Source organism: Melanostigma gelatinosum, assembly GCF_949748355.1.
Source record: "Melanostigma gelatinosum genome assembly, chromosome: 9".
NCBI classification, from domain to species: Eukaryota; Metazoa; Chordata; class Actinopteri; order Perciformes; family Zoarcidae; genus Melanostigma; species Melanostigma gelatinosum.
The window spans coordinates 26,181,269-26,325,447 of NC_136642.1; the positions used below are offsets into that span (position 1 = coordinate 26,181,269).

Here is a 144,179-nt window from a genome sequence, read left to right on the forward strand (position 1 = left end):
TAGGAACAATGCTTTATAAATGATGAATTAAGTGTTTACTCATACTTCACTAATGAGACAGTGTGTAGTGTGTAGTTATTATAAAATGTTACCAGTATTTCTGCTCTATTATTAATATTAAACTTTATTGAGACAAAATCAATAGAGACCGAGGTCTCATTTTCAAAAGTGTTGGTCAAATAAAAACAAAGACAGCAAGAGTAGCGAGAACCATCGCCTGTACAAAGAAAGTGATTAGTTTTCATTGAACCCTGTTACTGTACGGCTTCATATTAACTTCTACTGTTACTGTATATTTGTTAGAATTGTGGCCTATCTTATATTTGCAATTAATATGCATTCAATCCAGTTCAATTATTTAAATTAACATGCTGAAATGAAGGTACAGGCACCTTAACCCTCTCTCATTACTTTAGGGTTCTTGGGAGCAACGTGGGACTGTTGGTCCACTGGCTGTGGTCATTACAGTGAACAGTGTGTACAGTGTGATGAGAGGGCATGTGAGCCCTTGTTGCTGTAGTTCATCTCCTTGGAGCAGAGGCTGCATTTAGCATACCCTGCCTTATCAATGTATTTAAAACACTGTGACAGCAGGAAGCTGTACTCACGTCTGTTTAGACCTCCACCTTTATCCAGGCCCAGCTCCACCTTTATCCAGGCCCAGCTCCTTCACAGCTCAGCCCTGCGTCAAGCTGCGCTACAGACAGCCTCCTCTCCCTGAAGCTCTTTGACCTCATCATCTCATCAGTATCTGGGCCTCATGTTTCGTGGTCATAAAAGTTATTCTGACCACGAAATCGGCTAATTCTACTTTGAGTTAAAACAACCTGCAACCAGCAAGTCTGAACTGTAACGGAACATAACGTAGCTTAAACTTTAACGGATGTACACATCTGAATGCTGATTGGCCAAGACTCGACACGTCAAAGATGTTCTGTTGCGAAGATCACGACATCACCTTTTCTCCTCATCTCACTCCGATCTGAGAAACGCTGGCTGGCCAGTTGACACATTGTAGCATCCTGGGCATCACTGGGAATCAAAACGCCGCGGCTTTGAGAGCACTTGTTTGCAATTGCGCATTAACGTGACTAACCAATGATTTAACTTGCTGCTAGCACCACTGATTCACCAAACCTGCTTGCTTGCAGTCTGTGTTCCACCACAGTCCCCGACGCTGCTCTCATGATTCATTTTGTTTCTGAAGATAGATTTGATTTTGTAGCGAGTAACGAAGGTTTCAGGGGAAATGTATCGGAGTAAAAGTATCAGTTTTCTTTGCAAAATGTAGTGAAGTAAAAGTAAAAGTCAACAGAAATATAAGTAGTATAGTAAAGTACAGATATCCAAAAAACGACTTAAGTACAGGAACAAAGTATTTCTACTTCGTTACCATACACCACTGTCACCAACTATGTTGCTGTGCACGCATTGCCATTTTTTTTCTTTTTCTTTTTCTTTTATTGCTCTTTGTGTAGACATGGCAGGTTTTTCCAGAAAGAGCTGCAAGGATCTTAGCAACAGCCTTTGCCTCGATACAATGATTGGTTGTTGGATTAATACTTATACAGATAAATCACTGTTGAATTCAGTCGCTGCTCGCCCTTCTTTCTACATGGTTTTCCTTTTACAATGGTCAGAATGTTTCATTTCATTTAATTATAAATGTAATCTATATTTATTTTAGACAGAAAAATGTTAAGAAGCGTGTGCTCATTTGTAATTAAATAATAACAATCCACAATTAAATTATGTCACTGCATTTTCCACAACACTGTCCTCATGCAAATTTTAAAAATGCAGGAATGCACTACTGTTTTTGTTTTGATATGTGTCATGTTTTTGTCAACAAATGAAGGGATTCTGTCAGGAAAGCTTCTTAAACCTGCATCCTCTCCAGTGTCCATCAGGCGCCCAATCCTACGGTTGTATAGAAGTCGATGAGAAAATGACTACTTCTCTCTTGATTTATTCCCTCAGTAAACATTGTAACATGAGTTTATGGTCTCAATCTCTATTTCAAGTATTCTTCAATACAGCATGATGTTGATGATCAGCATGATCAGGAGAGACAAGTCAGATAAAGAAAAGATAGTTGTTTATTGTGAACAAATGATACGTGATGATAAAGTCTTCAGAGTCTTTGGCGCTTGGACTCTCCAGGGAGATTTGTGATGGAGGGGTGTCTGCCCTGAGCAGCAGCAAGATAAATCCCCCCAGTGAGTGAGCATGTATGAGAAATGAACTACGGGCTTAGGCATGCAAGAGGCTAGTCTTCCTATCTGAACTTACGCCATAATTGTTGGAATGCTTAACAGCATTCCAACAATTCCAACTCCAACTATTTCTTCCGTCCCACCTCTTCTTCTCCTTCATTTTTTAAGCTACAGAAACCGTTCAACTATTAAAATGCTCAGCTCTTTCACCAGAGGTCTGCTATGACTTTTCATATTTCTAACCTTTAAACTTTTTGAATTATTAAGCTTTTTATTTTCAATAGGATCTCTATGGAGAATATTTTCAAATGGCTTCAGGCACACAGGTGTTTGCGATTGAGCCAATTAGTGATGTTTATAAACACACAGACTCACAGACAAACGCGCACATACACTCCTCTCCCTCTCTCTCTCTGTGTCTCTCATACAGTCATTCAGGTCTTAGGGATCTTTAGAGGTCGTTCCCCCCTCCTCCACCCCCCCCCCCCCCCACACACACACCCCATTTCAAAATAAAAGCCCCAAAGAGTGAATTCTAATTGAAATGCTTGTGATAAAGCCAGGCATTTATGTGTGTCAGACATTATGATTATGTCTCCTCTCCCCCTCTCCCCCCCACCCAGCACCACCCTTTCAAAATAAAATCCCCATGGATTAACTGTATTTAAACAATCTCAAAATTAGGCTTTTTTGTTAAAAAAATTAATGCTCTTACTAATACTGCGACAACTACTACTGCTGCTGCTAATATAGTATTACTACTACTACTAGAACTTTAGCTGTTGCTACTATTACTACTACTGCTACTGCTATTACTGCTACCATCAATATTATTTCTACCACTACTGCTATTACTACCACTACTACTATTACTGATACGACAACTGCTACTACTACTACTGCTATTCATGCTACTAAAAGTAGTAACACTACTACAGCTATTAGTATGACTGCTACTAGTACTACTACTACTGCTACATCTTCTGCCATTACTATTACTACTACTACTACTACTACTACTACTACTACTACTACTGTGATATTAAACGACCAATACTACAGCTATTACTATGACTACTGATACTACGTCTTCTACTACTTCTTCTAATTACTAATACTTCTACTGCTAACAATACTTCTACTACAACTACAACTTCTACTACTACTACAAATATCACTACTATTACTGCTAGTAGTTATTCTAATGCTACTAGTACTTCTACTAATAATACTTCTACGACAACTTATACTCCTACAAATATCACCACTGATGAATTTTTTTAAGCCACAGAAACTGTTCAAATATCAAAATGTTCAGCTCTTTCGAGAGAGGTGTGATATGACTTTTCATATTTGTAATCTTTAAACTTTTTGAATTATTAAGCTTTTTGCAATTTGTTTTTGAATTGGATATCTATTTTCAGCAATGTTTTTGCGATTAATTTCAGTTTTCAGCATTCCAACGCATTTTCAGCAGTCTTTGCCGCTACCAGAGCCGTATACAGCATCTCAACATCACGCCTCAGCAGTCCAAATATGGTAACTTCCGTTCACTGATTGCAAACAGGCAAGATGGCAACGACAAGGCTTAAAAACAGTGGTTACAGTCTATGGATTCTGTCCACGGAGAGCTGTTATTCTGAAACCGGTAGTGTTGAGTTAAAAATCAATACTTGCTTTCTTCATGTCTTTTTGTCTCTTCATTACATTATCTACAAATATAGACATGGAAACTGAGCAATGTTGTTTGTATGATGACAATAAAATGTGAAAGAATAATTTTCACTGTTTATTTTTGCTGTGAATCGCGTGGCACATGGAAAAAATAGGCAAGACCTCGAATCACTAGAAGAGAGGGAGCCTACATGAAGCTGAGCTTCACCTGAGCCACACTGCTCACATACACGATGTAGCTGCTCTAACCTGTTAACATGGCCGCCGAAATAAAAAGCATGATGTTTGGCGATGCACGCACACTGCGGCCCATGAGTTAGCCACAGCCTCTGGCCAGCAAAACTGGAAAAATGAACTGCGCCATGAGCTTGTATTTGCCTTTGCATTTGCTCCCCGTTTCATTAAATCAGAGGCGTAAGTCTGAATACCACTCAATGCTTTTTTTTCTCCAGTCTTTTGTTCCAGCTCTCTCTATCTAGGTCAGTTTGATGTTGCCTACGGATGAATGTGTGTAAATAGGAGCGGCTGTCTGTTTTGTTATTGACCTGCGGTCCTCTGGGAGCTTCTCTCTCTGTTCTCTACTGAGATCCCAGGTGACTCAATCATTTCTCTCCTCACTGGAGCTGCAGGGGCTCTTCTTGGTGTTCAAATGGCGATGGAGAAGATGCTGCACGTGACTCGGCCGAGAAGGGTTGATTCTCACTCATAGCCATTTGTTGAAACAGACCACCCTGGTGCTCCTGGTTCTTCCCATGTAGCCTCACCTCCACTCCTACAGTCAGATACATGTAAAGCCAGGTGCCAGGGAGATGGAGTGGAGCAGGGCTTTTATTCATGTAATTGGTGGACAGTGATGCCAATATATTGCCTTTGGCTCAGAAAACTTGAGTTACCCAGCATCTGTGCTGTTTTAGACAGATGTAGCACTGGGTAAGATGGAGTTTAAATAGAATTTCAGGATTTCACAGCAAAATAGCTTAATGATGGGAGGGAAGTCATCAACAGTAGACTCATCAAAGCTCTAAAGAGGCTGCAGGGTCATGTTTCATCCAAAGACTAGGGACACGCTGACCTTTTTCACAAATGTGCCAAGACAACAGAAAACATGACTGTGGGTGCTAATCAATATGTTAACTTATATTTCTTTGCCTCCTTTTTCCGCCCGTGACCTGGAAATAGTTACCCCTCCACCAACATGGAACTCTTTTTCGGCACCTGTGACATAAAAGATACACACAGCTGAAATAATCTCAACCCATGATGGGACGCATGGTTCCTTTTGTATTCATAAATTGTAGTTGTTTAAGATGATCAAACTCTCTGCTGCTCTACCGCTACACCGTATGTGTAGTGCCTCTTTAAGGCTCTTTTCTAACCTCATTCCTAACGACATTTACCTTGATATTACTTGTGTTTGAAAGTAAAACTTGTCCACGTAGCTTTTTCTTAAGCATGACGAAGACCATGAGATGCCTCTTAAATACCCAGAAAAAGCTAGCGGGTGGAACTAGAGTTGTGTTTTTTCTTTTTTTTGGTTCAAATTACTCTTTCCACAGTCAATATCACTCAGCTATACATGCATATGGTTAGTAGCTCAGCACCTGTATATCTGCAACACAGTGATCGCATCATATATATATATATATATATATATATATATATATATATATATATATATATATATATATATATATATATATTGTTACGTGAATATGGGGGGTGACCCCTCACGATTTTTAATTATTTTATTCGATAATAAAAAAAAATGTAAAGATTAATTAATTTATTTTTATTTTTATTTTTATTATTTCTATTTGAGTTATTAAAACTAGATTCCTTATGTAAATGTTTTCAATTTATCTGGAAATAATTAGTAATAAGCAAATAGGAGGCCTTTCGTGTGAAACGCACAAACGTTTGAGCAGATTTTGCTCCGTACCAACATTGATGCGCAGAAGGCAGGAGGGTCTGCCGGCGGTAGATCAACCCTTGCGATCCACCAGAGGGACCACGACTCCACGTGACTCGTGCCCGGCGGAGTCGGCCCCTCCCTGTGTGTACCCCTGGTGCCGTAAGATTTGGCTTGAAGGAGGGGACACGCTTCTTAATTCGTTCCCTATATGATTTTCACACCTGGCCCTGCGGGAGATATTCGGGAGGAAGGGTTCCCGAATTCTCAGTCCCTGTTTTTGCCTCGCGCACTGCTCTACTTTAAGAGTGACTTTTACCGGACTTTAAGTTTGCACTAAAATATTCTTCAATTGCCGACACAGACCAGGTCGATGGCTTGCTTGCTGTCCCGTCTGAATCGACCCACAGTAACTCACTTTGATAGTGTAATTCGGTCGCTCAGACTAGCAGTCGGTCTTATGAAAGTATTAACTTTTTCTTTTAATGTACATTGTTCCTTAACCCTTTCGAAATTGATAGGACCCTGCTTTAGAGCCCAAACCGTTATAAAGCTCTTTTAATACGCAAGCTGGCCTCTTCCGGGTGTCATTGCTTACACTAGAGCGAAACTAATTTGAATAAGTATCAGTGTGGTTTGTGCATGTCAAGAATGCAATCAGTAGTGTACCGAGCTGGATCAAACACAACTTACCTCAGGGGCTGAAGGGGATCTGCTGAGGCGTAACCCCTCTCTGGGCTGGCTTCTCAAGAAAATATGAAGAAAAGGATTTGGTCGAAGAAACCGATTCGTTATTTATTTATTTGCATTTAAATCAAAGTATAATCTCTTGGTCCAAAATACAGAGAAAAAATCGTTAACTGAAAAATATAAGAAAATATCACCAGAGTGTTTAAACCCCTTCAGAGCAGTTTACAGACAAATGATCTTTAAAAACTCTGACTCAGCCAGCAGACTGGCTGGCTGTGTAGTCTACGGAGGAAAAAGTTAATGATTCACCCAGCGCAGGAATAGACCGAGTGAGCTTTCTCTCCTGACTCAACTTCAAAAAATCTTCCAAGTATTCTTAAAAACTCTGACTCTCAAAGTCCGGAGGTCTGCAAGAAGTTTAAAGTTCTACCCCCGTGCAGACAGAAGCCTGCACGGGGTTCTTGTTCGAGACTCCTCACACGACCGCTCACACAACTCCGCACAACTCTTTTTTGGTTTAAAACTGTCACTATTTATACTCTTCTGGGGCTGGGGGCCCCTAGCACTTCACACATAACTTGATTGATGGCACATAAATTCCCCCTTTCTCCCACGTGACCTTAAACCCGGGTATGCTTTGATATAAGTACCCGCTTCTATATGATTAATGATCCTACATTCCTACGACTGCCGACTCGGTCTAGTGACTTTGTCTTTGAAGTCTCGACTACCCTAATGTCCCACACCTGTTCAAGGGCCTCTCTCATCTCCGGCCGACATGGTGGCGCCCCCTCTGCTTGAACTTCGGGCTTCCCCTTGCCCTCGGCATGAACCGAGAGGCGCGCATGGGTGTGTGTGTGTGTGTAGGTGAATGAGACCATCCTGACCTTGATCTGACCGGGTGGGTGGGTGGGTGTAATAGTGTGTATGTGTGTGTGTGTGACCACAGAAACATGTCTGTGTGACAGGTGCAATCTTATAAGAGCCTCAGAGTCATATGCCTGATTTAACCAAGGCTTTGCCGGTAGAGACAACACGATTTCGCAAAACCTCCACCGTGTTCAACAATATATATATATATATATATATATATATATATATATATCACAGCTGACCTGACAACAGTGGTTTCAGTCACCAGTGAATGGAGCTTAAATGCTAAAAGGTACACATTCATTCAGAGCCAATTACGATTCTGTACACACTTTATCTTGAGGACTCCATCAGATCTTCATTGTGAATCATTTTAGTCGTAAAACAGTTTACAACGATCCACAGGTCAGGTTAACAGAAGTCCGGCTTTTCACAATGACTTCATTCTTTTCTTAGATGCCTCCCTAGGACACCAACCAGGTCTTCATCCTGCCCCTTTCGTCAGAATATGAAAAGCTTATTTACATTCCTCATCCTGTGGGAAGAGCTGCAGAGGTGAGGCAGAGGATTCTAGCTGTTTCTGTCCCTGTCCTCATTAGTGCAGAGCTAGTCTGTTTCCCCTCTCTCTCTCTGTCACACACACACACACACACACACACACACACACACACACACACACACACACACACACACACACACACACACACAGAGCAATCTCCAGCTCTAAACAGGCTGACAGTTTGAAGATAGGCCCACTGTGCCGAGCGGAGCAGAGGGCTGCGAGATGAGAAAACCCCTGAGTAAAGGAGAATGCAGGCGAACACTTGTAATTGGGCCCTGAGTATCAGCTGCCAAATATCTCCTGTTAGTTCTCTGCACTTTTTTTTTTTTCTCCTGCTATTACTATGCTAATACTGTGCCATCTATGCATGCAAATGAGACAGGGTAAACTTGGCAGAGTTTCCTGCCCTCAGCTGGTCTCTGCCACAGGGAAAGCCGTGCTTGCTTTTCGCCCACTGATCCACGACACAAAAACACATATACACACTTTACCTCCAGCAGACGTTCCTACTGCATCCATGGTATGGTGCAGAGCTGTCAGGCAGCCTAAAAAACATAGTATTATACCATCTTTGTGACGTGCGTTGTGACATCCAGCCACTTATATATAGATCCATGAGGTGTTCAGATTGCTTCATGTGTGTTGAGACATGAAAAACGTATGTCTGTGTTTGGTTATTTCATTGTTGGAATATTGATGCAATAACACGTTTTAATGCAAGGAACTTTCTAGTTCTTTTTTTAACACATGCATGTTTTCCCTGGGTTTGATTACCAGCAGCCAACTGTCATATTGACGGAGTGAACCACAGAAAAATGTGTAAAATCTGCTGTGTGGTGGGATGCACTACCAACAGAGCAAAGAACCAGAACTGAGTTTTTACAAGCTGCCGAAGTAGAAAAAACTGAGGATACAGGCAATAAAACGTGAGGCATCAACAGGAAGAATGGTAAAACTGTGGATCGTGACAATCAGTATGTCCAACGATACGCTTGTAGAAAGCATTTTGTCTAAATGTCAGTTGTAGGTTAACTATAACTATATTTGTGTAAGTTAAGCTGATGCATTTTGACAGGATGACACTTTTTTAAGCGGAATGTGGATACATCAGGAAGCGTACCTTAGCTAATTACAGTAGCTAGCGAACACATCGCTAACAGCAGGACAGAGAACAGGGCCCCGTTCCACGTACATGGCTAACTGAGTTAGCCGGATACATTTCAGGATAAGATGACGTAGATCAGGCTTTTCGGTTCCACGAAGCAAGTTTAGCAAAATCACCATGGCAACACATCCATAAGCTTGAACCTGCTCCAGCGCAGGCAAAGTAAAGGTAGCTGGATAAGCTGCCACTCCCCCGGAAAAAATGGCAGCTCCTGTCATATACGGTAGTCTAATGTGCTTGCGCATATACTGGGGGTTATACGGGAGTTCCGGAAATGCATGTAAAGTGAGACACACGGTGATCCATTAAAACCAGCTGAGCAAACTAAGAAGCCTCTATTGCATTAATGTACAGCTCCCTTCCTCAGAGATCCCATTGATGAAGGAGGATATTAGTTGGATTAACGTTTTATAAGGAGAGAGTTCTTCCACATCGCCAAGATCCGTTATCACATCATGATGACGTCCTATACGAGCGCTATCGTTTCTGCAGACAAGGAATCATTTATTTACAGACCTTCTCGAGCCGTACATTGAACACCACACGCTGCACGCAGCTGAGCATCGACTGTCTCACAGACTGGATGCAGCCTTGCGCTTTTTTGCGAGTGGTACATTTTTGTACAGTGTCGGCGATGCGGATGCCATGCATGCCGTGCTGTTCGTAGAGTTTATTTGGCACTTAATAAACTTATGGATGTGTTCATTACATTACCATGGCACATATTGTATTGACTCACCATTCTGAATAATGTAATTGTGCTTTGCGTTTACTTTCTCCCATGTCCTCTTGATGGCTGGGTTGCATACATGGGGATTAAAGCACTCATAATGATATGACAGTGTTATAAGTACACCATAGCATAGAATAGAGAGAATCACACACTATTTATTTTCACTGCTTCAATTGATTGAATTTCTGATGATGAATAATACACACATACATTTTGTTAGTTTTCAGCTCGTTTTTTCCCCCCCCCCATCCAGGGGGCATGGGTTTCAGAGTATTCTCTTTGTCTCTTGCTCATATATTTTAGAGCTTTTACCAGCATGTAGAGCCATGAGTTTTAGAATGTGTACAAGATGGCTGTAGTAAAATTGCTTTTAGTTGATTTTTGTTCAGGTCTGTTCCCTGTTTACATTGATGGTTTATAATCAGACAGAGAGTAAATACAAAGTGAAACACAATGAGGCTTTTTTTTAACCAATATTAGTTTCAAATAAGGCACTGAAAGCTCAGGTGTATTCAGACAGCCAGGTTGCATGTAGAAATGTGATTCAGAGTCCTTGTTAAGCCCAGAGCTGTGTACTGTTGATATGGTCACCAGGGTGCTGTGACACAAAAGCTCTTTGTTGCTCTTCCTCATGTTTCAAAGAACAATAATTTCTCTATAAAAACAGGAGTGCAGTTTCCCACCCTGTCTCTGGTGTTACATTGTATCTGTATACATCCTGAAGATGAACCTGCAGACTTTCCCACCTCCTCTGTGTGTGCGTGTATATATATATATATATATATATATATATATATATATGTGTGTGTGTGTGTGTGTGTGTGTGTGAGAGAGAGTGCTGGGCCTACACCAGGGCCCCGTTCCTCGTACGTGGTTCAACTAAGTCGATCAAATGTCCTATTCGCCAGCCTAAATTAACCTGATGATCGATCAGGATCAGGATAATTGCGCGTGCCCGTCCTACTTCAAAAGGTTGAAGCGGAGGTTTTCTCTGAACTGGGGACATGATTAAGAGGGACGGCCGGGGGCATTCGTATTGTGCCGCTAGAGGTGAAATTCTTGGACCGGCGCAAGACTGACGAAAGCGAAAGCATTCATTAATCAATCACCGAAACCATGATTTTCTAACAGTACAATGGCAAATAAACTCAAAGAAAGAGCCTATTTTCACTCCGCTGACGGGCAGGAGATTTAATAAACTTTACGAACAGCAAGGCATGCAGCTTTCCCGATGTTCTCCACATCGCCGACACTGTACTAAAATGTACCACTCGCAAAAAAAGCGCAAGGCTGCATCCAGTCTGTGAGACAGTCAGTGCTCGGCTGCGGCGTGTGGTGTTCAATGTACGGCTCGAGAAGGTCTGTAAATAAATGAGTCCTTGTCAGCAGAATCGATAGCGCTCATATAGGACGTCATCATGATGTGATAACGGATCTTGGCAATGTGGAAGAACTCTCTCCCTATAAAACACTAATCTAACTAATATCCTCCTTCATCAATGGGATCTCTGAGGAAGGGAGCTGTACATTAATGATTCTTAGTTTGCTCAGCTGGTTTTAATGGATCACCGTGTGTCTCACTTTACATGCATTTCCGGAACTCCCGTATAACCCCCAGTATATGCGCAAGCACATTAGACTACCGTATATGACAGGAGCTGCCATTTTTTCCGGGGGAGTGGCAGCTTATCCAGCTACCTTTACTTAGCCTGCGCTGGGGCAGGTTCAAGCGTATGGATGTGTTGCCATGGTGATTTTGCCAAACTTGCTTCGTGGAACCGAAAAGCCTGATCTATGTAATCTTATCCTGAAAATTATCCGGCTAACTCAGTTAGCCATGTACGTGGAACGGGGCCCAGGAGAACTTCTCTGCAGAGGTTGGGCCAGCTGTTTGAAGCGCTCTTGTGTTAAGTAAATTATGACATGATGTGTTGACAGACCAAACAAAGGTAAAAAGATATTCCCATGGTGTAGGATGCCTGAACACACCACACACTGTGTTCCCATACAGACAAGTCGCAGCTAATTGCAAGTTAGCCGAGTTAGGATTACACAAATGAAAGTAAAGGCTGTTTACTTTGGCTCAGTGTTCAGTCTACCTGTAATTTGCACTGATAAATATATGTGGTATTGTAGGTTATTAAAATACTCATTGGAATAAACTTAATTGTTTTCTAGAGGCAACTATTTTGGTCTTACAGTTAAAGGCACATTTAGATACATTTTGTATTTTTAAAGATTCTTGATAAACAAGATTTGGCGCTCACATCTTTGTCTTAGGAAGTCTTTCCACAAAGCAAACGTAAAATACTTAACTTGCTTAACACAGCTCTTAAGTATCTCATGTTTATTGTAACCCAAACGATGACCTTTTCCTAAGCCGAACAAAGTACTTTTGTTTGAACTTGCAACTTTAACCACGTGTTGAAGTCTATCAGACTACACTGCATGTTGAAAAATAACACTAAAGGGGTAAGCAGTTGGTTTAAAAGTGATCCGGAGGGGTACTAACCAATAGTCCATATGTGATGAGTTAGTGAGAACGTTGCTGCTTTTTTCCAGTCTGAATGTTTTTTGTTTGTTTTTGGACAAAACAATTATTTGAAGACATGACCATGGGCTCTTAGAATTTTTTTATGAGCATTTCACTGTTTTCTGACATTTCATAGAACAAACATTTGATATGATGAACATGAATAAAAAATTATGAAAAGATTAATCTATAATGAAAATAATAATTACTGCAGCCCTACACTGAATATTTCTAATGTTCTGCTCTATGAGGCATTTATGTATTTCCAGACCTTTTTACCTTTTTTGTCATCCTTCTCAATAATATAAATACAATAACACTTAATTGAAAAACAAAACCTTTTTGTGTGATTTTTTTTTGCACAAAAACGGCTAATTAATTTTAAAATCCCTATTTTCCCACAGGACGCAGTAAAGTTCATCTTCTAGATGGAGATTTTGACATCTTATCACTAGAGAAACAGGTATCTGCTGTGATATAGACCAGAGGGCTCATTGACTTCAGATAGGTTGTGCTGCAACAGTGATCCAAGCTTTTTTGAAAGTGAAGAAGAAATATTTCTATGCTTCAGTTTGATATAACTGAAAAAACATGAATAAAGGGTGTGAATATAAGACAGTGGTTGTATTCCATTGAAACTAAGCGCTGATTTTAGCAGTGGAGAGGTTCAGAAGTCAGACTTGTCATCTAAATAAATAAAGTAGAAAGAAAAGTAACATGTAATTTCACCAACAAAATGAACAACTTCAATTGCATAGTGTTGTTCTATTGGGATGTGATAAACCAAACTACATATTCAATCAGTTCACCTTTTGATCAATTATCAATTCACAAATCATAAGGCGTTTTCCGACCAAACAGTTCTGAGGACTCTGACAGGAACTGCCCACTGTGGAGCTCCCTCGAGAACTACATGCTTTTAAGCCTTCTTTCTGTCTGCATTCCCACAGCCAATAGGAACGCTGAAGTGACATAAGCCGGAGCCGCTCACACACATTCCAGCAGGGACATCGGCGAGTGTGTAAATTGAACAAGCTCCCTTAGCTTTTTCAGTAACATAAGAAAAAAATCAGGAACATAAGAAAAACATAGATCTATAACTGAACTTCATAGGCGTAATAGGACCAGAAATAGGATACAACCCTTGCATTTGCGCCCATGTTTTTATCCCAGTCATACAAAGGATGTTTCCACAGACGAATAGGAGCAGAGAATGTGCCGGTCGGGGGCGGGGGGGCACTCATCTGGCTCATTTGAAGTGTTGATAGGCGAACAGCCATAAAAAGCCGAGTTAATAAGCAATTTAGAGCTTTAGACCCAATCCATGATGAAAGTTTAATGATAACGCAAATTTGCTGTCACATAATCTTCCCTTTTAATCATTTACCATTGTCAGCACAGGGCCAACAGAAAAACAAGTCTAATCCACCTGATTGACATCTCCTGCTAAATTCACTGGGGGAAGTACTGGAAAATGTCAGGCAATTAATTAAGTGTTTTTTTCTTCTTTTTAAGTTTTTGTGTGAAATGCAGAGTGGCGTACCCAGGACACACAGAGCCAGTGTTGGTGTATTACTGAGGTCAGTCACTGGTCACTTGTGTAATCGGCTTTAATATGCGCCTGCCACACATCAGAGTTCACATCATCCCTGTGAGATGTAAAACCACAGAGCTGCCAGACACACACACGGCAATGTAGGCTATGGTTTATGTTTTTGTATGAATCATCAAATTTGTATCTAGTTATTCAACATATTCAGTATCTCTGAGAAGATTGTGTCTATATGTGAGCCTGGGTAAAGTAAATTTATGTCGACCAAAACTATGAATGCGTTCTTTCTTGTTTTGACCCAAAAGGCATTGCATGCAAAGGTCACTTCTAATAACGATAACACACACCAACTTCTATGTCAGCACCCCGTTGTTTTTACCAAGTTATCCAGATTCAATTAAATTATGCCTAATGTTGACAATATGAGCTTGGATTGTTTTGGGGTCGTCAAAGTTAGATTAAAATTCATCCTTGAGCGCCAACCTGCAAAGGTGCAGTTTATTGACAGTCAGCTGGATCATGACAAAGATAGTTTGGGGTGAAACACAAACAAATAAAAGAAAATGAAAGTTGGTACACTAAGACAGAAGCACTCCAAATGTAGATTGAGATACTGTTCGCAAAAATAGATCAATCTCAATCGCCTCCAAAACACAACAGCAGGTTTAAGTCATAATCAAATGGATTTATTATCCATACAAACATAAAAACAGTTACAAACCAAATCACACTATTAATAACAAAATGTGTGTGTGTATGAGTATGTGTATGTGTATGTGTATGTGTATATATATATATATATATATATATATATATATATATATATATATATATATATATCATGAAAGTGAGGCCCCGTCCGCACCACACGACAGACTGTTGTACCGAGGAGGTCTGAATCTCTCCTGGATTCACATCTCCCTTTTCCACCCAAAGTCTCTGAAAAGTCTCACATCGATCAGCTCAATGTTTGACTGAAGTCCAACAAGTCCCTCCTGGGCGTTGATCCATTGTTATGATCTTCACACCTCACCAGCCACTTTCACACAACCCCCCCCCATTCCTCAAACCTGATCACACCGACACTCAAACACACTACTTGGTTCAAACTCCTACAAGTAAATACACTGTGTCACATAATATCCATAATTAGGAGCTTTAAAATTTAAATTCCTCACACGAGGTGGACCAGTACAGGTGAGGATCCCAAAAGAGGAGGCACCCCGATCACACGTGTACACAACACTCATACACACGTGAGGGTTCCTAACCAGGGGCACACCAAACCACACAGCACACGAAGGGAGACACCAACACCCGGAGGCACCAACCCCATCACCTTGGCTTGGCAGCTCCTACAGGGACAAGGAACACAATTACAAAAAGGCCCTGGTTCTCAGAAAGGAAAATCAAACAAAGGAAAAAATAAGAAAAGACAAAACAACTACAATAACTGGTTAACTGATCAGCCAGGGGATTGACCAGTAATCCAATTTATATAAACTAAAGGCCAGAGTGGGCCTTAACATCCCTGGTCAGAATACACGTTGGCTCAAGCTAAAATGAGGTTGTTCTCATTAAAACAAGGGTGCTGCTAACGGCAAACAGCACAGAACAGGGGCGCAGTGCTGATAATAGCAGCATCAGACCCAGTAGGCAACGCAGCGCAGGAGGGTAGATGAAACCCAATAGGTCAACACAGTTAGTTAGTACAGACCGTTAGTACAGGGCGTTAGTCCAACACAGCTGTAGGCAAAACACCGGTAATCACACGCCGGTAGGCAAAACAGCCATAGGCAAAGCCCTGGTAAGCAAAACAGCAGCGTCCTTAAAGGTGAGCCGGGTTAGCTGTAGCCGCCTTCTGGCGGTGTTCCACTCGAACCCAGCCAACAGTCTCCGATCAGGCAGTATTGGTCTGCTCCAGAAGGGGGGACGAGGGCATGTAGCGCTGCTACTGCGGCTATATAAGTAAGACGCGGTTACTAACATGACACCATAATACAATAAAATCAGGACCTAATTGAGACTCACCGACACAGATCCGCAGGTGAGTCACATGTGCAGGACGAGGGGAGCCCCGGAGATAGTCTACAAAATGACAGAAAGCCAATATAACACCAGAACGGCACGACTGACAGAAACAATGCGCAGTGTCTTGCATACCAGCAACAGTGGCGGAAGTCCGGGAGACCGGAAGCGGGACAAGCGTTTGACGTCAGGGAGGAGCTAAGGGAATCCCCGTCACATTTATATGATGGCCGCGCACTGTGATTGGCTAGTGTTGGCCTTGTAATTAAAGGTACACCGAGGTCCTGCATAAACTTCTCATATGCCCGTTAAGATGATTAGTTCTGTTAAATGTAATAGTTATTTGTTGTACTATTACATTAAAGCATCAGAAAAACATTCTTGAACGACATCATCTGGAAAATCAGCAACACATACACAACAGCAACCACTGTGATGGGCACAATCTGTTGTCAATTGTAATGGGCTCCCACACAGTAGATCTGCTCCATTTCAAGCAGGTGTGGTCATTTCTTGTCAAGTAATAAAGGCCCCTGTAGGACCTTGGTTAAACCTACAACAATGGACAAAGTAACGATTATCATGAGGGATGACGCCTGTCAAGTTAAAAATAAGCAGGGAAACTGCTGATCGACTGACAACTGGTGAGTAAAGTATGATACCTTAATAACATTATTTGTTTGTCAATTTAGATGGCCATCATTACCTTAGCTCTGTTTCCAGATCCCACGTTTGCCATGAAGACCCTGCTCTTCTTCATCAAGTTGGTCACCTGACTCCAAACAAATCTTGTGAAGAATGCAACATGCTGTGACAGTTGCACTGACATTTTCCACTTCTTTCATGTGCAGACATTTGATCCTCCTGAATTTGGATTTCAGGATGCCAAAAGCTCGATGGCCACACGAGCTGCAGTGAGCTTTTGGTTAAAGCGCCGCTGCCTGGCGGTTAGGTGCTATCCCGGTAGGGTTTCATCAGTTGTCTCAACAGAGGATAAGCTGAATCACCGATTATGTGCATTCCCTCTGGGACGAGGGCCTGAGGATCCTCTTCCAATAGACGTGCAACATCGGTGTTGCGAAATGCTCTGGCATCATGCCAGTGTGACCTATGTCAGAAGCTCCATTTACTGTTGGAGGATGGAATATAATTATTTCCTGTTATAATAGGCTATGGGATTGTTGCAATGTGGTTTAACAATGGGAATGTGACATCCAACGACCGCAGAGAAATTTGTATTTGGAAATCCAGCTGTTTCAAAGTGTAACTGGGACGTGTGAAGTGCTTCCCCTGTCGGCCACACAATGCGATGAGACAGATGTCTAGTGACCAGGGAACAGAAGTGATGGAGATGTGCTGAAAGTGTAGATTTTGAAATGTTGAATCTGTCGGCCACACCCCTATATGACTCCTGGTTAGACAGAGAACACTGTTACAGACAGGTAGTTTGGTTTGCTGTCTGTTCATGTAGTGTGGTCCCAGCGTGGTCATAAGGTCAGAGTTAGCAAAGAAGAGACTCTACTTTTGCATCTACTATGAACTTATCATAATTCTCTGAAAAGCAATATGACACTATGAAGGAGTTGTAACAGTGCGTTTATAAGTATCCTCAACTAGAGGATGTAGAGGGCAAATGCATAATATTGTGTTCAGCAAAACATATCCACTTGATGCATCAGGTCGGTGTTTTGAGAAAGGACACCTGCCTTGTAAACTCCTATGGGCCTGATTTGAACACAATAAAGGTTTTGCTCAAGCTGAATCTGCAATTGGGCGACTGCTACCATCATAACTCCATCTGATCATTCACAACATGACTCAAATATCAAAACATGATCAATACTAAAGCAGCACCGAAAGTAACAACCCAGTCATTACTTGAAACTGAAACATGTCCTGTTCATCTTCAAAAGAAGTTTGTTTTCAAAATTGCAAGAAGTCAGTCTTGCTCTTCTTGGGCTGAAGACTAGTCCTGCGATGCTAAATAGCCTTTCACAGGCCGCTGAGGCAGGTAGAGGTGTGTTCAGCTTCACAGACAGCTTGCGCACAGCTTGGAAGGATTTCCCTAACGCTAACCCTAATGCTGCGCTCTCGCGGCCCCTGTCAATCCTATGGTGTGGTGGCTAGCTAACGTTAAGTTAGCTAACGTTAGCCAACTAGTGCTGCACAACTGTCAACACTTTCTCAGCTCACTAACTTGCTAGCGATCCACGGGTGTTGGTCTTCGTCACCACCGTCGTTTGTTGCGGGAGTAGCAGGTGCTTCCATTTCTGCTTCCATCATGAAATCAGTCATCGTAGAGTGGAATTCTACTCATGTAGTCGCCCGCTAGCTATAGCATATAGCATCCTGGGCATCACTGGGAATCAAAACACCGCAGCTTTGAGAGCACTTGTTTGCAATTGCGCATTAACGTGATTAACCAATGATTTAACTTGCAAGCTAGTGAAAACACCTCTACACTGATGATAACTGTGTGTCTTTATTAGTTATTCAGTGTGGCTTTGTGGCACAAGGCAGTAAAACTGCTTGTGCCAAAGCACACTGTATATTATCCATCGGGCTTAATCATAATAATGATTCTCATTATTATTATCCAAAAGGTTTGGCGCGCTTCTCCTCACACAGCGTTGCCAACAGCGGCGTGAAAAATACCTTAAAACATGCGGCCCGATCGGGAATAGTGTGCTATCCATTTTTCTGAGAAATTTGCCCAGCGGTTTTCCCGAAAATCCCAAAAAACAGAGCAAAATCGCCCCATTGACTTGAATGGGGTTTCGGCGTGAAGAGAGCAAGAAAAACACAAAAGTTTGGACCCATATTGACTAGCCATACTTTAACGTAGAAACATGATTCAAAGTTTAAAACATAGACAAAATGCTGCACTTTATTGAGCCAAACGGACATTTTGATAGCTAGCACAGTTTTCATGGAGTCACAGATTAAGTTTCAGGAAAATGTTTGGTCAGTTTCTGATTTTATAATGGGTGTGCACGGCTCGTTAAGAGCTAGAGTGAGAGCATAACTGTCAGAGTGGAGCAGAGCAGGAACATCTTCTGTAATTTTTCCAAACAAATTGCTCCAGCTCCCACAATTTTTACTCTTTAAACACCATTTTTGGCCAAAAAGCTTGGAAATGTTGTGCTGTCGCACACAGATGTCTGTGGAATCCAACGGACTTACACGTTTGGCTCAAGGAGCCACAGAGCGACATGAACTCCAACCAACTGCTCCATTAGACTCCATGTTAAATCTGACCACTCATTTCTCAAAGAAAGCAAATGGTACAAGTTTTGCATATTGCACTGGAGCTCACATTTTTAAGACCACAAACATAAAAAACACATCTCCGCGTTTGCCAGAGTCTTATCTCTCTCACGGTATCCATATTTTATTGATTAATCTCATGGTTTTGGTATGAAGGGCATATGTTTGACAGGTAGTTTTGTTGAAAATTCAGTGTGGCTTTGTGGCACAAGGCAGTAAAACTGCCTGTGCCAAAGCACACTGTATATTATCCACCGGGCTTAATAATAATAATCAGCTTTATCCAAAAGTTTGGCGCGCTTCTCCTCACACAGCGTTGCCAACAGCGGCGTGAAAAATACATGAAAACTAAAACGTTTCTTAATCAGTCTCCCTCTAACACCACACTGTTAGCCCGAACTAGTTGACTTTACTCGAAAACCGCGTGGAAAACCGTTGCCTCAAACCATTTAAGTTTTTACAAATGGAGGAACTAAACAGATCTAGTTGTGTTAACATAGAACCTTGATGAATGCAGTAGACAAATTTAAGTCCACATTAGTAATCTTCACTAAAAATCATTCGTTCACTTGAATTATTTCTTTTCTTTAGTGTAAGTTTAATGAAATAACTATTTTAAGTTCAACATTCATAAGCATATATAAACAAATCACTAATAGAACATTATTTATTGCTACTTAAGACCATTCGTTTATTTAAGTAATGTCTTTACTTTTAATTAAATTAATTATTTACTAAAGGGGCGACCGTGGCGCACTGGGTAAAGAGTCCGTCCGGAAGGTCCACAGTTCGATCCCTGACTGGGACGTGTCACGTGTCGAAGTGTACCTGAGCAATACACTGAACCCCCGGCTCCCCGGGCGCCTGTCATTGGCAGCCCCTATATACAGGGATGGGTCAAATGCAGAGACAAATTTCCCCCTTAAAGGGATAAAGATAGTATACATTCTATTCTAGTCTATTCTAATTATACTATTTGATTTTGAGATTTAATGTATTGTTTCAAGAAAATTGTACAGAAGGAAAGAAATTAAACAATACATTTGAATGTTCCAATGTGTTTTATTTTTTCAAAACATTGCATTGTCACAAGAAATTCAAACTTGTCGAGAGAAGAAATGCAGCATTACACAGTAACTGTGCCATGTGAATGACTATTCACATGCAGACATTTCAACTTGACTGGATAAGGACAGAGGAACTGGGTTAAAGATATCCAAACAACTGAACACCAATATGCAGTCCTGAGCATACACTGTAAAACACAAGTGGTGGAACATTCCTACTCCTCATTCAACATAAACTTATAACATAATTCAAAATAAGTATCTCAGTAGTTAAATATTTCCTGAGAGTCTTTAGTGACAAAGGGGGATTCAAACCATGTGAGGCTTGGTTTGGAGGGGCTAGCAGACCCCACAGTTAAGGTGTCTCTGCATATAAGACCTAAACAGACCGCAAACTCTGCAATGAATAGTGTCAAAAACAGGATTTTAAAACATCGCATGTATCACATGTATAACACATACATGTTTAGGCTTGTTCAGTAGGGATGCTGACTGTGGCACGCCTGGAGCTTCCCCTGTCTGCTGCCAGGTTGAACCACCTCATTGCTGTTTCACACTCATCATCTGTGGCGGCACGTGAGACATGATTCTTTCGACGGCATCTGTAATCACAAGCAGATCATACTATATCCCATGAGCCCTCAGTGGAACATATAGCAGACATGCAGTCTAAAAGCTCGTGGCTGTCTGGCATGTAATGGTTTGCTGTGCTATATTCAGAGCTAATATATCATATAACTATTGTGTGAAGATATAGTCGAGTAATATCTACCTGAGCAGAGAATGAAGTTGAAGTTGCAAAGCAAATTTGTAAATTTGAACACGACCTAAGACCTCTGGGTGACTTCAAATTGTTTATTAAATATTAGTTACTTACGCAGGAGCAAAGTCTTCGACTCCATCTGGCTGAAGGACTTTTCCCCATGTATCCCTTTCCAGTTCATTCTATTCCCAACATCACCGTTGAACATGCGGGCAAGGATGTTCCATGTAACACGTTTTGTGTCATGTCCTCCGATGGTTGCCAGGGAGGAAATCTAAAATGGATCAAAAAAGTACTGTTAACACTTTACAGAATGTTTTTTCTACAATTTCACTCTTAAAATCATGCTTTTAAACATATTTAAAAAAGGAAAGAGAACTTACCAAACAAAGGCTGGCCTCGAGGTAGATCAGCTGCTCTCTCAGGTTTGTCTGAGTTCAGGAGGAAAGGTGAACCTCCCACCCCATTGTATGGTATGCCCCCTGTTGCCTGGGTCCTAATGGTAGGCTGCCTGTTACCTGCCTGCAGTATTTGAACTGATGACAGATTATCCTCTTGGGACCATTAATATCTGTTCATATGTTCATATGCCTTGTTGAGATATTTCAGTGTGGACCACACTGCTAGTGGCTAATATTGACTTTGTAATTTGTGTGTTTTAATAGTTTTATATTCATATCTAATGAGCGTTGTACAAGTACCAAATGATTGTTGATACTGTTGGTTATATTCATTCAATCAAAGATTACAGTTGTGGTTGTTGCAGAGACACCTGGTGGAGATCTGGACTCTGAGTACACCTTTCTAGTTACATATTATTGCTGGTTGAGTTAAAGGAGCACTGTATAGCATTTAGGGGGTTCTATTAGCAGAAATGGAATATAATATTAATCAGTATGTTTTATTAAGTGTATAAGAGAAATGTGTGGTATAAAAAAATGTATATTATCACTGAAAATAGGAATTGTGTTTTCCTTTAGCTTAGAATGAGCCCTTCATAGCTACATAGGGCAGGTCCTCTTCACGGAGTCTGCTATGTTGCACCTAAAGGCGACTAAACTAGTTCACATTCACATCTATTCAAACACCAATCAAATGTCAGAAACTTGGGGTTTAGTGCCCAAAGACACTTCGTCATGGATTGATTTGATGATGCCAAATCCTACACTGTGTTCCATGGTCTCAATGCTGTGTCAGAAGGTTGAGTACACACACCCCTGATACCCAGCACAGACCGAGTCCACAAGGATTCCTGCCAGTAACACCAGTAACACCTAAATGAAGCACCCACACTGACCTTTCATTCAAACAAACACCAGCCATTAAGGCTAATGTGATTGCGGTTTTGCTGTGGCCGCTGAGCCGCCCCATCCTCCCCTTCACCTTGCAGCTGAGGATGGATGCTGTAGCCATCAACAGACAAATAACCTGGGCTATTTCCAGACAGAGGAGATTAGAAGGATTAACGCAGTGGAGTGTGAGAAAAAACGACTTTCCTCACCGGCTCTGTGAACTCTGCTGTCCACATAATGTTCATGCTGTTGTTGACAGAAAGTCATTCTGCATTAGAAACCCCCGTGGGAGTCCTCACTGAAGTTTACACTTAGCATAGGCCTATTCATAACTGTAAAATCATAAATAATTGAAATGTGTTCAGTTGCTCCCGAGAAATATTTACAGCCGTCACCTCATTTGGAGAGACAGCGAGATCCTTCTTGTGGCACTGGCACCTCTGCGTCACTCAGCGTCAGTCTGTGTCACGCATCGTCAGTCTGTGTCACGCAGCGTCAGTCTGTGTCACGCAGCGTCACTCAGCGTCACTCTCTGTCAGTTCAGCGGAAAGATTCAGCTGTGGCACGCGAGCATAGTTCGGCAATTGTCAAGAAGCTGCGGAGCTGAGGGGGCGGAGCCACATTTCCTGAGACATTTCCTGAAAACACCCGTTGTTGTTACGACAGATCAGCTTCCATAAATCAGTTTTATGATTTTAGTTGAGTCACCGGAGCCCCCTGTTCTCTGTATGCATCCTTAGAGTAAGTACGTTGTACTTTGTTGTTTCTCATTCATTTTATTTCAGTATGATTTTGCTGCTTTTGCAACAAAATGGAACATAATACACTTTCCAAATTATTACTTTTATAGTCACTTACAACAATCGGCTAAAATAATGAAAATAAATCATCCGTTTTAGAATCATTTAAAAGTATATATTAAAATTAAGACATAAAATGTCCAATCCAAAAATACATGTTTGAAAATATCTTCACTCTTCCTCTGCTTATATGTATATGTATGTCAGTAGGACATATGTTAACTGTTAACAGTTTACAGTATACTTAAATAAATATAAATAAATACAAAACACACACACACTTTGTACACACTGCAGCAATTCTTTTGCAGAAATATGAGCATATTTTCCCCCTCTGGCAAAATACAACACATCTCATGCCTTATTTTATTTTACCAGTTGGTGGCGGTAATGCGCCAATTCGTTTGCCAACCGCCAGTACACCAAAAGGGAGGAGAAGAAGAAGCTTTCGCGTGCCTGTGTTGTTGTGCTCATGAGCGACAGCGCTACGTACCCCGTTGTAATAATACTATGAGTGAGGAGCGGAGGACCCAGTCCTGCTGCCAGGACGGAGTCATCAGAGTAGTGTAAAAAAAGTATTTCAATCGGCGCAGGGTGACAGAGGGTTACGCAGAGTGACAGAGCGTGAAGCAGGGTGACGGAGCGTGACGCAGGGTGACGCAGGGTGACGGAGCGTGACGCAGGGTGACGGAGCGTGACGCAGGGTGACGGAGCGTGACGCAGGGTGACGGAGCGTGACAGAGCGTGACGCAGGGTGACAGATATTTGATGTTGATGGTTAATTTGCAACCAAGTTGTATACATCATGTATTTACTTGTTATTTGTATGTAATAGAAAAGTGAGCATGTGTAGTTGATGAAGCAATAAATAATGACAATTGAAAAATATAGAGAGATGTTTGGTTCATTCTTTTCAAACACTAAGCCTAATTTACCTGAGTCATTGATTTAATTGTCACACTTAAATCCTGAATTGACTGGTGAAACAGAAGAAGTTAAAGGCCAAGATGAGAAGATATAATGTTGGTCAAATACTGTGGTCCAAATTCAATTTATTCAGTTTTATTGGCATTGAGATATAGAAAGTTTGACTCTAGAATATTCAAACAATTCCAAATCTCACAAGACAAGAGCAAAAACAAGATGAATGTGTTCTCCTTTCTTCGTTGCTGTCATGTTAACTGTCTTGTGACCCCTAAGATTGATCTCTGGAGCTGTAGGTGGATGCAGACTGTCAGAAGTGTTACTATTTTGAAAATGTATCACTGATTGTGTTACTATGGTAACTGAAGCAAGGTCCACTGGAGGCTGTTTAATAATAGAGTGCAGTGATGAGATTAACGTGTTATACATTCATAATATTAGCAATTTCCTGCCACGTTTTTAATATTTTGTGATCCTATATTGAACGTAATTTTCTTTTCTTTCTCGGAACTGAATCACGCTGCAAGCAATCGGTCCATTTTGTAGCCTCAGATGGCTTAATTGTTGCTGAAAGAGCACTCTTCTAACGTGCATTTATTAACATAGCTGTATAGTAGTAGTGTGATGGCAATAACATAACGAAAATAATGATGTGGCCTGCTGTACATGTGTTAAGTAGTAGCCTATGTAACATAGCCTATAAAACAATCAATACATATGGTAACATATACTAACAATGATAATAATATACTGTGTTGTCAAACTTGTTTCAACTTGTTTATCTGCTTTTTATATGCTGTGCTATATATTGTGATGACTTCCATAACAGGACAACTACGTTTATTTAACACAAGTAGGAAATGGCATTTAACACGCAAGCTATTTAAGTAGAACTTCCACCGTGCTACCGCAATACAGAGTGGACATGCACGGCCAACTGACGTTGTTAATACGGGACCCTAACCTCCATGGAAGGAAAATGAAAGACACGGTTTTTTTAACTGTTGGCTGTACATGACCAGTCCATACAGCGTATTGATCTTTTAACAATTTAGTCTAGCCTATTTCATACGAATGTCTTCCGTGTGGAAACAGCCCAATTTCCCTTAAAACAGTGCTCACATGTTTACACCAAAAATAATCATATAAATATATAATGCGGAAAACAAAAATAGGCAAAACTATTTTGCCGAAATGATAATGTCAATAATGACTGATTACTTCATTTAAAAAAAAGTTTAGAAAAAAAAAATCTCTCTGACAAAAAAATAGGTCTCATCGGATCTAGCCCACACCCCTTGCGTCGGTGGAATTTTAAAATCAGAGGTGAGATTAGGCTGTAAATGGGCCATTGGCTCCGTGTTAGGTCGAGAAGTAGAGGTGAAGTGTGTCCGAATAATTTCAAAACCTTTAAACTTAACACTACCTTTTTTTCGGATGTATAGATGTCAAAGACAATTTGAAATAGATTTTCTTTGTACTGGGCATCGACATTGAACATGGTCATAAGGACTAAACCATGGCAGGTAAGGATGAGTGCACTTTGAGACTATGCCTCCACGCTGCAGTACCTCGAATTATTCCTACTTCGAAAATGACTTCAAAAAATCGTAACTTCATTGGTAACTTCATTGGGGTTAGGTGATTTAAAGATTTAAAGTTGCCTGCAGCCTCGGTTAGGCTGGGCTTTTTATACAAAATAGCAGTGACGAGGTCGAGATCTACCAAATCCAGCCAACAAACGGAAAGACGCGACGGCTCAAGTGATTTCAACATGGCGACAGATGAAAGTCTGTTCTGAGTTTCGCGAGCCTGCTGTCTTGCGACGGACGGACCAAATTTGTATAAAGTTGAACGCGGGTCGTGTTTATGCAAATTAATGGTCAGTCTATCTTGCTCTCCAATAAAAAAATGAATGTCATCCATAAACTTCACATACGTCCACGGATTTGGTGTATCTTCACCTTTTAAAGATTTGACATCCACACCGGCATGTAGTGTAGTTGGCCACGTTCGTCACCCAGCCTCATTCAATTCAATATCTGTATGATATATTTACTGGTTCTAGTGGGTGTCAGAAATACAACAATAAAACAAAGGTATGTTACTTTTTTGAAAGACATCCAGCATTGATCACTGTCATGCAGTAGATGTATTTATTATAAGGTATTTAATAACCAATAGAAGTTGCTGCCACGGCCGTCGCCACTAGATGTCACTGTAGGCTACAGTGTGCGCAACATGTCAAGAAATAACGCAAATAAGAATAACGAGTTTTACTGGAACTAGGCTGGTAGTGCATCTATAGTGATGGCACACAGACATTATTTTTGGTAATAACCCCCCTTCCCCAGAAGTAGGCCTATACACAGATTTATAGGCCTACCAATAACTAGTAGGAGACAGAGTTGTATCTAAAAATGTTGTTAAAAGTTTACAACATTCATGTAAATAGACTATAGAGTATGATCTGTATTTGCTCTCTACTGCACACGTTGCAGTTTGTTTATTATTTTTGGTATAGAATGAAGCTGGGACCTTTCTTTCATATTACATATTTGTTGAAATTTATTTAAAAATAAATAAATACATATTCTCTTGCAGATTCACATCAGGTCTTCAATGATGCACAGTCTGTTCTTCAGTTTGTTGGTCCCAAGTGTATATTTTGCACTCTGCAAGTAGAGGCTTCTGCAGTGCATCTACATCAAAAACATCTAAGGGATGCTGTTTATTTTCGCGATGGAGATACAGGTACTTAAACATGATTGAAGAGAAAATACTGTATGCTCCTGTTTTTTTACAACAGTTTAAGCAAATCTTCATGTCACTAATATTCCTAATTTTATGCAATGTTCTTCGACAGAGAAACTTGTGTTGGCATGCTTTTGCCAGGACACAAATCAAAGCCATAGATGCCACAGTCATTGTCCGTTTTGCAGCTACAGAGTGTTTTCCCGAATTCCGAACTTCAGGAAACACCTTCAACAAGTTCATGGTAAGTATATGTCACACTCAAAGGTATTTACAAGGCCAACAACTAAGGGAAATACATGATGTTATTGATAGACAATTTATGTTTGGCCAGGTTTCACGCCACATGAACAATAGAACCCAGCAGAAATTCTTTCAGCCTCATGATGGCCGGCTCTGTGCACCATCACAGCCAAACATTGATGCAGCCAGGGAAAAGACACTTCAAGTGGACCTTGACTGGATTCAGAATCTCAGGTCGCCAGGGGCACCACTGCAACCTTGTCAAGGAACAGACCGGTTTACTGGATTACATTCCATCACAAAAACAAATGAGAGGTATGCACTCTATGACAGGTTCCATCAGAAAAACCAACGCAGACCAGAGGAAAAACTGAGGAGCTTGAATATCTGCCCCTCTTTACGCTCAGAGATCAATTCCTCAGTGGCAGAACAGTTCAACCGTGAGCTGGCAGCATTTCGATATTCTGTCTGCCAAATGAAGGAGGCACACTTCAAGCAAACAGTTAGAGTACTCATTGAACTGCACAATGAACTGTGTTTCTACGGCTAACTGTATGCCGATACTCAGTTTGCCATAAGAATCCAGCATTCTCTGTAAAGTGTGAACTTTTCATCTTCTAGAGAAAAGTAAATTCTGAAAGTAATGTCACAATTTATTCTCTTTCTGTTCATTTTAAGTAGTAACACAACCAGCACTGCAGCCCAAGACCCGACAGACCAACAGGTAATTATTGTGCAAGCCTGATATAGCATGTCTGAACATATCATTACACAATTAAACAAAGGGTTTAGCATTACGTCTCCCTCCTGCAATATAAGAACACAACAGCAACATTTGGATGGCGAATTCCAAATTGGGGTTCCACTACATTATTCACGCTCCAGTAAAATCCTGCTTATGATCCCCCACCATCATTAAAGAAAAGTTTGGTTATTGTCTCCTATAACAGCCACCCGATCCAACGTTTGTTTGGTTTGACACAACATACATGGTGCTCACGGATCTCCAGTCGGGTACACAAGCATTATGTGCACATCACTGTCAACGTTTGGAAAAAGTATTACTGTGCTGATGTAGCATTACAATGTATCACTTCTTTATTGTTGAAATTAAATGTGCTATTTAGTTATTGTTTCATATTTTACAGTCAAAGTGACTTAAAAATGAAATGTACTTAAAATGAATGGTGTTTTTTTATAATGCTCCTTTTCTTCAAATGCAGAATGATGGCAAATTCAGACGACTGGAACACACTTTGTTGGCAGCCAAGTGGTGCCAGACCAAGGTGTTCAAGGGAACAGTCACTTTGCCAGAAGTGACAAATATGGACAAAGACAACCAGCTGAAAGCGCTAGACGACCTTCAAAATATGAACATGGATGAAGAAGAAGACGAAGACTCACCACGAAGTGTCTTTGTGTTTGCATTCAAATATGAGAGTGATTACGACATGTTTTGTGAGGAGTTTTTAGATAAGGGCTACAAGGTGGATGGTTCATTTCAGGACAGTGATTAGTTTCCATGAGCAAAGAAGGGACAAATGTTTGGGTCCCCTATAGTATGACAGGCTTGGCACAGGGGAGGAGTTTCAGCTTGTGTGTTAAATGCCATTTCCTACTTGTATTAAATAAATGTAGTTGTCCTGTTATGGAAGTCATCACAATATATAGCACAACATATAAAAAGCAGATAAACAAGTTGAATACAAGTTTGACAACACAGTATATTATTATCATTGTTAGTATATGTTACCATATGTATTGATTGTTTTATAGGCTACGTTACATAGGCTACTACTTAACACATGTACAGCAGGCCACATCATTATTTTCGTTATGTTATTGCCATCACACTACTACTATACAGCTATGTTAATAAATGCACGTTAGAAGAGTGCTCTTTCAGCAACAATTAAGCCATCTGAGGCTACAAAATGGACCGATTGCTTGCAGCGTGATTCAGTTCCGAGAAAGAAAAGAAAATTACGTTCAATATAGGATCACAAAATATTAAAAACGTGGCAGGAAATTGCTAATATTATGAATGTATAACACGTTAATCTCATCACTGCACTCTATTATTAAACAGCCTCCAGTGGACCTTGCTTCAGTTACCATAGTAACACAATCAGTGATACATTTTCAAAATAGTAACACTTCTGTCTGCATCCACCTACAGCTCCAGAGATCAATCTTAGGGGTCACAAGACAGTTAACATGACAGCAACGAAGAAAGGAGAACACATTCATCTTGTTTTTGCTCTTGTCTTGTGAGATTCGGAATTGTTTGAATATTCGAGAGTCAAACTTTCTATATCTCAATGCCAATAAAACTGAATAAATTGAATTTGGACCACAGTATTTGACCAACATTATATCTTCTCATCTTGGCCTTTAACTTCTTCTGTTTCACCAGTCAATTCAGGATTTAAGTGTGACAATTAAATCAATGACTCAGGTAAATTAGGCTTAGTGTTTGAAAAGAATGAACCAAACATCTCTCTATATTTTTCAATTGTCATTATTTATTGCTTCATGAACTACACATGCTCACTTTTCTATTACATACAAATAACAAGTAAATACATGATGTATACAACTTGGTTGCAAATTAACCATCAACATCAAATATCTGTCACCCTGCGTCACGCTCTGTCACCCTGCGTCACGCTCTGTCACTCTGCGTCACGCTCTGTCACCCTGCGTCACGCTCCGTCACCCTGCGTCACGCTCCGTCACCCTGCGTCACGCTCCGTCACCCTCCGTCACCCTGCGTCACGCTCCGTCACCCTGCTTCACGCTCTGTCACTCTGCGTAACCCTCTGTCACCCTGCGCCGATTGAAATACTTTTTTTACACTACTCTGATGACTCCGTCCTGGCAGCAGGACTGGGTCCTCCGCTCCTCACTCATAGTATTATTACAACGGGGTACGTAGCGCTGTCGCTCATGAGCACAACAACACAGGCACGCGAAAGCTTCTTCTTCTCCTCCCTTTTGGTGTACTGGCGGTTGGCAAACGAATTAGCGCATTACCGCCACCAACTGGTAAAATAAAATAAGGCATGAGACGTGTTGTATTTTGCCAGAGGGGGAAAATATGCTCATATTTCTGCAAAAGAATTGCTGCAGTGTGTACAAAGTGTGTGTGTGTTTTGTATTTATTTATATTTATTTAAGTATACTGTAAACTGTTAACATATGTCCTACTGACATACATATACATATAAGCAGAGGAAGAGTGAAGATATTTTCAAACATGTATTTTTGGATTGGACATTTTATGTCTTAATTTTAATATATACTTTTAAATGATTCTAAAACGGATGATTTATTTTCATTATTTTAGCCGATTGTTGTAAGTGACTATAAAAGTAATAATTTAGAAAGTGTATTATGTTCCATTTTGTTGCAAAAGCAGCAAAATCATACTGAAATAAAATGAATGAGAAACAACAAAGTACAACGTACTTACTCTAAGGATGCATACAGAGAACAGGGGGCTCCGGTGACTCAACTAAAATCATAAAACTGATTTATGGAAGCTGATCTGTCGTAACAACAACGGGTGTTCTCAGGAAATGTCTCAGGAAATGTGGCTCCGCCCCCTCAGCTCCGCAGCTTCTTGACAATTGCCGAACTATGCTCGCGTGCCACAGCTGAATCTTTCCGCTGAACTGACAGAGAGTGACGCTGAGTGACAGAGAGTGACGCTGAGTGACGCTGCGTGACACAGACTGACGCGTGCCACAAGAAGGATCTCGGCCCTGCTGCTCATTTGAGGTCTTTGTGTACCATACTATCTGCAGCCACTTTCTTCAGTTTTATATAGGAATCATATCAATTTGTTTGTGATTTAAAAACACTGCACCAGATTCCAACTACAGGAAGCAAAATGAAAAGGACTGACTTGAAGGCAGTAATTGCACAAACAAGACGGTAGCAAAACAAAAACATGTAAACAGAACACCACCTGAGTGGAGCGCGTGTTGTTCATCACTTAGAAACATCAGGATGAGGAGTTCAGGAGGAAGACCATGAAAGTAGCGCGAGGCTCTCTGCTGTTATTGACGTTGCTGCGCTGCTGATGTCAGCCGACGCTGAACGTCCAAACCTATCCATTTTCCATATACCATCAGACCAAAAAAAGTCCCTTTTGATTTAACAATAAGAGCATGATTTCCGTTCTGGAGAATGATTTTCGAGATCAGGTTTCCCAGAATATACAATATTTAAAGTGAACAATGCAGTGAAATTGTTACATAAAATAGTAAATTTCTGATGCAAATTGCAAAAGATCTTAACAAGTTGTACAAGATGGAAGATTCCTATAGTTAGAAATTTGACAAGAACGCTTAAACTGAAATATAATTATAATAATATAAATGAGTATACCGTCTGGAGCAAAGTGTGTCATTAAGTTGTTATGCAATGAAAGTTGCAGTTTAAATGAACTTTGTATCATGTAACGTTGCAAACACACTGTATATTCTAATGTCCAGTGTTTGGACAAAGCAGCAGATTGAGCTCGAGCCGGCTTGACTTAACCTTGATTTACCAGCCATCATCATCTATCTGTTTTCTAGAGGTTTTTTTAGCCATGAAGTGTTTTGAAGTTCCTTCAGTCAGCTGCAAGACACTAGACAGGTTCAAATGGTGTGAAATATTATTCATTGCTTTGTATGTATATGTCTTTTTGATATGATGATATGGCTGCATTGTTCATTACAGGGTTAATTAACTTTAGTTGCCATGCATACAAGATGTCATACAGTACAGATGGACATGTGGCATCTTGAAGGGGTACTTGTAGGGGTACCTACAACAAGATAACCCAGAAACATCATATTCACTTAGAATTAAATTTTCTCTCTGAAGGATCATTCAAGTACCTTTACAGCCAGTTTACATGTGATGTATACATCTATATTTTACATAACTGCTCACAATTTTGCAAACATATCAGTGTTTATTATGCTAACCTACTTGGGATTATGCTTATTCATCTCAATAAACAGGACTGCACGAAAGGTTGTTACGTTATTGTTGTGTGGTGCAGTTGACCATGCCAACGAAAGGCTGCAGTGCATTAGTACTATGGAAGAATAAGTACTGTCATCAATAAAAGCATCATGATAATGTTGGGAACGTAGAGGGGCGTGTTTGGGTTATCAGCATTTAAGAAACTGAATTCTTGACATCAATAGAATTATGAATGTAAGTAACAATGATTAATGATTATTAATAACAACGGGGCACCACCCTGCAAACAGGGACCAATAACCAAACGATAAAACTAAGTCTCATAATTAGTGGTCACTCATAATGTCAATAGTCTGAGTATGACTATACATTCAGTGACAGTGACGGTTTAAGTTCGAGCACAGGCTACTACATACAGGTTTATCAAATACATATGCACAAGTAATCACAGACGACTGCTCCTTAAAGTATAACAGAGTTTATGAAATCAAAATAATAAATGATCAGATCAAGTAATATTGCAACCAACAAACACCATCATACAATTATATGTCTACTACCTAAAGTCAAATGAATAAAATGGGGGAGGGTGTGTGTGTCTGTGTGTGCGTGTGTGTGTGTGTGTGTGTGTGTGTGTGTGTGTGTGTGTGTGTGTGTGTGTGTGTGAGAGAATCTATGTGGGTGAAACGAGGGGTGTAACCTATTCAATCAGTGATGAAAAGGGAGGGGCCTTAAGAACTACAGCTAAGAACTACAAACCAAGATGGCAGACGCGGGTGACCTAGAGAAAATGGCGGAGAGATAGTTGGGTGTAATCACGTGTGGCGGCGCAGCACGTGTGTTGGGACAATAGCGGGCGGGAGGTTCACCCAAAAACAGTAACTCTATGTGCGTGTAGGTTACGGGAGAGGGAGAAAGAGAAAAGAGAGAGAAAGAGACATGAATCAACTCTGCTGCGATGTCGGAAGGAGGATGAGCACAGCTGGTCTTATCCTGCACAAGTCTGCCGTTTGTCGTTCTGAACTGACGACAGCTTATGCAGTGATAGCCACGACTCTCACCTCACTCACAGAGTCGATTTAATGAAGAGCCAAACGAAATAAAATAAATCCCCAAACAAAACAGACCTTTATCACTGCGGTGAGATGAGCGTAGTGTTTTCTTATCACGCGAGACGAGGGTCCGGCCACCGGAGTTTCAGTCTTTAAAGCGATAATACACAAACTCTACATTCACCAGCAGTTACATCAGGAAGTACACAATACAGCGGAGCTCCGTGGTCCGTGATGATTGCGCAATACCTCAATATAACGTGACAGTGACTTAACACAACAAGACACGGGAATGACAACACATCAGCGAAAAGGCTATATTACGCTAATGCTAAGCTATGCTAAGCTATGCCCAGATACCATGAACCTTACTTGTAGAAGCTTCGTTCGGCGGGGCCCGTTTTCCGTGATGGGAAACGATCAGTCCTCGAGTGTTGACTCGGCAGCGCGGCTCTCGTAGCTGGCGCAGACTGGGGGATAACTCGGCCCTCAGGAGCGCGATCGCTCCCGGTGGCGTGGCTCTCTCTGGAGCAGACGCAGACCCGATCTGTCCTCGCTGCAGAGAGGACGATTTAACTTCGGCTGAGGCGACGTGGTCGGCGCGTCCCTCCCGGGAATCATCGGTGAGGGAAAGAGAGGATTAGTCTCCTTCCTGCCGGCTGTGTACACAAAAAGGGTGGGGATACGGGATAGAAGCTATCCGTCCTCGTACTCGGATCCAGAACTCAAAATAAAACAGTCTGTTTTCGACCAGCGAATGTAACATGTGACCTGACAGGATTTGATGAGGCCGCGGTTTCCTCGTGGCCTTCTGTTGCCAGCGTGATGCTGGAGGAAGAGGCTGATGGGTCTTCTTGTGGCCTGGACGAGTCCGGCGCGAAGAGGCAGAATCTCACCGTGTTAGCGCTTATAAACCAGGTCTCACAAACAGCGGGGGGCATTTTCTTGGCCAATGGAGGGCCAGCATCCGGTTTTGGCCGGAGCTGGGGGTGTGGTTTCCTAGGTGGAGTTTCTGGCAGATCTCACGTCAGGCTTAAATGAGGAAGGACACATGTGAGGGGCTCAGCCAGCCAGGAGGTGTCGCCAGACCCCAACAATAATAATTGTGATACATAATTCATGTAGGTTTTAAGCCTATAGGGTCATACTAGAACGTATTAGAGCCTGACTGAGGTGTCAGCCGATTTGATCTTATCAGATAAATATATATATATATATATATATGTTTTATAAGTCTGAGCCAGTAAATAACCAGAAAGCAAAAGATATGTCATTGAGAAATAATAATAATAATAATGCATTTTATTTGTAACGCACTTTTCATTCAGAGAATCTCACAGTGCTACAGAGCCAGTACATTGTTAAAACGTTAAAACAAACGATAATAAAAAAGCTAGTAAACATAAGCATAATAAAAAACAGTGAATGAACAGAAACACAAAAGAAATAACTGACGTGATTTAGCATAAGGTCAGAAACGCCTTCCTGAATAAAAAGGTTTTTAGGCCCATACTTCCAGACTCTCATCAGGATCCTAACAGCGCTGTTTTGGGTGTATTGCAGCTTCTGGATGTACTTGCCAGTGATCCCAGTGAAGAGTGAGTTACAGTAGTCCAGTCTTGAGGAGATAAAGGCGTGGACGAGCTGATGGGGGTGCTGTCTCATAGTTTGTCCACCAGAGAGCACTGACAGGTTTTCTTTCAGCCACATTCACATTCCAGATTCTGGCTCATTGACATAACCTCTTTAAAATCACAATGTTGACATTTTCCATTATGAGTATGACAAAAGAGTTGCATACTCTGGCTCCATGCATTTCTCATTTTATAACAAGTAACAAGAGCCACTGTGTCTCCTGTCATATAGAGATTTACATTTTGCATCTAACTTTTTGATTATGAACAATTAAATGTGTAAAAATACACACAAATACTGAATATATTTTAATAGATGATAGCAAAAGTTGAGCCTGCTTCATGGATTCAATTTAGATTATGACTGGAAGTGTTTTGTTCATGATGTTGATCTAGAACCGATCTTTAACTTTTGCTATATATATTTATATATATACACACACATATACACATAATTGGTGAAGTGAAATGAGTCAAAGGAAACTTGATTCAAAAAATTTGAAATGACAAAAAATAGTGAAAAGTGGGGCATGCACATAGACTGGGCGTGCGTAGATATTCCTCCTCTATGTGTATGACAATGACCTCTGTGTGAGACAGACTATTTCCATTGAATGACAGACCACTGTGGGTGAAACCCTTTGGTTGAGTTGCCGGGTTGAGTTGCTGTGAGGGGAATCAGCGTACCTTAGCGTACATCGAAAAAAACAATTTGTTCCACAGTTTAAATTACCTGGGGGAGTTTTACTGATTACCTTCAAAGGTCATATCATGAAGTAAAGTTCACCTGTGTGTAATCTAAGTATCACATAATCTGTCACATGATCTAATAGGGCACCATTAAATCCATTATTACAACCTGGAAAAAATATGGCACGATAACAAACCTGCTGACAGAGGACCAATGGTCACGGAGCAGGTGAAGAGGACATTAATCAGAGAGGCAACAGAGAGACCAAACATAACCCTGCTGGGGCTGGAAATCTCCACAGTATCTGTCCATATTACACTCCACAGGGACAGAAAAAAAGATACAAAACATGTTTGGAGTTCACTAATAGGCATGTGGGACACTCTAAATGTGTTTTCTTGTGACAGATCATGTGACACTTACTGCGCACAGGTAGACGTTATTTAACTGATGATGTGACTTCTAATTAGGTAATTGGTACCACCAGATCTTATTTAGGGGCTTCATAACAAAAGGGATGAATATTGTATAATATATATATATATACCAATCCTTTCATTGGACTTCACCAATTTATACTATTTTGTGCAGGTCCATAACATAACATACATAAAACATAAAAAGGTTGTCATGCAACAGCATAGGAAAACCACCAAAGGGGGGCACTAAAAGTACATTGGCTCTTGTCATTTAGTTCATCAAATATGATGTAATCACCATCAGATGTGTGATTAGGGTGTGGACCACATAACGTGTCTTACTATTGTTGATGTTGAAGAAGGCCCGAGGGCCGAAACGTCATCTGAATACCTTTCTAGTATTAAAATATTTTCATTGTGAACATATTAGCATGCTGACAATATCTTGAAGCAGGGCTTTGCAGCCTCACAGAGTCGGTCAAGTGTGGATGTAGACTCTTGGTTTGTTCTGTGACGTGAACTGTTCTACTCACTATATCAGATATTGCTCAGCAGTACCACGAAGTACACACTTCAAAATAGGGATAATAAGTAACAACAATTCCAAATTCTAACAAAACTAAAACTTAAAATTCGAACTTCTTTAGTTGTATTTACCTTCTTCAGCTTGGTGGGCATTGGGAACTGTGAACGCTGCCCATATGAAACACTGCAACGGCTTTATTTTGAAACTTCTCAACGGAAATGCTTGTGATCTCAGCTAGCTAGCTTGACATCTAGCCTGCACCGAGTCTCCCTCCTGCCGCTGATAAAACGGTTTTGTGCGGGGCTTTCTCCTCCATCACTTCCTTCCTTTGCGCAATGCGTTGTGAGGAGCCCGTTTCTTTACTCTGTCATGCTGCTCAGGAGCCATGGCGGAGCGGACACTGAGGAGGAACCAGCGGTCGGAGCTCAGCGGGTCCACAGCGGCGGCTCAACCGAGGACGGATCAACGTTACCTGCGGCACAGCCACAACTACCGCTGACGGAATACAATGGTGACGGCTTCTAAAGTTTTACGCACGTCGCTAGCTTTTGTCACAGCTGGCCGGTTTAACTTTTCACCCACTGGCGTGTCCTAAATGTCGACGGGATCATAGCGACTGAGAGTTAGTTATGCTTTTCTTTACCTCCAGTAACGTTGTGCCCTGTAAAGCCATCTGCCTCAGGCGTAAATCTGGCGCACTGTCCCGCAGTGGCTCATAGAGAGCCTCTTTAATATTTGAAAGCCGAGTCACTGGAGGTTACCATGGGGGCAAAGCAGAGCAGCCCGGCCGCTAATCCAGCTGCGAACGGACGGACCAGAGCATACTCCGGCTCGGACCTGCCCTCTAGCTCGTCCAGCAACGGCAGTAATGTCAGCAGGACCACCGCCGGGGGTGTGAGGTACCATGAGTACAGTGCGTCCGGAGCCTCGTCCAGCACAAGTCAGCACCACGGAGCCAGGGCCAGGTCTATGGGGGGTTCCGGGACCAGACCCCAGTCCGGTATTAACATTCCGAACAGCAGCGGAGCCTACAGCTCCCAGGAGTCCGGCGGCAGCAGCCCGGAGGAGGCGGACAGGCTACACGAAAGTCCCCGACTGTTGATCGGATCACTACCAGCTCACCTCTCGCCTCATCTGTTCGGAGGTAAGAGGGACACAGCTCAGCACTGAATTGGATCCACACTGACACATGGCTGGATGGAGCCAATGTTACCAATATGTGGTTTAGATATTTCATGTAGTTCAAATGTGATAAATGTATGATTTCAAACCAGCAGAGTGAGTACCAAGTCAACAAACAAAATTTGTTCTCACAGCTGAATGAAATGTTGCTCAAATTAATGACTATTGAAATGATCAGAAGATCGATTAGTCATGTGACAGCGAAGAGAACAACACCTCAAAGGGCCACATCATGAGCATCTGTGGGCACTAAATGTAAAGGTGACGGAGCAGCTAGGTGCTGAGCTCATGTCACCAGCTCACCTTAGAGAGATTTCAACAGACACCAAAACTTAGACACTTATTTGTGTGTTTGTACATTTTCTGTCTATTTTATTTCCCAAAATAATATTCTGGCCGGGGAAAACTGAAGACTTTCATTTATAGGCCTAACAATTAGTCAATTCATATCCACTGTTAGTTAGCTGTATGAAATGGTAAAATTCCCCCAGGTTACTGAAACTGTGGAACAAATTGATTTCCAATGTACATTAAAGTGTGACTCCCCTCACGAGCATCACTAGACCGAGTACGTTCCCATTGGGGCACAGGAGTAGGGTTGGGTATCGTTTGGGTTTTTTCCGATACCGGTGCTAAAATGATACTTTTAAAACGATACCGGTGCCTAAACAGTGCCTGAACCGATACTTTTTTCTTCAAATTGAACAACAGATTAACTGTTAAAGTATACTATAAATATAAATAAATACAAAACACTTGGCTTCAAACTACAGCTTCAAACTTTTTAACTATGAACAATATGTTAACTGTTAACAGTTTACAGTGTACTTAAATAAATACAAATGAATACAAAACACACACACACACACACTCTATATATATATATATATATATATATATATATATATATATATATATATATATATATAATGAGAGAGAGAGAAGACTGGTGAGTTGTGGTCACATCAGGTCTACACTTCAGTTTCAGAACAGGCTATTTGAAATCCATCAGTGCAGCTGAGCCAAAGGTAAACCATAGTTTCTGTATTTGAAGAATCATTGACATTCCTCTTTCATCAGCTGCATCATTTCAATCAGCAGCCATTGGAAGCAGCAGCGATGATTTAGGTGTCGTTCGAAAAACCAAACACAAATGCACTGCCGTCCGTCCCGTTTATTTCTATGACGGTCTTCAGCGTTGTGATTGTGAGTGCTCTAATGCCTCGGTGTCAGCCTGGTCTATACTCAAAGTACTGAGGTAGGAAGCAACACTGTGCTCATAACTACTCCACAGATTGATGGAGACGCTGGTTTAATGGCATTCATGTGTGAGGACGATGAGTCACACATTGTGAAGATAAACAGCGTGAGGCTTCTTGTGAACTTCTTCTTGTTGAGTTCATTGATCATCACTCACTACCGTTCGTTCCACTGTGTATGGAAGCCTCAAGACATGCTGCCTGTCTCTTGTTGAGCTCAAGTGGAAAAGCAAAAACTCCAAACAAGAGTGTTTGAGATGCATTTAGCATTGCCTGGAAAGTGGATGAGAGCCGGTGGTTACAGCCGGGCTACTTTGCAGTTTCCAGCAGAATAAAGAATGTAATGAAAGTCATGTTGAACATTTGTCAGATCCTTAGTAAATCAAATGGTGTTCATGACACAAATCTATCCAGCTTTTACTGAGTCATCAATAATTGCTGCTTAAATGATGTTCTGTCTAATATGGGAATAAAATGCCTGATATCTGAGATATTTCTGATGGCATTTATTGGTCAGCTTTCATATTTATTCAAACAGTTTTACATTCAAATTTCATCTAAAATCAAAGTCTGACTTGTCTAACCCTGAGATAGGGAACTTTGAGTTGTCTGTTCCAGAACAGCTGATCAGAGTTTGTTCACTCTGAGTCAAGCCATCATCAATGAAGCTCTGATACCACGATTCACCATGGCAACAGGTAAATAACAGGCAGAGCCTCCATTGTAGTCTAGTGTACGTAGAGATATTAATGCATGTAAATATGGACTGTGCACATTTATCTTTAAACAAGAGCCGTAGGGGAAAAGTGTCAATGGGTGAAAACAAAAGTTTCATTCAGTATTTCAATTTATAATATATTTGTTCAGCTTTTATCTGACGGGAACAAAACACAAGAGTCAGATAACGAACAAATATCATGAAAGATTAAAGCATATATAGATTGAGAGACATGGTCCAGTGATATGTTTGATGATTTAAAGGTTCAAATCCGGTGCATTTTAAATGTTAGACATCATTTTTGGGTCTTGACTCCACAGCCTTCAGCGACTTTATTTCATCAACAAATGAAGTTCAACACTGTCACTGAAATGCTGTCAAAACAAGACCTTTTTAGAAAACTACATTCTACAGCTGCTCACTCACTATTCTAACGATTTTGTTCCATCAGTGACGGCAGACATCAGCTGTGTGCACAGAGTCACGATGGGTTACCATGGTAACAGATCTAGAGATTAAGTTACTTCTCCTTCTGGGCCTAAAAACCCAGAGTGTCCCTCATCGCAGGGAGAGTATCTCTAAACCCACTTTCTGAAACAGGGCCCTGTTTGTGGTGCCAGCCGCCAGCTCAGCCATCCTCATGTTGAGAGCCGTGTGGAGGCAATCCCTGAATCCAGGGATCGGCAACCTGCGGATTCCGCATGCGGCTCTTCAGCCCCTCTGTTGCGGCTCCCTGAGTCTACATCCAGACTAATACGTTTTCGTTTTAAACGATCTCCGTCCACACGGCGTTTCAGCATCGTTTTCTAAATGATCTCCGTCCAGACTTAAACGCTTGAAATCGAATATCACGTGACTATTCACGTACACTGGACATGCGGGTGTGTGCCGGTGTAAACGAGAAGTAGATTAGTTGCTCAAAGGTGCTAACGTAACTTCAGACGGCCGCTCCGTAGGGCTGATAACGCCGCTGGACACGCTGCTCGCTAATCGCTTCAATAACAGCTGCTTCCTCCGCAGAAATGCAGACTTTAACTGAACAACAGCTGCTAGTAAAGACAACAAGGTCAGTAATACCTGACCTTAAATAAAAATGTTTTAATATTTTGTCAACTAAAATGTGCGTCACATCTTATTACACCTGTCAAGACCTTTCCCTGCAGGTGGCTGATCATGATTGTCTGACCCCCGCCCTCGGTAAACTATCAATGGATAAATCCAAAAAAAGAAAAGTCACGGAGGAAAATAGTTTAATTCTGCGTGGACGTATTCATTTGCTTTCACTGCCAACGATGCTGGCTTACCTGTATGCTTGATATTTGCAAAGAATGTGATGTTGAAAGACACTTCCAGAACAAACACACAGCATTTGCTGAAAAGTGTCATGCTGGAGATGATTTCTCAGCTGCTGCAGCAAATTCTCCTCTTCATAAGAGTTTGATATTGTTATAACAGGTAAAATTGCAATAAAATGTCAAGAATTGTTTTAATTCTTGTTCTATATTTTCATAAATACAACAAACTATAGTTTTTGTATATATAATCTAACTATATATAAAATTTTATAAGCTGTGATATCAAATAGCTTTTGCGGCTCCAGACACATTTTATTTGGTGGAAAATAGAGCAAAATGGCTCTTTGGATAGTAAAGGTTGCCGACCCCTGACTTAATCAGAGATGTGTTCTGAATTGACCCTTGAACCTGTGATGGAAGGGGATGCTGGAAAGAAATGCAGCCGCGAAGAGTGAAACCGACTATTTTTGGAGAAATGCAACCCAACATCACGCTCCGGTGGCCAATCATGTAAGCGGTGAGCCAGAGCTGTGCAACCCAGCCATGAGACAACAATAGAGATTCATCACCGTGCAGTAGTTTGGTGTTAACAAGTTCCACTCTCATACCGCTGCACAACCTTGTGCTAATCAACACCTGATGTGCTGTGAATGCAGCTTAAGATGGGCGTGTGGTTAACATTCTTTTGAAAATGCTAGGACAAGTCCCACACACACATTTAGCTCCTAACAGTATTCTCTGTGCGTGTGCGCGTGTGTGTCCTGGGGTGTCTAGATATCAACTCCCATGTGATATGTAATATGTTCATCATCCCACTGTCTCACTTAGTCAAAGCTTTTCTTTATTAAAGTTCAAAATGAAATAGTACACTAGCACTACCATATTTATTTTTTCATCACAGGCTAGCGATATATTAAATTCATTATCTGGTTATTTATTCACATTACAGCTGATAGAACCATAGACTGGTTTGTTCACATGATGTAACTCAATGCTTGCTGTTAGCACACGGTGTCTCTCTCTGGTGTTGACTTATTCCTCATTCAGCTTCACCTAACGACTCATTTCATTTTCAATTCGTCAAAGTAACGTCAGTGCAGACGAGGCAGTAATCCAAGTTGCCAAATGAACTAATGAATACAAGTTGTACACTTTAAAGTAGAAAGCATTTATCTGGTGCACTTGTAGCTCTTGTAAACTGTGGTGGAACGCAACTAAGTACATTTAGTACTTGTACGTTACTTGAGTATTTTATATGGTATTAGAATATAAAGTAGTTCAAATTTGCTTCACCTTCAACATTAAACACATTAATACATCTGTAATTATCAACAATATAGCCTATATTATGGAATGGGCCATTTTGCATTCTAGTTTTTCTTTTGATACTTGTATATTTTGAAGTTAATACTTTTGTAGTTTTAGTTAAGAGTATTTGTACACTGGCTACTTCTTCCTCCACCGCTGGGCTCTAGTAAACGATCTAATCACAAACACAATAGTTTAAATATGAGAGGTGATGACACGGCAAAAAAGTCTCACCTACAAAGCCGGCTCAAAGAGACTGGGTCTGTGTTTCAGGACGGGTCTGTGTTTCAGAACGGGTCTGGCATGGGATGCTGATGTTGCTCCAGACCCCACAGGGGTCTGCCACCATCTCGCTAATACATTATATAAAACTCAGTGTTCATTTAAAAATACTCAGAAAATATTGCCCAAGTTGATAATGTTGCACAGAAAGATGGTAGCATTTGCAGAGAACATTGAAAGATTGAAACGTTCCATCTGCCCACAGACCCACGTCTTTTGTGTCATACACCCCATCCTCCATACTAGCTACCTCACACTGAAAATGATCCTATAAATGCATCAGTCTGTTGTTTGGGTCTGAACATGTTTGCACTACAGTTCAGTCAGGAAATGGCAGGGATACAAGTGAAAAGACAGACACTGCTAGCCCTATAGCAAAGCTTTACCTTCCAGATAACAGCAGCAACCTTTTACATGCACAAAAGACATATCCCTGGGAATAAACACAATGCCCTCAGGCTGCCACAAAAGGGTCTGGATTAAACTCTGGATCTCTTCAAATCCTTGACTCCAATCTAGTCCTAGAATTGAAGAACCCTGGGAAGCTTCTAACATCTCTGGAGCAGTCTGTGTTCTTGTTGTTAAAACGGAACACATGGAGATGATGTCATAGTCCAAAGTCCGTAACCATTATGTGTGGGTTGATTGTAGAATATCCATCCCAGTTACACTGTAAGCTGTTGTCAGCAACTTGTATGGCTGTAGCTTCCTATCATAGTTTAAGAACAGATCAGCAGTCTGGTTTTAGCAAATGGATACAGATCTAAATGTGACAAACTTTTGATGTCATGGATGTGCTCACAGTGGGCTGCGCTCTGACTGAGAAACGGGAAGATAAGAACTTTTGAGGGACTTTTTACGAATGCAATTAAAGATTTTCCATCTGCAGTTCATCTATTCACTTCCTGTGTCCTCTTCCTTCAAAAAGTAATTACAGCTGGGTCAAAGGTTTGATACAGAGCTATAGATTCTCTGAAACGTATTCTGTACATGTCTCTGTATAACAAAAGCAACACCAGCTGTAATATTCCATTTGCAACAAACTGTTATCTATCTCCACAGTACCTCCTGTACATTAGTATGACTGCCAAGAGCCCAATGTGACAGTCACACCTCTGCAGTGTTGCTATCCTGCTCTGATCATTCCATTTTTCCGAAAGTGTAGCGGCACATTTGTCCACTTTCCGATCATAACACGCCATCATCTCTGTTTTTTTACTGAGCATATTCATTAGGGTTGCACAATTATGGCAAAAATCATAATCGCGATTATTTTGATCAATATTGCGATCACGATTATTGATCACGATTATTCATTCATTTTAGGGACAACATATATTTATTGCACTTTCACGTTTAAATGAACAAGAACACTGCTTCCACTTCCATTGTTGTGCTACATTCTGGCTAATGTACAAATCTTTGCATCAGACTGGTCCTGATCACAGTGCATCTCGTAGAAGGAAAATATAAATAAAATAGTATAAACACTTTTTACCCAAAATGAAATCAACAGAGCACTGCTTTCTATGGAAGCCCGTTTCTGCCACTGTGAGGAAAAAATAAAGGTCCTGTTATCTCGAAATTTCGACTTACTATCTCGAAATTTCGACTTACTAAGTCGAAATTTCGACGTTCGATGAAGTTACGGTGCTTTTATTCTGAAATTGTATTTGATGTTGCGAACTGTTTCCGCTTCCGGTTGCGGTCGGAACTGTAACTCTGAACCTATGTGGCGTAACTGTTCCGTTTGTAGTTGTAGTTAATGTTCTTAAGTGCATTTACTGTCAGTAAGTGTTTGTCATGTAATTAGCAAGTGAATGAGACGAAGCTTGGCAGATCAAAATGGACACCATAATTGAAGACTACTTTCGACGTGGATTCACAAATCGTGAAATTTTAGTAGTTTTGGAGGAATCGCATTACATCAAACTAAGCCTCCGGACCCTAGAGAGAAAGCTACGAAAGAACCAACTTTGGCGGAGAAGAAATAAAACAGATGAAGCTGAGGTAGCATCCTTCATTCACCAACAGCTACAGACGTCTGGCAAACTGCACGGCTACAGATGGATGCACCAGAAATGTTGGATGGCCGGGATAATTACGGACAGAGAAACTGCGTCAATTGATGCGACTGATGGCCGGGAATAGGGTTGATCTGCGGGCCCGCTACCGTTTAAGACGGCGTATGTATGTCAGCCGTGGGCCAAACTATGTATGGCATATAGATGGATACGACAAATTAAAGTCTTATGGAATATGCATCAGTGGTTGCATAGATGGCTTCTCGAGAAATGATATGGCTAGAGGCATACAAAACCAACAATGACCCTCGTATTATCGCAGGTTACTTCATAGATGCTGTGACAGAAAACAATGGATGTCCGCAAAAAATCCGGCTAGATCACGGTACAGAGAATACCCACCTTGCAGCAATGCAAACGTTTTTGCACACCAGTGAGGATGAGAATGGTCCTGAGTGTGTCACTTTAGGTCCAAGTACTGGAAATCAAAGGATTGAACGTTGGTGGTGCACCTTGAGAAGTGAATGCGCCCAGTTTTGGATGGACTATTTCGACCAGCTGAAAGCAGATGGCTATTTCGTTGACAGCTTCATTGACAAATCACTGATCCAGTTTTGCTTCCAAAATACCATACAGGTACAGTATCCTAAAAACCTATTTATACAGTATCAACATAGATGTAGGGGAGACCGGGGACGATTGTAACACTTAGAGCTCACATTTGACACAACGTACCCTTATTTGTCTACTACAAATAGCAATATTTCAGCTATGTAGTGAGTGTGATGTTTACAGTAGAACCACGCCACCTTGTGGGTGGAACAAGATATACACAGTCAGTCAGCAAGACCGCATGAACAGCGTGTATATGAAGCTCGGAATAAAAGCCTGTTGCAGTGCATCAAGTCGTTGTTCGTCTGGGTCATAATTACAATACAGAAACATTACAGTGAGCAAAAAATATGTGTGTGTGTAGTTGTTAATTAGATTAAAATAATGTTACATCCATCCCCACCCCTGTCAGCCATGTATAGCTGGCTGTAGCAGCATGGTGGTTTGAAATAAGCATAGATGAAAAGTGTCACATCTTACCTGTGACTAAGTGACTACTCTCTAATCTTAAACAATTCTGACTTAAACAGTATCAGTACGAATCAAAATATAGACTTCAAGTCACGTCCACCAAATCTCTGTCTTACCTGAAAATCAGTGTTGTTGCTGTAAAATCTGCATACTTCTAGATATGACATTTCATATGCAAAGTCAGGAAAGAAGAAGTCATACATTAGATTGATCACATGACTCTTAGGTCATCCCTTCTTGGTGAAAGTGGTGCTGTTAAAACCATCCCTTTGATACAACCATCCCTGGTCTTCCCTAACTATGAGATAATACGCATAAAACGCAAATTATTTTCGAACAAACATTTTCACTCTTTTTCTGTCCATTATAAAGGAGGAGCTTGATGAAGTTGTAACTGCGTGGAATGACCATCGCATGAGAATAACAAACAATCCTCGGGCTCCTAATGGTCGTCCCTCCATAATGTATGCAGTTCCCAACCTTTATGGGGCTCAGAATTGCTTGCAGCCAGCTGAGGAAAGGAAAATAGAAATATGCCGAGAGGATTGTTGTTTCAAGGACTGTCCTTGTGATGAGGACGTGTTTCACCTGTGTGTGGAACTTATGGCAGAACACAACCTGGCAATGTCTGATGATGTGTATGAAATTACAGACCTTTATCTAAGACTTCGTCAAATGATTACTGATGGGCTGGGGGAATGAAGCTTGTGCTATGAAAAACAGTAGTGTCAGCTAGGTATACCATTGTATATATCTATGTCCTGAATTGTTCATTGTAAATGCCATCTGAAATACAGGCCTATGGAAATGAGATTTAAGTTATGGGCAGATGTTTTTGTTGCCCCATGTCTATATAGCCTTATAGCTGCTTCTTACAAGAAAGTGACACTGAAAGCCGCTTTCAGCGGTCACAAGCTGTTGTGCTAATGTATGTTGTTTTACATTTTTTTCAAGCATCTCATCTCTCTGTACTAGTGCAAATACATAACACAACTTGCACCTTGGAAAATATTGAATTGTTTTTTTTTCAAATAGGATTAAGCAGGGAAATTGGAGCTACAGATCTCTTTTTTGTAACTGTGCAGCTTGATCATCAGCACACAATTTCACAAGCTTAACTATACCCAAAGAGTTACAACTGTAACACACAAAAACACACCAGAAGTTGATGATTTTGTTACTTTTGATATATTTAACCAGATCAAAAGTGAAGACCTGAGAACCAGTGCTGCCTCCTGCTTCTTAATTGAAAATGCCAAGACCACAAAATGAACATCATAGGCAGCTACATGTAGAAGCATCTGTAACAGTATGCCCCATATGGTTACATTTTTCAAAAGTTTGACAGTAAAAGAACAAGACTCTTAACAGTAACAGCCAAAGATATTTTTGTAAATAAAAGAACATGACTACACAGTACTGGCTACATAAATATGCATCTGTAAAAGTTGGCACCATATACACTGTAACAGTACAGTAACACATTTTTCAAAAGTTTGACAATCAAAGAACAAGACTTAACAGTAACAGCCAAAGATATTTTTGTAAAGATCCATATTTCTAGCTTCCCTTTATGCCTTTATGTGTCAACAAAACATATTATTCAACTGTGTAATGTAGTGTATATTCGAATGAGAAATTGTGAGGATGCTGCTGTAAGTGTGTAACTGGATATTTGTGACGATTTAGCCAATAGATTCCGAGACAAAATTGTTGTTTTGAGAGTGACCAATCCTGAGAGTTGAACAGATAAGTGATTTTTGCCATAGTGCTCTTTTCATCACACATTACTTACATTCTCCCAGAGCAAGAGAACACTAAGCAATGTAGAATTGCTAATTATTTTACTTTTGAGATTAGATGTTTACACCACTTACTTTAGGCATGTATTAAGTGACATTAACTAATGCCAGCCGAAATGTTACTTTTGTAGTATTAACTTTACATACCAATTGCTTAGCTCAAAAGAAAAGAAAGCTAAAAGCATAGTTTCCATAGACCTTGATACCTAAAACAACAAAAGTTACTTAAACATACATATTTGCCCTCCTTGAGCTCCACTAGCGTGATGCTATTATGTCCTGTGGTGTTATACTTAACACACACATACTCCCTGGACTAGATTAGATTATGTCCATTACCCACACATTTGACTCCAACACCTTGTTCATCTCAGAGCTGAAGTCAGGTGAGCTGTCATAATGGACTGACAGCTCCAGCACACCGCCACAAGTATGGGCCACAGGTCTTCTCTGAAAACCTTGAATCTGAGTAAAGCCAATAATAATTTCTTTCCCCAGGAATAGATCTGACCCTGTACAGAACCTGAGGAACAAACACAGATGCTGCTTATCAGCATTCCTCAAATATGTGGTTAGGTACTTCTGAATGTCCTTCTGCTGGACAGTCATTGTCTCTGGGAAGGTGAGAGACTTCACAACCTTTCTTACAGTTGGTTGCAGGTTTTCGTATACAGTTGTGAGGTCCTGAAGGCTGTGCCCGGCGGTGCTGAGTATTTTTGCCCATTGTTCAATGACGTAGGCAGGCTCTTGAACAAGCCTTTTGTGGGCAAGCTCCTGGAGGATGTCATTGACATTGCTGGCTGTTGGTATCCTTCTGCAGCTGTGGTTATCTAGGATCTCGATTAATTCTTCCTGGTCAATGCTGTTAAAATCTGATCTCCATGATTCAAACACTGTACACTCAGACTCAGGCATGTATTTGAGGAAATTCTCCACTACATCGCTCTTCGCATATCCAAAGGCAGCTTGCTCTAATATGACAGGCGCGATCTTCACTGGAAGGTATTTCTCCCTCGCCCATCCAAAAGCAATTATTCGACATACACTATCCCACTGCTGCTGCCCAAAATCATGCCTTAGAAAAGGCACTTTAAGAGCATTTCCCGTTGTGCATCGGTCATAGAATTCACTCCAGAATTCTGAAAGACAATCTCTCACAACTCCTCCATCATCATATCCCATCTCAGGTGTTTCATCTGGCAGTACAAGCTGGATTTTGATGTCATCATCTTGAAGTCCATCATCAGAGAAATGTTCCATGAGCTCTGGGAGTACCTGCCCTCTGTGAACAACCAATATTCTCTTCAGTCTCTCACTGGATGGCATGGTTTGTGGTGAAACAGGCAGTGTATCATCCAGATTATGTTGCTCATTTTCAGTAAAGTCTCCTACAAAAACAACGTTGCTACTCTCAAAAACATCTTCACTCCCACCCTGTGTGGAATATAGTGCAAAGTCAAAATTGTCATTGCTTGTAGTACTGCCAAGAAATATCAAATCAGGGTTGACTGTTTCAAATGTAACAGATGGTGGGGCTGTAGCAACACTGAGAGAAGAATTGGAGGTCTCATTCTGAGAGCTTTCTTGTCTCTCCAAAGATGGAGCCAAACCCACGCTGTGACTGTGTGGACTGTCCATTGCTTTTTTCTGTGTGGTCAAATAAAATCGAAGAAGATTGAGCTTTGTGTCAGTGTACAATTGTCCAACTGTAACTATATTGTCAACTGTCACCTCTTGATAATCTAAGACACTTAGATCATCCATTCTGTGGGCATGCATTACAAGGAAGGTTATTGGAGGATATCACCATACATACATCCTATATAAAACACATACATTCACAGGAATAGAGGCTCGCTAGCCAGGTTAGCCACTTAGCTCAACTTTTGGCTATTATTTCAACGGCTAATTACATGACAAACACTTACTGACAGTAAATACACTTAAGAACATTAACTACAACTACAAACTGAACAGTTACGCCACATAGGTTCAGAGTTACAGTTCTATGACTTACATCGTCAATGACTCGTCTGATTCGACCGCAACCGGAAGCGGAAACAGTTCGCAACATCAAATACAATTTCAGAATAAAAGCACCGTAACTTCATCGAAAGTCGAAATTTCGACTTACTATCTCGAAATTTCGACTTACTATCTCGAAATTACGAGATAACAGGACCTTTTTATTTTTTCCTCACAGTGGTGGAAACGGGCTTCCATAGCTTTCACTTCCATGTTATGCTACATTCCAGCTAATGTACACTTCTTTTCATCAAAATAAAACGTATACGGTTCTTATTCACCTGAAGCAAAATATAAATAAAATGTTTACCCAAAATAAAGGGCAAACTAAAAATAAATATGTCTGTTGCTCACAGTATTTTTTGGACACACGTCTTTGGCCAAATGAAATGCGATTGCATCCGTTATTTCAGCGTGTCTTTGGGAGGTGGATGGATACGCTGTCGCGCTATGCAGGGTCGCTGTTATGGTTTTCTGGGTTGACGTTGGACATGGACAGAGATTCAGTGAGGTAACGTTAGCTTTGGCCTTAATGCATTCATCGTACTGTGGTTTGTGGTGATTTTTCAGGTGGCTGAACAAGTTGGTTGTATTGCTATGCAGCGCAGACACAACTCTAACGCACTCTGTGCATATGATTTGTTCTTGGTTAACATCACTTTCCCTAAATCCAAAAAACTTCCAGACAACGGACGATGATCCTTTTCGAGGGACTAGCTCCTCGCCTTCTGCTCCTGACATTAGATTTACCTTTCACACGACACCCGTGACCGTCTGCTCTGTTGTCTGTCTCTCTACTCGACTGCAGACAGAACTTTCTTTGATACTGCCGCTGCAGGGTGCGCGCATGACACCTCCCAACTCGTTCGCCCCCTGGTGGTTGGCTGACTGTTAGTTGAGGAAGAGCTTGATTTGATATGTAACAGAGCACGTATTTTAAACGTCAATATCGCAGACGATCATGCTCATTTAGTCGTGGCAGCCAAAATCGTGATCGCGATTGAAATTCGATTAATTGTGCAGCCCTAATATGCATGGTCCCATGGGGATATACACCCTTTTGAATTTTGAGACCGAATGCTTTTATTTTATAACCATCCTTAAAGAAATAGAACAAACACAGTCAGTATTATGTAATAATCACAACGTTACTGAGACCTTCATAAAATTCCACAGTAGGTATCGTCTGGTAACTGAAGGCATACCGTTTTACTGGAATGTCATGACTCCTCACTCATGAACACTAGCCAGCGGTGGGCCGTCAGGGCCAGCTAAGCCTTCTCTGCTGGCCTAAACCTAATCACAAAGTTATAGCTATTTTATAAATTAATAATTTTTCACAAATACACTCCATGTATTCAAATTTTTTTCCCCATTAGCTTATTTTCTCATTGCACAGCTCCTGTCTTCCTCTGTTGCTCTGCTTCCAGCACAGCTTGTTTTAAGGAGAGCTCTTATCCAATCAGATTCAGCCCCTATGTCTCCATGTAAGGAGAGAGGCCTGATGCCCGCTAGAGAGCCTTTGCAGTAAATGGGGACGATATTGTAGACTAGATTGTCATAGTCTTCAACCAATTAGATCTTTAGTTTGACATGCTGGGCGCATTCTTGAACGTGCCAGTAGCACCCAGGTAGCCTGCTAAGTACGTCTGCATTAACATGCGCCGTTATTGGTCAGTGGGCCAGCGTGACTTTTGTCAAACAGAAAGCTAGCTAGCAGGTGTTAGTATTTAGTTCAGAGTTCAGGTTGAAACATAAGAGAAGTTACGTCATTTTTAGCGTTTTGCATTTGTAGCGTTTTGCTGGAGGAGGAGCAATGGATTTGACAGTTACTGACTTTGTTAACAAAGAAAGGAGGATGGACTTTGTCTATAAGTGAAGGCAGCTTTGGTAAGTGGACTGCTTTTGTTTTTGTACATCTGCAGTAGCGCTACTACTGTGTTCATTTGTCTATCGTGTCGTTTTTATAAATACTATGAACGGCTCATGCTCTAGCGCTGCAGCGTTTCTTGATTAATTTGTTGCTTTGTTGTCATGTAAATATATGTGACTGGTTCTTGTGAGTTTGTTCTTTTCATTGTGGTACATTGATTTGTACTATATGCATTGTCCGTTAATTACGAAGCATCCCGTCATGCGCGGGGTTATTATCCGGACAATAGAATCCGTTCAGGCTGTTGTTTTTCTTTTTACAAATCAAGCATGATGGTCTGGAAAGATGGGGATTGTGTGGCGATTGCTTTAGCCCTGTCTGAATCAGTAGGGAATAGTTTAATGCTGTGGGGAGAGTTCGTAGATTGTGTGCCGCAGTTGTTTCCCCGCTAAAATTGTTTTGCTTAGGGTGCTTCTCAAGTCTCTTAATTGTCATTTCCTCGCTCCTCGATCCTCGCTTGAACCGGAAGTTGTTTCTGCGCCACCATATTGACGGCCGTCCCAAAGCTCTAACGTAGCTCGGAGGAGTGAGGATGGAGGATGGAGGAGGGACCTCGGAGGAGCCATGACCAAGGACCCACGAGAACAGACTTCCAGGAAGTCTTTTAACGGCCGACACGCCCCCTCATTGTTCATCAGTTATGTGATTGGACGCTGCAGCCGATCGGACTGACTGACTGGAGTTTAACACCAGAGTGAAGACAGATCACAGAATAAACTCAAGCTTTATATTTGATTAGGTTTCTGATTCACCATCTGGTTTAAATAAATGTTCATTGTAGTCTGAACAACAAAACGACCACAAACAACTTTCTTCATTTATTAGAAAGATTTGTGTTTTCATGATCTGATGTTTCCCTCAATGACTTTATTATGAATACAATTAAAGTCAGAGAGAGCTGAGAGATTAAACACGTTTTACATCATTCCTGAGTTTTTGATGACTTTTATCATTTAAGCGAAACAATAATCATATTATGGGTTATTTAATAATGATGCCAGTCACAATTTCAAAACGTACAGACGCAAATAATTCATGAATAAGACGATCGCATTCCGCCGGTAGAAATGGATCCTGAGCTTATAAACAGAACACAGGACACAGTTTGTTAACAGACTACAGAGAGAAACACTCTACAGTGATGATTACTGTGTCTTTATTAGTTATTAGTATTGTTAGTTACTGTTATAAAGTACAGTGATCATGTGAACAGATATAAACTCATCAAAAGTCTCTCCAGCTGTTAAAGCCGACTGACAGCTGATCCAGCTGTGATCAGCTGATCCGCCGTCATCAGAAACGGACGTCGCTTCACTGACGCTTCAGAGGAAAGGACGTCTCATGTGTCTTAAAACATATTTCCTCGTTCCTCTCTCCTTGCATGGTTTCCTCCATGCATCCCTGGTGGGAGGGACTAAGACGCAAGGAAAGGACCCAAGTGAGGGAAACGGGGATGCAATTAAGAGACTTGGGATGTACCCATTGCCTCCCTAAAGTGTGGGGACTCAGCTGTTTTTTGTTATTGTTAACAGACCGTTGTCTGTTACGTGAGCGCAGTCCACCGAAAACATTATATTTCCCACAATTTAAGCTTCTGCATTTTCCAAATGCACTAGTATTATTCAAACGTATTGTTCGGTTCGTAAGCCTCGTACAGAACTGTTTAATACGTGTATTGTTACACCCCTAGAAACAAATAATAAGCGTAGCGTCAAAATGAGCGTATTAGGAGCTGGCTCAAGTGTAGTAGGACAGCACAGAAGGCCCAGGCATAAAATGCACGGCCCGCCACTGACACTAGCTGGTGATTGGCAGGGGCTTGCTGTAGTGACCTATTAACCTGTACCAGCTAGCATAGCAGACATAGCCTTGAGTGAAAACATTATATAATTATTGTGATTATTTTTTTTACAAAACTGAGCATAATTTAGTACCTAGTTGCATAATGTGCAAAAAACATGACCAGACAAAACAACAAGAGAATAATGATCTAATAGTTCCACCAGCTGTAAACACGAGCTGTCTCACCACTATGTCTCATATCTTACGTTTTGGAGTGACATGCCTTTTACAAGTTAGAGCAGCAGCAGTGTACCAACAGACAGCAGTGACAACCGTCCACTCAAACATGAGACTTTTTGATCTCAGTGCTGCTGATGCAATGAATATTACAGTATCTAAAGGGGAGCTGGTAGGGCTTTAATCTTTATAATGTAATTCAATATTAATCATGATAATGAAAATAATAATAATGTTAACAACAACTGTAGTGGCAATCTTCCCTCCGTCCGATAGTCCACATTACCACTACTGTTACAGTCTGGGTTTGGCAATAAGCTTTACGTATGATGAATCTTCGTAGGCAGTAGCTTAATTTAAAAAGGTTGACTTAACAAAATAAAGTTACAAGATACATTCTTTGCTCAACTTGTCACAGCGTTAGCACAACGGTCAAAAAACTATGTTGCTCCGCAGACTGAATAACCTCAACTGAGGGCTGTTGGCTGTGACGTAGTCAATAATGCACGTACTGCATGTCCACATGTTTGTTACACAAATCACTTAAGACATCTTATCAAGTCTCATATGGCTCTTACACCAGCCCCTAATTGCTTATGCTGGCTGCAAAACAATTACCAAATATTAATTACAAAAGGAGCCATAAACATTCAACATGCATCCATAGTCATGTTCACATCATATGCAAAAGGTAAATAAACTGTATCCAGAGTCTTTCATCCACTTTTTGGAGTCTTCTTGTTTACACTGCTTGCTTCAGCAGGCTTCAGCAGGCAGCGTTTGTTTACAGGTCTGTCCAGTGTGTTGGTTTTCACACGAACTCGCCTGACTGTTCCACTGGAGTCTGGTAATGTCTTTACTGCACGACCAATGATCCAGTCGTTGCCAGAAGCAGTTTCATCCATTATCAAAATGATATATTCTTGCACACAGTTCCTCTGTAATGTCTGCCACCTCTGTCTGTCCATTTTCTATCTCTTCATCCCAGGCATGCTTCTTTTTACACAGGTCTCACAAGATGATCTTCACTGGCAACATGAGTGGCGGCCAAAACCCAAGAGGGTCTTAAATAGAACTAACAGTGGACAGGATCCCACGTCTAGTAACAGGCTTGTCTTGCACATTGATCTAGAACCTGAAGTTGTCGGTCTCTGTGCACCACTGAACCTCCAGTGCACGTTCCAGGGGAAGTGTGTTGTGACCTAAGTCCAGGTCTTTCACTCCAGGAACTCTTTCTTTGTCAAGGATAGACAACAAAACTGTCTTGCTGTTGCTCACCCACTTGGTCAGATGGAAACCTCCTCTTGAACACAAGTCTTGGAGGTCTTGTACTAGGCTGACTGCCAGATCCTGTGTTGCCGCTGGATGCTCTCTGAATCTTAACAGGACACCAATTAGTGTGTTGGTGAGGTCGGATCCTTGGAGTAACTGCTCATTCAGTGACATTCCCTGATATGTAGCAGTGCAGTCAAAGACTACTCTCCTCTTCTTTTTCTTAGGGTGGTACACTCCGCCGTCACTGCGACTGAGCTGCTCAGTGGGTATTTTCTTGGCGTAGCCTTTTTCAATTATGTTTTTCATGAAGGTCTTATAATCTTCATGGAAGTCTGGGTTTCTTTTGAATCTTCTCTTGAGTATCAACCCGCTGCTGAGCAATGCAACGATTATTTGGCACTCTGATGTTTTCACTTCTCAATGGCAAACTCATGCAGTACTGTCCATCAACCACCTTTGCTGACCTTGTAACTAGGTGCATGAATTGACGATCCTCTTGAGACATTTCTTCCTTGTCTTCACAGCTTTTTTCTGGGAAGTCTGTATTGTACTGCTTCACTAGCAATTCTTCTATTTCCACCACTGAGATGCGATTAGCGGTGTAGTTCTGCAGTTTACCGCTGGCTGTCTTAAGGTCTTCTCCCTTTCTGAGAGGTCCATTGATCAACCATCCCAGAGCAGTTTTGACAGCATATGGCCCATCACCGTCACTATTTATGACCCGCCATGGTTCCATAGCTTTTGGGATGTTGGCACCTATGAGCTGCTTCAATGTGCGGGAGACGCACGTCTTTCAGGTAAGGCCATTGCATAATATCTTCCTGTTGTGGGATGTTTTATTTCTTTACTGGGATGTGGCTGTGTGTAAACACCTTTGGCAGTTCAATGTATGTGTTTTCTTCAATTCCACAAACTTCTAGGTCTGAAAGAACACAACTCCTCATCAATTTGTGACTATTAGAATTGTCTAGATCCATTGTGTCGAGAAGAAACTGGGTACGCTTTCCTTTAAGGTTTAGTGTTTTCTGTAGCTCTTCAGTACAAAAGGTTGCAGTGCTCCCAGGATCTATGAAGGCATATGTTTCTACATGCCTTTCACTCTTTCTGGATTTCAGCTTTACTGGTACCACAGCTAGGTAGGCACAGATAGGCACTTGAGATAGCGTTGCTTGCAGTATTGCTCTCTTCAACTCTTTCTGGTGCCGCATTGTTATCTTTAATGACATGGAGTATGTCTGGGTGCCACTGAGAACAGGTCTGACACTTCATTCTCTTTTTGCAATATTTATTAATTTACCCAGTGTAAGGCATCCAAAGCAAAGACATTTAGACTTCAGGAAGTCTCTCTGTTCGTCAGTTCTTTAATCTTATCGCAGACAGACAGAGTATGACTCTTCTGACAGAATAAACATGGCTCGTGGAAAGCTGTAACAACATCCTTTACTGGGCTGCTTTTATTTGCTGTTGTATCCTGTACACCTGTAGCAAAGGTGCTTTCACTTTGACCAGTTTTCCTGATTGTTCTCTCTTTTGTAGTTTTATCCTTTTCTTTTGTGGCTTGGTAACTATCCACAACATCTCCGAAAAGAGGATCCAGAGCTACCTTTGCCTGCCAGTCGATAAAGTCAACTAGGTTAGAAAACCTTGGTCGTCCTCTTCCTCTCTCATGGATCTCAAATGCGATTGTTCTCTACCTCTCTCTCTCATTTTGTAAGGAAGCTTTGAAATGACAACTCTCATGTTAGTAGGATTATCCATTTCTTCCATGAATTCTATATCTTCTATAGTGTTCCTACAGCCAATCAGGAACAGAGCGTAAGCGCTTAATACTTTACCATCCTCTGGTTTGATCTGTGGCCATTTCAATGCCTTATCCATGTATGTGTTGGCTATCTTCAGCTCATCTCCATAATGCTTTTGGAGTAACTTTCTGGCCTCTGAGTAGCCGCTATCTGATAACATATGCTCACAACTGCGAACAAGTCCTTGTGGTTCCCCACTGGTATACTGCTCCAAGTAGTAAAGCTTGTCCTGATAACTGTCAGTTTTGCTATCCACAGCATGTTCAAAGGCCCTAATGAAAGATTTGTAAGTGAGGGGGTCACCTTTAAACCCTGGAATGTCTCTGCAAGGGAGGTAAGACATAGTCTGCTGCTTCACAAGCATTTCAGTGATCACATTTTGTCTCTGCATGACTTGATACAGCCTGTTTTCGTTGTTTCCAAACTGACAGTGACTGTTATCATGAGATTGGACGCGTTGCGTGTCTTGTGCAGTCTGCACCGCTATGCTTGGATCATGTGCTGCTTGTCTTCCTACAGCAGTATTTAAAGTTGGCTTAGCCTCATCTCTCTCTTCCCTTTTCTTACTTTGAGAACAATTCTTTGATCCATAACTGCTGACGTTGTCTTTAGCATTGTCATATTCTTCAAACACCTTGAGCTTTGCACTGGATTCCGCAATTGCAGTATCAATTTCTCGTTGTTCCATTTGAGCTTTTAGCTGCACTGTTTCCATTTCAAGCGCTTGCTTCCTTTTTAATGCAGCTGAACGTGCAATCAGTGCTGCATGCTCTGCTTCTTCCTTAATGCGCACTGAGAAGCCTGTGGTTGCAGATGAAGCTACTGAGCTACAGCTAGCAGATGAGCCAGATTTATTCTTACTCCGATGCCGTCTTGTTACAACTTGAGATATGCTGTCTTCTGCATTAACATCACCGTGTTCAGGTTTGCTTGCTTGAGATTCACATGTGAGATGAATTCTACTGGCATCTCTTTGATCTGTTACCTTCTTCCACATTGCAGAACACCAGTTTTCAGTATTTTCCACAAAGTCTCTTATGGGTGGTGATCTTGGTTCAAACCAATTATGCTGATCTGCTTGTCCTTCGTCTTCATCTAGTAAAGCTATAACTTCAGCATTGACATCCTCAAACTCTTTGAACACTTTGCTAAATTTCTGATGAAGCATATCTTCTACTTCATTCACATTTGTGCCATCAATTTTAAGGTTTTCAATTGTTTTCATCATGACTGAAAGTTGAGATAATTTACCTCTTCTGGTTCCAATAAGCCGACTGATTCTGTCTTCCGTGGCTCTTTCAGTGGGCTTTGGCGCCCTCTTTTGGTCAGAATAGTCCATAGCAACACACCGTTCTGCTGTCTCAGTCAGTGCACAAAACCGTCTGCATTTGCTTGAAAACAGTCCATTTTCAAATGAGAAGCTAATGTCCAACAATTTCTTTCAGTGTGCTCCGATTGTCCACGGATAGCTGTCATCCAACTTCCACTAATATTCACCGCCTCCACTGGATACAAGCCACGGTAGTTCCAACGGCCATTCCAAAGCTAGCAGCGATCTCGTTAAGCTAGGTACTAGCCAGCTAGCTAGCTCCAAGTGCTAATGTACGTAAGCTTTCTATCTATTGATTTAGTGGCGATGGCTTCCTAAGAATCATCCACAGTAACTTACGTTATCCATTATGAAGACTTTGACTTGGTCCTCATCCGTGTAAAAAGGTTTTTGATAATCCTTTCTTCTTTCCATCGTGAGCGAAGTTTTTTGACTCAAATGTAGCGGCAATCTTCCCTCCGTCCGATAGTCCACATTACCACGACTGTTACAGTCTGGGTTTGGCAATAAGCTTGATGCATAATGAATCTTCGTAGGCAGTAGCTTTATTTAAAAAGGTTTACTTAACAAAATACAGTTACAAGATACATTCTTTGCTCAACTTGTCACAGCGTTAGCACAATGGTCAAAAAACTATGTTGCTCCGCAGACTGAATAACCTCAACTGAGGGCTGTTGGCTGTGACGTAGTCTGTAATGCAACTAAAGGAGCATGTCCAAATGTTTGTTACACAAATCACTTAAGACATCTTATCAAGTCTCATATGGCTCTTACAACAACAATGTTATTTACAAAGCACCTTTCAAAACTACTGTTACCAAGAACTTCTTAAATAAATACAGGAAAGCAGGAACAATCAAATACAACATCCCATTCAACAAATATAAATAGCAGAAGCAGTAAAAACAATGGATAATACTACAGAAAATAGGTGGCAGAAAGAATAATTATAGAAAAGTCAACAGTAAAAGTGAGTCTTGAAGTAAAAGTGAGTCTTGAGAGATGATTAAACTGAGCGAACCAGAGAGTTTTCTAGTCAAAGCTATTCCAAAGGGTTGAGTCGTGTTGCGTATCACATTCTTGTGTGTAAAGAGGAAATCTTTTTGTCCAGAATTTTAAAGTAATCAGAAGCTTCCCAATCCAAACATTTTGTGTAGTGGTATCTTTAGTTGTCATAATGCAAAGAAGGTTGAGAATTACATATTGCAAACCACATAAATGGGATCTATAGTATCTTTCTAAGTGAATCCTTAAAGGGAAACCTTGCCAGATTGTTTTGTGTCTGATTTCTGATGGTAAATGTAGTCCTCTGAAGAAATCGATTCTGTAGTGCATGCTGTATTGAATGAGAAAGCGGATCTCTCCTGCTGTGCCTACATGTACCAGGATGCATTGCGCGTGAGCGGCGACGTTACACACTCTTAGCTTTTTCTGATGAATAAACAAAATTATCGATACAAAATGACTATTTGAACGAATATGACCAACATTCGTACACCAAAGCAGCAAATACAATGTACTCCTTCTGAATTAAAGTTTCACTCTTACAGAAACAGGACAAAAACTAAATATCAAAAACAAACTAAGCAAAAAACAGTAGCTGCATTTCCTGCAGGGTGTGTGAGATTGTTAAAACAATAATAAAAAGCTGGTTGATGTAGAACATCAGCTTCTAAGCTAATTTTAACATTACCGCCAATGGGGAAATGCTAACGGCGATTAGCATTAGCGAATATACCGTAATATATCTTCATCCATTTTTTCATGCTTCATACAGACATACCGGTACTTACAGACTAAGGTCTCTCAAGGCTACCAAACGGAAGAAGTAAAACGAAGCAGCATGTATAGAATCTAACAGCAACGAGGCAATACCGGTACCGGTAACTGTTGTTGCTCATAGCATTAGCATTTACGGCTCATAGCATTAGCATTTACGGCTACCGTAACTGGCTTGGCCGCTTACCGTAATAGGGCTGATGACGCTCCAATAACAGCTGATTCCTCCGCAGACTTTTACAGTACAGTAAAAGTCTGCATTTCTGTGGAGGAATCAGCTGTTATTGGAGTGCTAGCGCCGTGACCAGGTCTGTCAAGGCTACATGATGTGGTGTGTTCAAGGACCCAAATGCAGACTCAGGACAGCAGAGTTATATTGACTCGCAGTGTGTTGACTCGCTAGCTTCTAAGCTAATTTTAACATTACCGCCAATGGGGAAATGCTAACCGCAATTAGCATTAGCAATCTTTTCATGCTTCATACAGACATACAGTATGACATACAGACATACTGCATGACATACAGACATTCTTACATTACAGACTAATGCTGCATTCACACCGGTCGCGTTGATTTTTTGACGTGCGTCGAGATTACATACAAAGTCTATGCACAGACGCGATGAGACTGGCGCGCCGCGATTTTGCGATGGACGCCGCAAAAATCGCCAACGCGCGAGTTGAAATATTTCAACTTCTGCGACATAATCGCGTGACCCTGTGGCGCGATAGCCTATCAGCGTTGAGTTGCTCCCCCTGTCATCACTGGCTTCCTGCCGTTGTTGAATCAGGAAATAAATCCTGTAGCCGTCTGTGTTCACCCAGAGCTCTACGATACCTCATATCAATAGAGACTGGACCAAACTATGTGTATACATGCGTGTGTGTGTGTGTGTAAACCATACGGTACAAACAATGAATAGACGCTGCCGTATTTACGTCTACATGACGTTATTGAGTGCTGGTGGAGCTGCTACGATGTTAGCATAGCCTAGCACCGATCCATCAGAGCTCCATTGAGAAGACAAGTAGCCTACAAATCGGTATCATTACGTAGTTATTTCGGAGTCCCTTTTTGTCGGAGAAGACAAGTACAAATCGGCATCATTATGTTGTTATTTCGGAGTCCCTTTTTGTCGGTTTATTTTCCGTTAAATCACAGCCAAATCAGTTTATGTTGTGTTCCTACAGCTGTAGTAAACAGCGACCGGTGGCTTGCTACACAGTGAATACAGCTCGATGAAATCTCCTCTGAACAATATTGTGAACCAGATATGACGGCGTTTGGCATTCCGACGTTTGAGGGACTTCCACAACACGTACAAAGCAGCAATTGTCCTTATTCCTTTCATGGTTGAAAGCAGAAAGAAATGACGGCCAGGTGAACGGCTTCCAGTCGATAAACCACGCCCCCTCTCCGGCGCTACGCGATTTTGCGGCGTTTGGTGTGAACACGACCGGTGGCGCGTTGGACGCGATTTTGCAGTGCGTCAAAAAAATCAACTCGACCGGTGTGAACGCAGCATAAGGTCTGTCAAGGCTACCAAACGGAAGAAGTAAAACGAAGCAGTTGCTGGCCAGTTGCTGCTAGCACAACAGCTAGCAGCTGTTGGCCAAGCCAGTTCGAAGCATGTTAAAATGTTAAAAGCATCTTGCCGTTCAACCTTTTTTGTTAACAGTCCTAGTGAGAGGTAGGTCAAACGTCAAAGGTACTTCATCCATATTTATGTTAAATGTGTTGGCGGCGCAAAGCTACGGAAAAATATGCACATAAGCCGCACCGGCGTATAAGCCGCAGTCTCAAAGCGTGGGGGAAAAGTAGCGGCTTATATTCCGAAAAGTACAGTGTTCATTCACAAGGACGCAGGGATCAGAAGCCTGCAAACTCTCATACTGAAAGCATCTCACTGGAGACAGGTCCACAGGTCAGAGGGAGGTTTTCAGGAGACTATGGACTACGGAGCTGAGCCTCGGTGGTGTTCGTGGCTGAGTCGGTCCAGGTTAGCTAAAGTCTATCTTGACGAGATAAGCCGGTGGCGACCTAACCCGCTCTCCTAATCTCTGTCTGAATACATCAGCAGGTGTGTGCTGGTGTCTCACTGCACGGCCTCACCTGAAGACAGGTTTTGAAACCTCCTTTGTTAGTCGGAGCATACATCCCATCTGGCCAGTCGCTCACTAAAGTGGGCTGGATTGTCTGATGCAGCCACGGCTGGTTTGTACGATGTGTTGTCTAAGCATCCCGGAAATAGAATTTTTTTTTAGCTTTTTCTGCTTGGTAACACTTAAAGGTGCGGTGAGAAGCCCACCCTCATATAAGGTTTCCAAAACTGTTGGACCAGCTTCCTCGATTTTGGACTCTCGCTCTCCTTGCCAGTGCTGTTCAGGCTGTTTGAAATTGCTCAGCGTCACACAATGTTGAACTCAACATGAAAGAGTACTTTATCTCTGAAAAACAAAAAAAACATCCACTGATGCTAGTGTGACCGAGTTGTTATTGATGGATGTTAGCAGCCGCTAACGTCTTAGTGTTCAAGTCTTCATTATTAGTATTATATTACAGTGATTTTATTTGATGGAAATAAAACATGTTTTTAAAGTCATTTTTACAACTGTGATGGTTTTATTACAGTTTTTCTCAATTGCTAAGACACATTTCTTGAAACGGTCACCCATTCTCTCAAAACTGTAAACACAAAACCTCATCTTCAAGCACTATTTACAAAACCTCTGAATCCTCTTGCAAAATGAAACTTTCGCCTCAAAACAGTTTTACCTGTGCTCAAAATCAAACACTGCTCTCAAATCATAAACAAAGTGATCAAAATAACATACACCATCAAGCAGTCAGTAAACATGATGCTAGTGTGACCGAGTTGTTATTGATTGATGTTAGCAGCTGCTAACGTCTTAGTGTTCAAAGAAATAGGACTGAGTGGATCCGGTTTAAATCCTGCAGGTGTACCAAGAAGGAGCATGTGCTTGCAGTTTGCATGCACAAACTTCTAACATTTAGCGACCACGTTCACTACTAGTGTTTTGATAGCGTAGCTATTTTCAGTATAATGTCAAGTTTACGGTAGCAAGGTATTTTTTAACCTAAAGGATTCAGGTGCAGATTCTGCACCTCCTTGTCATGCGAGTCAATTGTCGGTCCCGGACTCTCTGCCCCTTAGAGAGCTGCAGGATTGAGTCCTAAAACCCTGACATGAGTCAGCATCTTTGAATTTCTGGTTCACTCGTCTTGAAGTTGATGTGTCTTTTGAATGTGTTTTTGGTCAGATGTCTGAAATAAGGTGTGTGGTTAAAAGAAGCTGAAGAGATTTTTTTACGTTGTGTTCTACAACAAAAAATACGTCAGTAACTACATACCTTGTGTAGTTTGAAGCTTTTATGTGTCGGTTCTAACAAACGTCTTCACTAGAGCACTAGTTCTCTTTTATCTTAGTGGTGACGTGAAGTCATGTGACCGTGGTGGAGTTCCTTTATAGACTAATGCAGCGGTTCCCAAACTTTTTAGGCCACGCACCCCCTTCTATATCCTGACCCCCCCCCCCCCCTTAATGAAAAAAAAAAGCAACGGAGCATAAAAATCGGACCAATGAGAGAACAGTTTGCTCGCACGTGGTGTTTGTTTACAAGATTTAGTCCGCTGTTAAATGTTGCAGTGTGAACACAAACCGAACAAAGGAGCAACTGCAACAAAGCAAACGAACTGAAGGTGTGAAAACGCCCTGAAACACTGCAACAAAGTTTCAATAACTTTCAGTGACACAAGGCGTCACTTTTAAAGAGCAATACGGATGGCGAGGGCACAGGCTCAGAGGCAGATTATCACATTTAATTTACAATTAATGACCGACTAATGTAGCCAGGATGTCTTCGGACAAAGCATCGATGCGAAGCATCAACACAGTGTTGTTGGACACCGGGATCATGTCCAACTTTTTTGCTTCTTTCTCCCCAATCATACATTCCACCATCTCTCTGGCAGCTGGCAAGCACACGTCTTCGGCGATTGTGTGCGGTAGCCCCTTTCTCGCTATTCTGTAACCAGATATGAAGCCCGTAGTGCGTCATTTATAGACCAACACATGAATGAGACTCCTCCAATTTCGATTTGAAATATCTAAGGGGCTTTTGACTTGCACTGGCATGCTTGGTGTTCAGGTGGCGACGTAAATAAGAGCTTCAGACTGTCAGCCAGAACCTCACTGCACACCACGCACTGTGGCTTTGGGGAATCTGCGTTGCCAATCCAAGTGAAGCCCAGACACAGATACTTTTCATCATATTTCCTCTTTTTTTTCCCAGTCTGATGCTCACTCTCGTTTCCTATTTTTTCACCTTGACTCCGCGATGGGCCGATGTGCTCCCGATTTGTCTGTGCTATCCCTTCCTCCTTTTCGGTCTCCTCCATCTCATCTTCCTCTGACTCTGGCTCGATTTCTTCTCCCGGTCTCTCCCCAACGCACCTCTCCGTTCCCCTCGCCTCCGATTCCTCTCTCTCTCTCTCTCTCTCGCTCTCTCGCTCTCTCTCTCCCTCCCTCTCCTCTTTTACGACTGACAACTTCAGATGGCCTCCGATTCCTCTCTCTCTCTCTGTCCCTCTCCTCTTTTACGACTGATAGCTTCAGATGTCCCACTTGACAGTTTCCCCGATTTCAGCCAGTTTAGCATATTTAAATTAATGTTGCTGAATGCATGAAGTTCGCTGTTAGCTGACGTTAGCTGCACAAGCTAGGCTGGCTAGTGTGTACGACTGGCGGCAGGCGCAAGACTGCCGGAAGGAGCTCAAGTGCATTTATTAAATTGTACGTTTTTAATTTAAAATCTTACAAAGGGGATTTTTATAATTCATGTTTTTATTTTGTGAAAAATCCCACTTTTTAAATTAAAATTATTATTATTATTATAAGGGGTGCGCGAGCTTCCTCTAGGGGGTGCGCGAGAGGAAAAGTGTAATGGCGGTCTGATTGTGTAATATTAAATATTAAAAATATAATAATAATTTTAATTTAAAAAGTGGGATTTTTCACAAAATAAAAACATGAATTATAAAAATTCGTACACTTTTCCTCTCGCGCACCCCCTAGAGGCAGCTCGCGCACCCCCAGGGGTGCGCTCACCACACTTTGGAAATCCCTGGACTAATGTGAAGTCATGTGACCGTGGTGAGTTCCTTTATAGACTAACGCAGTGGTGGCTTGTGGAACATGTTCTAGGTGGGGCCATCCTATCAATTTCAGCAAACATCCCAGTATGATTTAATGCAAAAAAATTAAAGTATCAAACACGCATTATTACTTTGCAGTTAAATATTTAACATTTATTCCAACATGAAAAAAAGCAGTAAATAACACTTATATAATATAATATAACATGTTTATTTATTGAGATGCCCCTATGGACCTTGTTATAGGAGGTAAAGATCAGGAGAAGTAAACATGAAGTGTAATTATGAATACTGATGTTAAATTAAGCTATGATGAGTTTTCACTCTTAATTTAACATCTCTATTACATGTTGATGCCTCCATGACCAAGTTAAGCAGATGAGACAGGACAACTATGTAGAAGAAAAGATGTTCACTTTGCCTAATATGTAGCTTGACAGAGTTCTCCATGTGTGTCTTGGTGTTCTCATGTTTCCTTACCTCCTCATCCCTCACTACTGTAACTGTCGGTGCTGGATTTGTCCCCGTTGTTTTAAAAAGCAAACTAAGTTATTAGCATGACGTCATCTTGCTAGCCAAACCTGTCTGGTGTACAGTAATAATAATAATAATAATAACTTTAATTTATATAGCGCCTTTCAGGGAACCCAAGGCCGCTTTACAAGAGTAACAGTTAGAAAAAAAAACAGTTTAGACAAACAGTCAGAAAAACAGAACAAGTAAACTAGGGGCCGAAAGCCTTGGCAAACAGATGGGACTTGAGGGCCCTTTTGAAGGCGTCCAGAGTGGAGATGTTGCGGATCGCCGCAGGGAGAGAGTTCCAGAGGGTGGGGGCTGCCACACTGAAAGCTCTGTCCCCGAAGGTTCGCAGTTTGGTGCGGGTGGTGGCAAGCAGGCCAGAGTCTGAAGACCGCAGGTTCCGGGGAGGGGCATGTGGGCGGAGGAGGTCCGATAGGTACTGGGGGGCATGGGCATGGAGGGACTTGTAGGTGAGGAGGAGGATCTTGTATGAGATGCGGGACAGTAGAGAAGCTTCGCATGTACTGCTTCCCTTTCCCGCTAGTCTGTTGTCTGATTGTGAGGTCAGACTGATCTGGGATCAGCTCTTTGGCTGCAGAATCTCCGCCAAAGTTCTCCTCTCAAACGAGACTTGGAGGAGTAGTGCTCGCGCTGCCGCTCGCGCTCACCTGTAGAGACTTCTCCTGACGAGAACGCGCAGCGAGGGGGGCAAAATCTTTTTGGCCCCACACTGAATCAATTTGAGGGCGCTGATTGGCTAAATTGTATCTCACTCATTTATATCTTTAATCAGCAATTGGTTAAACTGCTTCATAGACCCGCCTCTTTTGGGCAAAAACGATTTTGCCCCCCTAGCTGCACGTTCTGAGACGTGTCGTGCACACAGGCGGAGAGGACGAGCAGGAAAAGTATATATTTTGCGCAGATATCATATTTTACACATATTACTGGGTACATTCCATAGTTCAAAAACAAATATTGACAATTTGTGTAATTTATGATTCTTATAATTTTTTTTTGTTTGTGTGGCTCAAGGTGGGGCCATGCCCCATTGCCCTCTATTGGTCAGCCGCCACTGGACTAACGTGAAGTCATGTGACCGTGGTGGAGTTCCCTTATAGACTAACGTGAAGTCATGTGACCGTGGTGGAGTTCCTTTATAGACTAACGTGAAGTCATGTGACCGTGGTGGAGTTCCCTTATAGACTAACATGAAGTCATGTGACCGTGATGACCAGTGTGATGCTATTTTCCTGTTGGCCTACAAAAACATGTCTTCTCTACAGCTCTCTATTCTGACTACCTTATCCTACTGCAGACACGAAGGAGACAGATGTACTGCTTTGAGCCACGTCATGCACATTCATTTATATAGATGGCCAAAGGTTTAAGTCTGAACTGACTGAGAGAGAGAGAAAGAGCATGACAGAGAAAAAGTGAAACTGAAAGTCAACCGTATTTGGTTGTGTAATGTAATTTCAAGTCTTCATTATTAGTATTATATTACAGTGAATATAAGCTAGTTTTAGAGTGTTCAAATGGTGGGGTTAGATCATGATAAAATAATCTGCTTTGAACTCTTTCATTGTTTTCCTCAACAAACGCTGTCAGCACAGCCCTCCTGCTGATGAGACCTAAACACACACACACACACACACACACACACACACTAGGGCTGGGCGGTATACCGGTTCAACTGGTATACCGGTTTTAATTTCCCGTATGATATGAATTTTTCATATACAGTCATACCGGCAGAGCCGAAACAACTTCTGCCGCACTTCAACAGGCAGCAAAATATATTGTTCGCCGCTTGGAACGCTACGGTCGGAGCTAGTTGTCTTAGCTGTATTGAGAGGGAACCCTAGTCATGGTCATAACTTTATAACAACAATTAACAACCCACAACTAACGCTCTTTAATAGGGCAAAACACCACGACACAGTTTGTGACAGATAAACAATTTGTAGCACTAATAATTGTACATTTATAAAATTTCTCCGCCGAACTGCATGTTGGGTAAAGCTCGCTAACAACAGTCTGCTAACAGCTGGGACTCCAGTAACGTTACATTAAAGAACAGAAAATAGTGATGCAGGATGAACAAAGACTGAACAACAAAAGGTATTTAGGTCAGACACATATGCAATGCTGATTACCGTAATATGTGTGGTATTTGTTAGGGCTGGGCGGTATGACCAAAAATGCATATCACGGTATTTTGTAAGACTTTTTTTCCGCGTGAAAGCATTAATTAATTAACGCCGAAAAGAAACGGCCGGCCAGCGAGCGGTGAACAGCTGTTTGTGTGGCGTGTCTTCCGTTCTGTCACTTCCTGTTTCCATAAGCCCCTCCATGGAAAGAAATGGGATTAGACCGTAGGATTTAGTTGTTAGTAGGTGTTGTTTAGGTTTATATATATATATATATATATATTATTTTATTTTATTTTATTATCAGAACAGTGAAGAAAAGATTACCCTGAAAATGCACCCTCTGGTACAGTAGGTGGCGGTATGCACCTATGCAAGTTGGTTGCGATCACCAATGTGATAAGAAGCTGTTATGTGTGATAACAAATACCACACATATTACGGTAATTAGCGTTGCATATGTGTCTGACCTAAATACCTTTTGTTGTTCAGTCTTTGTTCATCCTGCATCGCTCTTTTCTGTTCTTTAATGTAACGTTACTGCCGCGACAGAGCCTCTGCCAGCTGTTAGCAGACTGTTAGCGAGCTTTACCCAGCATGCAGTTCGGCGGAGACATTTTATAAATGTACAATTATTAGTGCTACAAATTGTTTATCTGTTACAAACTGTTGTGTCGGGGTGTTTTGCCAGTATGACAGTATGTGAAAAATTCATATCGTACGGGAAATTAAAACCGGTATACCGCCCAGCCCTAGTATTTGTTATAAATGTACGTGATAAGAAGCTGTACATGGAGGGGCTTCTTCTTCCATTTGCGGATCGCAACCAACTTGCATGGGTGCATACCGCCACCTACTGTACCGGAGTGTGCATTTTCAGGATAACATTTTCAACTAAATCCTACGGTCTAATCCCGTTTCTTTCCATGGAGGGGCTTAGGACCCAGGGGAATGTAGGTGAAGTGGAACAGGAAGTGATGGAACGGAAGACACGCCACACAAACAGCTGTTCACTGCTCGCTGGCCGGCCGTTTCTTTGCGGCGTTAATTAATTCATGCTTTAACGCGGAAAAAAATACCGTGAAACCGCCAGAATCTTACAAAATACCGTGATATGCATTTTTGGTCATACCGCCCAGCCCTAACACACACACAGACAGTGTAGTCTGGTACACTCACACAGCCATGTCCCGGCCACATGTACAGCATAAAGAGCCAGTCAGCAGCCACTTAAAGCCTTTGCTTTGTTTGCCAGCCATCTGTGTTTTTTTTTTTAACCCTCCTTTGCTCTTTTTCTTAAGTGTTGTCCATCTGCTGAGTGTGAGATGGCAGATGATTAACGGCACACACCACCTGGTGGAACCGTCACTGTCACTTTTACCCACCACGATGGTGGACGTGGACATGCTGCCAACATCCATAGATGTTTTTAGGTGACTGTAGACCATTTCACAGTTGTAAACGTAACTATCCCAAATGTGTCCCACTTTATTTTCCTGTTGCTGTGGATACTTACATACTGTTCATATGAAGTACAGTTATTTTACTGTAATCAAATAGACATGCGTAACCAATAGTTATTTTACTGTAATCATATAGATATGCTTAACCAATAGTGATTTTACTGTTAAAACATGATGAAATGGTAATCATGTTTACTGATCATTATATTGCTATAATTTATGCATTCATTTTATCATTAATGATGTCATGAAATTATGTTTGTACATTTAATTTTTACACTCATGACATTTTATATACGATATAAAGTATATGTTAATGATTTTTTAATTATTTGTAAACCATCTATAAATCTTATATTGATACCAGAAACCATTATTGTTAACCATTGACAAAGTCTTAACTCTCTGAATAATGTTCCTTTACAAACCAGTTATTAACCATTAACACAGTATATCTTGTCCATCTATATATATGGAATGTGTATAGATGTCTAAAAGGTTGCAAATAATCTGGAAAACTTATTATTTATAAAATGTAACATAATATAACAAACAACATAAATTATAACATTACTACTAATTAATTAATAATGATTAGTTCTCATTTCATTGTTTATAGTAAAATAACTATTAACTTGAATTAACTATCAATATTATATGGTGGTTATAAAGAGCCCCGCTGGTCTTTAAGGTGGACCAGCTGATGTTTTTTAACATTTTTGATATTTCCTTTAACTGTAGCATCAATCGGTCAAAATACGTATTGTTAGTTGTTAACATCCCAACTGTCATTAGGAAAACACAATGGCAAAATGTCAGCAACAGCATCACGTTGTATATTTCGTTTGTTACAGTCAGCGAGGAACATTTGATGGAAATAAAACGTGTTTTTAAAGTCATTTTTACAACTGTGATGGTTTTATTCAGTACTCAGTAGAGAGCAGAACTGCAGAAAGAGAAAGTGACTCTCAAAGACTCCCCGACAACCATCCCATGCAATTCTCAACTTAACAATTTACCTGCCTTTGTAAAAAGCCGTGGGCTGCAGCCAGGCTTGTGAACTGATAGATAAAATGACGATTCATAAATCCTATTTAATAGCATGGAGTCCAAGATGTGCTGATTCAGGCTGCGTTGAGCTGAGTTAAGGGCAGCAGATAATGAATAGGCCACTCTGAAGCTCTCCAAACAGCAGATAGTCAGTAATGTGAAGAATGCTGGTTAACGGTGTGGTAAGATCTGAAGCTGCGGCTGTTGGAGGAGAAACTTCAACTTTGTGGGTCACATTGGTCTTTGTCTGCACACAGAATACGATGCAGGAGAACAGCCTTGATCTCAGGACCACTGCAGTCACTGTGAGTTTTCTTCAGTAAAAATAATTCTTTGTGCAGATAAATTAGCTTTGACTTGTTCTTGGCTTTCATTACATCCAGATTGATGATGCAGCCACGGCTGGTTTGTACGATGTGTTGTCTAAGCATCCCGGAAATAGAAAAGTTTTTTTAGCTTTTTCTGCTTGGTAACACTTAAAGGTGCGGTGAGAAGCCCACCCTCATATAAGGTTTCCAAAACTGTTGGACCAGCTTCCTCGATTTTGGACTCTCGCTCTCCTTGCCAGTGCTGTTCAGGCTGTTTGAAATTGCTCAGCGTCACACAATGTTGAACTCAACATGAAAGAGTACTTTATCTCTGAAAAACAAAAAAAACATCCACTGATGCTAGTGTGACCGAGTTGTTATTGATGGATGTTAGCAGCTGCTAACGTCTTAGTGTTCAAGTCTTCATTATTAGTATTATATTACAGTGATTTTATTTGATGGAAATAAAACGTGTTTTTAAAGTCATTTTTACAACTGTGATGGTTTTATTACAGTTTTTCTCGATTGCTAAGACACATTTCTTGAAACGGTCACCCATTCTCTCAAAACTGTAAACACAAAACCTCATCTTCAAGCACTATTTACAAAACCTCTGAATCCTCTTGCAAAATGAAACTTTCGCCTCAAAACAGTTTTACCTGTGCTCAAAATCAAACACTGCTCTCAAATCATAAACAAAGTGATCAAAATAACATACACCATCAAGCAGTCAGTAAACAACACACCAATGAATAGAAAACACATTGTTCAAAACATATAGTTCTCAGGGAGAAGTCGATTTTTAATCTCAAAACAAATTTCATATGAACGAAAACATGTTCTATTACAGTAACTCAAAATTGATCAGAAATGACTACTGTGCTTTGCTCTTTGCAATTTCTTTTGTTCTTCCTCCTCCTTGTACCCCTATTTGTACAGTACTGTACCCTGCATCTCACAAACGTGTCCTTTGTCTCTGTGATACTGTAATTCTTGTTCTTTGTTGATATGAACCTGCAACCAGTCAAAATCTATTGAGCAGTCAGTACTGTTACTGTAACAAATAGAAAGCACCATGTTCAAGGCCATACAATGTGTTTATTTTACACTGTCGATTCCCTGGAAGTGTGTGTTGTCTTGTATCACTCGTTCCTGGATTTCTCTGAGTCGTATTAAATGATCTTGAAGGAGCATGCCCACTCTAACGGTCTCTTGCTCCTGAGTGAATATAGCTCTCCTTCCACCTGCATGTGGCAGCCTTGCAGTTCTACAAAAAGTAGATGTGCAGTTACAAAAAATATTCATGCAGTACAATACATACAGTGATGAACTTTACAAATGTCTATTGAAACAGCTGCATATAGTGGAGTACAGTCAATTTGCAATTACAAAAATACAGTAGCATACTGTACCTGTTCTCTTCTCTGAATGTCCTTACTGTGGTGGACACAGAAAATCGGCTCAAATTGGGGTGCAGTCTAAGTCCTGCTTCCCTCATTGTCAGTCCGTGGACTATAACATGGTCTATGACTGTTGCTCGAATTTCATCAGATATTTCCACTCTTTGTCTTCCTCTTCGTCCTCCTCTTCCTCTTTCTTGCCCTCCTCCTCTTCCTCCTCGTCGCCCACCTCGCATACGCACTTGTCCTCGTCCTCTCACATTGTTTCTTCTATCCATTCTCAGACTTCCCACCTTCAACCACCTGTTTGCTCTCTGAACTGGCTTATATTGGTTGTGTCACATCATTTGATACAAGTGAAATCCATTTTGAGTGATTGTGTTTAATCAATGACATGTGTTCTCTATTTGTATTTGATTGTTGCCACTTGTGTTTACCAGTATGGATGACATGTGCATTAGAGTGCAGAATGTGTTTTGAGACTGAGAATGTGTTTAGAGTTTTGCTGAAAAGTCGAAGTGAGATCTGCAAATTGTGTTTTACCATGTGACACAGTTTAAGGTATTGACAACAGACTACACAATTAGCTAAATGAATTCAGGCAACTGAGAACTTTGTTCAGCCAATGGGTTTTAGTGTTTTAGCAATTGAGAAAAACTGTAAGTACTCATATCAGTACTCTGTTTAAGCAAGTACCCACATATGAGTATTTGTACTTCTACACATGTAGTAGAGAGCAGAACTGCAGAAAGAGAAAGTGACTCTCAAAGACTCCCCGACAACCATCCCATGCAATTCTCAACTTAACAATTTACCTGCCTTTGAAGTTGTTCTTGGCTTTCATTACATCTTGGCTCCTCGGCCTCTTTCTGGACGTTCTGCATTTCCGGTTCCTGCTGGAGGCTCGGCCATTCACTGCGTTTGTGGATCACAAGCCACTGACGTTTGCCATGAGTAAGAGCACCGAACGCCAGCAGCGGCAGCTCTCCTTCATATCAGAGTTTACCACGGATATGCAGCATGTAGCGGGCAAGGAAAACCTGGTCGCAGACTGTCTCTCCAGGGCTGTCACCGGGGCTGTCCAGTTAGGCTTGGACTATAACAAGATAGCAATTGTAAGAAATTTGAGCGTAGAACTGTGTGTTTAGAAGTTATAATAAAAGTGTTGAATGATTCATAATTAAGAATTCATATTTAGTCATAATCATAAGTGTTTTGGAAATGCACAATTAAGATAAGCATAAAGTGTTTTAGGATTAGTAGCTAGAAGTAGAATTTGAGACATGTAGCTCTTGCCAAAAGTTGCAAAGTCTTATATATTATATGGAATGTTTGTCATAGAAGGGATTAAGCAATAACTGACAGTCATTGAATGTGTTAAAGAACTCAGGGACAGACAGACAGGAGAATACACTCCTGGAAGTTAGCCAATAGGAATTGGATAGACTGAAGGGGAGGAGTTTCGGACGGATATGAGGGCGGGAATAGGAAGTGTTTTTCTCTCTCTCTCTTGGCGTGTGGTTCCCAGGGACGGCTGTGTCTCATGGGACCAGAGGAGAGTTTTTTCCAAAGTGGGTTAATATTGTAATATTTCATAGAAGTAGTGTACTTCACTGTAATCGTACTTGCATCAGTGGGATTAAATTCCTTTTAATTGTAAACCGGTTTTGGTAGAGTTATTATCGCAGCGTGTCCACTGTAGACAGCAGCGGGACTTGTGCTCTGGCCTCCTCGCTGTGGAGCAGACACAAGCTTCCACACAGAGGATCAAGTTACAGACCCGGGCGTCCAGGAGTTGAGGATGGCAGTTACGGGACTGCGGTTGGAGGAGGTCTCGTTTGGTGAAACTGGCATTACGCTCTCGTGTGACGTCTCCACAGGCCAGCCGCGGCCGGTTGTTCCCGACGAATGGAGACAGCATGTTTTTGATGCTATTCATGGCCTGTCACACCCTGGCAAGAGGGCGTCGCAGAAGTTGGTCTCAGCAAAGTTTGTCTGGCATGGGCTGAAGAAGGATATACGGAAGTGGGCCGGAACTTGTGTGGTGTGCCAGTGCTCCAAGGTGCGGCGTCACATAAAGACCCCTTTAGCACAGTTTTCGGTTCCAGAAAGGAGGTTCGATCACGTAAATGTGGACCTGGTAGGACCTTTGCCCCCATCCCGTGGTTTCACACATCTCCTCACGATGGTAGACCGAACCACTCGTTGGCCAGAAGCTATCCCGTTGTCATCAACAACGGCGGATGAGGTAGCTCGGGCGTTTATTCAGGCTTGGGTCGCCAGGTTCGGAGCCCCAGCTGACGTTTCCTCGGACCGAGGCCCACAGTTTACATCAGAGCTGTGGAATGCAGTGGCAGAAAGCCTAGGGGTGAAGCTCCATTGCACTACCGCCTACCACCCGCAGGCTAATGGATTATGCGAGCGGTTCCACCCGTCGATGAAAGCTGCTCTCCGTGCCAGCCTCAAAGACAGCAGTTGGGTGGACAGGCTTCCGTGGGTCATGTTGGGGCTTAGGACAGCCCCCTAAGACGATCTGCAAGCTTCATCGGCTGAGCTGGTTTATGGACAGCCACTGCGGGTCCCGTGGGAGTTTATCCCCAAAGTCACAGACCCTTGGTCTGCAACCCGGCAGCGGGAAACGCTCCTGGAAAAACCAGTTCAAACCAGTGCCCAGGTCGCAGCACGGCCTTCCACAGTCATACGTCCCGTCCAGTCTCAGGTCAGCGGAGTATGTGTTCGTTCGCCAGGGTGGCCACCGTGGACCCTTTCAACCCCCCTACGTCGGGCCATTTCGGGTGCTGGAGACCGGAGACAAAACCTGCAAGGTCGACATGGGCGGCAAGCTGGAATACGTGTCGGTTGACCGCCTTAAACCAGCACATCTGGACCTGGACCAACCGGTACGGTTGGCTGAACCCCCACGGCGGGGGCGACCTCGGGGCCTACCACCTCAGCACGACAAGACCCGGAGGGGGCCTTCAACGGTGGTCCTGCCTCCGGCCCCAGAGACACGGAGTCTGGCTGATTGGTTGATCCGGGCCCCGAGACATTAATGGTTAGGACTAATCTCGGGAGTTAGTGAATTCTGGGGGGGCGCATGTAGGGAACGACCAAATTCACGGGGCCCCTTTAAGGAAAGGGGCGTAACCATGGTGACAGGGGGGGTTAAAGGGTGGCAGGAAGTGAATGTGTGTATGTTTTTTATGGATGGAAATAAACGGCCATGGTACAGGTGCAGCCAAAGGGAATACTCTCCTCCTTGTTTGTTTCCACGCACCTACACGTTGGTACATAGAGGGTGATAAGAAGCTGTACTTGGAGGAGCTTATGACCCAGAGGAATGTAGGTGAAGGAAACAGGAAGTGACGGAACGGAAGACACGCCACACAAACAGCTGTTCACCGCTGGCCGGCCGGTTCTTTTCAGCGTTAATTAATTAATGCTTTAATGCGAGAAAAAAAATACCGTGATATACCGTGAAACCGCCAGAATCTTACAAAATACAGTGATATGCATTTTTGGTCATACCGCCCAGCAATACCTCTCACAATGACTTGTGGAGTCATGCAGAGCTGGAATTCATCCTTCGTCTCTCTTTCAGATAAATACACCTAGACGACACACTCCTAACTGTCAGCAGATGGCGGGCAGATCATGAGCGACGGTGTCCTGTGTGTGAATGTTGTGATTCACTTAAATAGGTCAGACGAGCGGTGGATCGCCTGCTTCTGGCCGCACTAATCTATTCATCCCATTAGTGTCACAGCGTGTGGATAGACTGTAGGAAGCTCCACATCGTGTATACGTACAGCACACAGCAGTAGGGTTGGGTACCGAAAACCGGTGCCGGTATGGTACCGGTTCCTATACGACCGGTATCTACCGGACCGAAATACAACGCAGATTTCGTCGTATTTTGCCAGAGAAGGAAAATATGCTCATATTTCTGCAAAATAATTGCTGAAGTTTGAAGCTGCAGTGCGTGTACAGAGTGTGTGTGTGTTTTGTATTAATTTGTATTTATTTAAGTATACTGTAAACTGTTAACAGTTAATATATTGTTCATAGTTAAAAAGTTTGAAGCTGTAGTTTGAAGCCAAGTGTTTTGTATTTATTTATATTTATCGTATACTTTAACAGTTAATATATTGTTCAATTTGAAGAAAAAAGTATAGGTTCAGGCACCGTTTAGGCACCGGTATCGTTTTAAAAGTATCGTTTTAGCACCGGTATCGGAAAAAACCCAAACGATACCCAACCCTACACAGCAGTCACCTGTCACTGATATGTGGCGGTCTGCACAGCTGTATGCTGGTGGATGAAGGTGGCATTTGACAAAGGGCACACTGATGTCAGTGGAAACTGCGTGTTTGCAGTTGTGTGTGTGAGACTATGACAACATGATTTTGATGGAAATTGAAAAAAAAATATTTTCAACAAGCGCTGTAACTGGAAACATTTAGGGAGGATAATGTTTGGATCGTCTGTTAAGTTATCAGTGACCTTTTATAGAAATACATCTACTTCTCACTGATTGGTGCTTAGCTGTGCTGCTGCTATTCCTGTTCATGCTCTCTGGTAATACATATGAAGCACATCTTTAATGTGTGTAACAGCCCCCGGGGTGGTCAGGGGTGTTACTGGACAATATGCAATACTTATAAAGACACGGAGACTTAAAGACGTGGCAATCAAATACTTTACTGGGGTATTGGTAACGACACAGCAGCCACACAGCCAATACAAGTCCGTTAAGCAAGAGAAGGGTCTAGGTGCAGTTCCGGGGTCTGATACACAAGGTGCAATTCTCGTACGGTCCAGGGATTGGGCAGGGGCGTCGTTCTCCTCCAAGCAGGGGTCAGTAGCCGGGGGCAATCCAGTTGGGGTCGTCTTCCGTTCCAGGGTCGTTTGCTAAGTAGTCTCACAATATCTCACCGTCTTGAATGGTTTCACCTAAGTTACTCTTCCAACTTCACATCTTCCTTCTCCTTTTATATCCGCCCATGAAGCTCCACTGGCCGGCTCTCTCAGGTGTGCCTTGTTGCGCTGATTGCCTGCTGGCACTAAGGGAGCGTGTGCAAAGTGCAATCCCTTTCTCTCTGGTAGTCTGTAGTATCTTCCTGCCATCACTACTCCCTGGGCTCGCCCACCCCGGCTGCCACACACCCCCCCCCTTAAATCTGACCTGGGGGGAGGACTGCTCCAGGAACACCAGGCGTCCCTGCGGGACAAGGCATCGGCGTTTCCGTGAGCGGCACCGGATCTGTGGACGACAGAGAAGGCATAGGGCTGCAGAGACAGAAACCAGCGGGTGACCCGGGCGTTATTTTCTTTATTTCTCGACATCCATACCAATGGGGCATGGTCGGTGACCAGAGTGAACTTTCGTCCCAATAAGTAATATTTGAGCTCGCCCAGGGCCCACTTGATGGCTAGGCATTCTTTTTCCACTGTGGAATAGTTCTGTTCCCTGGGCAAGAGTTTTCTGCTGATGTATGTTATCGGGTGTTCCTCACCATTTTGTACTTGGGCCAGGACGGCGCCTACCCCGGTCTCTGATGCGTCGGTCTGGACCACCAACGGTTTCTCAAAGTCCGGGGTCACCAACACTGGTTCTGAACACAGCACCCTCTTGAGGTTCTCGAAGGCCTCCTCTGTCTCTGCTGTCCACTGGATCCGCTCTGGCAGCCGGTTTCCTGTTAGGTCCGTCAGGGGAGCTGCAAGGGAGGAAAAGTGGGGGACAAATCGCCTGTAATAGCTCGCCAGTCCAATAAATGCCCTTACTTGTTTCTTGGTGAGGGGGCGGGGCCATTCCCGGATCGCCTCGACCTTCCCTACCTGGGGCTTGACGCAACCTCGCCCAATGGTGTACCCCAGGTAATCCGCATCTCGGAGGCCGAGGCGACACTTTTTGGGGTTAGCTGTTAGCCCCGCTCCCCTCAGGGCTCGGAGCACGGCGTCGACCCGACGCAGGTGGGTCCCCCACTCCTCCCCATGTACGACGATGTCGTCTAGGTACGCCGCGGCATACTCTCGGTGGGGCCGAAGGACTTGGTCCATCAGCCTCTGGTAGGTAGGTGGGGCCCCGTGTAGACCGAAGGGGAGCCGTTTGTACTGGTACAGCCCCTCGGGGGTGGCGAAGGCTGTCTTCTCTCTGGCCTCGGGGGCCAAGGCCACTTGCCAGTAGCCCTTCGTGAGGTCCAGGGTGGTAATGAATCTGGCACTCCCTACCCGTTCGATCATCTCGTCCACTCGTGGCATCGGGTAGGCGTCGAATTTGGAGATCTGGTTGAGCTGGCGGAAGTCATTGCAGAACCTGACTGAGCCGTCAGGTTTGGGGACGAGGACGATGGGGCTACACCAATCGCTTCTGGAGGGCTCGATTATGTCCGCCTGCAACATTTTGCGTACCTCTGTCTCAATGGCGGTCCTCCTGGCTTCTGGCACCCGATACGGCCTGAGACGTACCTTCTTCCCAGGTTCGGTATGTATGTGATGGTGGATGAGGTCGGTGTACCCCGGCTCTGGAGAGAAGACGTCCCGGAATCGGTCCACTAGCTCGCGGAGGTCTTGCTTTTGGCTGGGGGTCAGCTGCTCTCCCATGGGGACCTCTACTGCCTCCGTCTTTCCTGTGGTGGGAGGGGAAGAGAGAGAGAGGGAAAATAGGGCCTCACGGGCCACCCATTTTTTTAGCAGGTTAATGTGATACACCTTTGTTGGATGTCGTCGCCCTGGTTGTCTTACCCTGTAGTTCACTTCTCCTATTTTTTCCATTATTTCATAGGGTCCATTCCACCGAGCCAGGAATTTGCACTCAGATGTGGGGACTAATACCAGGACTCGGTCCCCCGGGCTAAATTCTCTGGGCTGGGTTCCCCTATTGTAGACCCGGGCTTGGGCAGTCTGGGCCTCGGCCATGTGTTCTCGAACCATCGGCCAAATTGTTGCCATTCTCTCTCTTACCTCTTCCACGTGTTCCACCAGCGTACGGTGGGGTGATGGCTGGTGTTCCCAGGCCTCTTTGGCCAGGTCGAGGAGTCCCCGGGGCCGTCTTCCGTACAACAGCTCGAAGGGGGAAAATCCCGTGGAGGCCTGGGGAACCTCACGAATGGAGAACATGAGGAAAGGGAGCAGCTGATCCCAATTACGTCCGTCTGCCTCCATGGCTTTCCGGAGCATCCGTTTCAGGGTCTGATTAAACCTCTCTACTAGGCCGTCTGTCTGCGGGTGGTATACCGACGTTCTTAACTGGTTTACCTTCATTAGCCCGCACAGGTCCCTCATGATTCTTGACATGAAGGGGGTCCCCTGATCAGTCAAGATCTCGTCCGGGATGCCTACACGAGAAAATAACATCATTAATTCCCTGGCAATACCTTTGGTGGCCATGGTCCGAAGGGGAATGGCCTCTGGGTAGCGAGTGGCGTAATCCAGCACCACCAAGATGTACTGGAATCCCTTACTGGACCTTGGGAGGGGTCCCACCAAATCCATCGCAATCCTACTGAAGGGAATTGAAATAATGGGTAAGGGGATCAGCGGATTGCGATGGTGCGGCTGGGGGGCGACCCGCTGGCAGTCAGGACAGCTCCGGCAGTAGTCCTCCACCGTTTTTTTCACCCCGGGCCAGTAAAACCGGGCCTTGATTCTTTCCAGGGTTTTCTCCACCCCCAGGTGGGCCCCCAACAGGTGGGTGTGGGCCATCTGGAGCACCACCGACACAAAAGGGCGGGGCACCAATAACAACTCAAGGGGTGCCCCGTCCTTCATTACCACTTGATACAACAAATTAGCTTTAATGGCAAAGTGAGGGTAAATTATTTGTCTTACCCCATCCATGGGTTTGCCGTCCACCACGGACACCTGTCGCAGGGCATTTTGGAGGTTGGCGTCCTCCAGCTGGGCGGTCCCGAAGCGTCCCGCTAGAGGGGCAGGCAGGGGTTGGTCCTCGGGGTTTAGTGGGAACAAATCAGCCCAGGCGTCCTCACTGGCCTGGCTTGGATCCCTTTCTTCGGGGGCTGGAAGAGGGTCCTCCTCCCTGGCTGGACGAATGGCGGCTTCCGCGGCCCGGACGGCGGCGCTGGCGGCGCCTTCTGAGAGGGGGGACGTGGAGCTCAGGGGGTCGGCCCCCTGAAACCCACACAACTTTCCTGGCGTGCGGTGTGGTTTTCGTGGTGGGGCTTTCTTCCCGTTGGCCCGGCCTCTCCATAGCCCCGGGAAGACAGTGGAGTCCCTTCCGATCAGGAGGTCCACCGGTAGGTCGGGTACCACCCCTGCCGGTCCGGTGCTCTTCCCCTGGGTGGTGTGAAGCTCTAGGATCGCGGTGGGGTAGTCTCTGGTCTCCCCGTGAATACAGGTGACTGATACTGTACTTTTCAGGTAGGGTAGCTCGACGAAGTCGGGGCGGACGAGGGTGACGGCGCTGCCGGAGTCGACCAGGGCGGCCGCGTCATGCCCGTTCGCTCGTACTGGGGTGAGTGGGGCCGAATCGCCCTGTTGGGCCCAACAGGTGGTCAGTAGTCCACAGGGGTGACTAGTCTCGCTAGCTGTGGGCATGGGGGCGTCCCCCCGCTGTGGGCAGTTCCAGGCAATATGTCCCATCTCACCACAGTCATAACACCTGCGGGTGTCGGGGGTTAACAGGGATCTGCGCTGGGGGGTTTCCACGGGAGGGGTCCTCATGGCCGGCTCTCGTGGGGAATCTCCATGTTTCAACAGTCGGGGCCGGGTGGATATTTCCATCTTGGGCGGTCTTCCCCCACGCACCAGAGCCTGCGCCGCTTGCCAGCCCTCCATTACCTCAGTCAGTTCCTCGAGACTGCGGGGATTTTTTTGTCCTGCCAATTTTTTTGCTTCAAACGGTAATGACCTCAGTAACTTATCCATGATTACCCGATCAAGGGGGGAAAATGAGAGGGGCTCCGACATCAGCCAGGCGGTAGTGATCCGCGTGATATCATACAGTTGCGCTCTTGGAGAGAGGGTGGCATCATAATTCCACTCATGAAATCGCTGCGCTTTTGTCAGAAGAGTCACCCCGCTACGCTGAAGCACTTCCTCCTTCAGTGCTGCGTAGGTGACGGGTGAAATATTGGCTAGGTCTTGGTAAGCCCGTTGCGCGGTGCCCGTCAAAAAAGGAGCGATCAAGTCTGCCCACATTCTCCACCACTGTAACAGCCCCCGGGGTGGTCAGGGGTGTTACTGGACAATATGCAATACTTATAAAGACACGGAGACTTAAAGACGTGGCAATCAAATACTTTACTGGGGTATTGGTAACGACACAGCAGCCACACAGCCAATACAAGTCCGTTAAGCAAGAGAAGGGTCTAGGTGCAGTTCCGGGGTCTGATACACAAGGTGCAATTCTCGTACGGTCCAGGGATTGGGCAGGGGCGTCGTTCTCCTCCAAGCAGGGGTCAGTAGCCGGGGGCAATCCAGTTGGGGTCGTCTTCCGTTCCAGGGTCGTTTGCTAAGTAGTCTCACAATATCTCACCGTCTTGAATGGTTTCACCTAAGTTACTCTTCCAACTTCACATCTTCCTTCTCCTTTTATATCCGCCCATGAAGCTCCACTGGCCGGCTCTCTCAGGTGTGCCTTGTTGCGCTGATTGCCTGCTGGCACTAAGGGAGCGTGTGCAAAGTGCAATCCCTTTCTCTCTGGTAGTCTGTAGTATCTTCCTGCCATCACTACTCCCTGGGCTCGCCCACCCCGGCTGCCACATGTGAAATAAAAAGGGGCATCTGGCTGTTCGGTGCTTTTTACAAATATAGGTCAACAAATCAAAGGGATTGCCAACCTGGTGAAAGCTGTTACTAAATTGGAATCCTTAAAGCGCCACTGTGATATTTTTACTTTAACAGTGGATCAAATTGTTAATGTAGCAGCAAAACTCCCTCTCATCAGCCTTGTTTCAGCAGCAGTCAGCCTCTGTACTCATGTCTGTCAGCCTTGATGCAAAGTTGCCTACTGACCAAATGGTAGTAGTCAAAAACTGTTCAGAGGGCACTGCAAACTGCAATACAAGGGCAAGCATTGCTTTGTATTGTGTTTTAAAATGTGTTTTAAAGAATAGGCAGATCTCTGCATTACACCAATGTAATATGGGACCGGCTGACAGATGAGTTGACACTATTTGAATACTGTGTGGCAACTCTGAAGACATTCATGGGTAGTATATAAATGTAGTGTAGAAAAGCATAAGGACTATAACATAGCCATGATAATCAGGCTAGTTTTCCTGTTATGTTTAATAGTGACCCCTTACTATAACATTAGCTGCTGGTAGCAGTTGTGTCTGGGAGGGCAAGGCTTTCCTGGGTTATCCACAGATAGTGATGTGTTGTGTTTCCCATTTGTTTGCAATAAATACATGTACATAATAAGTAAATACAACTGGGCAGTTTGCATCAATAGCTTCTGAGGCTAGATATAACTGGACAAACTGACAAGTGGTCAGTGAAAAAGCAGTCCTAAAACACCAGGATACATGGTGCTGCAGAGAAAAGCAGACCACCTGAGAACTTAATGATTAAGACGATTCCCTCAGCGTATCATTCTTCTGACATTGTGTGTGTGTGTGGGTGTGCTTCCTTTCTTTCTTCCAGGCTTCAAGTGCCCTGTGTGTTCCAAGTTTGTATCCTCGGATGAGATGGATCTTCACCTGGTCTTGTGTTTAACCAAACCCAGAGTAACGTATAATGGTAGGACTCACTAATATAATATACATAAGTTACGAAAGACAAACTGTGTAGCTGCAGAACAATCAGTGAGAAAATAGAACTACCGGTATTATGATTTTTTTTTTTTGAAACTAGGTTTGATCTAAGATAATATAAGATAATAGAAACAAGAAATAACATTTATTTTTACAATTGGCTCTTGAAATGATGAAGGACCTTGCAAATGGCAAGGTAGTACAACATGGAAACCACACTTTAGTGTTTTATTTTTACCTCTGTACTTAAAGTTATTTTCTTTCTTTTTTACTGAATGAACAAAGACTTCGAAGAAGAAATATACAGTATGTTAAATAAACTAACTTCAATATAAGATAATATATGATAAATAAAAAGTAATAGAAATATAAGAAAATATCACAAAAAGAATAAATGCAGGATGTGTAATTATGACACCTTCGTCCTTCCAACAGGCTTATAATTATCCTAGTATAGATGATCATCAGTGTTCAAAAAACGTCCTCATGAAATATGCAACCACAGTTTACAGAGGCGTATGTAACGTGATACTCTGTTTGCGGTCTACTTCCCTGTGAAATCTTGGGTAATCTTTCTGAAACTTTTTTGTATTATTACTAGTGCTGGGCAACGATTAAAATATTTAATCGCATGGATTTTTTTGTGATTTAATCGCATTGTTGTGGCAAAGTTCAATTATGAATTCAAAAGTAGTGTATTGCGCACTTTTATTTTAAAAGTACTGCTATATGAACAAAAGTGCAATAACATTTGGTTCACGAGATGCAGGCAGCATGTTTTCTACTTAATGTGAATGTAATTCATACTTCTGAAAACCGGATGTTCGTCTGAAGAAACCGGATGTTGTCTCACATTCATCTTTCCGCTAACTTTCAAAGTCCTTCGCTCACTACCGATCTGTGCCGTTTAAATGCGTTTACCGTGAATTTCAGCATATAGGTGCACTAACATGTAAGTGTCTGCTGAGTTGACCACGGAGATCTGAGTGTCTGCTGACTTTACCGCAGCGATGTCCAGTAGTACATTTTTTGTACATTTGACAAAATGTATGCATTATGACTAGGGGTGGGGGAAAAAATCGATACAGCATAGTATCGCGATATTTTGCGTGGCGATATTATATCAATACATGGACGCCAAGTATTGATTTTTTATTTTATAAACTAAAAAAAAAAAAATCTTTTTAGAAAAATCAAATCAATTGCTTTTTCAGTCCACTAGATGGTGCTGAGTTGTTTTCTGCTGAGGTCAGAAAAGGTCCTGGGTCAGCGTGATTGGTAGGAAGTTGATCAAAACAAAGAGACATCTGACCTCACAACGGGGTTAAATCTGCCAACAGTAGCCGGCTCATGGGGAGAGTGCAGCGCATACCTGTCTCTCTGCCCTCGACGTCCACGCATCACAAGTTATGCTGAGTTATATAACTCTGATATCCTACTTATATCAGTTATAGTTCATATACTGAGTCCACAGGTTTGACAGTTAGGTTGGACTATGTAGTAATACAAACTGTTCAGTTTGTCAGGTTCATGCAACATTTATGACATTGTTGGTCAGTCTGTCTGCTTGACGATCATATTCTGCTGCAATAAAAATGATTGAAGTGAGATGAACAGACTGAAAACTTTATCTTATTAGATAAAACATGTTGACACAGTTTTCCTTTGGGGACATCATTTGAATTTGAAAAAAGTAATAAATCGCAATATATGTTATCACAATACTCAGAATATCGTGAAAGTATCGCGATAATATCGGAGTATCGCGATAATATCGTATCGCGAGATCTCTGGCGATTCCCACCCCTAATTATGACCCAGTGCTTTGTGCACCCATAAACCCATAGTTGATTGATGATTCGACATAGTTATGTCCAAAAACCAGCAAAATGAATGACATTTTCAGCTGTAGTTAATGTTTAGCACTAATTAGCAAATGTTAGCGTGCTAACACGATAAACTAAGATGTGCAAGCATTTAGCTAAGTACTGTGTCACAGAGCCATGGCTGCTAGTCTCACATCGGCAGACCTTTCTCCACATCACCGTGTCAGTGCTGAAGAAAGGTCCGACTCCACACGTTATCCTTCTGCAATAGGGAAGAAAAGAAAACGAGCTTGTTTGTATTTATTTATACCAATCACAATCATAGGGTGGCACTAAGCCCAGGATGCAGCAATGGTGCCCTTACCATATGGATGGTGGAAGGTGAGGGCAATCCGCTTGAGACACACGGCAACTTATACCCACGGTCTACATCCCTCTGCATGGCTGTAAAGTCCTAGCCTTGTTTAAATATTTTTTGTGTCCAACATGTCTTTTGAAGAGGGACCAATAGTGTGCACATCCTGACAAAAATACTCTGACAAAAGACACAAACGTAACTGTTGAGCACAAAGGAGGTCTGCACACTGTTAAGAAATATGGTTTATTTCTCATAAAGATTCCACAATCCCGGACTTGGCCATTGTTCATGAAGCAATAGTGTGAACTAAAAGTGTGCAGACCTCTTTTGTGCCCTCCAGCGTGTCTCTTGATGTACTATATATACATGTGTCCTGATGAGACTGAGTCCTTCAAACTGTCTTTAAATAGGGGGCATGTGGTGTAAAGATGAGGGTCAACAAACAACACAGTCCATGTGAACTTGTTGAGCGGTGTGGATGTGCGTGTGTCCCCACATCATGGTCACTTAGCCCAGTGATCACAGCTGCTCCGTGGTGTTTGTGGCCATTCTAATAAGATAATCACCCGCTCAGGCCTTCCTGCTGACTGCCTGCACACACGCACATGCACACATTGGCTCACATGACCCTGAAGGACTGTAATCAGCATGTTCATGTTCCTCTCAGTTGTTTGCTTTTAGGCATGCAAAGACTGCCCTCCACTATAACACACACACACACTCTTCAGCTTGTGCAATACATCAACAGTCTAGTCTTTTTTTGCATGCTATTGAGTGATGTTTTTTCTTGTCTAATTTGACATGTTTTTTACGTCAAGTATCACAAGTACATTGTGAAAAGACAGAACAGATTATTTTTGCCACCAAAGACCTCTTACAATCTGTCACTGACATCATTTGTTAATGATTGACACAGCCAATCAGAATGCTACTGCCGGAAACCTGCACAGCAGAAACAGCAAAGATCCAGGTGAAACTTCCCCACACCTCAGTCAATAGGACTTGTGGTTTGGCCTTGTAGTGCTCTTTATTTACACCTAAATATATCCAGCACTGGTTCATGACCCAGACACACACAAACAGCAGCTGTCACATGGACACAACATCACAGCCCCCTGTATGCATGTTTCCAGAGAGCCGCATTCTGCAGCATGACATTTTTCACGACCCTGTTTCAGATTTACAACCTGCTGTGGAACAGACTGATGACACTGCCAGAGCCCAGTTGTTCATTCTAGTAAACACCATAGACAGGAAACTACAGCTCAGCGATCAGCCCGCTGCAGTAAAAGCTCTTTGCTGATCCCCTGCTGGGGTCATTACTAGGGTTGGGTATCGTTTGGGTTTTTTCCGATACCGGTGCCTAAACGGTGCCTGAACCGATACTTTTTTCTTCAAATTGAACAATATATTAACTGTTAAAGTATACTATAAATATAAATAAATTAGTGCTGGGCAACGATTAAAATATTTAATCGCGATTAATCGCATGGATTTTTTTGGCAATTTTTTTGGCATTGTTATGGCAAAGTTCAATAATGAATTCAAAAGGAGTGTATTGCGCAGTTTTATTTTAAACGTACTGCTATATGACCAAAAGGGCAATAACATTTGGTTCACGAGATGCAGGTAGCATGTTTCATACTTAATGTGAATATAATTCATACTTTGTTGGCATCTTATTCTGAAAACCGGATTGTTCGTCTGAAGAAACCGGATGTTGTCTCAGGTTAATGTTTCCACTAACTTTCACAGTCCTTCGCTCGCTCCCGATCGGTGCCGTTTAAATGCGTTTACCGTGAATTTCAGCATATAGGTGCACTAACATGTAAGTGTCTGCTGAGTTGACCACGGAGATCTGAGTGTCTGCTGACTTTACCGCAGCGATGTCCAGTAGTCTCCAGGGAGAGCAGCGGAAGTCGCCTTTTCTCTACGGCAACCCTGAAGGGACATCACATCTCCAATACAAAACGATAAACATGAATGAATGAATTTTATTGATATAGCGCTTTTCACAGACAGTAGTATCACAAAGGGCTTAACAGAGCAGACATTTAAAAGCATAAAAAACACAATGTGACCCTAGGGTCAATAAATTATCTACACAGAGAAAATTTAAAAATAAAATAAAAATGGAAAACATATTTTAAGAGCAGGTCTAGGACATGGGTTTACTTTTACACAAACGCCAGCCTAAACAGGTGGGTTTTGAGCTGGATTTTAAAGGTATCCACAGTATCTGCGAGGCGCAGAGTTGCAGGCAGAGCATTCCAGAGCCTCGGGGCCACTGCCTCAAAGGCTCGGTCACCACGGGTCTTAAATCGTGTGCGTGGGACTGACAGAAGACCTAGAGCATTTGACCTGAGAGTGCGGGCGGGTGAATAGGGGCGAAGTAGATCAGCTACATAAGTCGGAGCCTGACCGTGAAGTGCTCTGTAAGTGATGGTGAGAATTTTAAAGTGTATCCGAGATGCTACAGGAAGCCAGTGGAGAGATCGGAGTACGGGGGTGATGTGAGACCGTCGATTTGTCCTGGTGAGTAATCTGGCGGCAGCATTTTGGATGACCTGCAGACGGTTAAGAGCAGATACACTGAGTGATGTGAAAAGTGAGTTGCAGTAGTCAATGCGTGAAGAGATAAATGTGTGTATGATCATCTCTAATTCAGGTGTTGATACTACAGATCTCAGTTTACTGATATTTCTTAGATGGAAGAAACATGACCTGGACAGCTGCTTAACATCAGGGTCAAACGACATGGATCGATCAAAGAAAATCCCAAGATTGCGCAGGTTGCAATGGGCAGCAGAGGAGAGTGGACTAATAATCTGCCTGATCATGGGGACAAACTCCTCTGGAGCAATAACTAGGACCTCCGTCTTAGAGTCGTTGAGTTGCAAGCAGTTTTCTGCATGAAACATGAGTCTGACGATAGGATGTTTGCTGGCTTTTATCTCACTGTTCTTGTCATCCTCTTGTTGTTATGTATATGTATTGTCTCTTGTCTTTCAATAAAAAAAAAAAATAAATTATAATAAATTTAAAAAATGCGTTAACGCGCGATAAAATAATTATCGGCGTTAATTAATGAATGCGTTAATGCGAAATGAACGCGTTAACTTGCCCAGCACTAAAATAAATACAAAACACTTGGCTTCAAACTACAGCTTCAAACTTTTTAACTTCAAACTATGAACAATATATTAACTGTTAACAGTTTACAGTATACTTAAATTAAAATAAATACAAAACACACACACACTCTGTACACACACTACAGCTTCAAACTTCAGCAATTATTTTGCAGAAATATGAGCATATTTGCCTTCTCTTGCAAAATAAGACCTCTCCTGACTTCTTTTACTTTATTGAACCAGTTGGTGGCGCTAATGCGCCAATTCGTCATTTGCCAACCGCCACTACACCTCAAAGAAGAAGAAAGTTTTGCGTGTCTGTGTTGTTGTGCTTATGAGCGGCAGCGCTAAGTACCCGGATGTCGTTGGAGGAAGTCAGTAGTCTGCCAGCCTTATGACAGATCTCGTTCTCGTTTTTTGTTTTTTTCAATAAATCATGGCCGAAGCTTCGTCAGAATGATGGAGGGGTTTGTTTCTAAGCGCCCACGGCTCGTCCGGTTGTAATAATATTATGAGTGAGGAGCGGAGGACCGATGCTATTGTTAGCATCGGCCCTAGGACGAGCTAACCTAGGACGGAGTCATCAGAGTGTAAAAAAAAGTATTTCAATCGTCTCAGGCACTGAAAGGAAGCACCTAAATCTGCATTGCATTTCGGTCCGGTAGATACCGGACGTATAGGAACCGGTACCATACCAGCACCGGTTTTCGGTACCCAACCCTGGTCATTACAGAGGTCAAAGAGATATTTTAAACTGTTGTCTGTAGTCTAGCTATTGATCAGGGTTGCCAAATTTTTTTTTTTAAATATATCTTCCAGCTGAATACAGAGACAATATTTAATGGTCCATGAAACTAGAAGGTTTGGCATCTTAGATGGGCAGAATGAGTAGGATTTTCAGAATAAACAATTTGTAGACTCATACAAAAATAATACTTCTCAATCATCACATCTGACAGAAGTTTGTGGTGGTGTCTGGATCTGCAGAGACCCTGCCCTCTGACTCTGACCTATCTTCTGATTTTGCAATGTGTGGGACATTTCTTTGCATCAATGAAGTACAAAGCGACCAGCTGTCAGATCGTAAGCATGCGTCCAAGAGGAAGCTACGAAAATGGCGGACAAAATAGAATGCTAAAATAGTTTGGGGAAACGCCAAGTGGACAAAGCTTGTTCCAAAACGAGAGTGAAGACACTCAGCGTATGGCTACAAAGAAGCCCACATTAATGTCATATTTGGAGCATAGAACCACCTAAACCTCTGTGACTACCAGAAGTTGGTTGCACAATCAGTGTCAATGTGAATAGAAATACGTGAGATACAGATGATATATTGAATTGCTTTGAGAGTGAGATGGAAGGATTAACAGTCAGTCAGGAAGCAATTAGCCTAGCTTAGCATAAAGACTGAAACAGATGGCATAACCTAAAAACACAGTCTTTATGCTCAGCTAACTCCTGGGCATCAAACACATATTTAAAGATGATGCCCCATTCATTCCAGTGAAAGTTGCTCACTGGTCACACAGGCTGAACAGGTTGATCACATGTGCGTCACAGCCTCTCTCTGGCCAAGCCAGCTGACCTCCTGCTGACTCACTGCACGCATGAACGACATAAACAATATTATTGACATGAAAAAATAACATACTCTAGAGTTAAATTTGATTGGGCTCAGCCAGCTGTTCCTTTTGCAATAATTGTAAATTAGAAAAAGTAATTTTGTGCTGGTCTTACTGCATGTGAACCCACAGACAAGCGTCCTATCTCACCGTATCCTCCAGTGTGTGTGTAGCTACTGTGACGGCCCGGCCTCTAACAGCAGTCGTGGCTGATTACCTGATGCAGAGCACCAGGGCCCCGTTCCTCGCACGTGGTTCAACCAAGTCGATCAAATGTCCTATTAGCCAGCCTAAATTAACCTGATGATTGATGTCAGGCTATCTCGGTTTCTCAAAGGCTGATCCGCGCTCAAACACTCTCGTTAATTCGAACCAGACTATCAGGATCAGGATAATTGCGTGTGCCCGTCCTACTTCAAAAGGGGGAAGCGTCGATCACCGAAACCATGATTTTCTAACAGTACAATGGCAAATAAACTCAAAGAAAGAGCCTCATTTTACTCCGCTGACGAGCAGGAGATGATCATGAACGCATATGAGGAATTCAAGACCATAATCACGGCAAAGTCTAACACCGCTGCGAGGGCTAGACAAGAAGCATGGCAAAATATCGCAGACAAGTTAAATGCGTAAGTGTTGGGGAAATGTATAGGCTCATTTTAAGTGCCTCATCACCCCAATCAATCAGATTATATGTCTTTAAATGTGCCTGCTGTAGGGCTGCACGATTATGGCCAAAATCATAATCGCGATTATTTTGATCAATATTGCGATCACGATTATTTCACGATTATGCATTCATTTTAGGGGCGGCGTCTTTTTGTTGCACTTTCACATTTGGATGGGCAGGAGCACTGCTTCCACTTCCATTGTTGTGCTGCATTCGGGCTAGTGTGCGGCTCTTTGCATCGGACTGGTCCTGATCACGGTGCATCTCGTGGAGGGAAAATATAGATACGATTTTACTTTATTAAGCGCCAAATAAACTTTACGAACAGCACGGCATGCAGCTTTCCCGATGTTCTCCGCATCGCCGACACTGTACTAAAATGTACCACTCGCAAAACGGCGCAAGGCTGCATCCAGTCTGTGAGACAGTCAATGCTCGGCTGCGGCGTGTGGTGTTCGCAATGTATGTGTTTTGTATTTACGAGGCGGACGCACATGTAACGTTGTTTACTTTATTCGGCCATGGATAGCTCTTATCTCAGTACTCCGCATGCGCGCTACAGTTACTATGAAAGGACAGTGTTCACTGAGGTCCAAAAGCATTTGTACTCATTTCAACCATGTAACGTAATGTGATCAATACACCACATTATTCCCCCTTTTAACTGAGAACAACAACAAGCATTCTTAACTGAATAACAGTTTCCTGATACTTTTAACAACAACATATGGCCTAAGTTAAACACAATATTTTACATCATCCGACATTCCCTTATGTATGAGGTATGTGTTTTTAGGTTGTCTGTCTGAGTATAAGCTCAAGGATACAGTCCGCTGTAGGGGTATACAGTCTTATGGCATATATCGCTTTGGCGGTTTAGTCAATCGGTTTGAGTGCCTCAGAGCCACTGGTTCGGGCTCCAGAAGCTCGGGTGTCTGCATGTTAGCGTCGACAACTTCCTGAGAACTGCTGCAGTCTTCACCATCACCCAGTTCAGCCTGTGATTCAGTGACATCAATATCAGGTTGAGCAATGGCTCGAGCTCGCAGCTGGTCTCCATGACGTCTGTGTACTCTGGGTGACTTCAAATTGTTTTCATTAAATATTACAGTTACTTACGCAGGAGCAAAGTCTTCGACTCAATCTGGCTGAAGGACTTTTTCCCATTTATCCATTTCCAGTGTATTCTCTTCCCAACATCATCGTTGAACATAATAAGCAGCTGAGCTGATTAAAAAAATAAATGAGTGACTTACAATTTAGCCAATCAGCGCCCTAAAAAGACTTCCGGGAGGGCCATTATCATCTGGCCCACGGCTGCGAGTGCCTGTGTCTCTCGCCAGGGCTCGTGTCTAGTTCTCATCTCGCGTGTTCTCGTGTTCAGACAGCAGACTCGCGGGAAAGGGAAGCAGTACATGCGAAGCTTCTGTACTAGCTGTACACCAGACAGGTTTGGCTAGCTGGATGACGCCATGCTAATAATTTATTTAGCTTTTTTAAACAACGGGGACAGATCCAGCATGGACAGTTAGGGAGTGAGGGATGAGGAGGTAAGGAAACATGAGAACACCAGGACACACATGAGAACTCTGTCAAGCTACATATTAGGCAAAGTGAACATCTTTTATTCTACATAGCTGTCCTCAGTCTCATCTGCTTAACTTGGTCATGGAGGCATCAACATGTAATAGAGATGTTAAATTAACAGTGAAAACTCATCATAGCTTAATTTAAAATCAGTATTCATAATTACATTATTATTATTATTACAGTATTCATGTTTACTTCTCCTGATCTTTACCTCCCATAGGGGCATCTCAATAAATGAACATGTTATATTATATTATATTATATGTGTATAAGTGTTATTTACTGTGTTTTTTCTTGTTGGAATAAATGTTAAATATTTAACTGCAAAGTAGTAATGCGTGTTTGATACTTTCATTTTTTTGCATTAAATCATACTGGGATGTTTGCTGAAATTGATAGGATGGCCCTACCTAGAACATGTTCCACCAGCCGCCACTGGTAGGCTGCCTGTTACCTGCCTGCAGTATTTGAATGGGGGGGAAAAGGCGCGTTCGATGTGCGGATACGCCCGGTGGCCGCAGCGAGTCCGCTGTTTGACGGTGCGCAATCCGGGGGCGACCTGAGGGCGGATCCGCCCGGAGTCGACTTATGAACTCACAATATACACAAGAACCTGTGAAAACAAGAAGAAAACTATTAGCTCAACTTTCAGCTCAACAACCCAGTTCCAGTAACATTAACTCCACTGCAAAACGTTACCCAGCCTCTGCTAATAACCAACTAATGACCTCTTGCCTTGAGAAGCTAGCAAAGTTACTGCTATAAATGCAATAAATAACTCCTGTGCAACCTAACCAAACACCATTTTTAAAAGCTAACGTAACGTTATCGTCAGCTAGCTTAAAACACAGCACATGCTAAAGTGCTAACACTCAGCTAGCGTTAACGTTTAGCTTACTAGAAATAAATGCTCCCAGAATGATATCTAACATTACAGTCAATATGGTGAGAGTACACACTCACCATTCCACTTGGTGTAAAGTTGTTTCCGAGATCCCGCAGCTCCGTCAAAACCAGGTTACATTTCACGGTCGGACGCAGGAGGAGCGGACTCCTTTGGACTAGTCACTGCACTGCACACGGCACTAATGCTTTATCGAGTGAAATTCAAACGGCCCCTCCCCCCCGCCCTTACAGAAACGTAACCTCTGCTAAACATGATCATTGCACTCAATATTTCAGCTGATTAGTGCAAACAATTAAATAGATTTAGTAACGACACAGTTGTTTAGTTTTACAAAACATGAAAGTATAAGTAATGACTACTCAAAAGTTGAATTTGAAATAAATTTGGGTTTACAGTGCATGTACGAGGAACGGGGCCCTGGTCCTGGAGCATAAAAGCCCTGCTCCAGTGTTGCTCTGCCCTGGTCTTTCTCCGGCGTACGTGGAGTGATCTCTGCCAGTGGCTGCCCGTTATATTTTGGTTTTGGTCTTTGGTTTCGCTGACAACACCCCACACTTCATCTCACACGCATCCACGTTCACATTACTGATGTTACTGACTGACACACTTCACAAAGGTAATTACTTCTTTATTTAGTTAAAATAAATACTTTACTTTATCACCATCCCTTGTGTCTCGTCCATATTTGTCATGGCCTAGGAGCTGGGTTATGACACTAGTGAGAACAATAATGGCCAGCAACGAAAGAGAACAGTAATAAGAAAGCGAGTATCTGCAGCATACATCAGTATTCTCAATCTGTCTATCTGACTGTATGAGTGAATGAATGAACCGGCACAGGTCATTAAAGATGTTTCCCCCTCAGCCGAGCTGAGCTGTGCTGCAGCCCATAATAACTAGCTTTCTGGGCCTATGTGGGTTAATCCACTGTTACATAAGGACAGTTCTAATGACTGTGTGTTTTGCTGCAGGTGACGGGTTTAATGGTGCATACTCTGACTTTCACTTTAGACCCGGACCAATGCTATGCATAGCAGGAAAAGATGAGAACTGCTGAGGGTTAACACACACACACACAGAAGGGATACAGAGGTTTAGTTTTCCAGGTGGCCATTCAGCCCAGATTGAGTGCAGTAACACAGACAGGAAAATATTTCAAAGTGAGCCAACACATCAATGCTGCCTTCAGGGATATTTTGGTAATAACAGAATTACAACTTGGGTATGCATGAAAGATATGAAGGTAGTAGTGGAGACACTTACAACAGTACACCTGCATTCTTATGTATACTGTGTGTAGTATTACTAAGGAAGTACTATAAGTCGTTGTGACATTCAACACAAGCATGTTACTTTAAAACTACATCTTAGTATTATTATTGTTATTGTGTTTTTTTGTATAATTATATATAGTTTATACTATATCATAGTAATCTTTTTATTTGTATTATATAGTCACAGTACTGTAGTATTACTGTATAATGTGTCTATAATTAACGTATCCTCATATGACTGAATGATATCTTGTGAAAAGTTCTTATTTTTCGTACACTTTCCTACAAATGGCCAGCAACACGAGCATCAGTGCGCCTGTGGAAGCCGCTGCAGGGTTTGAGCAACTAAACTTGGGTAGGTTTAGGAGAAGATGGTGGTTTGGGTTACAATCCGTACTGAAGTGGTGTTGCTGAAGTATGGAAGTTGACTTTTGGTTTCACTTGGGACATGACCAGTCTCCCTGGTGAAAGTCCACTCGCCTCTCTGTGGGGATTTTCTCTTTGTAATACATCACCTGACTCTTCATAGTTATAGTTAGAACAGCCTGGTATGCTGCACATAGATTATTCATAACACTATAAAGTTATGCATGTGTATATATATACTTTTTGTATATGCAATACAAACTTATCTTATTCTATACATATATATATTATCTATACGTATATTGTAACTATTATACACATCATGGCTGGTTGCAGAGGTGGAATTCTGGGTTGATTTTGCACCTATGAGTGTCAACAACAGATTGGCATGAATATTGCTGTGTATATTCATCGTCACCAGAGGAACACATGAGCTTCCTCTAACACCGACCACAGGTGAACTTTGCACACAAGATATCGTAATCTAGTGGGAGGGTTGCAATGAATTCCTGCGTACAATAAACTGTTTTCATTTGAATTACCGTCTACAGGAAAATATAATATTTTAAAGGTTCCATATACGGGATTCAGAGCATTAATATAGCAGCAAACAACTATTTTCTTTCCTTTTTTGTGGTTTATATATAATATATATATTATATATATATTTATATATAATACTTTTTTTTTCTTCACATAAATCAATTCAAAGTAAAAAGCACAAAGATCCCTAAAATGTTGGTTAAGAAATAAAACATGGTGATAAAAACTTTACTAGTCTCGTACAAAAATAACTTTCCTTACAATAACAGTAATAATAATTCAGTAGAACAGTGCCTGTTAAACGGTATACCTCTCCAGAAAAATTGAATAACCAGAAGCACAAAAAAAACTTAAGGTAAACGAAGACAAATGTTCACATGTTTATGTGTATTTTATTGAATAAGGGATGATGCTCATTAATTATCATAATATGCCAGATTTAGCTGTGCAGGCAAATTTTCATCTGCCGTCCTGGCTGGTTGATGGTTTTACAACTTAAACATACAGAAACATGTATCATATATATCATGCTTTGCTGCAGTTTCTTTGTGTGTAACCTACTTTCATATTACAGAGGACGTCCTGACCAAGGATGCAGGAGAATGTGCAATATGCCTGGAGGAGCTGGTGCAGGGAGACACCATCGCCCGCCTGCCCTGCCTCTGTATCTACCATAAAGGGTAAGAAGGTTTCTTTCTCTTGCTTTACTTTTTCTCTCCAACGCAGCTCACTACCAAAACATTGTCAGGGAACGATGAAGGAAAAACACTTGATTTGGTGATCTGGTGACATCTAGTGGTGAAGGGTGGTCACCACTAGATGTCACCAGATCCAACATGTTGGAGTTTTTATGAGAACTACTGTACAATTATCTGTCCTTGTGTTTCACTCTTCTTCCTTACTTAGCTGCATTGATGAGTGGTTTGAAGTGAACAGATCGTGTCCAGAGCATCCATCAGATTAAAGCTGATTTGCACTGGTAAAGTATCCCCAACAACCCATTGTTTTTGTCCTGATTTAACCTGTTTTTAATATTCTCTCTTGGTTGTTTGGTGCCAGGTATTCCACAATGTGAGGGATCTACAAAAGAGAGTGTGGATCCAGGGAGACTGCTGGACACTGTGATCTGTTTAACCCCCCACCCCCACCTATGATGTAGTGCTACTGTGTGCCAAATCTCATTTAAGCAATCTTCAGGGATACAGATGTTTGTGTTTATGTTTAAGTTGCACATCTATGCTCAGTCTCCTTCTGGACGAATTGGTCTCCACCTCACGTCCTCTCTGGCCCTGACACTCAGAGCTACACAGGACATCACGGCAGGCGGGGCTCCTCCTCCTGAGCGGCCAGTGGACAGCAGGTGTCAGCTGATTGTACCTCCGGACGCTGGAGGCGGTGGACAAGGTCCTGGAAGTCGGGGGCTGTCGCTCCCTTCTTCCTTCAGCGTCAGGGTTTACCAGTGCCTTGTTGTTCGGATACCCAGCCTCAGCGAGGCAGGACAGAGGAGGACCGGCCTGTCAGCAGAGAGGGCTGGACGGACTCGCAGGAGCGTCTCGCCACAACTGCTAGTCCAGCAGGAACGAGCCAGAGACGGGAGAGCAGCTCGGACATTTTCAGAACCGAAGCTGCTGCTGAAAAAATGGTGCCAATCAACTGTGAATATTGTCAAACACACACACACTTTATCATCAGTGCTTTTTTAATCACACACCATGGAGTAGAGTCTTCAGGTACCAAAACCTGACCCCAATCCTGGAAAGGACCCCTGACTTACTGACCTGAGCCAAAACTAGAGTCCTGCTGCCAACATGACAAACACATTTTAGCTCAGAAACATTATCTTGTGTGAACTAGACCCTTCTCATGTCATAACATGATATGTTTCTTGTTAATGACATATAGGAATGTGAGGAAGATTCTGGTTATACTACGTATCATGTTACGAGGACAAACTGTTCTTGTTTTAAAGAGATTTGTTGATTTTGTGTTGTAACAATACGATTTTTGATAAAACAAGATGTTGTTATGACATGAAAAGTTTGTTCTTAAAACAATGTGTAGTGACTAACATGAAAAATATCATTTTATAACATGAATAGGATCTCATAAGAAACATTTTAACATCAACGAGAAAGTGCCATTTTTTATTTTTACTTTTTATTTTGTCCAATTTGCTATGTTGGTTTTTTGCTTCCATGGAAATATGAGATTCTCTTTTTTTTCATGAAGTCTGTGATGTAGTCTATAATGTAGGCTGTGTATTAATTATAACATTTGGTCATACCTCCGTTGATACAAATATGATGAAACTCAGAGGAAAAAAATGTGTTCTGAAGTTCACATTTATCATATCTATCATATCAGTGTCTGATCTAGAGTTACAATAAACCAAACACTGTTATAGAAGTCGAACACAGAGAAAATGGAGTTAAAATAGATGAATAAAACACAAGATATACTTCTTTTTTTCTTTTTTTAAATTTAAATAATAAATTGAAACCTAAAGATAGTTTATGGAGTATCTGATCCTATTTTAAATCCCAATTTTTCCATTTGTTTTTTCAGTTGTATTAGTGTTTCCCTCTGGAGTGTTTTTGTCCCCGTCTAGTTTCTCTCGTGCACGTGCATGAGGTCACACGGACAAGGGTGACGCCATACACAGTGCTGTCAATGGGTACTTCTCAAGTTTCTTAATTGTCGTTTCCTTGCTCCTCGCATGGTTTCCTCCATGCATCCCTGGAAGGACTAAGACACAAGGAAAGGACCCAAGTGGGGGATGCAATTACAGTATTTCTCAATTGCTAAAACACTAAAACCCATTGGCTGAACAAAGTTCTCAGTTGCCTGAACTCATTTAGCTAATTGTGCAGTCTGTTGTCAATACCTTAAACTGTGTCACATGGTAAAACACAATTTGCAGATCTCACTTCGACTTTTCAGCAAAACTCTAAACACATTCTCAGTCTCAAAACACATTCTGCACTGTAATGCACATGTCATCCATACTGGTAAACACAAGTGGCAACAATCAAATACAAATAGAGAACACATGTCATTGATTAAACACAATCACTCAAAATGGATTTCACTTGTATCAAATGATGTGACACAACCAATATAAGCCAGTTCAGAGAGCAAACAGGTGGTTGAAGGTGGGAAGTCTGAGAATGGATAGAAGAAACAATGTGAGAGGACAAGGACAAGTGCGTATGCGAGGTGGGCGAGGAAGAGGAGGAGGGCAAGAAAGAGGAAGAGGAGGACGAATAGGAAGAGGAAGACAAAGAGTGGAAATATCTGATGAAATTCGAGCAACAGTCATAGACCATGTTATAGTCCACGGACTGACAATGAGGGAAGCAGGACTTAGACTGCACCCCAATTTGAGCCGATTTTCTGTGTCCACCACAGTAAGGACATTCAGAGAAGAGAACAGGTACAGTATGCTACTGTATTTTTGTAATTGCAAATTGACTGTACTCCACTATATGCAGCTGTTTCAATAGACATTTGTAAAGTTCATCACTGTATGTATTGTACTGCATGAATATTTTTTGTAACTGCACATCTACTTTTTGTAGAACTGCAAGGCTGCCACATGCAGGTGGAAGGAGAGCTATATTCACTCAGGAGCAAGAGACCGTTAGAGTGGGCATGCTCCTTCAAGATCATTTAATACGACTCAGAGAAATCCAGGAACGAGTGATACAAGACAACACACACTTCCAGGGAATCGACAGTGTAAAATAAACACATTGTATGGCCTTGAACATGGTGCTTTCTATTTGTTACAGTAACAGTACTGACTGCTCAATAGATTTTGACTGGTTGCAGGTTCATATCAACAAAGAACAAGAATTACAGTATCACAGAGACAAAGGACACGTTTGTGAGATGCAGGGTACAGTACTGTACAAATAGGGGTACAAGGAGGAGGAAGAACAAAAGAAATTGCAAAGAGCAAAGCACAGTAGTCATTTCTGATCAATTTTGAGCGACTGTAATAGAACATGTTTTCGTTCATATGAAATTTTGTTTTGAGATTAAAAATCGACTTCTCCCTGAGAACTATATGTTTTGAACAATGTGTTTTCTATTTATTGGTGTATTGTTTACTGACTGCTTGATGGTGTATGTTATTTTGATCACTTTGTTTATGATTTGAGAGCAGTGTTTGATTTTGAGCACAGGTAAAACTGTTTTGAGGCGAAAGTTTCATTTTGCAAGAGGATTCAGAGGTTTTGTAAATAGTGCTTGAAGATGAGGTTTTGTGTTTACAGTTTTGAGAGAATGGGTGACCGTTTCAAGAAATGTGTCTTAGCAATCGAGAAAAACTGTAAGAGACTTGAGAAGTACCCAATGATGTCACTATTCTACAGGTGGCAGTAATGTGCCGAGAAATGCTGCAATGCACCAGCAGAGGCAGTACACGTGAATGGTTTCATCAAAGGAGAATATTGTCCTTACATCTGTTCAAGCTCAAACACAACTTTGGTGAATGTCAACATAACTTTAATTTGTATGCTACAAAACCCAACAGGGCACCTTTTAGTGTCATCCCACGTTTCCTTGTAATCTGCTCTGCGTCTTCTATTTCTATGATGGTGTTTGATGAGTTCTAACTTTGCATATGTGACACTGCTTGCTTTGGTCTGTGACAGTCACTGAGCCTGCATACTGAGGAGCACATCAGCTGAAATGTTTGTGATTGTTAAATGTCTGCATCTAATTAATACGGATAAAGCAAATGTGAACTTCAAACACTCTTTTTGACGTGTTATTGACAGATGACAGTAGAGAGCGCAGTGACTTGGGTGAGCACATTCATAGCAACATTCAAATGTTGGTCCCCAAGTGACCTTTTGTTTCACTAAAACTCTGTTGAGAACAGGATGTGGTTGAGGTCAAGCCAGCTGGTGATAGGTTGACTGAACTACAGCAGACGGGTGGAACCGTGGCAGCGTCCTGCATTCATACAGACACAGCACCAAGTAGAGTGGTCCAGGATCTGAGGGGCACTGGAATGACTGACCTGACACTGATCCAGTCTGTTGGTTGGGGTTTCATGGGTTTAGGATTGCATCAGGACCTCCACCACGGAGGAGCTGTAGAGGCAGCACACTTTGGGAATCCCTGCTGTAGAGCATACAGACTTTGATCCAGTGCAAACATGTCAAAGTTGATCTCACTGACGAGCTCATCATCCACCAGAGAATATGAACTCCTCAGTGAAATCACTTGAGTGTGGGTTCCAAAGCTCAGTTTCCTCCTCTTCTTTCCATTACACAGAGCCCAGTGCTCGACCCGACACCATGAACACTCTTTTATCTTTTGTACTGGAAAAGCAAATGAGCTGCTTTTAGAAGCAATCTGTGTAGACATGGTGAATGTTTCATTGAGAGGGTCCGGTTTGGAATTGCCTAAATAGCACGAAAAGCATTTATGTTTTCTACGAGACAAGTTTTAATTTCTTCACACACTCTCAACACAAGGTACACGTGTGATAGCAAGTTCTATAACATTACTGTCAAAAAACAAAAGGTAAGGAGAGAACACTATTTAGCTCACACTGACTAAATGGATCACCAGAATGTTTTTTTCTTGCCTCTCAGGGCATCCATACACAAAATATACTAAAGTAAAAAGTAAATCTTGAGAAACTTCATGGAATTGAAATACTAAATTACTGGCGTATTGCTTTTTAGGCACCCCCATTATTTATATGATAATACTTACTAATACTGTTTGATTTCATGTTGTGTCATTCTCTGGTTATGAAGCCATGAGGGATCAGTTTGTGGGTCACTGGAGGAAGAACTGAGTGAGCTTTGGGATCCTCACTCATCATGTTGTGTTTGTAAAGCTGACAGTCTTGTAACTCGCTGTCCCTCCGCTCAGAGGGACACACAGTCATGGAGTTGTCCTCTGCAGTGTGTGGATGAGGGAATGTTCTTCTGTTTGTAGCAATATTCTGAACATTTGGCTCATACTCAACCTTTGTCTCTTTAATCTGACTTCTGCAATCAATCATCGATCATTTACATGACTGATTAATCAAAGGTTTGACAATGACTAGTGACGTCTTTCTCTGTTCTTCATTTATTGTTTGTGAACCTACTCTCTCGCAAAGCTCAAAACCAGAGAAGTACTTCTCAAACTGGTGATGTCATCAAGCTGCTCCGCAACAAATTTGTGTTTTCTTTCCTAGTATATTCCATCCTAGTGAAATGTCCCCATATACTCAAAACATATCTGTGGGTGCTCTGTGTCATCTAGAACATCTTTCCTAATTCATTATCTATGGAGCACTACCACACTATACTTGATGACATCACACATTTGAGTTTTGGGATTTGGGAAAGAGATGTTCATGTATGTAATATTTGTGGACTGCCATAGACCATCGGGATAACATGGATGGATTTTGAAAATGGGCATTTCCCTTTAAAGGAAACCATAACCAGGGGGTGGAGTGTCAGAGAAGCTCACATTTGGTGCTATAAGAACACAGGACATTAAAATTCCTCGTCCACTTACTCGCTGTCCAAAGCTTTCAGCCATGGCCTCAACAATGGACAACTGATGGACAACTCAACAATCTCCATGACGAACTGTTGCCTGCATCTGAAGGGGATACCACCATATCAGCAGAGCAATAACATAATGCACAGCAGACTATAGAGCAGATTACATTTTTTTGTTAAAATATTGTGCTTTATTGTGAGCTATTCAAGTTTTTGGGTTTATAAGTTAATTTAAAATGAATAAATGTTTTATTGATATGAACCGGTGCCACATGCACATTAAAGGAGGTTTCACAAGTGAGGACAGAAGAGTAAACTGACTAAAATGACTGCACGTGTGCTGACTAAGCAATAATAACATTAAATGGGAGAAGTTAATCGACAGGAGAATGAATATTTATAGAGAATAGAGAATGCCTTACTGTATCCTTTTATAGTTTTATATTTTGAATTGTCATCAGCCGCCTGAATTTTGTTTTCTCCTGTAAAAGATAAAGACATTTACACCTTAAATTGGTGCATACCAATGTACCTTACCTTAATCTGTTCAAGCCATAGTACACAGTACTGTGTCAAAAAACACATATACCACTCATTCGTTATATTTCATCCGTTCAGGTGCATAACCATCCAGTAGGATTAACTAGCACAGCAACACTGAAATGATCCCTCACCGCCATGCCATCAGCAGTGACAACTGATCCTCCCTAACCCTCTATGGCACGACTTTATTTTGGGGGGTAAAAAATATTTCACCCCATTTTTGGGGAGCTTGGGAGTCCCTAATAATATATCAATCATAAAATGTGTGAACATGATCAGGCAGTCAGGCTCATTTGAGACACAATTAGGAGGTCAGGGGTCAGTCAGCAGAGTAACGTGTGTGTGTGTGTGTGTGTGCTGTTGCTCGCACACATTCACCAATGTACGAATTAACGTAAATTAAGAAAAAAAAAGGCCTAACGCTAAAAACTAATATTTAGGTAATAAATCAAAAAAACAGAAAAGGGAACAAGACAAGGGGCCTTTCTCAATACCAAGTACGGACTTGTGTACTTTGGAGTCTGTTCTTAAGAGCATAAAAGGCTGGAAATGTACCTTGAACCATAAAGGTGTGTAAGCATCAGATTCTAATGAAAACATCATGAAACAGTGGAATTAACAGCCCTGAGCCATTTCTTTGAAGAACATCTTTGAAAATATGTTTACTTTCACAAAATCCACTTTTGGCCTCTTCCCAGGCTGAAACGTCTTTTAAGAGCATAAAAGGCTGAGCATGTACCTTAAACCAGTACATATGTGTAACATCAGGATCGAATGACAACATCATGAAACTGTGAAATCTACTGTCCTGAGCCACTTTTTTGAAGAAAATCGTTGAAAATATGCTTACTTTCACAAAATCCACTTTTGGCCTCTTCCCAGGCTGAAACGTCTTTTAAGAGCATAAAAGGGTGGGAATGTACCTTAAACCAGTAAAGGTGTGTAAGCTATTATGTTGAGTATGTTAAGAAGCAGGGTTGGATGTTGAGCTGGGTGAGTGCATACTTCAGTCGAGAGACTGTCCACTCTGAAATGCGGGATGTACGGGGCCATCGGAGCGTTGGCGTGGGGGAGAAGGGTCGCTGTGGTTTTGGCCGTTGCTCGAGTGGCTGGATCTCGAGGGGGTGGAAGAGTGGCGTTGTGGAGGGACGATATCCCTCGGGGATCTCCTTCTGGGGTTGTTGGAAGGCAAAGGGCCGACAACTTCGGAATTGTCCGAGGATAGAGTTAGCTGTGACTAAAAGTGAAACTGGTGGGGGGGAATAAGTCAGAGAATGCTGGAAGTGTCTGCTGGCAGAGCTGTGGAAATGAGGTGTGTTTAAGATGGGATGGTAACGCTAGTGGGGGTAGGGGTGGAGGAAGGGGGGTGGCATAGGCAGGAAGATACAACTGTTGCATTCCTGACAAGAAAACCAAAGGGAGCAGCTCGGGTAGCCGGTAGAGGTGGGAGGAGTGAGCCGAAGTTGGCCGGGATGGGTCGAACATGGAAGGTAGAAGTAACAGAACATGAAAGGATGCCAGGATGGGGGGGGTGGATGTGCCTGGGTTAATCGTGAAGTTAGGGGGAAAAAACATAGCGAGGAGATGTCTCTGTCCATCTTTCAGTTTTAGCAATGAAAACGTTGGCCTCATGTGCTTTAGGTTCAAACCAACAAAGCTGGTCGTTCATAAATTCCTCCTCAGTAAGGAACTGTTTCAGAGCATAGTTTTTCTCTTCAAAGTCTCTGAGTAACCCTTCATAGTCAACTCTTAGTTTTCGTTTTATAGTGCTAACATCAGGATCCTCCTCCCGTCGTCGTTCTAGTCCCCTGATTTTGCTCGTTAGCTGAGCTAGCTTACTCCGTCTTTGCTGTAATAGCTTATACCTTGTTTCATCGACAGCCTTCTCTGTCATTTTCACTTGCCTTTTCCCAATGACAAACTCTTCTTCTTCCATGATAGCGTTTCAATCAGGTTCCTTTTGCTTCACAGTAATACTGTTAATTAGTGGTGTCACGGATCGATCCGTGATCCGTTCGGATCAGCCCTCACGGTTCGGATCACTTGTGAACCGCGGATCAATCGAGTATTTTTTTCCTTTTTTTTTTTTACAGTGTAATCATCATAGTGTGTAATAAAGTTCTACTGCTGCTGTTCCTTTTCAAGTAACAAGTCCCTGAATATCAATGCAGAGCGTCAGTGAACAGATATAAAGCAGTAGTGTGTTCACGTGAACGGAGCAGCTTAGAAGCATTTCAGAAGCCGCGGCGTCATTTAAGTCGCAAGTTTGGGAACATTTTGTCTTCCCTGTAACGTATAATGACGGATGAGGGTGGTGGACAAAGCGTTACGGTATGTAGGCGTTATTTAAAGAGAGACACACGACAACGGCAAAACATCGGCATGTCCACACATATGAAGAGACACCATCCCGTCTGTCAGCGACGGGGACACTCCGGTGTAGAAAACAAAGGATTTCTAAATCTGGTTAAAATGCTTGAGCCACGCTACAAAATCCACTCACGCACCCACTTCAGTGTGAAGCTGTTCCAGACCTCTATGAGAAGGAAAAGACTGTAGAGACTGCTTTCACCACGGCGGAGTGATTCTTAGTCCGGTGCTGCAGACACGCCCCCTCTGTGAGAGTCACACAGACACACACACCTGGGGCAGGTGCTGTAGACACGCCCCCTCTGTGAGAGTCACACACACACACACCTGGTTCAGGTGCTGTAGACACGCCCCCTCTGTGAGAGTCACACAGACACACACACCTGGGGCAGGTGCTGTAGACACGCCCCCTCTGTGAGAGTCACACACACACACACCTGGTTCAGGTGCTGTAGACACGCCCCCTCTGTGAGAGTCACACAGACACACACACCTGGGGCAGGTGCTGTAGACACGCCCCCTCTGTGAGAGTCACACACACACACACCTGGTTCAGGTGCTGTAGACACGCCCCCTCTGTGAGAGTCACACACACACACACCTGGGGCAGGTGCTGTAGACACGCCCCCTCTGTGAGAGTCACACACACACACCTGGGGCAGGTGCTGACAGAAGCATCAGAGTGAAGCTAGACAGGCCCAATAATATTCCAGTCACCACAGAAAGGTCGACCCTCTCCCCAGACAATGGAGATATTCTCATCTTTTTGAAAATAATGTCACAGTAATGGTAAACATTGTTGTGTATTTGAATGACCTGACAGGAAGTAAACACAGACCCAAGTTGTTGCTGAGCAGTTCAGTTCAGTGTAAACAGTGGAAGCTGGCTCACTGGCTGTTTCTTTCTTTCAGTGTTGATGAAAGGACGAGGATATCAGAATTGAGTATTCTTGAATGTTTCATTTTTATTTATTTATTTAATTTTGTTTCAAATTGGACCTATTCAATATTTTTGTTTTCATGTAAGCCCAAAGTTCTTTGCTTTAAGTGTTCTTGAAGTTCTTTAATAAATGGAAAGCAAAGTTATGTTTGTCTCCTCCCCTTTTCTTTGTTGATCTGAAAAATGATCCGAACCGTGACTCCTGAACCGTGATCCGAACCGAACCATGAGGTTTGTGATCCGTGACACCCTTACTGTTAATGCACCTTATCCACGTGAGCTTGATTGACAGCTACCGGTGTAACACTCCATGATCATCAGTACGAAGCAAGCTAGCTTATTAGCACATGCTTACCGGAGTCTGTCCAAAACTGTAGCCTGGCACCTCGCGTCGTAATTTCCTCTTGTCATCCTTTCTTTTCCGTGAGGAGCGAGTTTTCTGACTAATGTAGCGTCCAAACCTTTAGCAGAATGTAAACCTTAAGTTGACGCGTGTTTCTGGTCCTTATCACATAGCTCACACTGACACCGCTCGTAGATGAAAGCAATACGTGTTTTTATTGATCCAATTTCCTTCGTACAACTTAGTGAAATGACTTCTTTATACCTAAAAGTACCCCGATTACCTCGACACACTTTAAACGACGTTTCAGGCCTGGAAGAGGCCAAAAGTGGATATTGTGAAAGTAAACATCGTTTCAAAGATGTTCTTCAAAAAAGTGGATTTTGTGAAAATAAACAGTTTCAAAGATTTTCTTCAAAAAAGTGGATTTTGTGAAAGTAAACACAGTTTCAGACATTCTTCAAAAAAGTGGCTTCAAGAAGGCCTTCCACTTAGCACTTACTTAGTGTATTCATATTAGTTTGTGGCACTTATTGCATTTGTTTGTTTCTGCACTGTACGTTGGCTCTGGTTTATGCTCTTAGATGCTTGTTTGAAGAAAAGAGATGCACTTATGACTTCTGGTTATAAGTGCATCCAGTAAATGTACCTTTACTGGGTTAAAGGTACATTCTCAGATTTTTATGCTCTTAGTTGTTCTCTCGAAAACCGATGTTGAATACACTTATTGTAAGTCGCTTTGGAGAAAAGCGTCTGCTAAATGACTGTAATGTAATGTGGCTCAGGACAGTTGATTTCACTGTTTCATTATGTTTTCATTAGAACCTGATGCTTTACACACCTTTACTGGTTTAAGGTACATTCTCAGCTTTTTATGCTCTCAAAAGACGTTTCAGGCCTGGAAGAGGCCAAAAGTGGATATTGTGAAAGTAAAGATAGTTTCAAAGATTTTCTTCAAAAAAGTGGATTTTGTGAAAATGAAGTTTCAAAGATTTTCTTCAAAAAAGTGGATTTTGTGAAAATGAACAGTTTCAAAGATTTTCTTCAAAAAAGTTTATTTTGTGAAAATAAACCGTTTCAAAGATTTTCTTCAAAAAAGTGGATTTTGTGAAAATGAAGTTTCAAAGATTTTCTTCAAAAAAGTATCTCAGGACAGTTGATTTCACTGTTTCATGATGTTTTCATTGGAATCTGACACACCTTTACTGGTAGTGGATTTTGTGAAAGTAAGTTTCAAAGATTTTCTTCAAAAAAGTGGATTTTGTGAAAGTAAACAGTTTCAAAGATTTTCTTCAAAAAAGTGGATTTTGTGAAATAAACAATTTCAAATATTTTCTTCAGAAAGTGGCTCACAGTCTGATGTCATTTTCATGAATATCTGCAGCTTTCAGCACTTTACTGGCATTGTCTCTTTTTTATGCTCTTAAACGACGTTTCAGGCAGAGAGGAAGCCAAAAGTTGATTTTGTGAAAGTAAACATCGTTTCAAAGATTTTCTTCAAAAAAGTGCTTGTTTGAAGAAAGGAGATGCACTTATGACTTCTGGTGACGAGTTGTTCTCTCGAAAACCGATGTTGAATACACTTATTGTAAGTCGCTTTGGAGAAAAGCGTCTGCTAAATGACTGTAATGTAATGTGGCTCAGGACAGTTGATTTCACTGTTTCATTATGTTTTCATTAGAACCTGATGCTTTACACACCTTTACTGGTTTAAGGTACATTCTCAGCTTTTTATGCTCTCAAAAGACGTTTCAGGCCTGGAAGAGGCCAAAAGTGGATATTGTGAAAGTAAAGATAGTTTCAAAGATTTTCTTCAAAAAAGTGGATTTTGTGAAAATGAAGTTTCAAAGATTTTCTTCAAAAAAGTGGATTTTGTGAAAATGAACAGTTTCAAAGATTTTCTTCAAAAAAGTTTATTTTGTGAAAATAAACCGTTTCAAAGATTTTCTTCAAAAAAGTGGATTTTGTGAAAATCAAGTTTCAAAGATTTTCTTCAAAAAAGTATCTCAGGACAGTTGATTTCACTGTTTCATTATGTTTTCATTAGAACCTGATGCTTTACACACCTTTACTGGTTTAAGGTACATTCTCAGCTTTTTATGCTCTCAAAAGACGTTTCAGGCCTGGAAGAGGCCAAAAGTGGATATTGTGAAAGTAAAGTTTCAAAGATTTTCTTCAAGAAAGTGGATTTTCTTCAAAAAAGTGCTTGTTTGAAGAAAGGAGATGCACTTATGACTTCTGGTGACGAGTTGTTCTCTCGAAAACCGATGTTGAATACACTTATTGTAAGTCGCTTTGGAGAAAAGCGTCTGCTAAATGACTGTAATGTAATGTGGCTCAGGACAGTTGATTTCACTGTTTCATTATGTTTTCATTAGAACCTGATGCTTTACACACCTTTACTGGTTTAAGGTACATTCTCAGCTTTTTATGCTCTCAAAAGACGTTTCAGGCCTGGAAGAGGCCAAAAGTGGATATTGTGAAAGTAAAGATAGTTTCAAAGATTTTCTTCAAAAAAGTGGATTTTGTGAAAATGAAGTTTCAAAGATTTTCTTCAAAAAAGTGGATTTTGTGAAAATGAAGTTTCAAAGATTTTCTTCAAAAAAGTATCTCAGGACAGTTGATTTCACTGTTTCATGATGTTTTCATTGGAATCTGACACACCTTTACTGGTAGTGGATTTTGTGAAAGTAAGTTTCAAAGATTTTCTTCAAAAAAGTGGATTTTGTGAAAGTAAACAGTTTCAAAGATTTTCTTCAAAAAAGTGGATTTTGTGAAATAAACAATTTCAAATATTTTCTTCAGAAAGTGGCTCACAGTCTGATGTCATTTTCATGAATATCTGCAGCTTTCAGCACTTTACTGGCATTGTCTCTTTTTTATGCTCTTAAACGACGTTTCAGGCAGAGAGGAAGCCAAAAGTTGATTTTGTGAAAGTAAACATCGTTTCAAAGATTTTCTTCAAAAAAGTGCTTGTTTGAAGAAAGGAGATGCACTTATGACTTCTGGTGACGAGTTGTTCTCTCGAAAACTGATGTTGAATACACTTATTGTAAGTCGCTTTTTTTGTATTTATGTATTTCTATTAGTTCTGGGCAAGTTAACGCGATAATAACACGTTAACGCATTCATTCATTAACGCCGACAATTATTTTATCGCGCGTTAACGCAGTTTTCTTAATTATTGTTAAGCGGACATTTTTAACACAAGAACCGGGCAGCGTGCTGTGAACAGCTGTGTTTGTGTGGCGTCACTTCCTGCTGCTGCTGCCCGAGTTTTTAAAGTTGTTTTGTTTGGAATATGTATAATAAGCATATCATTTAGTTATCGCTACTGAGAATTTACAGCAACATAAAAAAAGGAAAAAAACATGACGTAGATAGGTTTGCAGTTTTCAAGGTGTATATTTCATACATACATATATATTCTAAACAAAAACACTTTAAAAACTCTAAAAAAATTATTTAAATGAATAATTTCTTTTTTGCTGTTTTTGGTATTTTGGTCAGACACATATGCAACGCTGAGTACCATGTAATATGTGTGGTATTCCTGGCACGCAGGATGGGACGCTTTGTAATTAACGGACAATGCATCTGGTCAACATCGATGTAATTAACACGATGACAAGAGCGAACTCACAAGAACCGTCACACATATTCACAACAAAGCATGACAAAACAATCCAGCAACGCTCACACTAAAGAGCAAGGGCCATTCAAATATTATTTACATCAGGGAACAATATATAACATACATATCTAATATCCATAAACGACACGATCGGCAAAATTAACACACTGCAGATATAAAGAAAACAAATGCTGTTCTATTTAAATACAAAGTCCTCCTCTTTGTTTACAAAGAGGTCAATAACTCGGCTGTGCAGTACATCCGTGCGTTTCAGTTCCAGCAAGAGGTCCTTTTCAGTATTTCCCTATTCTTCTGAACTTTTTCAATGTGGAGCTCCGTTTCCCTGCGAACTTGTTGGTTGATCTGGAGATCCACTCGGGTCCTTCCAAACGTTTTTAAGAGCACGTAGCTTGCAAGTGTCCCGCCGTACTTTGGTGTTGTGTGGCGGCTTTGCTCAGGCAGCTTAATGTCCTTCTTGAGAAAGGCGTTCCCAGCAACTCCGCCACTAAATCAGCTTCTCGTCCGTCCGCCATTTGATGTTAAAAAAACAAAGCGAAGGAACAAAAACTAAAAATGCCATCATTTCTTCCATATCTTTCCACTTGAACTCTGAGTGCTAACAACCTCAGTTCTGCTAGCAAGCACAAGTTTCACTTTAGTCACGTGCTCGCCCACTGACCAATCACAGCACACTCTGCAGCGCGTGCACCTGGACATGAGCGGTACGTAATGCTGACGTCATTATAGGCCGCTAGCCGACGCTGACGCGTCAAAGAATACGCCCAACATGTCAAACTAAAGATCTGATTGGTTGAACACTATGACAATCAACAATATCGTCCCCATGTACTTTAACCTGCACTGGCGGCAGAGCCGAGTCTGCAGGCATCTGGCATAGACACACATAGAGGTGAGATCTGAGAGCAACTGAGGAAGACAGTAGCTGTGCAATGAGAAAATAAGATAATGGGAAAAATATTTGTATAAATTATCATACATGTAGTGCATTTAAGAAAAACTATTAAATTATAAAATAAATTATAAATCTTTTTTTCTTTTTTTTCCTTCTTAAAAAAAAAATATAAATAGCTTTGTGATTCTGTTTAGGCCAGCAGAGAAGGCCTTGCAGGCCCTGATGGCCCGCCACTGGTGATGACTCTAACGACTTACATAATTGATGACACATTCACGTGTCTAAAAACACCTGCAACTATCATATCTAACAACACTAACGACTCACATGACTAACAACACTTTACGACTCACGTGACGAAAAGCACTTGCAACTCATGTGACTTATGACACTAACGACTCACGTGACTCATGCAATAACGATTCACGTGACTAATGCAATAACGACTCACGTGACTAATGCAATTGCAATAACGACTCACGTGACTAATGCAATAACGACTCACGTGACTAATGCAATAATAACTCAAGTAACTAACAACACCAACAACTCACACAACTAACAACACTTATAACTTGTAACTCAAGATACTAGTAACACTAACGACTCATGTGACCGATAACGAACAACTTACGTAACCAACGACACACTCACGTGACTAACAACACCTGCAACTCTCATGACACTAACGACTCACATTACGAAAAGCACTTGCAACTCATGTGACTAATGACACGTATGACTGACGTGACTAACAATACTAACGACTCACGTGACTAACAACACTTGCACCTCAAGATACTAAGAAAGTACTGTATTTATTTGAGTGGTTCTGAGCAGTTAGTGTACCAAAAAACCAAAGCGAGCTGAAAGAGCTCTGCAGTGCTGATGAGAACTAGGGTTGGTAATAATTATCTGTGGGTTTGTAAAAAAATATGAATTATACAGTATGTGATACATTTTTTCATGAATGTATATGTTTCAATCTTAAGTAATATATAATGAGTAACTTGTACAAATAGACATGATAAAAAGAAAAAAATATATATTATACTCAAAATATTAATAGAAGATGCATGTGTTAACTATTCATTATTGTAATACCGTATGATAGGCCATTCACCTGAAGTAAGCAAATGAGAGAATATAATACTGTACATGCGCCACACAAAACGATATCTTTGTAGCCTATAGTCACTGCTCTAGTAAATGATTGTAGTGGGGAAAATACATTATCAGGGTTATTTTGTCTTTGTACCTTGTAATGATGATCTTCAATGCTTCAAAATAGTATTTTTGTATTTAGTTATTATCATTATTATAATTAAGTGTTTTTGTGTAGTTGACAGTCGTAAACAACGCAGTTTAGTTTACCTCTCCTGTCTGTGTTTTGTTGTGTGTGTGTGTGTGCGAGAGAGAGTGAACAGCAGATCCAGATCAACGCCCGCCCCCCTCTTCCATTGGTTCCCCACAGCCGCCCCGCCTCCAAATACAAGACTGGTGGCCTCTGATACCCGACCAGTTTAATAACGCATGAACTGTAGCAGCAGCCGCCAAGAGGAGACAGAACGTAAGAGACTGGTGCCGCTACCGAGTCCGGGGACAAGCCGCTGTCGATGCTCCCAAAGATCTTTAGAGAGAAGAGAAGCCGAGGCACAGACAGGGGCGGACCGTCAGTAAGAACCACTAGAAGGGAGATGACTTTATACCGGCAGACAGTGGCACACAGACACACCTTAATGTTGTGGGATTAATAAGTGAGAAGAAGGACAGCCCCCTTCTTTCCGCTTCCATACGAAACATTGTTACAGTGATTGTTGGAGGATCGCTGTGTTCCTGAGCTCCAGAACCTCTCAGTGTCTTTGTCTGTGGACGAGCGCGGCGTGTTGGATGGTAAGGTTTCCAGCGGACGTGCCATTTGCCCGTGGAAAATATGGATTTGACTTTGCTATAGCCAGGTTTTTTTTTTTTAAATAGATCTTTTTCATTTTTTACTTTGTGCGTGTTGTTTTGTTGATACTGTTAGATGTTGGACCCTTAAACGACCGCATATTAACACTCATCGCGCGGAGTAACAACCATGAACTTTGCTGTCAGTTTGGTACACATCCTTTTGGTCGCGGTTCTTCACCTATCCACTGTAAAGGTGAGTATTGAACTTTATTTTCTTACTGTCTAATTATTCATATTTATTATTAATTATCAGATAGGGACACCTGTTCTCGTCACAAGTGCCTTTAAAGCTCAACAGCTCTCTCTATCAATTATTTTAGATTTAGCTACTGCTGTGTTCCAATTATAATTACTGTAATGTAGTACTACTAAATATATTTTGTGTCAGCCAAAAAGCTAGTCTTAGGCCTATGTCCAGCTTGCCTGCTTTGGTAAACTAGCATATCTTTCTGTTTGTATCTCACTTTGTCGTTTTTGGTGAAAACCTTAACACATGCCCTTCCTTGCCTTTGTTTTTGCACTTACAATCCATTCAAAACGGATTGGCTTAATAGCCAAAGTGTAAAGAGACAGGCTTGACAAGTACCTGTAATGATTGTCTCTAGATTTTTGAAGACAATCATTTCATTTCGGCATGTCTTTTGTTCACCACAAAGTAGGCTACTTAGTAGAATGGAACTAAAGCCTCCGTCACTACAGCGGTGTGATGACGGTGGGAATACGTCATAAGAGTTGTTACATGAATGCTGCTAGCTGGATAACATGCATGCGAACTGGAATAGTTACTGATACTACTACTACGTGTATGACTGGCAAGATGGCAGGACATTTCTGAATGGATGTCTGCCTGTAGTTTGAACTCTGTCTGTACAGTAAGTCCTCTGAGCATTTAGCCGCAGGGTTTAGTCCCAGATCCATGATCCGGTGTGTGTGGGAGCTGAGACCCGGTTCCTCCTGTCCTCCTGCCCTGGCGCCCTGCAGGATGCCCATCTCGTTCCCACACAGGCCGATCCGCTTTCTCACGCAATATCTCCGCCGCTTACAGCAGCCACATAAGGTCTGCCAGAGATGCCGGTTATTCACGTCATCTTTTTACAATCAAAACAAAGGCAGGTTCCTGTTACTCCTTTCAAAATAAAACTCAGTCACGCAATTTTAAGAGCTGGAGTGACTCATTTCACGATATGTAGCCCACTCTCTTTTTACCCGTTGATGGAATATTGTGGAGACTCTTTGCATTCATTTTCAAATGTGTGAATGCATGGTTTTAAAACCAGTAGAAGGCAGACCAGACGTTTTCAAATTTCAAATGATCCTTTGGTCAACATACTTTACATTAAAACGTGACAAGCTGCTGTGCTTTCATTTTGAAGGTAAATTAGCCTTGCTCCTCAGCTACGTGTTTGTAGCTTGACAGGGCTGATGCCTCTGACTGCACATGTTAATAGGCAGAGACAGAATGGAGAGTAAGAACTTTACAACAATTCTGATATCAGTCTCTGTAAGTATAAATTATTGCTGCATCAGACTGCTGATCTGGCTTCTTTTGATGTGGCTCAGATAAAAACCTTTACATACTTTCATGTACTGCAATGTATACGAGACAGACATTTTTATCGATGAGAAATATTAAATATTTATGACTTGGTCTGATGTGCATCTCTTCCAGACTGCCAGTATTAACAAGGGAGTGGAGAAGAGTCAAAATGAGGGTAAGTTTTCTGTCTGTTACAGACTTCTTCCTTTCCTGTGTGTAGACCAGATGTCCATAGGGCCACCGACTGGACATGTGATGGACATTTGTATCTACTCTGCCTCAGACTGACTTTGTTTCTGTTAAGTTTGACATAAGTAGTGGGGATTGTGTAGTGCAAGCTGAGGATTGTTTTTCTGTACACATCAGACAGGAATAAAAGTTCCCAGTGGTGAAAAGTCGGACTCTGGACTTTGGAGTCGTCATAAAAGTAGGGCAAATTTCAAAACAAGAGTTCATGTGGGAGAAAATCCACAAATCTGTCAATTTGTTGTCTTTCTTTTGTGGTTGGAAGAACGCAGTCAATACATGAGCAGACAGTCAGCCTTGGTTCAATGCCATACTCCTATTTGTTTGACAGAGACATGTTGTGCTAAGGCCAAGATTGGACCTGTTGGATAGAGACACAGATGAGTCACTCCAAACAGCATCAGTTGTGTGGTTGTTGTTAGTGTTTGTAAAGGTGCAGAAAGTCTGCCATCTGCATGCTGCAGACCTTCACACAGACACCCTGTCGGAGATGCTCTGTAATAAAACTGGAGCGCTCCGAGCCATTGTTCATATGACTTGTTAAATTCACCAAGGCTGAGATGGAGATTCCGATTTTTTTCAACACAGCACATCCCCAAAAAAGAACAAAACCTACAGTGTGTCTGTAGTCTCACCACGGTCTGACGTCTCTACCCTGAAGATGTAAATCTTTAAAAAACAACTCACGAATACAAAGTATCATTTTTTCAAAGGCCATTTATTCTGTAAAGCAGTTGGTCATTGTATTTTTTAATAAACAACACTGAAACAGGCGGAAATCTTTCAGCAAAAGAATATTACACATTTGGTGCTCTAGTGAGGATTTGGGGAAGCAGGATGGTGTGTGTGAATTTGAGTCAACATTAACTACAGTGTGAAAAAGTATTCTTATTTATAGAGCTTTTAACCACATCTCATGGTCTTCATTATGAATGTGTTAAGTTATCATGCAGTTGGCTCATCTGTTGGTTTAGGTCTGCACATGCGGTAGCTGCTCATGTCTGTTGTAGCTGCTCATGTCTGCTGTTATAGCTGCTCATGTCTGTTGTTGTAGCTGCTCATGTCTGTTGTAGCTGCTCATGTCTGTTGTAGCTGCTCATGTCTGCTGTTATAGCTGCTCATGTCTGTTGTTGTAGCTGCTCATGTCTGTTGTAGCTGCCCATGTGTGTTGTTGTAGCTGCTCATGTCTGTTGTTGTAGCTGCTCATGTCTGCTGTTGTAGCTGCTCATGTCTGCTGTTATAGCTGCTCATGTCTGTTGTTGTAGCTGATCATGTCTGTTGTAGCTGCCCATGTGTGTTGTTGTAGCTGCTCATGTCTGTTGTTGTAGCTGCTCATGTCTGCTGTTGTAGCTGCTCATGTCTGCTGTTATAGCTCCTCATGTCTGTTGTAGCTGCCCATGTGTGTTGTTGTAGCTGCTCATGTCTGTTGTTGTCGCTGCTCATGTCTGTTATAGCTGCTCATGTCTGTTGTAGCTGCTTATGTCTGCTGTTATAGCTGCTCATGTCTGTTGTTATAGCTGCTCATGTCTGTTGTCGCTGCTCATGTCTGTTGTTGTAGCTGCTCATGTCTGTTGTAGCTGCCCATGTGTGTTGTTGTAGCTGCTCATGTCTGTTGTTGTAGCTGCTCATGTCTGCTGTTGTAGCTGCTCATGTCTGCTGTTATAGCTGCTCATGTCTGTTGTAGCTGCCCATGTGTGTTGTTGTAGCTGCTCATGTCTGTTGTTGTAGCTGCTCATGTCTGCTGTTATAGCTGCTCATGTCTGCTGTTATAGCTGCTCATGTCTGCTGTTGTCGCTGCTCATGTCTGTTATAGCTGCTCGTCTGCTGTTATAGCTGCTCATGTCTGTTATAGCTGCTCATGTCTGTTGTAGCTGCTCATGTCTGCTGTTATAGCTGCTCATGTCTGTTGTTATAGCTGCTCATGTCTGTTATAGCTGCTCATGTCTGCTGTTATAGCTGCTCATGTCTGCTTTTATAGCTGCTCATGTCTGTTTTTATAGCTGCTCATGTCTGCTGTTATAGCTGCTCATGTCTGTTGTTATAGCTGCTCATGTCTGCTGTTGTCGCTGCTCATGTCTGCTGTTATAGCTGCTCATGTCTGCTGTTATAGCTGCTCATGTCTGTTATAGCTGCTCATGTCTGTTATAGCTGCTCATGTCTGTTGTAGCTGCTCATGTCTGCTGTTATAGCTGCTCATGTCTGCTGTTATAGCTGCTCATGTCTTATAGCTGCTCATGTCTGTTGTTGTCGCTGCTCATGTCTGCTTTTATAGCTGCTCATGTCTGCTGTTGTCGCTGCTCATGTCTGCTGTTATAGCTGCTCATGTCTGCTGTTGTAGCTGCTCATGTCTGTTATAGCTGCTCATGTCTGCTGTTATAGCTGCTCGTGTCTGTTGTAGCTTCTCATGTCTACTGTTGTAGCTTCTCGTGTCTGCTGTTGTAGCTGCTCGTGTCTGTTGTTGTCGCTGCTCATGTCTGTTATAGCTGCTCATGTCTGCTGTTATAGCTGCTCGTGTCTGTTGTAGCTTCTCATGTCTACTGTTGTAGCTTCTCGTGTCTGCTGTTGTAGCTGCTCGTGTCTGCTGTTGTAGCTGCTCATGTCTGTTGTAGCTGCTCATGTCTGCTGTTATAGCTGCTCATGTCTGTTGTAGCTTCTCATGTCTGCTGTTATAGCTGCTCATGTCTGCTGTTATAGCTGCTCATGTCTGCTGTTATAGCTGCTCATTTCTGCTGTTATAGCTGCTCATGTCTGTTGTAGCTTCTCATGTCTGCTGTTATAGCTGCTCATGTCTGCTGTTGTAGCTGCTCATGTCTGCTGTTATAGCTGCTCATGTCTGTTGTAGCTTCTCATGTCTGCTGTTATAGCTGCTCATGTCTGCTGTTGTAGCTGCTCATGTCTGCTGTTATAGCTGCTCATGTCTGCTGTTATAGCTGCTCGTGTCTGTTGTAGCTTCTCGTGTCTACTGTTGTAGCTTCTCGTGTCTGCTGTTGTAGCTGCTCGTGTCTGCTGTTGTAGCTGCTCGTGTCTGCTGTTGTAGCTGCTCGTGTCTGCTGTTATAGCTGCTCGTGTCTGCTGTTGTAGCTGCTCGTGCCTGCTGTTGTAGCTGCTCGTGTCTGCTGTTGTAGCTGCTCGTGTCTGCTGTTGTAGCTGCTCGTGTCTGCTGTTGTAGCTGCTCGTGTCTGCTGTTGTAGCTGCTCGTGTCTGCTGTTGTAGCTGCGCGTGTCTGCTGTTGTAGCTGCGCGTGTCTGCTGTTGTAGCTGCTCGTGTCTGCTGTAGCTGCTCATGTCTGCTGTTGTAGCTGCTCATGTCTGTTGTAGCTGCTCATGTCTGTTGTAGCTGCTCGTGTCTGCTGTTGTAGCTGCTCGTGTCTGTTGTTGTAGCTGCTCATGTCTGTTGTAGCTGCTCATGTCTGCTGTTATAGCTGCTCATGTCTGTTATAGCTGCTCATGTCTGCTGTTGTAGCTGCTCGTGTCTGCTGTTGTAGCTGCTCGTGTCTGTTATAGCTGCTCGTGTCTGTTATAGCTGCTCGTGTCTGTTGTAGCTGCTCGTGTCTGTTGTAGCTGCTCATGTCTGCTGTTGTAGCTGCTCATGTCTGCTGTTATAGCTGCTCATTTCTGCTGTTATAGCTGCTCATGTCTGTTGTAGCTTCTCATGTCTGCTGTTATAGCTGCTCATGTCTGCTGTTATAGCTGCTCATGTCTGCTTTTATAGCTGCTCGTGTCTGCTGTTGTAGCTGCTCATGTCTGCTGTTATAGCTGCTCATGTCTGTTGTAGCTTCTCATGTCTGCTGTTATAGCTGCTCATGTCTGCTGTTGTAGCTGCTCATGTCTGCTGTTATAGCTGCTCATGTCTGTTGTAGCTTCTCATGTCTGCTGTTATAGCTGCTCATGTCTGCTGTTGTAGCTGCTCATGTCTGCTGTTATAGCTGCTCATGTCTGTTGTAGCTTCTCATGTCTGCTGTTATAGCTGCTCATGTCTGCTGTTATAGCTGCTCATGTCTGCTGTTGTAGCTGCTCATGTCTGCTGTTATAGCTGCTCATGTCTGTTGTAGCTTCTCATGTCTGCTGTTATAGCTGCTCATGTCTGCTGTTGTAGCTGCTCATGTCTGCTGTTATAGCTGCTCATGTCTGCTGTTATAGCTGCTCATGTCTGCTTTTATAGCTGCTCGTGTCTGCTGTTGTAGCTGCTCATGTCTGCTGTTATAGCTGCTCATGTCTGTTGTAGCTTCTCATGTCTGCTGTTATAGCTGCTCATGTCTGCTGTTGTAGCTGCTCATGTCTGCTGTTATAGCTGCTCGTGTCTGCTGTTGTAGCTGCTCATGTCTGCTGTAAGCATCGTTGGCAGTGAAAGCAAATTAATACGTCCACGCAGAATTAAACTCTCTATTTTCCTCCGTGACTTTTCTTTTCTTGGATTTATCCATTGATGTGGGCGGGGGTCTGCAAATCATGATTAGCCACCTGCAGGGAAAGGCTCTTGACAGCGACATAATACGATGTGACGCACATTTTAGTTGACAAAATTTTGAAACATTTTTTTATTTTCAGTGACACAGTATCACCTCAAACGCCAAGATAAGAGCTGTTCCCTGTGAAAGATTGTCCACTGTGCAAAAAATTAAATTAAAATAACCGTTATTTATTTCTATGTTGTTTTTGTTTTTTTTCAAAGCCTGAGGACATGTCCACACTACTCCGTTTCCATTTGAAAACGCATGTTCTGCTACATTTACACTGAGCATACACACTACGCTGGAGTTTTCGAGCATTGTAAACGGAGGAGTTTTAAAACTCCGGGGTTGCCTCTTCGTGTGGATGCTCGTAAACGCATACGTTTATAAACGATGACGTAGACACCCATGTTCACGACTTCTTAGCAGGTTCTTAGCAGCCACAACGTTACTTCCCTGATTTATCATGCCCCTATCACGTGACCCTTTCCCGGAAGATCACAAACAACAGCCGTAATTACCGATCGACTACCAGGTTAATTCAACATGGACAACCGATTACAGGTGTTGCTGACCTTGTTGTCTTTACTAGCAGCTGTTGTTCAGTTAAAGTCTGCATTTCTGTGGAGGAAGCAGCTGTTAATGGAGCCATCAGTGTGCAGCGTGTCCAGTGGCATTATCAGCCCTACGGAGCAGACGTCTGAAGTCACGGTTAGCGGCTTTGAGGAGGACGGATACAAAACTGAGGAATTTCCTGTCCTTGTTAATGCTTATTTTGTTCTGCACAACTATTGTGAAGTCCACACACATAAACTATAAAGGAACAAAACATGAATTGCTCTCCAGTAGGACAGAGTGGTCAGCCACCAGCAGAGCTACGAGTGAGAACAGAAACAATGAAACCGAGGAAATGAGTGAGAGACCACATGTACAGACCATAATTTAGTAAACCTTTATGTGTAAGTGTTAATTTTAAAGTAAATTTGATGTGTGTGTGAGAGATAGAGCAAGACCCGCAGCGTTGTAACTAAGCCTGAAAAATAAAACTTCTAAAACTTTCCACGAAATGTGTCTGTTTGAGTTCATAGAGGAAGATTTTAAGTCATTGTTAAAGACTACTTTATTACTCTGTCGTATTTTTTTTTAACGAGGCAACCAAACTACTTCCTGTTTACACCGGCACCCACCCGCATGCCCAGTGTACGTGAATAGTCATGTGATATTCGTTTTCAGGCGTTTTAGTCTGGATCCGGAGCCGCGGGTTGCCGACCCCTGGTCTAGAGGCAGAGCTTGCACAGGGGTGGGCTTCCTTGGGTCTCATGTCAGAGGTGGACACTGGTGCCACAGTGCCTGAGATCACGGCTGCTCTGACAGACCAGGGGTCAGGAGTTATCGAGGGTTGCTGGGATGGATTATTCTGGGCTGCAGAGGGAATGGAAATACAGAGTGCTGGCAGGTCACTCAGTTGGTGTAGGGCTCTATCAGACACTGGTATGGAATTTCCTGTTCTTCATCTCCAGATATTAAATAATGCTTGTGTGTCATGTTACGTTTTGCATAGGGGAAGTCAAAATGAATAATGCTCGTATATATCCACAATCCACCTGCAGTTGATATCATTTCATTCCAAGGTCGAACATTCATATGACAACATGTAGCGTCTCCATACCAACTCAGTGAAGGTGGCATTTTTCTGTGCAGCTGCTTTATTGTGATCAGAGCCACTGAAATAATCACTGATGTCTGTTGTGTTACTCTTCTGTCACATGACTATACAGCCCAAGTCGTCTACTCCTTGTATCTTGGAATCTAACCTTTTCTACTTTTGCACACATTACTGGGAGTTTAATAGAGCATCGTCTAACATGTAATTTCCATTTTCACCAAATGGTTGGTAGGCTGCCAGGCACAGACTCATTCTCCAGGAACACTGTACACATTGTCAGCAGCAAAAACAGGTGTCATCGATGCTGCTCAGGTCACAGATATGTGATTTTGATTTGATAAGTGTTCATTATTACATAAAGCTTTTCTATTGCGTTTTGCCGTGGCTGTAAAGTAAAGATCATCATCTTTTTTCATGATGATGATAAAAAAATAATCAATCTTTTATTTTTTTTAGTCATTCTTCTCCCAGATGTCATCACCAAGAGTATGTGTCAGCCCAGAGAGGTGCTGGTGGACATCTTCCAGGAGTATCCGGAGGACACAGAACACACCTATGTTCCTTCCTGTGTCGTCCTCAACCGCTGTGGAGGCTGCTGCAACGACGAAGCTATGGAGTGTCTTCCCACGGAAACTCACAATGTCACGTTGCAGGTGAGCCCAGGGGATGACTGCGTCCTCCTGAACTTAACTGATGAACTAAATGGACACCTTAATAGACAACTCTGGGACTTCATGCAAGCACTTAGGCACACAATATGACTCCACCAATACTGTTAGTTACTCTTTATTTTCTCTTTATTCAAGCTCACTTACCAAATAATTCAAGCTATTTCTACTTGTTGACCATAGAAGTAGTAGTTTGACAAAGTAATCTCAACACAAGGTTTACTTTCAACTGCATCACATGGTCTTCATCAGCCGATGGACTTTGCCTGCTTGTTATGGAGATGGGTCTGTTGTCATCACCTGATCTAAGTATGGAGTTCCATAGCTAGGTCACATTGTAAGAACTGAGCTAACTCCACCCACTGATGGAGAGCATGAAGGAGACATTTCAGACATGTTGTCTCCATGGACACAGAGGGACGTAGAGTGAGACAGACAGGTCAGAGCTGAGGGGTTTAGACTGTAGCCTGATTTTGTTTTAATCTCAACATTGCCTTGTTATGTCCTCTGTTTCTCCTCAAGGTGATGCGGTTTAGACCAATGGTAATGCAGCACACTATTCACTTAAGTTTCACAGAGCATCAAAAGTGTGATTGCAGGTAAGAGACTGTAGCCCTCACACACACACTGGCGGAGGTGCAATCACAGCAAAAAACTAAATCATCTTCCTCTTTGTCATTTCAGACTAAAGCCAGATGTTCAAGCAAAGAAACAATAGTAAGTCGGTGTCTTTTCTTCTCTGTTGGTCGATGGGGCTGTGGCTCAGGAGGTCCCACCACTAATCAGAGTGGTGGGATGACTATAAAGGCGCTGTGTGAAAGTTTGATGGCTTGTTCTGGAGCAGAGCGGGATGTTGAGATGCACTTAGCTTCAGCTCTACATAATGAAGAGTGTTGAGACATCCATGACAGGATGCTTTTCCGACCAAAACAATAGCCAACATGCCTTTGTTTCTTTTATTGCAAGGACTCAAATGACATGAAGTCTAAACATGGGGGAGAACTCAAACAACGCCCTTAGAGTCTAATGGCAAAATCTGGTCAAAGAATAAGAATAAGATTTAGAAGACAATTTGAGCGGACACTGGATTCCAGTGCTCAGTGCTACGGACACGTTGTGGTCGCTACCAAATGAAAAAGAACTTGCTTGAGCACAGACTTGCAAAGGATATATTTCAGTTTGTGGCCCGTTAAATTTAGTTCAACAGAGAGTGAGCATGCTCGGTGCTGCCACAGCGGAGGAAGTCCTGTTTGCTGTAGATGGTGGAAGTAGAGCGTCAGGCCTTCAGGTCCTATCTTTACACTTTGAGCGTGCTCTTTTTATGGCACCGGGTTTAGTACTTTATGGTGCGGCCATAACCGCGTAAGTGACCACCCACTGCTGTCTGCGCTCTGACTCCAGTTCCACAAACCTGACCCTCAGCTACTTCCCCAGTCTAATTATAGCAACAGGTGTCATGCAGTTAACCTTTTTTATTTTTAGTGGTGTAAATAGAGGATGAGCTCGGAGACGAGCCGCGGTGTCTTCCTTGACTAAGGGAACTCGCTCACTGTCACAGTTGACATAGGGCTGTGTGTGTTTGACATGTGCATGCATTCGGTTAGTCTATGTCTCCTCAGCAGTAGTTCATCTGGTCTAACTTAAAAGGTATCCTTTTAAGGGTTAAATCCTGACGGCTTGGTGGAGGAGCGATGGGATCATGTGAGCTAATGATGCTGAGCTAAATTGAGCTTGTTGATGTCTACCTGTCTTTGTGCACGTAGGTCACTCTGTGGCAAAGTGGAGTGGGAAACATACACTCTGATACAGTTGGGCAGACCAGATGTTGTTGGTTGACTACTTCCTGTTTGGCTTAATCAGCGATTAATTGAACCCTGCATCTGCTCAGGTGTCTCCTCTCTTTCTCCTGCCTCCTCCTCTGTTTGCTGTGATAGCAGCATTGTTGATGCCTGGCGTCACAGTATGTGGCGTCAGCATGGTATGTTCAAAATGAATCTTTTGTTCCATGTGTTGCCTGTGTCCTTTTCTATATCTGCAACAACATTCCACTCCACGTGAAATGAATTTGCCCTTTTCTTTAAGGATGTATTTTGGCCTGATAGCTGCTTGCTGCTTTGTTTTTCTGTATGTTGCCATGTTTCATTTAGTTTCAAAGGATAGATGGCAACAACAGCTAAGTCCAGAATTAAAGCGCAGTGTGTAGCCTTGACAGCTTCACAGATAACTTCTGTTTTCATACAGGAGCTCTAACATTGAACACGGAATTGATCCTACGGTTTGGGTGTGTTGTACAAAGCAAAATCAGTTCTATAAAGCAAAGTTACTTTTTCCCCCATAGCAACTAGTGGTATATATCTAGTTCTGTCCTTGTTGTGTCTCTGGTGTGACCTTCAATCTCATAAGCTGAGCACTGTGACAGATACTGCAACAACTATAATGTCTACCTCAATGTCAAAATGTTTTCATTTTTCATCTCATCACCGCCTGCCATGTAGGGACTGATGAAGTGTTGGCTTTGGCTCCATCAATGCCTTTCAACATGAAATCCCTTTCTTTTTTACAGCACATAAATGACCCTTTCACTTTCAATATGTCATTTGTGTTCTTGTTAAAATAGAGTTCCACAACTACGCCTTCAGTAGAAAGGCATGGGCCTTCTACACATAATGTGTGTGGCCCATCAAAACATCAAATGGGGGGGGTGGGGGGGGGGGGTGCTGTGTCTGTCCTTTCTGTAGAATTCGCTCTATAGCTTAGCTCTCTCTCTCTCTCTCTCTCTCTCTCTCTCTCTCTCCCTTTTTGCTTCCCTTGCAGCCACTGTGTGCCTTGCTCAGAGAGAAGGAAGCGCTTGTTTGTGCAGGACCCTTTCACCTGTAAATGTTCCTGCAAATTCACACAATTAGACTGCAAGTCCAGGCAACTTGAGTTAAACGAAATAACTTGCAGGTTTGTTTACCATACATACACCGTAAACAAGGTTTTTTCCTTCCTTCCCATCTCTGTGCTTCCAGCAAAAACTATTTCCTGCTGAGAAATGCATGCTTCTCCCTGCTTTTTGGTGTTGTGTTGGTGTTTATACATGACATACGTTTCGGTGCTTCTCTGTGTTCTCACTGTGTTCACTGTGTCTCTTACAGGATGCAAAGGCAACATCAGATTTAAATGTGAAATGTCCACCCTGAATGTTTAAGATGTTGGCATGAAATTATGTTACTTCAATCATCTGTAATGATGTTATGGTTCAAACCAACAGGTTGTGGTTCAAAACTCCCAGAGCCAAATACCCCATTTCAGTCTGGATGAAGCAACCAGCAGCCTTTATTCAGAACTGGAAATGATTTTTCCATTTGTTGATTGTTTTCATCATTACTTGTTGTTGAGTGAAAAACTCAATGATGTTTTTGGTAAAGTAAGAAAAATGTTCTTAGTTCAATAAGTGACCTTGTTTTAGCTGGATGACAAAAGAAAGGGCATTTTAAGAGGATTGGCCCAGCCCATGGTGGAACATGTAAACCTTTAAAGGGTTGCTTCGCACATATTTTTTTACTCCGACAGTTTTAATTGTCCACGTTTCAAGTTATCCATTTACTGCCACAGCTGAATACAGTTTCCTTTGTGGTTCTCAAAACATTGAAAAATGATGGCAACATCTTTATGCAGGAATTGTTTCACCATTACTCGTAACAATCCACAGACTTCACTGTGAGCTCTTTTGATTGGCATTCTTCCCTCAGTAGAAGGCTGAATATGAATGCTTGAGGTGCATATAACTCAACACTTGAACACTCCAGGCCAGGGACCTTTGTCTCACCCCCATAGGGCCCCCTGTATTTCGTGTCATGTCATTGACCTGTATTGTATTGAGGTGAAGGCAGAAATCTCAGAGATGGGTATCTGTATGCATACAACTACAACGCAAGCATGAAAATTCTTTTTTGGACAGAAAACGTAATTTTTCACATGCCAGTGATAATATATGGATCTACCTGTGAGGGAGGAGAGTTTCATCCTGCTTTGTTACAGACCTGCTGGTCATTTGGAGCCGATGGTGTTCGGATGAAAGGAGTTAAAGTGGTCTCCCGACTGTGTGCAGCACATAGCTAGTTAACAAGGTGGAGACCCCACCTGGCCCAGATGCACCCCCCACACTGCTTGAGATTCAGAGAGCCACACACTACAGGAGGAAGAGTGGAGGGAACCTACGGGTTCACCCCCACTGCTCGCCTCCACCCCACCCCCAGTTCCAGATAGAACCCCTCCCCCTGAACCCTGAGACAACATAGACATGTGATGTGCAGATTAAATCAAGTGTTTGTTTTACTCAATATCAGAGTACATTTTGTATGCAGCAGAGAAAGTACGAGGAGGTTAAAACTGATCGGATCATCTCTCCCCCATCCCCCAACCTCCCTCACTGTCCATTGCTGTTTCCTGTTTGCCCTTAATTCTGAATAGTCCCTTCATCTGCATGGGTGTGACATTGGCTCATCATATTCTGGGAGGCTTAACAAAACCAATTTTCTGCTTGTCACTAAACCAGATTCTCACCTTGTCTTCCACAGATGTGATAAACCGAGGAGATGAGACCGGCAACACTTCTTTCTTGGCACAGCACTTTGAAACCTGAGGAAGCATTCCCTGAAAGGACACAAAATGACAAAGCAAGACAGGACATTCTTGACGCAGATCTTGCCACAGACTGTTTTCGCCATAAAATATTAATGTATGTATGTATGTATGTATGTATGTATGTATGTACGTATGTACGTACTAAAAGTACATCAACAAGGTGTATTGCTGCTACATATAAAGACACTATTTAAAGCGAAACGAATGCGCCACTGGCGTGTGAACGGGAAATGTTTCGGTAGCCTTCTGCTCATGGGAAGTTATTTTTTGTAACACTTCACTGGATGCTAGTCTGCTGTGGATATGCATATCTTAAATATATATATTAGTAACAAAAACTGGTGAGCACAACTTCAACGGTGCAGCAGCAGCCCAACTCACCTCTGAACTCTGTCAGAAGAGACTAGTGGAGGCAGAGGGAGGACGAGGAGGCGGAGGTGAAGGAACTGTTGTGCTTGATCCGAACGGCAGGTCCAAATACTGTTTCCCCATTGTATGGCCTGATTGGTGTAATAATACACCTAAAACGTTTCCTGAAGAGACTGTGGATGCAGGTTATATGCCGAGGTGACGGATAATGTGAAGATGATCTTCTTCTCTCGTGGAAGGGTTACGTGATGATGGCAAGAACTGAACTACCTAATGGTGACGTTTTAGCAAGTTAAACGATTTCAGTGAATGTTCAAATTTGTTTCATAGGGTTGGGCCTATGTGTGGGCAAGTGACCAAAATTAATATTGGTTTTAAGGTTGAAGTTTCCATCAGCATTAGGGCTAAGAAACCAAGACCTGTTCCTGGTCCTGCCTCCCTCATGTAACCCCTCCCTCATGGGAAAACAGACTTATCTCTTTTTGTGCACAGACTTTATTTTTGCATTTTGAGCTATTGTGTTCCTTTGACAAAATCTCTTGAGACCAGGCTGTCTAAAGGGATATTACTGTAGGTATATGCGGAGACAAGAAGTGACTAGAAATGCTGATCATAGATCAGATCAGCACCTCAGTGTAGAAATTCACAACCTTCCAGTTCCCTTATTTAATATCTTTGTGTGTGTTCCAAAGATATAGTCAGGCATCCACAACAGCTTAGTTGATCATAAATGATGTTTATACTTACTAGATATCCCTCTGTCTAGTACTCTACATATCATTCATAGAATATGCTCAGTATTCTGATATTTATATGCAGTGGTAAGGTCATTTTTTAAACTGTTTCAATCTGTCTGGAGATTCAATGGAGAACACGTATGACTGTAAACTCTTTTTTTGTGGGAAAAGGGACTGCAAGACGATGCTTTGACATTCCTGATTTAAACTGAAGCTGTGTTTCTCAGAAGCTAGAGGGGGATTATGGTGGGCCGGTTGACCGATAGAAACCCCAACAGCCAACATGTGCATGAATGATGCGCCAACACAGGTGTTTTTCATTTTGGACTGGGGAGAGGGACATATGGTTTTGCACTTGTTGGCCCAAAGGCATGTCATATGGAGGGCTGAAGGAGTCTCGTTGCTGCTGCTCAGCTCGGACCTAATTTAGCGAAGACTATCTAATCCGACTGAGGCCTCTCGTCTGACAGTGGTAAAATGGCACCGTTTTCTCTCTGACTCTAACATTACCTCCTCATTCCCAAGTATTACACTTGTGTGGTTCAGTAGGATACAGCCACTTACCACAAATCAAACATTTCCTTTGATGCTAAACTGTTACCATATGAGAAAAATACCTTACTCATTGATGAGCCATTATAGAGACAAAATAGGATATAAAGTTCAGTAAAATTTTAAGGGATACATTTTTAGTAATTAATAGGTATGTGCTACTGAATATGATGATATTATTTCAAATATGAGCCCTGTGTTCACATCAGCTGATCATGTGATACAGTTTGTCTGCAGGCTGCTAAATCTCAACAATTTGGACCATGAGAAAAAATAATTCAGTTCTGACATTTATCTCACAGAGCCTGGCAGGTGTTGAGGTACTCTGGTGCAAGAATTAGTCATTTATGCCCTTGAAATAATAACTTGTGCTAAAACCGTAAATACATGTACTTCACAAATCCATCCTTTCATTGCCCACTGTTTATTTCAGCTGTGCTGAAACACCTAATGTAAACTGTTTTTCACAAGGAATGTTGACGGATGATGGAATGATCATTTATTTGAAGTAAAATATGACTAATTTGTTCATACAAATTATTATAGTATTAAAGGTATGAATTCCTAAATATACTACCTGTGAGACTCTGTACAATATTGTCAGGAATGGTCAGAAGTCGGGTCCAGACTCAAAGTCAGTGATTCTGACTTTTTAGTGACACATTTTGTTTCATGAATCCTACCTGTGTTTCTAGAAGTGCCAGCTGTACCACTGCTGTTCATGTGAACTGTGCTTCTGTGCTGCCACCCTCAAACTTGAGGCCTGAGTGTGTTCACTGAAACAGGCTGCTGGCTCTGTGCCCATGCCTCTCCAGTCCTCTGATGACAACATTCTAATTGTATTTAAATGACACACTTTGTCTTGAGTTTGTACAGCCACATTTTTTGTATATTTTCACATTAATATATTTATTGGTACTGTAAAATATTTTACAATATTAATACTTTTTGTTGTTTCTAGTGTATGTATTAAAACATATTTATTTTGAAAATACCTTGTTTTTTTATTGAATGTCAACTAGTTTGAAAGCTTATCTTCTCAGTGTAAAAATGATGGTGACAGATTCAGCTAACGTAGATGTAACATGATCATGCAAAAAATAAATATATATACATGCGATATATGTTGTTAGATCCGGGGGTTCTCTGGCCCGATACGGCCCGATAATCAGCTCTCTATGAAAAGATTGTCGAGCTGGTGTTCTTGCGAGGGAACTCTCCTGGCTCTGCTAACTGCCGTTACTCCCGACGTCTACCCTGCTTCCTCCGGTAAATGCGCACTCAGCCGAGGGGCCACCCTGACCCCGGGCGCTTCTACCAGTCGCGTCGGTTATGGCAGCTTCCCTCTTCTGGATCCGTGCTCTTGGTAAATGCCAGGTTAGGTTTTAACGGCGAGGATTACTTCTAAAACCGTAAAGGGATTGTTAAGTGGATTCGGTCTCTAGGATAACCATTCAGAACTCAGTTGTTAGACATACAATATTTAACCTTTTACTGCAACGAGGAACTTTTACTACTTCAGCAAAATGAATGCCCTTGAGAAATTTACTTTAAATGCAGATTAGATATTTATTGCAGGATATATTTAGCAGGCGCTCAGCTACAGCTCACATAGAAATAATACTATACTTCAGCGGTTCCCAAACTTTTTAGGCCGCGCACCCCCCCCCCCCTTAATAAAAAAAAAAAAAGCAACAGAGCCTTATAAGCCTTTATAGCCGCATAAGAATCGGACCAATGAGAGAACAGTTTGCTCGCGCGTGGCATTTGTTTACAAGATTTAGTCCGCTGTTAAATGTTGCAGTGTGAACACAAACCGAACAAAGGAGCAACTGCAACAAAGCAAACGAACTGAAGGTGTGAAAACGCCCTGAAACACTGCAACAAAGTTTCAATCACTTTCAGTGACACAAGGCGTCACTTTTAAAGAGCAATACGGATGCGAGCACACACGCACAGGCTCAGAGGCAGATTATCACATTTAATTTACAATTAATGAGCGACTAATGTAGCCAGGATGTCTTCGGACAAAGCATCGATGCGGCGCGACACAGTGTTGTTGGACACCGGGATCATGCACAACTTTTTTGCTTCTTTCTCCCCAATCATACATTCCACCATCTCTCTGGCAGCTGGCAAGCTCACGTCTTCGGCGATTGTGTGCGGTAGCCCCTTTCTCACTATTCTGTAACCAGATATGAAGCCCGTAGTGCGTCATTTATAGACCAACACATGAATGAGACTCCAGTTGTTTTTGGCTGTTTTGTAACTCCTCCAATTTCGATATAAAGAATGTAAGGGGCTTTTGACTTGCACTGGCATGCTTGGTGTTCAGGTGGCGACGTAAATAAGAGCTTCAGACTGTTAGCCAGAACCTCACTGCACACCACGCACTGTGGCTTTGGGGAATCTGCGTTGCCAATCCAAGTGAAGCCCAGACACAGATACTTTTCATCATATTTCCTCTTTTTTTTCCCAGTCTAATGCTCTCTCGTTTCCTCTTTTTTCACCTTGACTCCGCGATGGGCCGATGTGCTCCCGATTTGTCTGTGCTATCCCTTCCTCATTTTCGGTCTCCTCCGTCTCATCTTCCTCTGACTCTGGCTCGATTTCTTCTCCCGGTCTCTCCCCAACGCACTTCTCCGTTCCCCTCGCCTCCGATTCCTCTCTCTCTCTCTGTCCCTCTCCTCTTTTACGACTGATGGCTTCAGATGTCCCACCTGACAGTTTCCCCGATTTCAGCCAGTTTAGCATATTTAAATTAATGTTGCTGAATGCATGAAGTTCGCTGTTAGCTGACGTTAGCTGCACAAGCTAGGCTGGCTAGTGTGTACGACTGGCGTCAGGTGGCAAGTCTGCCGGAAGGAGCTCAAGTGCATTTATTAAATTGTACGTTTTTTATTTTAAATCTTACAAAGGGGATTTTTATAATTCATGTTTTTATTTTGTGAATTTAAATTAAAATTACATTTTTTTTTTATATTTATATTTATATATATATATATTTATATTTTGCACCACACTTTGGGAATCCCTGCTATACTTGATTAGATTCGTTACAATTTTTCTTCTTAAATTATACTCATTAGTTTCGATGCCGAGTCGGCTCGGTTGGAGCTGGATTTCAAAGGTGCGATGAAAAGTTATTTTTTGGAGTTGTCAGGGGCGAGGTTCTGGCCAGACCCTCCTCGCTCCTTCCTGCACGGCAAACAAAGTCCGTTCAGCGATCCTCGAGGCTCAGTACAAAGTCTCTAGGGCGGCTGTGGTTCTTTCGTTGTCCAGTTGTTAAAGTTGAGCAGGGGGGGAGGAAAATCTTCGTCTTTCAATCTTTGTCCACGAACGGCGGTCTTCTTTCCGTGAACAGAGACGAAGTCCTCCGACGCGGCTGTCGAACGAGGTCCAGTGTTTCTCCATGGATGGCTCGGTCGGCGTCCCATCGTGAATTCCCGTCTTGCTGTTTGCAAGTTACTTCTTTCATAACACTTTTGGGCTGCCTCTCCCCCCTCTTCCCCAACACGTCCTCCCTCAGCCCATGATTAACATGACATCATTGATTTGGTGCATGTGCTTCGAAAAGTACCTAACTTTTGTGTGTGTGTGCATGAGGAAATCACCCCAACTTCCCTGTGTGGGCGCTTACTTACTCAATCAAGCCCTGCGCGTGTGTCTGGGTGTTCAACATCTGTTGTACTTCCCCTTTCTCCGTACTTTCTATCACCCAGACTGCACTATCCTCAGATACACATATTATTATTATTATCAGGTTTACATTTGTTAAAATCACTTTACATTTGTTATGTAATACACGCTTGCTTTAAAATGATTATTAGATTTCATCCTTCAAACTATAATTATGCGCGTTATGTCCCTTTAGCCTAATTTACATACCGAACATGTATTCCCTCATTTAAGGTAGCGTCCCTGGGATCTCAACTCTTTTTGACAATGTACTTATGATAGGATCTACTTACTGAGGCAGCTGAAGAAATTCAACCTGCCAAAGACAATGTTGGTGCATTTCTACAGAGCCATCATCGAGTCCATCCTCTGCTCCTCCATCACGGTCTGGTACGCTGCAGCCACTGCAAAGGACAAGGACAGGCTGCAGCGCATCATTCGCTCTGCTGAGAGGGTGATTGGCTGCAATCTGCCGTCCCTCCAGGACTTGTTCGCTTCAAGGACCCTGAAGCGAGCACGGAAGATTGTTGCCGACCCCTCCCACCCTGGACATGATCTATTTGTGTCCCTTCCATCTGGCAGGAAGCTGCGGTCCATCAGAACCAAGACCTCACGCCACACAAACAGTTTCTTCCCGTCGGCATTCGGGCTCATCAACAGAGCCCGGGTCCCCCACTGACTCTGTCATCCCCAGGACATTTCCTTCTGGTCTCTTTCCTTCTGGTCTCTCCCCTGCACATCCCTGTCTCTCGATTTAAACACACTCGTCACTTTTAACATTTCATACACTTCACTTGGTTTACAGTCCTGTTATCTGTTTTTGTGTGCACTTTATTCCATATCCTATATTACATATCTTATTGTACATTTCAAATATGTTTCTATTTCCTGCACTGTGCTGACTGTTTTTGATAGTTAAATGTTATTTGATAGTTAAGTGTTATTTGATAGTTTGTTATTTTGACAGTTAAATGTTATTGTTTATTGTTGAATGTTATGCACCTTCCGCCACGACAAATTCCTTGCAGGTGAAAACTTGCTTGGCAATAAACGGTTCTGATTCTGATATAAACATGCAATGTAAATTCTGCCATCCCTAGCTTATTGGGAGCAGTGGGCTGCTGAGAAGCACCCGGGGAACAGTTAGGGTTTCAGTGTCTTGCTTGACACAGGACTCGTAGCAGCTAAGGATCGAACCTTGGACCTTGCGGGTGCTGGACGAACCTTTTTACCCATTGAGCCATGGTAAGTGAGCCAGAAGAATTACATATATCTAGGCTTAGCATCTGTCAGGAAATGAATGAAGAGCGGTTTCTCAGAGAACTGACAGCAGCTGTTCTGTTATTATGGTCAGGAAAACGATTAGACTTCCTCCTAAGACTCCGATCTGTATGAAGTCATGTCCCACTAATGCACATTACTAACTTTGCTTCTTTCCCGGAATCTTTGTGCTTTCTCTCCTCACAGGGAATATACTGAGTTATATTCCACCACTGATCATAATATTTACTCTTACCACTCACAGCTTATCAAAACCATACAATTTACTGCTTTTTATAAAGATGTGGAATAATACTGAGCAGGATTGAGTTCAGTCTATTGGTCCGGCCCCAGTGCTTGTTTCACATGTGGCCCCTTGGGAAAAATATTTGCCCACCCCTGATATAGAGGAAGATCTTAAGTATCAAGCACTAGCTTTTATTATTAAAGAGTACTATAACACTCATATTTTCTGTAACTAAGCAACCAATCTAATTCCTGTTTACACCGGCACCCGCATGCCCAGTGTACGTGAATAGTCATGTGATATTTGTTTACAGGCTTGCTAGTATGGACGGAAATCATTTCGCTAATGATGCTGTAATGCAGTGATTCCCAACTGGTGGGTCGTGACCCAAAAGTGGGTCGCGGACCCGTTTTCAGTGGGTAAACAATTCCTGTGCTGTTATTTTGAAGGGGATTTTTTATGCAGCGGAGTGCCATCTATTCACACTCCTTTGGCATTTGGCATTAATGCCTTGTAATCCTAATATCAGGAAGGGATCAACTGAAAACTATACCTCCGTCAAATGACACTATAAGTAGACGAATTGAAGACATGTCGGATGACATCAAACAACAGACCACAGCTCGAATTTAGGCAAGTTCATTTTGCATTACAAATGGGCGACTCTACAGACATAATAAACAAAGCAGTTTTACTTGTTTACATGAAACATGTGTGGGACGGGGACTTACAGGAACGATTTCTCTGCACAAGAGAGCTCCCTACTACTATGACTGCAGAGGACATTTTCAGCTCAGGTTGAAACTGAACCATCTTTACATTAAATACATTTGAGAAGTTGAAAATGTTCCTCGATTTGGGTCGCGGCTTGCCATTAAGGGGTGATGGTGGGTCCCACAGCCAGACCAGATGAGAACCACTGCTGTAATGCCCGTGTGGACGGAGATCATTTTTGTTTTTAAAACCCCGGCTTTAAACAAAGATGTATTAGTGTGGATGAAGCCTGAAGGACAACCTCCTCTACCACTGAGCCACAGTCACAGTTTTACAGTTGTAATCTTCTTCGAAAACATTTTTGTTGAAATTCTCATTACATCCTTACAACAATCAATAAATCAAATGCTCCAACAAAAAAAGGAAACAATATCTGGTGGCTGTCTCAGGACTGTAAAAAGCCCCTCCAATCAAAGCATTTGGCCCAAATGCATTGATTGACAGGCTACCTGCCTGTCTACCTTTATACATATTTTTTGGATGTATAATGCCTGTCTTACCACCTGCCTATCTAGCTAACTACATACCTACCTGCCTGTTTATCAACCTTTCTACCTACCAAACTACCCACCTAGCTCCTCAACTCTATGACACTTTCTAGGTCCTTTCAGCTTGTTTTAGTTTTACGGCCCACAACTTAACAGTGCTGGTTCAGTCTCAGAGCTCTAATCAACCTGGCTTCCAGCAGCAGCAACTAGGTGTTTTAATCAAAACACTGATAAACCCACTGTACACTACCTGCTCAGCACCAAACAACAGATAGACACAGTTAGAAACTAGCTGGTAAACATAGAGCATTTAGCAGCTTAAAGCTAATATTATTAATCTTTTTTCAGGAGTTGGTGGAGAACAAAACAGAGTTAAAAGGAAGTAAATATTGGACCCATATTCATCAGATGGACACAAAGACAACTCAAAATGCCAATCTGTGTGTTTACAGATTGTTTTGTGTGGTCAATTGGCCAACACATTGATCAATGCAGCTTTAACTTAGATTAGACTGTTTGCACAATTTAAAGTGTCAGGTCACCCAAACTGCAAAAGAAAGAAACTCATTATGTATCGTTCCTAGTGGTATAGTTTTAGTTTGAACTGACCCTGAAAACTAACCTGAATAGTGTTACCTTTGATTTCCAGTTTGCTCTGACAAGCAGGAAGTCAGGTTAAAACATCCAGCCCCATCACTTAACAGGAACAAGAAATTTTCTTTACGCTAAAGCAGATGAACGAACTGGATGATGGAATGAGGAACACCGAATGGGGAAGGTGGAATGACTGGAAAGTGTTTTGACTGTGACTTTAAGAGTTGCATGGCAGGGCTTGAGTCACACGGTCTAAATGTCTCTGTATGTGTGTACAGCTATCTTTGTGAGGACCAATTTGAGTTTTAGACTTTTAGAGTGATGACAATTTCGGTCTTCACTTTGGGACAGACCTTCAAAGGCCTGTTTTAGGTTGCAGGTGTAAGTTTCAGGCTTGAATGAGGTGTCGGTCGGTGTCAGGGTAAGGGTTGGGGTTAGACATTAAGTTGTGATGGTTAAAGTTAGGGTACGTGGCTAGGCTAGGGAATGCATTAGTGTACTCACAAAGATAGAAGTACAAGGTTGTGTGTGGGTGTGTATGATGTGACGTGTCTGTTTTTTCTTCTGTCTGTACCCTAATGAGAATTAAATATCTTCACAAGAATAGAATGATGGGCCAAATACACCAATTCTAACCATTTTCTTTAATTTTCACTTGGCTTTTGAAAATATATCGGATATAGCTATCAGCCCAAAACACATGAAGTGGCTATGGTCAAACACATTCATCTGTAGGTACCGGTAATGTGTTTTTGTTTTTCTGAGTAAAAGAAAGCGTCATTGAATGTGTTATGCACCATGCAGTTGAATTACACTGAGCGAAAAATGAATTGAGTGAAATGTTACTTCATGCCTGTCTCTGCCTCTTCGTCGTATCAGTTTGACAGCGTCTCACATATCTACCAGCCTGGATGAAAACTCTTGCAACATGAGGTGTTAGTGTGTGTGTGTGTGTTAATTCATGTGAGCATTTGCACTGTTAGAGGGAGGAGGGAAAGAGATTACAGGCAGCATTTTCCACTCCCTCCCGCCAGTGTGGTGTAACCCGCCTTCATGAGCAATTATTGAAGTGGAAAGTCAACAGTTGGGAAATTGTCCCGCAGCCAACCTGCTGCCGACTCTTCTTTTTTTTTTTTACTCTTGAAACAGCTGCCCATTCAAAGGTCTTTCAAATGAGGTTGGTGATAAAAATGATAGCTGTATGAATTTTATTTGGTGGGTCCGTTGAAGGGAAAATGACCGTCCAACTTGTAACACAAGCTTCAACTTTCTTTAGTTTATGTCCTGAAAATGTGTGTATTATTGTAGATAAGCTTTATATATATACATATACATATATATATATATATATGTTAATGTGAATATAATTCATACTTTGTTGGCATCTTATTCTGAAAACCAGATGTTCGTCTGAATAAACCGGATGTCGTCTCACGTTGTTTCCGCTAACTTTCAAAGTCCTTCGCTCGCTCCCGATCTGGGCCGTTTACCGTGAATTTCAGCATATAGGTGCACTAAAATGTAAGTGTCTGCTGAGTTGACCACGGAGATCTGAGTGTCTGCTGACTTTACCGCAGCGATGTCCAGCTGGTGCAGCTTCTCTCTTTATTTCTGCCCCCCCCTCGACCAGAAGCGGAAGTCGCCTTTTCTCTACGGCAACCCTGAAGGGACATATCATCTCCAATACAAAATGATAAACATGAGACAGTCTGTTACAATAATAATAAATTAAAAATACTTACCTGTTTTTTTGTTGGTTTTGTAATTATTATTGTTTTTCCCATCTCAAAAGGCTCAAGGACACACACACACACACACACTCACACACCTACATACATACACAACTGACTCTAGGATGTTTTCTGGCTTTTATCCAACTCTTCTGTCATCCTCTTGTTGTTATGTATATGTATTGTCTCTTGTCTTTCAATAAAAATAAAAAATGCTCGCGATAAAATAATTGTCGGTGTTCATTAATGAATGCGTTAACTTGCCCAGCACTAATATATATGTATACATATATATATGTATGTATATATATATGTATATATGTATGTATATATATATATATATATATATATATGTACATATATATATATACGCAAAAAAGTAGTAATAGTGCATTCCTTAAACAAATTGAGCCACATATATATATATGTATATATATATATATTCCCTTTACACAGTCGCGATCATATTTCTTGCACCATCTGTGCTCAGTGTGCTGACTGTATGTGAAACGTTCCACTGCTGTGCAACAGGTTTAAAATGTTTCAGCACGTTTCAGCAAAAATGGCTGTCTTCATGACAGTCAGAGCATGTGAATGCAGCTCCACTGTTCATCAATATAATGCTGTAACTCCGAGGTAATGATGGTTACCCAGCGATCAAAGAATAAAGACACTTTACGCACAATTTAGGTGCATTTTCCCTTTAACTCACGAGATGCAGGTAGCATGGTTTATACTTAATGTGAATATAATTCATACTTTGTACTTTTTATTCTGAAAACCGGATGTTCGTCTGAAAAAAACGATAATCTTTCCGCTAAGTTTCAAAGTCCTTCGCTCGCTCCCGATCTGTGCCGTTTGGATGTGTTTACCGTGAATTTCAGCATATAGGTGCACTAACATGTAAGTGTCTGCTGAGTTGACCACGGAGATCTGAGTGTCTGCTGACTTTACCAGCGATGTCCAGTAGTCTCCATTCCTCCACCGCTACCAGTGAGCAACGGACTTTCAAAATAAAAAAAAATAAAAAAATGCGTTAACGCGCTATAAAATAATTGTCGCCGTTAATTAATTAATACGTTAACGCAATAATAACGCGTTAACTTGCCCAGCACTAATGTATATATATATATTTATATACATATACAGACCTAACTAATAGTTGACAAAGCAATGATTTAGCCCTTAAATAGTTCGTGAAGACTTTTACTTTTTATCTAGACTTAACACGTTCATATCACTATTGCCAGGCTGTTGACTTTGACACTAGATTTAGCAACTGTTTGTACACCCTGGCAACAAGCTACAAATCAACTATATTCAGACGAACAATGTTGTGCTGACTACCAAGTCATTTAGCAACACGGGTTCAGCTGATCTCAATGCCTGCACATTAGGATCCTTGCTTGCCTGCTGATTGTTGCAATGCACTTTGTTTAAAACACAAAAGTGTTGAATAAAACGAGATGCAGTGTCAACAAGCAGCCAGCCGACAGTTTGGAGGATTTTAATGACCATCAACGGCTCGCTTAGTTTCAATGAATGCACACAGCTCTGCAGAAGTCCCATCCACAGGGTGAACTCTGAAAACTAATGCTCTGAAAACTAATGCCAATGTAGGGTCACCAGTTTCTTAACATTAGCAAGGGAGCTACCAACAAACAACATGCAAATAAAACAACTTAAGAATTACCGGGAGACATGTTTCTACTGTTTTGATGGAAGCTAGCCAACGTCCTGGCTAGCTGTCTGTCTTCTCAAGGCACAGAGACCAATGTCAATCCTCCATAATTTAAGTAGAAGCTGAATAAAGAATCTTCTCCTCCAGCACAGACACACGAGTTGTGACAAGTTTAATGCGGGGTGTTTCAATGTCAGTGGCGGGCCGTGCATTTTATACCTGGGCCTTCACTGCCTTCTTACCACCGAATAACCTCATGATAGCGCCACAGCTACGTACGGTTATTTGTTTCTAGGTGTGTAACATCACGTATTTGTTTTAAACCGTTCGGTACGAGGCTTACGAACCGAACAATAATACTGGTGCATTTGGAAAATACAGAAGCTTAAATTGTGGTAAATATAATGTTTTCGGTGGAGACACCGGTCTGTCTGTCTGTTTAGTTTCCGGGTCAGCGTCTGACCCGGAAACTAAACAAAACACAACTGAGGCGCGAATGTTCTGCGAGGCTATGCTAAACTAGCTTAAGGAAAACAACACGCACAAACTCGCGCTACAAACTCTCCCCGCAGCGTTTAGGCAGCTGTTCCCTACTGATTCAAACAGTTTGCCACACAATCCCCATTTCTCCAGACCATCATTCTTGTTTGTAAAAGAAAACAGCCCAAACTGATTCAATTATCCGGACCCTAACCCCACGCAGGACGGTATGCTTCGTAATTAACGGACAATGCATATGGTCAAAATCTATGTAATTAACACGATGACGAGAGCGAACTCACAAGAAAGAATCACATTTATTTAAAACAAGGCATGACAAAACAATCCAGCAACACTCACACTAGAGAGCAAGAGCCATTCAAATATTATTTACATCAGGGAACGCCATCCATAAACGACACGATCGGCAAAATGAACACACTGCAGATGTAAAGAAAACAAAAGCAGTTTCACTTACCAAATGCTGTTCTATTTAAATACAAAGTCCATCCTCTTTGTTCACAAAGAGTTCAATGACGCGGTTGTACATACATCCGTGCGTTTCAGTTCCAGCAAGAGGTCCCTTTCGATTGCCATGGATGCCAGTGATGACAGTCGAGCCTCCCCAGTTGCGTTTCTGGAATAGGTTTTGATGCGTTTTAGGGCTGAAAACGTCCGCTCGACAGACGCAGTCAATAGCGGACTCCTTACGTTCGTCGTGTCCCCTGAATGAGAGCACCTGTTTACCCAAAAAGATAACACAATCTATCAGTCTTTTCATTATTTCCCTATTCTTCTTAACTTTTTCATTGTGGAGCTCCGTTTCCCTGCGAACTTGATCGTTGATCTGGAGATCCACTCGGGTCCTTCCAAACGTTTTTAAGACCACCGTAGCTTGCAAGTGTCCCGCCATACTTTGGTGTCATGTAGCGCAGGGGTTCTTAACCTTTTTGACCTCGGGGCCCAACTTTTCAAGTACAAAGTGTCCCGGGGCCCAATGCTGACGTCATTATAGGCCTCTAGCAGGCGCTGACACGTCAAAGAATACGCCCAACACGTCAAACTAAAGATCTGATTGGTTGAACACTATGACAATCAACAATATCGTCCCCATTTACTTAAAGTGCACATGGATTGACTTGTGAGTCTGCAGGCCTCGGGCCTCTGTTCTTACCTAGAGACACAGAGGTGAAATCTGATTGGATAAAAACTCTACTTAAAACAAGCTGCACTGGAAGCAGAGCAACTGAGGAACACAGTAGCTGTGCAATGAGAAAATAAGATAATGGGAAAAATATTTGTATAAATTATAATACATGTAGTGTATTTAAGAAAAATGCGTAAATTATAAAATAGATTTTTATTTATTTATATATATATAGCTTTGTGATTCTGTTTAGGCCAGCAGAGAAGGCCTTGCAGGCCCTGACGGCCCGCCACTGTTCAATGTTCCCTCAAACCTATGTTCCCGCAGCTGTAACATAGGGCATAACCCTATGTTACCTCGGCCCATATATCTTTTCAACTTTTTATGTCTTTGGCCCTGTGTTCCTTCAACCCTACGTTACCACGGCCCGTATTTTCCGTCCGCACTATGTTTCCTTGGCTCTATGTTCCCTCAGCATGCATGCCCTATGTTTTTTCAGCCTTAAGGTACCTCAACCTTATGTTTCCTCTGCCCTACGTTCTCACACCTCTGTTCCTTCAACACTATGTTCCCTCAACCCTATGTTTCTAAGATAAGCGGTAACAGACTCTTCTGTAAGCTGGCCTTTCTATTTGCAAATAAATCTCTCTTTTCTCTTGTAATATCAGCAGGAAAAGTAGTCTATGATGTCATAACAAAAATATTTTGGTTAAAGTCTCAATTCATATTATTTTCTCTGTTTTGACTTTGTCTCACGCCTGGTCTCAATTTTAAATAAGCTTACTCCAGTGAGATTGTCTTGCAGTCAGCACCCAAATGGATGTAATGTGCTGTGTCCAAGATGGGCAATAAGGAAATATTGAGCACAGTGATAAGACAGACAACGATCTATGTTATTGACGCTGCAGTTTAATCAGTTAAGTTTCAACTGTTTAACAGATGATATTTGATGATAAAGTCTTGACAGAGTCTTTGGCACTTGGACTCTACAGGGAGATTTGTAATCGAGGGGCATCTGCCCTGAGCAGCAGCAAGATAAACCCCGTGGATAAACCACACTGGTGGTGGTGGTGGCTGATAGAATGATGAGCTGATGAATCTGATGAAGACTGGGAGGGAATGGGGAGGTGGAGGGGTGCATAACAGCAGCATGAACATACTGAAGGTAGAGAGACAATCATATTTAAAAAGAGACAGCAGCAAGATTATAGGCTAACGATGTCATTGTTTCATTATGCTATTGAATAGAGGAGACCAGCTGATCTAAACAGCTGATATCATGATTGACAGCCCCAAATAATGACAGCAATGAAATAATGAGTGAGCATGCGCGAGTAGTGATTGGCAGATGTATGAGAAATAAACTACGGGTTTAGGCATGGAAGAGTATAGTCTTCCTGACTCAATTAATGCTTGACCTTCATTTTGTAGATTAGGCAGTGTAAGTATTTAAGAAAATAGAATGATGACACAATATGACGCAGGAGGGTCATCTATAACTGACTCCTGACCAGTGACTGAACTGCCTTTTCCAAACAATCAATATAATGAGCCTCCTGCATGAAAGTACGGTAAGTTACACACCACTGCATACTCTGACTTTACATTTTGACAGTGTTGGGGTTTAAAAACCAAGGACGAGAGGCTGCAGGCCGCAGGTAGATTTCTGCTGCGAGCTTCTTACTGCGCACGCGCATCAGAAAAATGGACTGGATCCGGTTCAGAATTAAAACAATATTTAATGTACTACACAAAGTTCACTTACAAACTGAATTAACTGTCAATAGTAATGTTCTCGAGAACAGAGACCACATGCACGCGTCCTCCTCACAGGTCTGAATTCAGGTACTGAAAAAGAGGGGCGGAAGTGGTCTGAGGAATGCTCCCTAAAGCATTGTCTTTTATATGCCCTGACAGTTGGAAAGTGTCGTAACTGTCATAAAACGTCTGAATGATCCTCCGTGGCGATTAGTGATTGGCTCCATTAGAATTCTGTCCCCTCCCATTATCGATCCTTTAGCAAAACATCTTGGCTCCACCTCTCCGTCGTGGTCAGCTTTGGCATTTGACCCATCCCACTGGCCCCATCCTCCATCGATGAGGTCGCCTCCATTTGCTGCTGCATGTCTGTGAAACCTCACTCAGAATCCCTATCTGACCCTCAAGACTTGCCGTGTTTTCTACTTCTATGATTTAATACATTCAATGAGTTAATATACTGGAACATATAATATCATATCTAAGTGAGGATATTGTAAACATAATACATTCCATATGGAAACATATTGTGACTAACATATTTATTATTGTGACACTTCTACTCACCACTAGGGGTGTTATTTAATCCTATTTATAATGTTAATACTGAAATTGAATCTGACCTGAGACAGCGTGGAGGCCATCGGATCACACACACCTCCACGCCTTTCACTCGCCTACCTACATACATTTGTTTGTTTGTTTTTGTGAGAACTTCTGAGCAGAGCTATCACCTTTTCCCTCTCATTTCAGATAAACCGGAAGCAGTAACTTCCAACATGGCCACTTGGCCAGGTCTGTGTGGAGACTGCAAACTCGCATACTCACAGTTAAGGGACGATTTTCACCGCCTGGAGTCTGAAGTCCGGAAAAGGGAACAGCTGATCGACGGATTCGTATCCGTAGCAGCGGCCCAGGCAAAGCATATCTCATCTATGCAATCTCAACTGGTCTCGGATACACTGGCTACCCGGCCCTGCAGACGGGGAGTGTAGTCGGTCCTCCGACCACGAGCTGATAGGACCTGCTATAGACCCGACACATAGCACCACTCCGAAACCGCCATCCTGGACGGAGGTGGTACGCGGCGGCCTCCCGAGAAAACCAGCTGGGGAGTTTCCGTTAACCACCTCCAACCATTTTGCAGTCCTGACGGAGAATACTCCGTCCCGGGCTTCCTCTACCCTTCACCCCTACTCGTTGGCGCAGACGGAGGTAACGTTAACTCAACGGTTAGATGCAAGGCTTAGCGAGATAGAAGTACGGCTCCGCACCATGGAAGCTAAGACGCTGGTGACTGCGGGAGTAGCCGATGCGGCCCAAACAGACGTATGATATATCTATCATATAATAATATTCACTGTAATATAAAACACACACACACACGCACAAAAAAAAAAAAATCTCACTCCCTAACTGTCCGTGCTGGATCTGTCCCCGTTGTTTTAAAAAGCTAAATAAGTTATTAGCATGACGTCATCCAGCTAGCCAAACCTGTCTGGTGTACAGCTACTGGAGAAGCTTCGCGTACTGCTTCCCTTTCCTGCTGTCTGATTGTGCAGTTTCTCCGCCAAAGTTCTCCTCTGAAACGGCTCTTGGAGGAGCAGTGCTCGCCTGTAGAGACTAGTCCGGACGGAAACGCGCAGCTGCGCGTTTCTACTAGTTGGCTAGTAGAGCTGAATCTATTTGAGGACGCTGATTGGCTAAATTGTATGTCACTCATTTATATCTTTAATCAGCATTAAAGCAATCATTGGCTAAACTGCTTCATAGACCCGCCTCTTTCGGGCAGATTGCATGCTGGGTGTGTGAGTGTGTGTGTGTGTGTGTGTGTGTGTGTAGGGGTGCTGCCGGCTCACAGATGGAAACCATGAGTGTGAATACAGATCGCGAGGAGTAGTATAAACCTCTGTCAGCGATTATTGACTTTAAGTATTAGAGTCAATTTAACGTGTTCTGTGAAGCATAGAATATAGTTGGGGTCGGCGATCTCAGAGCGAGGTTAGTGATGGAGGTGGGCCGGTATTGGACCGGCCCAAAACCCCGTCGGCCTACCGGGGATTCCCCCGGTATCCCCTATGGCCGGCCAGCCCGCCCCTGGTACATACGCAAAAGCCATGTCGGACTCCGTAGTTTTCTCTGGCCCCCTCCCGAATCTGACCAATGATGAAATGTTAAGCCGCATGTCATCGTTTCACCGCTGGCTGTCTTGGTGGTGCCCAGCAAACAATGTGGGCTTCGTAGACAACTGGGACACTTTCTGGGGAAAACCTGGTTTGCTTAGGAGGGACGGCACTCATCCTACTTTGGATGGAGCAGATCTCATCTCTGCAAATCTGACCCAGTTTCTGTATGGACCTGGTACATGACAACCCGGAGATCAGACCAGGAAGCAGAGTTGCAGTCTTACACACTCCTCTGAGCTTCCATTAGAGCAGTTACTCACGCAAAACCACATAGAGACTGTGTCTGCCCTACGGCCACTTAAATTAATTAAAACAAAAATAAACGATCGAGGCGTTAAACAAAATAACTTAATCCAAGTTAAAACTACCGCAACTGTGCAACAAAATAGGATAATTAAATGTGGACTCTTAAATATCAGATCTTTGTCATCTAAAGCTCTACTAGTAAATTAGCTAATATCAGATCATCATATTGATTTATTTTGTCTTACTGAAACATGGCTGAGTAATGAAGAATATGTCAGCCTAAATGAATCAACTCCTCCAAGTCATATCAACACTCACATTCCTCGAGGCACCGGCCGAGGAGGTGGAGTAGCAGCCATCTTTGACTCTAGCCTATTATTAAGCCCTAAACCTAAACTAGACTATAACTCATTTGAAAGCTTGGTTCTTAGTCTTTCACACCCAACCTGGAAAACAATACAGCCAGTTATATTTGTTGTAGTGTACCGGGCCCCAGGTCCGTATTCGATAATTTTTATCGGAATTCTTTCAGTTTTTATCAAGTCTAGTCCTTAAAATAGATAAAGTAATTATTGTAGGTGACTTTAATATTCATGTAGATGTCGAGAACAATAGCCTCAGTACTGCATTTATTTCATTATTAGATTCGATTGGTTTCTGTCAGAATGTACAGAAACCCACTCACTGTTTTAACCACACTCTCGACCTGGTTCTGACTTATGGCATTAACATAGAAGATTTAATAGTCTATCCACAGAACCCTCTTCTATCGGACCATTATCTAATAACCTTTGAATTCTTACTAACGGAGTGTACACCGTTAAGCAAGAGTTACTACACTAGATGTCTATCTGATGGTGCCGTAGCTGAATTTAAAGAAGCGATTCCGTCTGTATTTAACTCAATACCATGCTTCAATATAACAGAGGACTCCTGTGCTAACTTTAGTCCGACCCAGATTGATCATCTTGTCGATAGTGCTACAAGCTCACTGAGAAGGACACTACCAATCTTGTTCACCTTATAGATGCTTCCTTTAGGCAATATTATCAGAAAACACTCTATAAACTTTCATTGTTATGCAGATGATACTCAATTATATATATCGATCAAACCAGATGAAACCAACCAGCTTGCTAAACTGCAAGCGTGTCTTAAGGACATAAAAACCTGGATGACCTGCAACTTCCTGATGTTAAACTCAGACAAAACTGAAGTTATTCTGCTAGGCCCAGAACACCTCCGAAATCAGTTTTCTAATGATATAGTTTCTCTAGATGGCATTGTGCTGGTATCC

The 144,179-nt window shown here is 42.1% G+C and overlaps 3 protein-coding genes across 4 annotated transcripts; 2 read left to right on the top strand and 1 right to left on the bottom strand.

Moving 5' to 3' along the window:
• Window positions 1-16,883: 16,883 nt before the first annotated feature.
• On the bottom strand, window positions 16,884-36,502 carry LOC306782128 (uncharacterized protein; the record flags this gene model as incomplete). Its single annotated transcript, XM_079275321.1, has 3 exons — window positions 16,884-17,022; window positions 17,204-17,364; window positions 36,482-36,502. The coding sequence occupies 3 exons, from the start codon at window positions 36,500-36,502 to the stop codon at window positions 16,884-16,886; spliced, it is 321 nt and encodes a 106-aa protein (XP_079131447.1).
• A 604-nt stretch (window positions 36,503-37,106) lies between these two features.
• znrf2b (zinc and ring finger 2b) lies at window positions 37,107-96,676 on the top strand. Its single transcript, XM_079276007.1, has 5 exons — window positions 37,107-37,494; window positions 82,144-82,239; window positions 95,118-95,223; window positions 95,450-95,522; window positions 95,603-96,676. The coding sequence occupies exons 1-4, from the start codon at window positions 37,113-37,115 to the stop codon at window positions 95,505-95,507; spliced, it is 642 nt and encodes a 213-aa protein (XP_079132133.1). The 5' UTR covers window positions 37,107-37,112; the 3' UTR covers window positions 95,508-95,522; window positions 95,603-96,676.
• A 14,714-nt stretch (window positions 96,677-111,390) lies between these two features.
• LOC306781830 (vascular endothelial growth factor A-A-like) lies at window positions 111,391-127,486 on the top strand. Of its 2 annotated transcripts, XM_079274872.1 has the most exons (7): window positions 111,391-111,952; window positions 113,429-113,471; window positions 120,115-120,311; window positions 120,849-120,925; window positions 121,011-121,043; window positions 123,141-123,272; window positions 124,889-127,486. In XM_079274872.1, the coding sequence occupies exons 1-7, from the start codon at window positions 111,887-111,889 to the stop codon at window positions 124,908-124,910; spliced, it is 570 nt and encodes a 189-aa protein (XP_079130998.1). In that variant the 5' UTR covers window positions 111,391-111,886; the 3' UTR covers window positions 124,911-127,486. The 2 variants fall into 2 exon arrangements, with proteins under 2 accessions (XP_079130998.1, XP_079130999.1); XM_079274873.1 differs by lacking the exon at window positions 123,141-123,272.
• The last annotated feature ends 16,693 nt before the right edge of the window (window positions 127,487-144,179 follow it).

Coding starts and splice junctions, on each gene's coding strand:
- LOC306781830 (XM_079274872.1), top strand. CDS start 111,887: ATGAACTTTGCTGTCAGTTTGGTACACATCCTTTTGGTCGCGGTTCTT. Junction 111,953..113,428: donor TTCACCTATCCACTGTAAAG/GTGAGTATTGAA, acceptor CATCTCTTCCAG/ACTGCCAGTATTAACAAGGG. Junction 113,472..120,114: donor GGAGAAGAGTCAAAATGAGG/GTAAGTTTTCTG, acceptor TATTTTTTTTAG/TCATTCTTCTCCCAGATGTC.
- znrf2b (XM_079276007.1), top strand. CDS start 37,113: ATGGGGGCAAAGCAGAGCAGCCCGGCCGCTAATCCAGCTGCGAACGGA. Junction 82,240..95,117: donor ACCCAGAGTAACGTATAATG/GTAGGACTCACT, acceptor TTCATATTACAG/AGGACGTCCTGACCAAGGAT. Junction 95,224..95,449: donor CTCTGTATCTACCATAAAGG/GTAAGAAGGTTT, acceptor TTCCTTACTTAG/CTGCATTGATGAGTGGTTTG.